The following is a 140,918-nucleotide window of genomic DNA, read 5'->3' as shown; positions in this document are numbered from 1 at the left end:
CTTACATCATGTCACCAAAGATGCTCTAGAAGGCAATAAAAAAAGGAAACTGTCGTGCGGTCTGCCCAGAGTGGACCCAAATCGGAGATCGTCACTACCCTTGAGATCTGTTCGCAACAGGGTTAGTGTTTTTATTCTAAGGAATGAATAATCCCTGGCTTTTATTTAGCAACAGACGGTCAACCCTCTTTATTTCCATGAAAGCTTGTGATGAGGCCGCGATGGGCAGGGCATGACCATTCCCATTGCAAAGGAGAGGAAACTGGGCTCAAACAAGTTCAAGGTCACTTTTAGCATGCGCACATACATGCTATTCCCAGATATTGGGCCAAATTAGTCCGGGACTAAGATGAATGGAACACGCTTCCCCATTCTGTTTCATCCATTTTGGGTTTTGTCATCTTGGGGAGGGGGCTGGGACCAGGCTGGGGGCTGTGTGTGTGCAGGCTGTGTCTGCCCCAGGTGTGTGAATGACCTGACAGGGGCGGTGATGAGCACCTTGCAGGTAGATGGGAAAGCCCACTGGTTGGAAAACTGCCAGGTCAGTGCAAAGTCATGCTTAGAATGCCTACAGAACCCTATGTGTGAGGCTGTCAAAAACCCCGGAAGTTTCTGCCTCCATCTTTAGGAATAGGTGGAGGAGAAGTTGGCCGGCCTTGGGCTTCTGTTGCCTGGGCCTCCCAAGAAGGATCGGGGCCTTTCCACGTGCCCGTGAATCAGGCCACCGTTTCCAATGAGAAAACGGAGTCTGGGGAGCTCAGGGTCACAGGGTGAGGGGAAGCCCAGGGTTTAGGTCAGAAAGCTCAGGGTTTGGCCAAAGAGCAGGGAGAACGCATCCAGCGTCTACCAGCTGTTCTCTGGCTGTGGGGTGTCTTAGCGGGAACAGCAGAACCGGGATTTGGAGTGTGGGCTTTGCGGTTGGGCAAATCTGGGTCAATTCTTGGCCCCGCCACCTCGTGCAGGTAATTTAACCTCTCTGAGCCTCGATTTGAATTGGACTAAAATGGACTCCACATTCCCAACTCGTAGGGTTGGGGTGAGGATTGAGAGGGTCCCTGTCAGGTGAAGGCTGCAACATGAGCTCTGGGGAGCATACAGGGGGCCCCCACTCACCCTGCTTCCTTCCTGGTTTCTCCCCACCCAGATGTGCACGCCGATGGGCAGAACTGGACCTTTGCTTTTGACTTCTCCTTCCTGAGCCAAGCGGAGGATCTGGTGTGGGCCGAGCTCCGGCTGCAGCTGGCCGGCCCTGTGGACCTTCCCCCTGGCGTGCTGCCCTCCATTGAGATTTTGCACCAGCTAAAGCCGGATGCGGAGCAGGACCCAGCCGACTGCCGGGAGCGTCTTCGGATGGACTCGTTCACTGTTCCTCTGTCCCAGATGACCTTTTCCTCAGGCAGCATGGTCCTGGAGGTGACCAGGCCTCTCTCCAAGTGGCTGAAGCACCCTGGGGAGCTGGCGGAGCAGGCGTCCAGTTTGGCCAGAGAGTGTCCGCAGCGGCCTCCCGTGCCGCCGGTCGCCAGTGCGCTCCTCGTGCTCTACTCCAACCTCTCCCCGGAGCAGAGGCGGCTGGGTGGCTCCACCTTGCTGTGGGAGGCGGAGAGCTCCTGGCGGGCCCGAGAGGGACAGCTCTCCCAGGAGAGGGGCCGGAGGCACCGCCGGCACCACTTGCCGGACAGAAGCCAGCTGTGTCGGAAGGTCAAGTTCCAGGTGGACTTCAACCTCATCGGATGGGGCTCCTGGATCATCTACCCCAAGCAGTACAACGCCTACCGTTGTGAGGGCGAGTGTCCTAACCCTGTGGGGGAGGAGTTCCATCCCACCAACCACGCATACATCCAGGTGCGGAGCCCTGCCAAGGGAGGGGAGGCAGCGGGCTCTGTGGGAGAAGTGGCCATACTGCCGGATCGGGGGACAGGACTCGAGCTCTGCTATCCCATTGCTGTCCATTCATTAACTTATCCAAGCACCAACAGTGTGCCAGCTGCTGTGCTGGGATATAGGGATGGCCTGTGGCACCAGCCTCAGAGGGGCCTACGAGGAGTCATGCCCCACCGGGTAACCTCGAACACCTCCCTCCCTTAGGACTTCTTCCTTGTCTTTTCATAAAATTAGGGGTGGCGGGGTATAGACTAGAAGGTCTCAGCTTCCCTTCGGCCCTGATTTCTAGGAAAGGGACTTCAGAATCTGGATTTTGGGAATAAACCTGGATTTGATTCCCACAGATTAGCTGTGTGATATTGACCAAATTGCTTGGTCTCTTTGAGCCTCAGTTTTACCACCTGTGAAATGGGGACGGCAATGCCGTGTTTCACAGGAATGTCATAGGGTTCAAGGAGACGATACTTATACCCATGTACATCTGTGGGCAGATAACCAGCATGTGTGATGTTGTATTATCATTACTAGAAGTCTGTGATTCGCTGATGAAACGGGGGCCACATTTATGGGGCCATGGTTGGCATAAAACTGTTTCCACCACTGTACTTTTGCTGCCTGAAAGAGGAGGGTTTTTTTGCAGTAGAGAAGGCCCGAGCTACCCCCAGGTGCCACACTCATCAGCCTAAGGTCTAGAAGGTGGTGGAGGAAAGCAAAGGGAGAATGAGAGGCAGAAAACAGAGAAGTGGGCCTAACATCGTGACCCTAATATTTGGATTCAGAGCCTCTGGGGAGTATGTGAGCTGAGCTCATGCAAGGGAAGCACCGGTGGGGCCAGAGCTCTGTGGGACCTTCCCTGGGCGGAGGCCTGAGCCTCTCCTGGGACTTCTCGCCACTAACCTACCTGCTGCATGATTAAGGGGGCCTGCAGAGACCCAGATAGTCCCAACTGGCAACTCGCGGGTAACACTCGGATCTGAAAAGACTTCGCTGGACCACAGGGACAGGGCCCAGTTCCAGAGTGCCAAGGGATTGTTACCTTTTCTCCTATTGACTCCATTCGCCCTTCTCTGGGCAACAAAACAAATCCCACAAGAATTTCCACATGACTCGCTTTTGCTTCATGTTTCTAGAACTAAGCCAGGAGTTTCTTGGAATTGGTATGCACGCTAGGCTAGAACAATAGAAGGACATGTAAGTTTGCTGCTGCTTTACCCAGAGACGGCTTTTAGGATCTTCTGTTTAGCTCCTTTTTTTTTTTTTTTTTAAACAGCCTGTAAAGTTAGACTTTGCATGTCAGACTTTATGATGTGTTAGCAGGCTGATTCCTTTATGAAAACCATTTTCTTCTGTTTTTGTACCCAGAAACTGACTTTAACTTATTTCCGCCCGCCAGAGCCTGCTGAAACGATACCAGCCCCACCGAGTCCCTTCTACGTGCTGTGCCCCAGTGAAGACCAAGCCATTGAGCATGCTGTACGTGGACAATGGCAGGGTCCTTCTAGACCATCACAAAGACATGATTGTGGAAGAATGTGGGTGCCTCTGAGGAGATCCTGGTGGGAGCTGGATTTGCCTGTACCCTGGGAAGGTTCTAGAAGGTTCGGGAAGGTCCTAGAAGACACGATAGCCGTCTAACCCAATGAGGAGAGTGGGGGGAAGTTTGCTCTGCCTGCCAGATGTGAGGAGGAAGGCGCCCACTCTGTAAAGGAAGGTTCCTGCCGTCAGGAGAGAGGGCAAGCCTGTGGAAGCAGCCTTGTTGGGTTTTCTCTTTACTGAAGAGACAGTGGTGAATAAAAGCACTAGCGAAAGGGTTCTTTGACTTTTTAACCTGTGAACCCCCAGAAATTATATGCAAACGTTGGGGCATACGTGCATTCATTTTTGAGGTGGGACAGATTATCTGTAACTTTGATGTATTCTCAAAAGTGGTCTTTGACCACCCCTGCCAAGATTGAGTTCACTGTGTTAAATTAAAAACAGTTGGCTCAAGGGGCGCCTGGGTGGCTCAAGTTGGTTTGGCTAAGCGCCCTACTCTTGATCTCAGCTCAGGTCTTAAATCTCAGGGTTGTGAGTTCAAGCCCGGCTTTGGGCTCCACGCCTACTTCAAAAATAAAAAAATAAATTAATTAAAAGACAATAATAAAGAGTTGGCGCTTATTGCCTCCGGCTGGTTGAGGGGAGCCCCCGCATCTTTCAGGCTGGCCAGTGGCAATCTGTCGGCCTTGTCCAGAGGCTCCCTGGAGTGGGTCTCTGCTAATGAGTTGCACAAACAATAAAGCCATTGTGAAATCCTCCTAGGCCAGCTGGTGCCTTTGAAGGGAGAGGCAGGAACTCTGAACCGGCCACACTGGACTATAGTGGCGGAGCCCTCAGTCATCCCCGTCAGCCTGCTCGGGCAGACACAATCGGAGTCTATTAAAGTTGGTGACAATTCACTTTGGTCTCTCATTGTGTGCTGTTAATGAGGCCCTGGAGCTTCCCATCCGGCAGGGGTGAAGTAGCCGAAGACTCGGGTGAACCTGGCTTATGGTCACACAGCTCAGCCACTGAGAAGCCGTGTGACCTCAGGCGAGTAATTCCTTGCCCAACCTCTTCCTGTGAAATCAAAGCGGATGGATCCTAATGCACTCCTGTAAAACGTCTGTTAGTGGGTACAGAAGCGCCACAGACCTGAGGTCCTGGACTGTCCTCTGGGCCTCATCCCCATCCCCCTCTACAACGTGTGAGGACTGCTCTACCCCCTTTACCCAACCTTTATCAGCCCAGGGTTCTAAGTCTGGCTTAATTTCAGGCTCCGCCTAGCAGCACAACAGAAAGAACCCAAGCTTTCTCATAGGAAGCTCTCCCACAAAAACAACAGAGCGTGTCTTTGCCTCTTGGATAAAAAGACCCCAAAGGCAGCGATTCTGTTTTTCTTTTAGTTGACTCATTAAGCATTGCCAAAACGGACTATTTTTGTTTGCTTGGCAGGGATGGGGGCGGGGGGCGTTTTACTGGGGATGGGAGTTTACAGTAGTTCTGCTGCTCTTTCCCAAGAAGCCCGTCCCCATGCTCCAGAATGATCCCCACCGCGTGGGAATCCCTCCTGACTTAAGACGTGACTCAGCCACAGCCTTGGAGTCAAGGTAGTAATCCTGGCCTAAGCATCGGCTGGCTAAGCTGAAGCCAGGCCTGGGCTTGAGAAACCTCGAAGCCCTGTTTCAGCAACAAAGCTGATTGAGCTGTGCATTCCTTGGAGTGGAAATAGACCAGCCCTCACCACAATTCCGAGTCACAGTAGGATTCCGCATTGGATTCTACTCGGAAAGCATTAGAGGTGGGGAGGCCTCGCGAGGCCAGCTTTCATCCCACTGCTTTCCTAAGCGAGAGACCGCGGCGGCCTAGAGGCCTGACCACAGCTAGGAGTGGCTGCGTCAAGAACTCAGCTCTGGTCTCCGGAGCCGCCCCAGGGACACTGTCCTGAATCACAAGGTTTTTGCTCCCCTACCTTTAGGTCAAGGCCTGGACTTTGGAACCAAATGTTTGGACCCAATTTCGCTACCAGACTGAAGTTCTTGGGAGGGAAAATCCCATCCTAAGGCTTTAGAGCATCTTCCTCACTAGATAGGTCCCCAACATTTCTTCTACGGCTAGGGCCCGGAGAGCAAAAGTTCAAGCTATTTGTGGCCACAGCTTGTGGGAGTGTTTAGTTAGCAGCTTTACGGACTCCGAACAAACCTCACGGACAAGGCGCGTAGATGGAGGCAGAGGAGTGGATTACGTTTTGCTGACCCCTGCTGGGAGCTCAGCACTGGGCCTGTCCGCAGTAGGTCACCCTGCTGCCTGGCCAGAGGCACTTGGAGTCAAGCCTAGAAACACTGCTTCATGCTCTGGGCCCTGCAGTAAGGCTTTGAGCCAGAGGAAATACCGTCTCTAAGAACGGAGCCCTAACCTGGGGGCCAGGAAGGGGCTTTACAGAACAGGGATTTGAACTTGCTCTCCAGCCAAAGGCCTACCGTACTTGGAGTAGTGCTAAGCCGGTAGCTGAGTGGGGAAAATGGGATGCCTGGCTCTCCTTGGCTGGGGAAGCGGGTGGACCCGGTGGCACGTGGGAGTGGAGAAAAGGAAGGACAACGAAAAGGGAGAGCAGCAGAAGCATGGGCTACACAGGATGTGGGAAGCGGTTGTGACTCCAGCAGCACCATTAGGGGTTTGCCTCCTTCTTCTCCAGTCTCCCATTCCTAACAAGTGCTCCTGGGGGCACAGGCAGCCCTCTTCAGAAAGAGGAAAAGCCCTTGTTTGGGCTTCTGCGAGGCTGGTTCCTGGACAGGGCCTTCCCTGGCGTGTCCACCTCCACAAGCACCTGTTCACCACCAAGCTGCTGAAGAAAGGGACACGTCACCTCGCTGTATATACAAGGCCAGATAGACAAAGAAAGTGCTCCACGAATGCTGAGAACGGACACGTGAAGTGACTGACCGTCTGGGTCCACAACCTCACCAGTCAAGGCCCTCCAAATGGGAGGTCACCTGAAATTTTACAAACTCAAATAAAACGCAAGGCGATACTCAAGATCTTTATTGATTTAACTGTAACAGCAACCATTGGTGAGAATTTAATTTTTTCCCTAATTTCCAAACACCTGCTGGTTTAGGACAGTTACCAAAAACAAAACAAAACAAAACAAAACAAAAAAAAACAACAAAAAACTGACCACGGATTCACACAGGGCTGCCTCCAGACTGCATGGTGCCCTCTGCTATCCATCCACAGCCGTGAAATGGATGGGAGGAGTGGAGGGACAATCACATCAAAGGAGACGAAGGGAAGACCGAGGAAAGTACTGGCACTCTCCACTTTTCCACTCAGAGCCCATGGAAATGGGCCACTGGTGGCACTAAGACGGGAAAGGGCATTTGTTTTATATATAAAATCTCTTAAAGATGCTTAAAATGGACACTTGGATACTGAGTGTCCTCTGGGCTCTCCAAGACACGTCCTTTGAGGTCTGTCCCCTGGGCACCCAGGCGGGAAGAGGTGGGCTCCGTCTCCAGGGGAAGGAAAGGCACTGGCTCACAGTACTCAGGGACTCGTACACAGCCACCAGGGGCAGGATGGCTAACAGGTACAATTCATCCTTACCTCGAGTGATCCTTCCCCACCCTCCTGGTTTCAAGTAAAAGTTACCCTCGGCTCGGGTTTGGGTTTTTCTCTTTTGCTTTTAAAGATTTAGATGGAGAGGAGGGGTGGGGTACCCTGGGTGCAAGAATGGGTATCCTGTGCTAGATTCACGGAATTGTCTCGGGAGTGTCCAGGAATTTGGGGTTTAAGCACCGGCAAGAGCTCCCTTTGGAAATTTCAGCGCGGCCACATGATTATCAAGCATTGCAGCAACTGTCAGCTTCCCGCTCTTAGAAAGGTAGCAGAGTTAAGAACTCAAAGCCCCCAGGAACTGTGTTTCATCTCGGCAATGCTTCGCCCTGGCCCTCCATTCAGTATGATGGTATGCCAGAGCTGCGGGCAGAGGGTAAGCAAAGAGAAACCAAAGACCATCTGAACAGGGACTTGAGACTTCCTAAATCTACCTTTGCCAAAAGGTATGAACTTCCAGGACCGGCCCAGAGACAGAAATTTAAATTCCAGAGGACGGGCAAGGTGACGTGAATGACTGTTTGAAAAAATACCTTTGTATCCATTTCCCTCCAAATTTCTCTGAGCTAGCCTCAAGGAAACTTCAGAGCTCAACCGGAAAATCCTTACTAGAACAGGAAACGCCCTTGGGGTATAAGCATTCAAAAGAATTCTGACCCAATTGCCTCAAGATCTGATTTTGTCCTTTATTAAAAGCCCAGAGCTAAAGGAACGGGGATGGGTGTGTGTGTGTGTGTGTGTGTGTGTGTGTGTGTGTGTGTGTGGTAACCACACCCCCTTCAAAGTCTAGACAGCAACTGCCCTTCCAAAGAAACAATGCTTTTTTAAAATGAGTATTACCCTGTCCCAGATGTCATGGGTGGGTAGGTGATTGGGTTTTCGCAGATTAGTCAACAGCTGTTGTGCCCGTAGTCCAGAAACCTGCCTAGAGGGGAAAGTTCTGACCCAGACGGAGACGCAGTGGACCTCCTCTCTCCAAGAGAATGCAAAGGGCCAAGGGTCCTGGCTTCAAGCAGCCGAGACGCCTGACACCCCATCAAATATCCAAGAAGGGGAGAATGGGTAGAGAGTCTGGTTCTGGGACATGACTGCCAACATGATGAGCCCCTCATACTAGCTGGCTTGACCCAACGGAGGCACTCAGCGTGTGCCGGCCGAACGATGGGACTCTGGGGGTGAATCCCACACATGCAGCAGGCTGTGGGCTAATAGGAACGTCTGACCTGAGGTCGGAGCGTCCCAAAGAGCTGGTAACCCGAACAACAAAGAATAAAAGACCATCTATTCTGAATCCACCTCAAAATCAGAAGGAAAAACACAACTCATCTGAAAGTGCTGTGAAGAGGAGTTCCTTACTTGGGGAGGAAGTACCCTTTTTCTGACAGCCGCCTCGGCAGCAGTGCCTCTGGTTCAAGTTCACGCTAAAACCAAGCAGGGCTAAAGAAAACGCCGGGGAAGAGGCGGGGCCTAAAGCCGGACAGGAACGTGCATCTCGAAGAGGTCTGAAATCTCTACAGCGTGGCTGGACGCGGGTGCCAGAAACACAGCAGACATTCACTAAGAATGTGTTCAACTGACTAGCCTCGTCTAAGCTTCTCTCACAGGTGAAGACAGGGTCAGTTCTCTTTAAGAACACATTCCCCTCAGGAAGCCCAGGACGAGGTGGGCGCACATGTCAGAGAAAACCGGATTTGAGAGGAGCAATCAAGCACCGCCAGACATCTCTAATTCCCAGATGTTCCGACTTCACTGGAGAAGTGGCTTCTTGGGTGAGAGAGCCAACCCCAACCTGTTCCAGCTGGTACGGCTGCAAAGACCGGGTGCCAGGCACAGACTCTCACAGGGACCTGGCTTCCAGATGCTATCATCTATTTCACCCTGAATCTGAACCGTTAAGCTTTTTACCCAGCCCGGTAACCCAACATCTGACTCCCATTTCCTCCTCTTGCTTACCAACCCTGACTCCAATGAAGTCAGCTTTAGGGGCTCCGCTAGGAGGATCCAATTCCCTTTGGCAGTTCCTGGCTACGGGAGATACCAGGAAGTGGTATGGAGTCTCAGAGTCACCGAGCCTGGGACTCGTCATGATGCATTGTCACGCTGCTGGTCATTAGGCAAATGTATGGCTCTTTATTCTCCCGGGAGATGTCATTTCTTGTCACTCTTAAAGCCAGCAGATGGCTTTGGGGAAAGAGAGAGTGTCCACCTTCTAGCCAGGAGACATAGTAGCAGCATCGCTCTTGGTGTGTTACCTAGTTTAACCAACACCCCCCGTCGGACTGATTTTATCCTCTGTCGGGGGTAAGGTGGTTTTAAGGTACATCCTCAAATTCTTCGCTACTGCCCCATTCCTAGGTGGGGTGTAATTCCCGGCCCCTTGAATGCAGGCTGGACTTCGGAGCCTGCTTCGAAGGAACAGAATCAGGAAGAGGTGCTGGTGTGTGCTTTCAGAGACGTCACGAAAGGCACTGCAGACTCCCTCCCTGGGAGACTCACCCTCTCCCTGGGACGCCCTGATCAGGGGAAGCCAGCCCCTGTGGTGCGAGGACACGCACGCTGCCCTACTGAGACACCCCTGTGGAGGGAACCCAGGCTTCCTACCAACAGCCACAAAGACAGCGGAGCAGTGGCCTCTCCGGCCCCAGATGACTGCAGACCCTACCAACATCTTGCCTGCAACTTCCTGAGACCCTGTGCCGGAACCGTCCCGCTCAGCCGCTTCCCAAGTCCTAACTCCAGAAGCTGACAGGTAATGTTTGCTCTCTTAAGACTCACAGTTTGGGAATAATCTGTTATACGGCAACAGAGAATGAAGACAGGTGGAAGGACAAACACGAAGGCCGCTGCTCTACAATGTGCTCTTGAGAATGTGAGCGAGTGGGGATCTCGGCAAACCGTACCAGAAGGAAGCCAGACCAAGACAATGGGCGTCTCCTGCTGGAATCTGGAGGAACAAGGTCATTTCTCATTAAGATGGACTGTCCCCAAAGCACAGAAACACGGTTTCCTCATAAGGGCAACAAATGATCACCAAGATTTTAAGAACCATCTCATTCAAATGGTACCCTCAGGGGACTCCCTCCCCGAGGGACAGATTATTCATTCTTCTGGATCTGGCTTGCCCTGAAAATCATTCTATGAGGCACGGCACAAAGGCGCCATCTGTTACAAGTTACTCTGTTGCCTAGTGAAATTATCTTTAAAATGCAGACTCACGGAGGTTAAGGTATCTCTCCTAGTAGTGGCCTCCAGGAGAGAATTGCACCAAGCAGTAAGGAACTCCTTGCAGAGAGGGACTAAAGGACTGGGCCGCTGCTCTATTATACAGCTGCTAGAAAAATGGCCTTCGATTAGGGAGCTATGCGCAGAGATTCCCCAGAATGGCCAAAAAGGGGAAAATGGCACCTTGATATTACCCAAGCTGGCATGTTTTCAAGGGACTCCCCGCTGCTTAGCAAGGAGGCCAGGTTTTTATGTGCAGCAATAAAGATCAAGAAGGGGGCGCTCTTCTGCTCATGGTCCAACCAGCCTAGCGGGAGCTGGAGCCAGGTTCCACGGATGCCAAAGTCAGCTATGAAGAATGAGAAGCCTCATTCCCAAGGAATCATGCTCCTAGGGGACAAAGGGGTCCTGAGCAAACTTCCCATGCAAACTGCAGTGCAACTGAAGTTTTTCCAAGAGTAGGTAAAGTGAAATTTGGAGTTTAATTAAAATCAGAACAGGGATACATTAAACAAACAAACAAACAAACAAAAAATACTTTTCTGATCATCAATTTTTGAGACTGAGAAGCATCCCCCCCAATTTTGGAGATCCAGCTTATTCCTGAGAGACATCAACCATCGCAAAAGGTTCACTCTTTGAACTATTCACATTTTGTAGTAAAAAACCAGAACAAAGTTCCTCAGACATCCTTCCTCTCTTCTGTCTAAAATGTGTTTGTTAACAGGGTCTTTTCATAGTTCGAAAGGAAAACAAACAGCTTTCTTTCATAGGCAATTGGCCTGTTATTCTCACTCTGGGATGTGATCTCTTCAGAGGGCTCAGGATACCACACGTAACCAGAAGTTCCCAGGACACCAGTGGCTACTTTCCTGGTGGTTCTTTGAGGGGACGGAGGCATTAGTCTTTCTACGAGGGGGTCACTCTCCCGGGATCACCATGCCAGTCAATAGTGAGGAGAGCGGGACAGGGAGGACCGGGAATGAAAAAGCAAAGAGTGAGGGAAAAGAATGAGGCTTTCATTAACAACCCACGGCAAGGAGAATGGTCCAGTTTTACAAACCACCCACTACAAACTGCAAACATGCACACCCAAAACTAGAGGGAGAAGCAAAGAGCTCGTCAGGAACTGGGGTAGACAGAGGAGGGTGACACGGAACAGCAGACTCGCCTGTGGACATCTCTCACCTTCCTAACACTGGAAGATGTGTAATTAAAAAGTTGCTGTTCAAAACTGTATTGAAAACATATCTAAAAATAGGTCTGTAGTCATCTTAAAAATAAAAGACCCCTCCTCAGATAAGAGGAGTGAGATCTTATCAGATACCAACACTTGAGGTATCTTTGATGTATATCTGAAAAATGGCCTGGCAGAGAACAAGGTGGGAGGGAGGGCAGGAAGCGGGGAAAGAGAGGGACGGTTCCGAGTACGATGGGGAAGGCAAGAGAACCGGGGAGGGGGTGGGGGTGGGGACACACTTTTAAGCCCATGCTCATCTATCCCAGCAGCCTAAGCAGGTCCACAGAGAAAAACAGTTTCGTTCTTTTCTAAGAGCATTCTGAAAGTCACCTTTTAAACTCAAAACATAAGAAACTGCAATCAGAGACAGCAAACATCACAACGCTCAGTGGACTGAAAAGCAAGGACAACTGAGACCAAGCACCCCCGGGGTTCTCCACGCTCCCAAGGTCATTCTTCGGTGTCACCCAGTGGAACACCATGACCAGGCCTTCCCCAGAGCGCCTGTGTCACTTGGACAGGCCTGTTCCAGGAGCAACAGAACCACTCGGGCGGCTCAGAGACAAGAGGACCGTGGGCAAGGGGAATGCCAGCAGGGAGGCAGGACAGGAGGAGAGCCCCGCTGCTCACCGAGGACGCCCTTCTCAGGTAGAGCTCAAACCTTTCTGCACCAATGTGCTAAGCGAAGGCCTGGGAAGCTGAACTCGACTCTCAAAGACACAAGACACTCCTGCCAGAGGAAGGTGGGGAAGCGGGCCTCCAAACGGCACCACACAGGGATGCTACCAGAACGCACAGGCTGTGCTCTGCCCCTAAGGACGAACACCTCAAGGTAAAAGGGAGAGCGCGCCCTTCTCGTTTATCATTTCCCTCTGGTGGCTGTGAAGACCAAAAACCCAGATTGTTGCAGCTCTGAACCACAGATGGGAGACACGGAGGGCAGATAGAGGGTTAGAACATGCATAATGCTGAGCCCAGCAAACTATCACTTCCCCAGTCTTCCCAGGCAGGCAATTGTTGGTAGGCTGATACTTGATTTGGGATTAAAAGAAGAAAGAGGGGGCTGGGGGAGGGAGGAGAGGTTTTCTCAACAGTAAAATGACCACGGAAGCCAGAGTTGAACTGCTTTCCTCTGTGGGCTGCTTAGGTCTAGGGAAATATGCCAAGGACCTTGGAGCAAACTTGACTACCTGGGAAGGGGGATGGGAAACGGAGAGGAAATAGTCAGATGAAGCTCATCTTTGCATCATTTGGCACCCAGAGGAAGGAAGAGGGGGACGCGGGGGCTGTGACGCTTGCCGACACTGCCCCTCCTGTCTGCTGGTTGTTGGTCCTCTGGGCCCCATCCGGTGACACAGCCTCGGTGCTGCCGCTTTTCTTCCGATCCTGCAGGGCACTCAGATGTCCATCTCAAACTGAGCGTCATCCCCTAGTTAGAATCAAGACAAAGTTTAGCACAAAAAGGAAAAGCCAGGCAGCTCTGTCTTTTCTCTGCACGTGGGTCAAAAAATAATCCAAACGCTCCCATTCTCTGCTGCCTTAAAACAATTATTTGTTTGCTTTGGCTGGGCATTTTAATCTGGGAGGGGGAAAAGTGGCAGTCGGGGCCCCTGGGTAGCGGTTAAGCATCCGACTCCTGGTTTCCCCTTAGGTCATGATCTCACGGTTCGTGGGATCGAGCCCTGAGTCAGGCTGATCGCTGACAGCATGGAGCCCGCTTGGATTCTCTCTCTCCCTCTTTCTCTGCCCCTCCACCACGCGCCTGCTCTCTTTCGTGGTCTCTCTCAAAATACTTAAAACTGAAAAAACAACAAAAAAAGACTGGCAGTCGAACCACCCACAAGGAGGAGCATCTGGGGAAAAAAAATGCAAGTGAAAATCTGCCTCCGTCTGCAGGTGGCAGTCCTAGAAAATGGGGGAAACAAACCATATTGTTTCCCCTGGCACCACAAAAAGGACATTCTTCTTGTAAGCAACGGGTCTATTTCTGGGAGGCAATAGAAAAGGAACCTATTCGATTCTGTTTTCTGTGTGTTACTCCCAGTCCAATACAGCCCAGGCTAGGAAGTACTTGAGACCTGGTTTCATGACTCATCTTAAGGATTTACTATTCTCTGGTTTTGGATTTCCCGCCACCCTTGGGTTAGATTTGCTTATGATTTAGAACACAGGATTTCCAGAACATTTCAATGAGCCTTGCTGATGGGAGCGGAGAACCTGAGAGACACATGAATGAATGTCAATTGTAACTGAGGCCTCGACAACTGTTCAACCCACAGCCGAATGACATTTGAGTTCCCAAGCATACCCTCTTGGTCCCCCAAAACCAGCACTCTCTTACCAACTGCCTGCTTCCTGTCATGATTGTTCAAGTTGTTCAAATTGTTTACTTCTACTTTGGAGTCTTCGATTAAGGTGCCAGGGCTGGTGACCCCTGGGATATTGGGCAGATGGCAGGGCGGGGTCTGAGCCATGGGAGAATTGCGACGATCCAACAGAAACTTTCGATCATAAATGATTCGCGTTCCTGGAAAACAAGGTTGAAGAGTCTGAAACGAATTAAGGGGTTCTCAACAGATAATATTCCCCAGGAATTTATTTTAAATTCCATCCAAACCTAGGCCTTGAGGGTTCACAGTTCAAGCAAACAGGCTAAGTTCTCCCCTCCCTGCCTGGGTCCAGGCTCCTTTGCCACTCATCTTTTAAGGCTCAGCCCCAACATCGCTATCTTTACAAAAAAAAAAAAACCTTGAAAAAAAACATTCTGCCCCCAACCTTACTCAATACATATCACCTATCATAAATGTCCAGTTTATCGATTTGCCTCTGTAAAGACTGGGACTTCCTTATGCCAGGGCTAGGTCTTATTTCTATCTGACCTAGGTCCTGCCACGAAGAGGTTTTTTTTAGCTTACTTTTATTTATTTTGAGAAAGATACAGAGAGACAGCTGGGGAGGGGCAGAGCGAGAAGGAGACAGAATCCCAAGCAGGCTCCCTGCTGTCAGCGCAGAGCCCGACGCAGGGCTCGAACACACGAACTGTGAGATCGTGACCTGAGCCGAAATCAAGAGTCAGACACTTAACCAACTGAGCCACACAGGCGCCCCCTAGAAAGTTTCAAATGAAGTAATAAATAAGTATGTGAAAAAAAAAAATCACCAACAGATAGATAGCTGCCTGTAAGTTAAAGGCTTTCTAAAGGCACTGAGGCCAACATTCTTCCCAGACTGAGCTATGGTAGAAGCTAGAAGGGGCAGCCCGTCTCTACTTTACAAAACAATCTGCATACCAAGTGCCACCAGAGTGTTTCACAACAGTTCCGAGGAGTGCATTTGACCTGACGAACAGTTAAGAAAACCTGCTGCTGCTGTTTCTTCTGTCATGGTCTTCCCAAGGTACTAATGGCCAGAAATAAGATCTAAAGCTAAGCAACAGGAGCACCTGGGTGGCTCAGCTGGTTGAGCGTCCGACTTCAGTTCAGGTCATGATCTTACGGTTCGTGAGTCGGAGCCCCACGTCAGGCTCTGTGCTGACAGCTCAGAGCCTGGAGCCTGCTGCCGATTCTATGTCTCCCTCTCTCTGCCCCTTCCCCACTGGTGGCCTCTCTCACTCTCTCTCTCAAAAACAAATAAACATTAAGAAATAATAATAAAATAAAATAAAATAAAAGTAAACAACAACTTAGAGGAGCCTGATGTTGGCTTAAGGTAGTGGATGCCTGGGGCTCTGCTGCTGACTCTGAGTACAGCTGGCTCAGTGATAAAGAACTTGGCCACCATTTAGCGATGTCTGCTGAAGGCGGGAGGGGAGAAGGGGGGGATGGCAGCCACGTGCACCCGCCACCCCTGCCTACGGAACAAAGGGAAGTGAAGGCATCTTGCTCACACCAGGCTTAAATCCAGAGAAGAAAACGGTTCGGGCATCTGCATTAAAAGCAATATTATATGAAAATGAGATTGTGTACCAAGTCATCCATTTAAAGAGGTAGAATGTAAACACTACCTGCTGCTCAATGCTTTTAAATTCTCAAGTGAAAATACTCCCGTCATAATAATGAGAGTCTGATTCAGGCAGATTTCCTCAAACAACACGTGACAGCTACGTCCCAGGAAACAGAAGAACAAATAAAACAGCTAACACATCTACCTGAAATGTGAGGAAGCAGGTAGGAAAAAGCAAGGCATTTATTGCAAGAGGAACGGAAACTCTGGACAGTGTTTCCAAAGAAGGAAGGAGACGAACATTTAATCTAAAGAAATGATACCAACATTACACTAAAGGGCTGGAAAAGGAATTGCAAACTCAGTGGTTTTCCTGGGATTCAAATCTGTGGTAGTGCCACGACAACACTTTCATGCAAATGCCAGGAAGTCATTTCTTTTCAACTGGATGGAAAATAAGAATCACACTAAATGGCTTCGAGGTGAGAAAGTGGCCAGGAGAGACTCTACCTGCAATTTGCCCCCCTATCCTTCCTTTTACAACCAGAATCAAGTGCTAATAAACATATTCTCCTCTCCATAATACTACAACACCTGTCACAGGAAAGAATGACTAGGTGTCTCAGGATGGAAATGTTCTCTGATGGGCACCCATCAGCACATGTAGGCATCTTAAAACAAAACCTTTAAGGCTTTCAAACCAACTCCAAAGGGTATCAATTTTGTTTTTACTACCTAGTTCCGTTAAAACTACACTGCACAAATAATCATATCTACAGCTTATAAGAGGCGAAAATAAAGTATCTAGCTCCCAGCCTCTACCTGATAAAGTACTCAGAAAAATGCCGTGCCGTATTTGGAACCTATTAGGACAGTCTTTTTTGCAAGTAACTGCATCGGAATCTTCTGGCAAGCTTGTTAAAAAAGATTCTATCTGAATCGGAATTCTTAGGGATTAGAATCTGGAAATCTGTATTTTTAAAAATTTTTTAAATGTTTATTTATTTTTGAGAGAGAGACAGCGTGAGCGGGAGAGGGGCAGAGAGAGAAGGAGACCCAGAATTCCAAGCAGGCTCCTGGCTCTGAGCTGTCAGCACAGAGTCTGATGCCGGGCTCAAACTCACAAATTGCCGGATCATGACCAGAGCCAAAGTCGGACGCTTAACCGACTGAGCCACCCAGGTGTCCCTGGAAATCTGTATTTTTAAGTTCCCCAGGCCATTCTTCTGTTCACTAAAGTGAAGAACATGGCTTCAGGGGCACCTGGCTGGCTCAGTCAGTGGAGGATGAAACTCTTGGTCTTGGGGTTGTGAGTTCAAGCCCTATATTAGGTGTAGAGATTACTTTAAAATAAAATCCTAGGGACACCTGGGTGGCTCAGTCGGTTAGCATCTGACTTCAGTTCAGGTCAAGATCTCACAGTTTGTGGGTTCGAGCCCCCACGTTGGGCTCTGTGCTGCCAGCTCAGAGCCTGGAGCCTGCTTTGGATTCCATGTCTCCCTCTCTCTCTGCTCTGCCCTCACTGGTGCTCTCACTCTCTCTCAAAAATAAAAATAAATAAATAATCCTTAAAAAAAAAAAAAAAACCCATCTTCAAACTTCTACCAAGAGCCTAGTAACAGTGATCCGAGAATAGATGAAATACTAAAGAAGTACGAGGAATTAGGAGGAGAATGATGAAAGGGCCTATCGAGGTCACCCCGACAGGTGAAGCCGAGACCCAGAGAGTGACTTAATGGAGTTCACAGCAAACCAGAGGCAAAATTGGAACTGAGCCCATGGTCTCCAGACTCCCAGGGCAGCCCTCTTGCCGCTTGGCCCCAGTCTCTGGGCCGCCCAAAGTGGGGGCCACAACGTCCGAAGCGAAAGCAGTGGGAAGGTAACTGCCGCTTCCCTATAGACAACAGGGCGACAGTAGATGGTGCAAGTTTACACAGCAGACCCCACCCCGCCTGCCCTAAGCATGGCTTTTCCAGAGGGAAGAGTGGGATGCCGGGGGGGGGGGGGGGGGGGGGGTTACTGCCCCCTCAGGAGTGTGACAGAGATGGGCAGAGGTGGCTTCTGGGTTTTCTTTTTGGTCTTCTAGTTTGCCAAGGCCTGAGTACTTACGTTATTTGATAAATTAGTTAATCCGGTTTTGTGTGCATAACAGAAATAAACAGTTTTGAAGGTCCCATAGTCTAAGAAGTCTATTTCAGAATAGTAAACAGGGACTTGCAGACTACTGTAATAAAGGAGGTGCTGGAGAGGATAACCTCTGAAGGACGGCAAGGCACAACCCAGGTCAACAGCTCTAATTACCCTAAGTGCTTTTTGTGTTTTGTTTTTTTGTTTTTAGTTTACTCACTTATCTTTGACAGCGAGCGAGCAGTGGAGAGGCAGAGACAGAGGGAAAGAGAGAATCCCAAGCAGGCTCCACACTGTCCGTGCAGAGCCTGACTCGGGGGCTCAAACTTACAAACCATGAGATCATGACCTGAGCCAAAAATCAAGACTCAAGAGGCTTAACTGACCAGGCCACCCAGGCGCCCCTGGTTCTTTCATTTTTTTTTTTTTTTAATTTTTTTTTTTTCACGTTTATTTATTTTTGGGACAGAGAGAGACAGAGCATGAACGGGGGAGGGGCAGAGAGAGAGGGAGAGACAGAATCGGAAACAGGCTCCAGGCTCTGAGCCATCAGCCCAGAGCCCGACGCGGGGCTCGAACTCACGGATCGCGAGATCGTGACCTGAGCTGAAGTCGGACGCTCAACCGACTGAGCCACCTAGGCGCCCCGGTTCTTTCATTTTTAAGGCTCCACAAGATCAGCAAAGGCTGCAAACTTCAAAAAGGAAGTCTCCGAGTCCTAGAGGGGGCTAGAATCAACCTCCTATTTTTACTCACAGGATGACTGAGACACAAAGGCCCGCAGCCCAAGTGCGGCAGGACTCCCACCACAAACCCAAACCCAGCAGAGCAGCTTTGCATACGCCTCGCTCCAACCTTGGAAGAATACCCGGAAAAGTTGGAAATCCCTGGTTCCTGGTTTAACGAAGACACATGTCTTACGTCCCATCTCAAATATAAATTCAGGACAAGGACAGCAAAAATTTACCTTCAACCCTCTTTGCTTTGAAAAAAATAAGAACTATAGTAACACCTTAAAAAGGCATCTGGAAATGATGAGGAGTCATTCTGGATGGCAGAACACTTGGCTCAACTTTCAACAAGTGAATAATGTGAATTATTTTAGATGGCAATTTTCTGTGTACAGATTTAAAACTTTTTACCACCTTAAACAGAAATCAATCCAAGCCTTTCTTGGTGAAGTGGGGTCGCGGGCGTGAAGATCACTTCATAAACTGAGCTGTGGCCCACGAAGTCTCTGGGCTCATGCGCCTTATCTGCCTTCCACTGCACAGCCACACCAGCGCCCCTTCCCTCATCTGTAGTCCCTCCCTCACTGTTAGGCCTCTGAACTGCCTTTTTCCCTCCAAATCTCAGTCAGCTCAGGCTGCACAACAAAATACCACAGACTGGGCGGCTTAAACAGAGTCATTTTCGCACTTCTTGAGAAGTCCAAGATCAACATGCCAGCCAAGGTCTGTTTCTGCTGAGAGCTCTCCCCTGGGTGTGTGGACAACCACATTTTCATTGTGCCCTCAGATGGGGCAGGGTGGGGGAGCAAGCTCCCTGGGGCCTCTTCTTACATGGGCACTGATCCCATCACGAGGGCCTCGCGACCTTATCTAAACCTAATTACTTCCCTTGGCCCCATCTGCAAATATCATCACCTGGAGGTTAGGACGTCAACATATGAACTTGGAAAAGGGGGCACGCCCTCTATACCCATCCTAACTCGATGCTTCTAACCTTGTAGGGCCTTTGAAATCAGCGATATGCTTACTAGAAGGCTATGTAAAATAAAAGCAAACAGGCTGAGGGGGGCCCGATGGCTTTCCAATGAAAGGGACGGAGCTTTAGTGGATGGACTTTACACATTTGCCGTGTCACCTCCACTTTTGTTCATAGCTAGGTTTCCAAAGAGTGAGGTTTCACTGTGAGATGTTCTTCGACTAACAGTCAACTTGCAAGTTGGAACAAGATTATTCTTATTTCTGTAGTACGCCAAGCTTGGAAACTCTGGGGAGGAGATGGTAAAAAAAAAAAAAGCACAGGATAAAAGCAAGCTTTATATTTCTAAATTATATACTGGCAATAACCCATGCTTTAAAGAACTGTAATTGGACCAACGAGGAAATAAGTAGTAGAGATTCTAAGATAAACTTTGAAGAACTTCTAAGACCTTGCAGAGATGAGAAAATACATTTTTTTGCAGCTTTACTGAGCTATAATTCACATACAATGCATTTCAGGTATATAAGTTTTTAGTGTATTCACAGAATTGTGCAACCATCACAATTTTAGAAGACTGCAATCATCCCAGCAAGATAACCCGTAGACACATGTAGTAATCCTTCCCCATTGTCCTCTGACCTCTACAGCCCTAGGCAACCGCTGTTTTCTGTCTCTCCAGATTTGCCCATTCCGGACTTTTCGTATAAATGGAATTAGACAGTGTGTGATCTTCTGTGACTGCTTCTTTTAGTTGCGTATGTTTTCAAGGTCCGTCCTTGTTTAGCATTTATCAACACTTCACTTCTTTCTATTGCCGAACAATACTCCTTTACATGTATATATCACATTTTGTCCAGGAATCAGTTGCTGGGCAACTGGGTTGCTTCGACTTTGAATAATGCTGCCATAAGCATACACTTACATGTCTTCGTGTGGACGTGTTTTAATTTGTCTCGGGTATATACCTAAGAGTAGAATTGCTGGATCATGTGGTTAACTGTTTAATCTTTTAGGAACCATCAGACTGTTCCAAAGTGGCTCTACCATTTTTACATTCCCACCAGCAGTGAGCGAGGGTTCCAATGTGTACACACTGCAGGCAACGCTTGCTATCTTTTTTATTATAGCTATCTTTTGGGTATGAAGTGGTATCTCATTGTGGTTTTTTTTTAAGTTTTTATTTAAATTCCAATTAAGATGCAGTGTAAAATTAGCTTCAGGCGTACAATGCAGTGAGCCAATACTTCCATACATCATCCTGTGCTCATCCCAAGTGTCCTCGATCTCCATCACCTATTTCACCCATCCCCCCACCAACCTTCTCTGCGGCAGCCATCAGTTCTCCATAGTTAAGAGTCTGTTTCTTGATTTGCCTCCCCACCCCGGCCCCATCCCCGCCTTTGCTCATTTGTTTTCTTTCTTAAATTTCACTGTGGTTTGATTTTATTTACATTTCCCTGATGGATAATGGTGTTGAGCACCTTTTCATATGCCTCTGGGCCATTCTGATGTACAATGTCTACTCAGATCCTCTGCCCATTTTTTAGTGGGTTGTCTGTTTACTATTAAGAGTTTTTTATATCCATGAATACAAGTCCCATATTGATCTATGATTTGCAAATATTTTCTCCTATTCCGTGCATTGCCTTTTCACTTCCTTGATATTCTTTGAAGCACAAAAGTTTTTAACTTTGATGCAAGTCTGATTTATACCCTTTTCTTCTGTTGTGTTTTTGGTGCCACACCGAAGAAACTATATGCTAATCAAGGTCATGATGATTTGTGCCTATGTTTTTTTCTAAACGTTTTATAGTTTTAGCTCTTAATACATTTAGGTCTTTCAGCTGTGGGATCAAGTTTTTGTGTGTGGCTATCCAGTTGTACCCAGTAACATTTGTTGAAAAGACGATTTTTCCCCCGTTTAATTGTTTTGGCATCCTTGTCAAAGACCAACTGGTCATTAATTGTGACAGTTCATTTCTGGACTCCCAATTCTATTCCACTGATCTATGTTTATCCCTATGGCAGTGTCACACTGTCTTGATCTGTAGTAATTTCAAAATGTGAGTCTTCCAACTTTTTCTTTTTTTGAAATTGGGCTATTTTAGGTCTCTTAAATATTAACTTTTGGGTCAGCTTGTCAACTTATGCGAAGAAGCCAGCTGGGATTGTGATGGGATTGTGCTGAACGTGTAAATCAATTTGGGAAGCACAGTCATCTTAACAATGTTGTCTTCTGATCCATGAAGGTAAAACGGCCTTCCATCTATTTAGGGCTTCTTTAATTTCTTTCAAGAATGTTTTGTAGTTTCCACAGTGTCAGTGTTGTGGTCTTTTCATTAAATTAAAATCCTATACATTTTATTTTTATGTTGTTAGAAACGGAATGGTTTTCATTTTTGTATTGTCCATCAAAAGGGTACGGAAATACACTGGTTTCTGTATACCAATCTTATACCCTGTAACCTTGTTAAACTCGATGAGTTCTAAGTGGATCTAGTTGTTTAGTGGATTCCTAAAATGCATTTGATTTTGAATGCAAACAAAGCGAATTAATTCAGAAGAGACGACACCCTGAAGAACAGGAGTCTTAAGTGATGCCATTAATATTCTCAAATATGGCCAGGGAAAATAGAAGTACAGAAGCATAGCATTTTAAGTGCTTGAATTTTAGATCGCTGCTAGTTTAATTGTAGCAGATATAGAGCAAAAATGAGGAATCAGGCTGTCAGTGGGTAGCTAAGGATCTATGGTGTGATTTAAAAGCACCTGATCATTCAAAAAACCAAAACTATTCAAAGAAAAACATTAAGACTCAATTATGAATAAAATGGCAAGGAAAAAAAACCCCTTTGTTTCCTTTCTCACATATTGTGTTTACCAAGAGATTGTATTTTTTCCAAGAAACAAACTAAAAAACCTAAAATATTCAAGGTCTCTCATATGTGTCCCATGCAGAGGCATACAGTTTTCTGAAGCAAGAAATTCCTGGTAATTCACATTTCACCCAAACTACCTGCCACATTTATGTCAGGCCAATTTAATGTCAACCACTCGGGCCACAAGTGACTAGAAATGAGTTAATCCTGAATTCCTGAAGAAGGAAAACGAAAGACCACACAAGAAATTCAGACCTTGAATATAACATTTTTTTAATGTTTATTTTTAAAAGAGAGAAAGACAGGGAGCACGAGCAAGGAGGAGCAGAGAGAGAATTCCAAGCAGGCTCCACACTGTAACACAGAGCCTGATGCAGGGCTCAAACTCATAACTGCAAGATCACGACCCGAGCCAAAATCCAGTTAGATGCCTAACCGATGGAGCCACCCAGATGCCCCTTGAATATACCGTTTTAAAACGGGGCATGGGGGCGCCTGGGTGGCGCAGTCGGTTAAGCGTCCGACTTCAGCCAGGTCACGATCTCGCGGTCCGTGAGTTCGAGCCCCGCGTCAGGCTCTGGGCTGATGGCTCGGAGCCTGGAGCCTGTTTCCGATTCTGTGTCTCCCTCTCTCTCTGCCCCTCCCCCGTTCATGCTCTGTCTCTCTCTGTCCCAAAAATAAATTAAAAAAAAAAAAAAAAAAACGTTGGAGAAAAAAAAAAAAAAAATTAAAAAAAAAATAAAACGGGGCATGATTCTGATCAACTGATGGGAGTGTTAAAAAAAAAAAAAAAAGTATCTATTTCACCTTGACCATGGACGTTTTTCCTTCTGGTGAGTTTTCTCCGTTTCCTTTTCTATGAAAATAATCACACCCCTCGGTTTTATATGGAAAACTTAAGAACCAAAATATCATATATGGTATACACAGCTTTTAATGATTATAATCAAACTATAATAAAAGCGAAGCAAAATAAACACAGGAGAGTATATAAATATTACAGGCCCTGATATTGCAAAAATTATGGAAAAGTTGACCTATCAGGGGAAGGAGAGGCAGGACGGATGGCATAATTTCATATAGTGGAGAGCTAAATTGACAGATCGAGACACGGAGGTTTGGACTCCATTGTTTTGCACTTTAAATAAAGGCAGCTACCAGAGGAACCAGAACCAATAATACAATTTACAAAAGTTGGTAGATGGAGAGGAGGGGAAATGAGAGGTAGAAAGTAATGAAAATGTTCGTCTTTCGTAACAGGGAGTCAGAGGTATTATCGAAGGTTAACCAAGAAACTGGCACACATATGTATGGCAACAGTGATAACCAACAGAAGCACTATACACAGAAACCGCTGAAAGTAGTTGTCTACTGGCATTTTACTTTGGATTTTAGGTGCTTCTGTTTTAATTTTTATTTTTCTGTTTTATTTTTTAACTATGCATATAATACTTCTTTCTTCATGTTTGTACTTCAGAACAAACAGGAACTTCTCGATCTAGGTTAACATTAGATATTTATAAATTTTCTTCATCCCTTGATGACCAGTTACTAGGATAAATCTGATACCTTACCCATTACTTTCTAGATGCTGACGTTACTAGGAAAACATGAGAGTAAAACGGCAGAGTTCCTTTGGCGGAGAACAGAAAGGTGGGGGGGGGGGGGGGGCACTTCTACCCTTTGATCTAAAAACTAGTGATTTTCAAGGGGCAAGAAACAAGAAAGCCAAAGAAAGAGACCCAAAATTACACTTGCCAAGATGGTTAGGTACATAAACAAGGTCATTCAAGCCTAAGGGTCTCTTTCAAGAACGAGTAACTTAGTTTAAGTAATTAATCCAGGCATTATGCTATAAACATCCAAGAAATTGTATTAACTTCAAATTAAACCACCTAGAGAAGGCCCATTGTAATGCGGTTAACTGACAGAGTAGTAGTCACTGTACTTTCACAGAGTCCCCATCATAAAATTCTGTTCAACTAAGGCTGCTTGCTGTATTAGAATTAAGCATCCACTCATGCAAAATGACAACTCAGAACAAGAAACATCAAGTAACTTGCCCAAATCGCATAGCTTGAATAAGCTGGTGACAAAATCTTCCAAAGGCTGAGATGGACCTACACCTCCATACAACAGTGTCTCAAGGAGGAAGGGACAAGGACTCAAACAGGGTGTCCCTCGGGGGATTTTTTTCTACATCCAAGAGAAAATCTTTCTCAGCAAACCCTTAGCAGATTTGCCCCTACATCTCATTTGGCCAGAACTGGGTCAGATGCATACCAGACGAGACACTGGGGGAAGCCATGACTGGTAGCCATGGTGCATGTCCTGGGGCTTGGCACACTGCCACTCTATAAAAAAAAATGTCTGTTTAAACCTCTGTTCTTCAGGGAGGTTCTGGATGAAAAGACAGACTCCTAAAACGCTCTATGCCAGATAACCCGGAGGAAACTAAAAGCTGCTCAAGCCAGCATCCTCCAGGTATGCTGATGATGGTCAAACCACATTCAGTGTGTGCAAACAAGTCCCTAAAGGGATAATAAAATCAAGAGAGGGACAATTTTTTACATCAACAGAAGGCACAACTGGAGCCTCAGGATCTTGTAACTTAGTATGACCAAAGTATTATGGCTAATGGGACACATCGAAGATGTGTGAAAAGCCAATCCTACTATCCTTTAACTCCAAGTCTCAATAAGTGGGAGCAAAGATTTTCAAGATATTGTCAAAGGATGGCTCCCGGCCCAATCACTTAGGACATGGTCATCACAGAACACACGCCCAAGGCTGAAAGTTGATAATGACTATGCTCCTATCCTGAAGGCCTCGTGTTAGAAGAGGCCTTAGAGATCATCTGGCAAAAGCCTATCATTTTCGACATGAAGCAACTAATATCCAGAGAAGTTAAAAGTATTTGTGAAAGGACACACAGTGACACAGGGCTCAGGAGACCAACACAAATAAGCTAGCGTGCTAAGCAACTCTGGTGTTCTTGAGTCTCAGCTGCAACATGAGTTGGAAAGATGATCTTTTTAGCTAGTTAACAGGTCCAAAACGGTATACGAACCACAAGCTAATCTTAAATAAGTGCCAAATGATTTTAAGTTTGTCTAGCCTTGACCATCAGAAAATCCGGGTCAAAATAAAGTACATCAAATATGCAAAAATCCTCAATCACATATTAGCACAACAAATTTAGCTACATACAGAAAGGGCTATATACCATGACCAAGTGGGATTTATCCCAGGAATACGAGGCTGGTTTAACATCCAAAAATTGACATAATACATCATGTCAACAGAATAAAAAACAAAATCACACAATCAACTCAAAAGGTGAAAAAAAATATGCATTTGACAAAATTCAACCCCCTTTCATGACAGGAATAGTCAACAGACTAGGCATAAAAGGGAACTTCCTCAATCTGATGAAGGGTATCTACGAAACTCCCCAGCTAACCTCTTATCTAATGGTGAAAGACTAGATGTTTTCTCTCTAACACTGAGAACAAGTCAAGGGTGTCCGCACTATCTTGCCACTTCTGTTCAACATTGTACTGAAAGTTCTAGCCAGAGCAATTAGGCAAGAAAAAAATAAAAGGCATCCAGATAGACAAGGAATCAGTATTTACAGATGACATGAGCTTGTCTATAGAGAATCCCATGTAATCTACAAGAACTGAATTGTATTTTCCAGTCAATCTGTCCTTGCTCGCTAAGGTTTTTACTTTCTTAAAGTACTCGATGAAATGAAGAGCTTCTGTTTGTCGGGGCATTCATCCTAAAGATACGAAAGATTATTTACTTAGATGTAAACACTCAGATATCTGAGCTTTTGGCTTCAAGCTACAGCCTGAGAACAGGTGAAGGGGCCCTTCAAATACTAGTCACCCTTGGGATGGACAGCTGTCGGGTGTTAAAACTCAGGTTCTAAGGGACCTTCACAAAACAAAGTTCCATGATGAACAAATCTGAAAATGGAAGTCTAGGCCTTACCTATTCAGTAAGCTGAATGGCCGCAATTCTCAACTGCCTTTTATTATAAATTACCGAAGTAGCGAAAATCTTTTAAACGTTAGTGTTTTCATCCAAATACTTGGAAGCCAAGAAAAACGTCTGCCACTCACCAACAAACTATTCTCCTGCTCAGGCTGTCTTCCTCTCCAACCAGATGGGCTAGCCTACTGCACGTTAACTGTACCACGTCTGACCCGCAAATCTACACACACACACAGACACGTGATCAAGCCGACGCTGTGGCCAAACCATGCAAGACCCTCTTATAAAATTGTCTTTAGGACTCCAGTCCTACAAGTCTTTTGTAGTAACCCCGCTAGTGCCGGTTTACAGATTCGTCACTTGGCCCTCTTCCTACTGCCCACAACAGGCCTCAGCGGAACTGAAGGAGCTGTGCACAGCGCCTTCGTGCATGCTACCCTATTAACTTGTTAAGAGCTGTGCTCCCTGGTCAGACTGCTTCTGGCTTAGGACAGACATTGCTATAGGCCTTCAGGATGCAGACTGCTGCCTCCCCCACAGGCTCAGAATTCAGTCCTGCGGGAGCCGAAATGCACAACGTAAAAACTGAAGTACATCTTCCTTAGTATATGGTTTGGCAGCTGATGAATACGAGACTATAGCTGAATCGCCCACAGAATGACAAATATGTTAATAATTAGCATTATTCTGAGATGAGTAAATGCCATCTTCCTCAAACACAAGGCAGAGAGACTGAACGCCTTTCATTATGTTTTTCATGTACTTCTCACGTGTAAGAATGAAGTTCTTTGGTTAATAATGAAGCTAGAGAGCCAAGTAAGTACAGTTGTTGGTTTAGAAGTTTTTGGCCTAGAATAAACCCAAGCCAAGGTCACAGACAGTCAGATACTGGCCTTCCTTCCCCAAATCTACACACAACTCCATTCGTCTCCCAAGAAACAAACCAGATGAAAACTTAGGACTCCCACCCAATACTCTTATTTTATTATAGCTCACTCCAAGTGGATTATTTTCCCTTCTTCCTACCTTCTCCTGTATTTCCAGACCTTCCAATGGCCTTCAGGTAATTCTGCCTCAATGAACCAATCACAGCAACTCTCCAGCTGGCAGAGAGGAAGCCCAGCAGCTCGAACAAGATTTTAGACCATCAGTTAGTTCCCCTCTGGTGCTCTTGTTATGGCAACAGCACTTTTCCACAGCTGATGAGGATGTTATGCAGGAAAAGAAAGGCAGAAAGAAAGGCTAAAAAGAGTTCTCTATGTTTCTGCTCATTTCCCAGAGCACAACACTCCCAGAGGGAGAAATTTCAGAACTTACGAAAGCATTAGCTCCCTTCCAGCTAACCAAAGTGTTATAAAAGTGAAGACAACTACGGTAACTTTCCCTTCCATTGGGGCTAGATGTAGTGTCTCAAAGGAAGAACCAAATATCATTCTCACTCCTCCACAGGCAGATAAAACAAAATAAAATCCAAGGGCATTTTTTTTTTGGCCTTGAACTTACTTAAAAATTGTCCTCCTTAACAATGAGAAAAGGATGGGGCGCCTGGGTGGCGCAGTCGGTTAAGCGTCCGACTTCAGCCAGGTCACGATCTCACGGTCCGTGAGTTCGAGCCCCGCGTCAGGCTCTGGGCTGATGGCTCGGAGCCTGGAGCCTGTTTCCAATTCTGTGTCTCCCTCTCTCTCTGCCCCTGCCCTGTTCATGCTCTGTCTCTCTCTGTCCCAAAAATAAATAAAAAACGTTGAAAAAAAAAATTAAAAAAAAAAAAAAACAATGAGAAAAGGTACTCTTCCAGCAATTTGAGAAACCCAAAGGTCACAGAGCAAGTTGTGTTTCCACCCACCTCTCATTTCCCAAACCACAGGAAGGCAATTGTGAGAAACCTTTTCAAGGATAAGCTGTATCCTCTGATTCCCAATGAATAAAGGACTCTCAAAGAAGGAGAAATTGTAAGTTCACCGTGTTGTGAATGTCCCTGCCCAGTCTGATCTTTGAGGGCATTCAGCACATCAACTGTTATCCTGGAATGCTCCAACATGTGTATGACACTCCAGAAGGTCTCCAGAAGTTTGAGACAGGACATGCTAATCCCCTTCCTTCCCACTAAATAGAGATCGCCAATACAAACCTACTATCATTTTTCTCAATGTTTTCACATGTTAGCACTTGATTCTATACATCTTTTGTTCTAGAACGAAAAATCTTATCACTCCCCAACCCCCTTCAAGATTTTATGATCATTCAGAGCAAGGACTGCATTTCCTACTTTTGTCTGTGGTCCTCTTTTGTGCAAAGCACTGCACTAAGCCCACAAAACTCATTTAAGATACCTAACCACATTAATTCAGGTGCCTGGAAGAGACCAAATAACCAACTATCTTACCCTGGTTCAATTACATGGTGGGAGAGAGAGGAATGTAACAAGAGAGATGAACAAACCTTCAGAGGATGGGAAAATTTCCAAAGGGGGGAAATTTAATTAGTAAGTACTGTACATCTAAACAGCACTGAGTTAATAGGTGATTAAATCCAATCCCAACAGTGCTATATCCTATAAACACATTATGTAAGTCTTTGTGTTAAAAATGCAAAGAAGGGGCGCCTGGATGGCTGAGTCAGTTAAGTGTCCGACTCTTGATTTCGTCTCAGGTCATGATCTCACGGCATCAGATTGAGCCCCCGAGTCAGGCTCCTCGCTGGGCAAGAAGCCTGCTTACGATTCTCTCTCTCTCCCTCTGCCCCTATAGACGCGTTCTCTTCAAAAAACAAACAAACATCCAAAGATTACAACCTGCTCTACCAACGAATACAAGTTCAATATGATAAATAAGCCAAGATGACAAGTATTTAAATGAGACAAAAAAAAAAACTGTGGGTATCGAAACTATCTGGAGACAGGCTAAGCAATATTCGAGAAAACAGTAGTGGCTGTGTAAGTTGGGAGGAAGGGTAAATGAATCAGTATTTCTGGCGGACTCTTTCCAAGCATTTTAGGAACTAATCCAGACTATGGGACAGGCTTCTATCTTTAAAGCAATTCTTAAGGACTATGCCCTTATTTTTAAAAACATGGTAGCTTGGTTGGTTGAAATACGCCCAAAAGGCGCCCCCTCTGTAAGTCTTCCTTCAGGGGAAAAATGATTAATATATAGCTAAAAGTTTAGTTCCTCTCCCACATAACTAATAGCTGAGTGCAGTTGTTACCATGACATATGTTCTCAACTGCTGAAGGCACAGGCATTTACTGACAAATAGCACAAAGAATTCTGCAAGAAGCCATATATCTCTATCACCTTGGAAAACAATACCCATTTCTTAAAAGCTGTCAGTTCAAGTTCAGGACAACTCTATCTGGAGCAGAAACTGGTCTGCAAAAATCTTTCAGGATCAAAAAAGCAAGACCTCAGCACGCCCAGGGGCTGGCCTTGAACACATCGGGTCAGGAGAGAGGGTTCTCCAGTGAGGCAAGTGGCCTCGCCAAGTCAGCTGACTGGCCTGCAAAGTTAAGACTTTACTCCACACATATTGAGGAACTCCTCCTGTTTGGGTCATTTTAAAGTCTTCCATGCCCCCCTCTCCCCCCACAGTGGCCTGGATGGATTCCTCAGTAGAGCGCTCTTCCTAGATTTTTATCCCTTGTTGTTGGCAAGAAGGTCTTCCTACTCTATGGGCCTTGCTATTGTGCAACCAATCCAAGGATCGCCCAGGCCTAACTGCACCGGGTTGGTTGTAGTACAGCTGGTGAGCCGGCCCACGGGAACGAAGCTAGCAATCTCCTAGGGCAGGGGCTGCAGCAAAGTTCAACCCTCTCGAGAGGTCACGCCATCACCAAAAGAAGGCAAAGTTCCGAAGTTAAACTGAAGCGCCATTCCCTTCAATAAGGTCCCACGAGATCGCTCTCTAGTCTCCTCCTCCCTCTGGAGAACAGCCCAGTCAGGGTACAGACAACCTTTGAGCTCCCTTTTCCCGTGACCAATTCAACATGCTTCACCTCTACCCCAGTGTTCTTCCTTGTAAACAGTTCCTGGCCATACTTCGAAAAGCAATGCTCAGGAAACTCTACCTGCACTGCCCTTGCCCAGGGTCAAGCAATCCCATCGATCCGAATGCCCTTCCTGACAATGCCCTCTTCGTCTACCCCCAAAAGCGTCACCGCCAAAACCCTACCGTTAGGGCTGCCAGTGCTCCACTACCCCCTTGGCTATTACTTGAGTTATTCTTTAGCATTCTCTCATTCTCCCCCCCTAGCCTGGGGACTCCCCTCCCACCCCCCTCCGTGGGGCCTCGTCCAGCAAGTAAACAATGCTGTCAAAGCAGGATAACGCTGGGCGAGGCGTCCAAACACTGCATTCCAGCCTCCTCCCGCTGTTCTAAAAGCAGCAAAACAAGTCATCTCAGGGTCCCAGGAGCGAATTACTCTGCCCAACTTCCTTTCTAAAAAAGCCCGGGAGAGAGCTCCAAAACCAAGCCCTGGTGTGCACAAATGCACAATATGCAAGAAGCAGAGGCAATGCAGGGTGAGAGCAAGGCCAACTATACACGAGTTTGCCCAGGAGGAGGCAGAGAGGGGGGAGAAAACTGGGTCGAGCGCGTAAAGCTGCCACGAAGCGGGAACAAGGGCTTTTTTCACCGCCCCCCCCCCGCCCCCAGCGACGGGAGAGCCACGTTCTCAGAGTCGGCGGCGCTGAATCGAGTTGCAGCCAAGAGATAATGCGAAGTTAAGGTTCCCGAAAGCAGTCTCCCGGGGGCTTCCGCGGAGCTGGGGCGGGGGGAGGGGGGGTTGGGGGACTCCGGTAGAGCTGCGGTGGCCGAGGTGGCCCAGCGTGGACACGCCCTGAGTTAAAGGCCCGCGGCGGGAGAGCGGCGGAAGAAACCGGCTGCAGGCTCGGGGCCGCGGCTGGGCGGCCGGCGCTCACCTCCCGGCGTGGTGGAGAAGAGCGTCCCCCCGGGCGTGGTGCAATAGTCATGAGGTAGCTGCGCGGCGTCGCTGATGGGCACGGTGCGGGTGGGGATGGCGCGGCTCTGGCTGGGCTGGTGGCCGCTGCCGGAGGACGAGGACATGGCTCTGGGCGCGGGCTCTCAGGCTTTGTCCGGCGGGCGGGCAGGCAGGCGGCTGCGGCGGCGGCGGCGGCTGGGGGCCGGGGCTGCTCGGGCTGCTCCGGCGAGCGGAAGGGCGGGCGGGGCTGGGCGCGCTCCGCTAGCTCCTCGCTCGCTTCCTCTCGCTCCCTCGTCCCGCTCCGCTCCCGCCGCCGCCCTCTCAGCCGCCGCCGCCGCCGCCGCCCGATCCTCCGGCCTCCGCCAGCAGCCTCAGCAGCAGCAGCAGCGGCAGCAGCGGCGACGACGACGACCGGAAGCGGGCGAAGGCGGGAGCCAGAGGGAGTTCGGGGAAGCGGATCGGCGGAGGTGACGTCGCGGGGGGCGGGGCGAGGCGGCGAGGGGCGGGGCGAGGGCGAGGAGGGACCGAAGACAGGCGAGCCGGACGCAAGTGGGTGGGAGTCTGCGCGAAGTGTTTGGCAGCAGCTCGAAGGTCGGCCCGGAAAACTTAGGTGTTGTTTGTTGTTGTTGTTGTTTTGTTTTGTTTTGTTTTGTTTCAAATTGCCAGTCAACACTACTTTACTTGAGCCAACTTCTGTTTTCTAGCCACGTAAACAAAAGTGTAAGTTTACTTTTAATTGCTTCATATTAAATATAGGCTATGCCCGCACTATGTATTAGGAAAAAATCAGAGCTGAAAGGTTAAGTACTGTCTCCCAGTTTCCCAATTTCCCTTTCCCGGGTAAACCATTGGTACCAGCTGTGTACTTGTGAATCCTTCCAGAGACAGTCCTTACACACACACATAATGCAACATATAAACATTAACAAAAGAAAAATTAATAATTCTCCGTGTCACAAGGATTATTATTATGTTAGAGAGAAAGGAATCGAAGCACAGAGAAGGGTTGAGAACACGAGGTACCTGAAAAATCTAGATTTGGGATGCCATTCTTTCCTCTAGGGGTTCTCAAACTTTTCAGTCTCAAAGTTTACATTCCTAAGAATTATTGAGGATCCTGAAGAGCTTTTGTGTGTGTGGATTATATCTGTTTATAATTGCTATATTAGAAACTAAAACTGAGAATTTTTAAATGTTCATTAGTTTATAAAATAATGTCATTACATGTTAACATGACATGTTTATTTAAAAAATTCTATTTTCCGAAACAAAAAGACATCACTGAGAAGCGTGGCATTGTTTTACTTTTTGGCAAACATTTTAATGTGTGTTCCATAGAAGTCAGCTGGAGCCTCACATCTGTTTCTGTACTCAAACTGTTGTGATGTATTATTTTGATTCAAGTCTGTGAAGGAAACCCAGACTCCTACAAGTATGTACTTAAAAAGAGGAAACTTCACAGAACCTTGGAAGGGGTCTCAGGGACCCCCGAAATTCCAGACCACTCTTTGAGGACTGTTGCTCTGGGCAGCATTGTCTCTACCCGCAACATATCCAAGATGGAATTGAAAAGAGAATCATGACTACCACCAAATATCTACCATCATTCCCATTTTGCCAATAAGGAAATTGAAGCTACAAGATATTAAGTGTTTAGCCAGAGGAAAACAGCTACCACCTCACTACTGAGAGAGCCAAACGGTTGCTTAGTAAAGATGGAAACAAACAAACTTACATAGTGGAGCAAATACTGTGATTGGTGGTCAGGTTGGGCCAGAGCATGACATGGAACCAATTTTGTGGTGAGTGTCCAAGAATTCAGGAAGAAGAACCTTTGACGGTCCCCAGGGTTGGAGGGGACTGAGCTCAACCTTGGAAGTTCTATGGCTTTGCCTATGTCAAGAAAGGAGGCACTTTCCAGGGGAAAGAAAAGGTGGGATACTCGTTTACATCTGTATAAAACAAAGTGTGTGATTACAGCATGCATCCCAACTTGATCTCACTTTTGATGATAGATATTGGGATGTTCTGAGATGAACAGGGAGATCTTTCTGGCCAAAGGTTGGGTTGGAATATGGAATGAAATGAAGTAAATAAGGTTGACACCAGGGTTCAATTTTGAAATTGCAGAGACAGGGAAGTATCATCTGTTTTTTAATTCATCTTGACAGGCAGCCTGGAGTGCAGGAAGGAGCTCTTCCATTAACAACTGTGTGACCCCAGTCAAGGTACTCACACTCTCTGGGCCTCATTCATATTAACACCTTTACCTCACTGAGTAGTCCTGTGAGCGAAGCATATAAGGTGTTTAACAAATAATTGTCTCCTAGGAAGGTCGTTTTGAAATTAATGGAGGTTTATTATTTTCCTCTTGGGAGCTCCCGTGTCTTCGTTCCCCACATGGAAGGTATCATAGCCACCTGTCCTGATTTCAAAAACCCCACAAAACTGCTTTCGTGGGGCTTTTGAAATGAAACGTGTGTGTGTGTGCACGTGGTTGTGTGTGCGCATGAATGGCTAGATATTATCACCTCTAGAATACCCTAAAAAAAACACACACACACAAACCCTCAACTAACTTTTTCACACCCTTTCGAAAAACTTGCTCTTTTTTGTGTGTAACAGCTTTATTGAGATATAATAGTTTACCATAAAATTCAGCCCTTTAAAGCTGATTCAGTGGTTTTTAGTATAGTCACAAAATCATTCACCTATCATCACCACTGTCTAACGTCGGAACATTTTTTCACCCCAAAAAGATATCCAGGATGCATTAGCGGTGGCTCATATTTACCTCCAACCTCCTCAGCCCTAGGCAATCACTACGGTATCACTACTAGGTTTCCCTATTGGGACATTTCATATAAATGAAATCAGAGATCATGTAGCCTTTTGCAACTGGTTTCTTCCATTTAGCGTGTTTGAAAAAAAATTTGTTGTCAATGTTTATTTGTTTTTGACAGAGAGAGAAAGAGAAGGAGCATGAGCGGGGGAGGGGCAGAGAGCGAGGGAGACACGGAATCCGAAGCAGGCTCCAGGCTCGGAGCCCTCAGCACAGAGCCCGACGTGGGGCTTGAACTCACAGACCGCGAGATGGTGACCTGAGCCGAAGTCGGACGCTCAACCGACTGAGCCACCCAGGTGCCCCTTTAGCATGTTTTTAAAGTTCAACTTTGGGTAGCATATATCAGTACTTTGTTCCTTCTTTTTTTTTAGACTCTTTTTTTTTAAATGTTTATTTATTTTTGAGAGAGTGGCAAGAAGGGGAGAGGCAGAGAGAGGGGAACAGAGGATTTAAAGTGGGCTCTGCACTAACAGCAATGAGCCTGATGCGGGGATTGAACTCATGAACCCTGAGATCATGACCTGAGCCGAAGCTGGATGCTCAACCGACTGAGCCTTCCAGGTGCCCCAGTACTTTGTTCTTTTTAATGACTGATACTGTTCCGTTGCATGGATGTACCTACCACATTTTGTTTATCCATTCATGAGTTGATGGAAATTTAGTTTGTTTCGATTTGGGGGCTGTTAGGATCACACTGCTATGAACATTTGTGTGCAAGTTTCGTGTGAGTATATGTTTTCAATTCTCTTGGGTGTACACCCAGGAATGGAATTGTAGGCTCATATTGTAACTCTAGACGTAACCATCTGGGGAACTGCCAGGCTGTTTTCCAGAGTGGCTGTACCATTTCACATTCCCACCAACGATGTATAAAGGTTCCAATTTCTCCACATCTTTGCCAATACTTGTTATTATCTGTCTTCTTGATTATAGCCATCCCAGTGGGTGTGAAGAGGTATCTTATTATGGTTTTGATTTGCATTTCCCTGGTGACTAATGACGTTGAGCATCTTTTCATGTTCCTATTGATGCTCCAAAGTATATCTTCTTTGGGGAAATATCTCTTCGTATAATTTGGCCATTTTAAAATTGGGTCGTCTTTTTATTGAATTTTACATGTTCTTTATAAACATTCCCAAAACTGCAACCTTATCAGACAGATGATTTGCAAATAATTTCTCTCATTCTGTGGGTTCTTTTCACTTTTTTTGATGGTTTCCTTAGAAACATAAAAGTTGTTAATTTCAGTAAAGTCCTATTTATTGATTTTTTCCCCCTTTAGTTGCTTGTGCATTTGGTTTCCTAAGAAACCATTGCTTAATCCAAGACCACAAAAATTCATGCTTGTATTTCTTTCTAAGAGTTTTATACTTTTAGCTCTTACTTCTGGGTCTTTGCTCCATTATAAGTTAATTTTTATATATGGAGTGAGGTAGGGGTTCGACTGGCACCGTTTGTTGAAAAGGTTATTCTTTCCCTGTTGAATTGTCTTGACAAAAACCTGCTTCTTAAACTAGCATTCTGTGGGGAAACGTACTTCCGAATGAGGAACTCGAGGAAGTGGGACCATTGTAGGTTGGCAGAGTACTTTTAGAATCAACAGAGCAATGACTGTCACCACAACTCACGTCCAGTGTCTCACTCTTTCAAGTAATTTATGTATACCACTGCTTCGTGTATTCCTGACAACAACCCTATACAGTAGCCTCCATTATTATATCCGTTTTACAGATGGGGAACTGAGGCTCAAAGAAGTGGAATAACTTGCTGTATTAGTTATATATTGCTGCGTCACAAATTACTCCAAAACTTGTGCTTAAAATTATGCATATTTATTTTTTTAATGTTTATTTTTGAGAGAGAGAGAGAGAGAGAGACCGAGCAGGGGAGGGGCAGAGAGAGAGGGAGATGCACAATCCGAAGCAGGCTCCAGGCTCCCAGCTGTCAGCATAGAGTCCGACACGGGGCTCGAACCCACGAACTGCGAGATCATGACCTGAGCCAACGTTGGACGCTCAACTGACTAAGCCACCCAGGCACCCCAACAATGCATATTTATTATCTGTCAGTCTTTGAGGGTCAGGAACGTGAAAGCCACTCTCTCATGAGGTTGCAAATGAGGATGCTTGCCAGGTCTGTAAGTATCTGAAGGCTTGACCGGGGTCAGAGGATTTACTTCCAAGCTCATTCACATGGCTAGAGGCAAGAGGCCTCAGTTCCTCACCATGTGGACCTCTCCAGTGTTGCTTGTGTGTCCTCATGACATAGCAGTTGGCTTCTCCCTGAGTGACTGAACTGAGAGGGAATAGGGAATGAGTTACAGTGAATCTCATGACCTGACCTTGGAAATCACGTATCATACCTTTACGTCTGCCACATTCTGTTCATTAGAATCAAGTCACTCAGTAAGGCCAGCATTCTCTGGGGAGGGAATTAGGCTCTACCTTTTGAAGGGTGACATATCCAAGGATTTGTAGACATATTTTAAAACCGTGACACTTGCCCAAGCTCACAAAGATTATAAGTGCTTTAACAAGAGAAACCCACTGTGCAAGCACTGCTAAATCCCTGCTTGCACCACACTTGTTCATGTCCCCTTGGCCAAAGCAAGTCACGTGCCCAAGCCCACAAGCAATGGGGAAGAGGACAAGAGCCTCTCAACTAGGAGTTAGAGTTCACTGGGGGCCAGCAATATAATAGTCTAGATAATGCACTGTCTTTTATCTCCCTGAAATATTGGAGTCTTCTGGAATTGTCTTTTCCAACTTGCATTGTCTCTATTTCCTTGGGTTTACTTTCTCTGCCTGTTTTTAAGCCCCCCTTTTTCAGGTTAGAAACATTCCTCACATGCCTGATGATCTTTGGCTCTCCATTCATGAGGGACTAAAATACTTAAGGAAGCTCTGGGGTGGAGAGTGGAGCTTGTCTCAGAAGGAGATTCTCTGTATGGTAATCAGACCCAGACCTGCTGTCTCATAGGATGGGGGGGGGGGGGGTGGATCCCCAAACGTCAGTATCTATAGATGTTTTCTCTTCTGCTGGTCAGTGTTCCCCAAAAAAGCAGCCTCCATATTCCTGCCAGGGGAATGGAAGTCCGGGCCTGGGTTCTGAAAACCAAGCTGGGGCCAGGCAGGGAGTAGGGACTCTCTCAATTCAGAATGCAGACTTTCACTTGCTTTCAGTACAGCGCCTTCCCCAGGCCACAAGGCCACGCCTGGAGTACGTCTCTGAAGACCCAGGTGTCCCCCAGACCTCCTGTATCTATTGTTCAACCTCTCTCAGAGGTAAACCTCCCATCATCTGTGGGTGTCACGGAGGGAAAGGTGCTTGGCTGGGCAGGATAGTGAAAGAGATTTGGGGGTCCCAGCTGTTCCTTTTAAAGACTTTAAGCCAGTCCTTCTCTCTCCAACACCACCTTGCTCTCCAACTTCCAGAATGTTGTAACTATCATGGGTCCTCTGCCGTATCCTTTCCTGACTTCTTACTCCTTATGGATTTATGCTTTAAAAAAAAAATTCCTCTGCTCTCATTTAAGGGGGGAATCTAATGGGAAAACATGTAAATAGCTAAACACATATGTTTACATGGTTTCATTTAAAGAACACAACATGTTTTTATCTTTTTAAATGTTCATTTGTGAGAGAGAGAGCAAGCAGGGGAGGGGCTGAGAGAGAGAGCGAGAGAGAGAGCAAGGGGGTGGGGGGGGGTAGCCGAGGATAACATATGTTTTTAAACAGCCTATCAGTTAAGAGTCAGTTGTAATAACAAAAGAAGTTTATTCAGAATAGTAAGTGCTTAAAACAAACTTCATGCACTAGAAGAATGGTTTCCAGGCTAGGCCTCCAGGGATGACCCTCAGAACCCTGCAGAACTGACCCTCCAGGAGAGCTGCTACCCGGACCAGAGTCAGGAAACTGGGGAGTAAGCAGCTGCTGTCCCAGCTGCCAGCCCCACCTTAGCCACGATGAGGGATCCGAGAGCTGCCATCAGACCGTTGGCCTCAAAGCCACACAGAGCTCACTAGATCCATCCAGAAAATGGATGCCTGGAGCAACAAAGCTGCTCCCCCCTCTACTTAACTCCGTTCTGAATTCAAGTCTTGTGTGAAGGCGTCTGACTGGTGGAACCCCAACCCCTGACACGCATCTGGGGGGGCTTGCCATCTTTTAGCTTTCCAGCCCCTGCAGTGCAAGAAGGCACAGCGGAAAGAAGTTAGAACAGGTGTTGAGTGTACCAATCTACCTATCCACCACAAAGGGTAAGAAAATGTGGATATCTGTTTTGTAACTGGACACTAGAATTCATTCCCTTGTTCTTCTCACCTTACCTAGCTTCCTTCCTCCTAGCCTTGATTTAAGGATTAAACTCCAGGGGCGCCTGGGTGGCCCAGTCAGCTAAACAGTAGACTCTTGATTTCAGCTCAGGTCATGATTTGATGGTTCGTGGGATCAGGCTCCGCTTTGGACTCTGCTTTGATAGCACAGAGCCTGCTTGGGATTCTCTCTCTCCCTGTCTCTGCCCTTCCCTCACTCGTGTACATGCTTGCACACACACACTCTCTCTCTCAAAATAAATAAACTTAAAAAAGGGGGGGGGGATTAAACTCCAGAAGCGTCCCCTCTTGCCTTTGGTCGGGGGTTAGCAAACTTGGAGAGTAAATACTTTAGGATTTGCAGGCTAGATGGGCTCTGTCACAAGTATTTGACTTTATTGCTATGGTGAGAGGGAAGCCCTAGAAAACATGTGCACAAATGAGTGTAGATCCAGTAAGACTTTCTTCACAGAAGCAGGCAGCCAGCCGGATTTGGCCTGCGGGCCATAGTTTGCAGACCCCCGTGTTTGCTGTTACTGTCTGTTGACTCAACAAATCCTTACTGAGCATCTACTATGTGTCAGGTGCTTTCTGGAGGAGGGGATATAGCAGTAAACAAGGCAGAGACGCCCCATGTCCCATAGAGTGAACATCCTACCTGGAGTGATGGTCTCCTCCCCAACCCCTTCCCTGCCTAACACATACTCTTATTTAACACTCCATTTAAATGTTTTTTTTTTTTCACTGTTTATTTGTTTTTGACGGGAGGGCAGGGAGGGGCAGAGAGAGAGGGAGGCACAGAATCCAAAGCAGGCTCCAGGCTCTGAGCTGTCAGCACAGAGCCCAACACAGGGCTCAAACTCACGAACCCTGAGATCAAGACCTGAGCCGAAGTCGGATGCTCAACTGCCCGAGCCCCTTTAATACTCCATTTAGGCTGACCTTCCTGGACTTTCCTCTCCCCAGCCAGGGTTGGCACCCTGCCTCTGAGCTCTGGCAGGTCCCTGTGCACACTGAGGTCACTTGTACCGACCTTGTGCAGGAGCATTGTCTGCTTCTGTATCTGGTCCCCTGCAGAACTGCTAACTCTACAAGGATGAGAACGTCCTTGCCTCAAATCCCACGGGGCCTGGCTCAGAAGCAGCCTGTGGTCCGTATGTGCTGAACTGACTTGAAAAACCTTTTGTGGAAGCTGAGAGATAAAACAACAGACATAGTTGTGGGCACATTGGTCTGGCGTGGCCCTATTCAGATGAGAACTTTTGTTTCTCAGCTGAGCGATGGTGTAATTGACATGCTCCCTTCTCAAGTATGCTTGCTTATGAGTTTGGTCAAATGTTTCCATTCTTGTGAACACCACCACAATCAAATGTAGAATATTTCTTCATACCCAGAAGTACCCCTGAACCTTTTTGCAATCAACCATGCCCCTGTCAAAGCCCAAACCCCAGGCAATCACTGATCTGCTTCCTATGGCCGCTGATTAACTGTGTTCTAAAACTTTATATACGTGGAATCATACCGTATGTATTATTTAATGTCTCGCTTCTTCATGCATCACAGTGTTTTGCTTGTATGAGTAGTCCGTTCCTTTTTATGGCAGAGTAATAGTCCACTTATGGACATACCACAGTCTGTTTGTCATATGAGAATTTAAAGGTATCTCTGCCTCTTCCCCCAGAGCCTACCATGGGGGACTAGGAGAGTCTCATGTGGCCTCAAATGTACTAGTTGGGTATTATCTCTGAATGAGGTTATCTAGATAGTTGGGATTGGAAAGTTGCAGTGCAATTGTAGCCCCCCCCCCCCCCCCCGCCCCGGCCAGACACAGGACCCCTAGGTCCATACCTGAGTTACTGCCATTGAGCATGCAAATTATTGATGAAACATGCAAAATATACCACATTTCGGCAGCTCTTTCTTGGAATGTTTAACATTTGATAATATAATTGAAGTTGCCAAAAAAAAAAAAAAAATGGAAATGGCCTGGGTGTCTCTGACCCAGGGATACCCTCCCTGTAGTCTATTATTGTGGTTAGCCACCGTGGCTTTCCAAAACTCATTCCTTCTCCCTACATTTATCTGGTGCCTCTGTTCCCTCTAGTTCTGTCTTTCCCAAGGGTGGAGGGAGGCTGGCCCCACCTCCTGTAATGAGGCCATCCACACAAGATCTGTATCACCATAAGGATAATCACCCCTTATCTTTGGATAACACTTTTCCGCTTTACAAAGCACTTCTGGGCCATTATTTCACTTAAGCTGAGCCACAGCCCTGCGATGGAGGCAAGCTGCTTATTATTCTCACCTACGTTTTACAGATAAAGAAACTGAGGCTCAAAGAGGTTATGACTTCTCTGAGAGGCCAGGGAGCTGGGACTAGCGTTCCCGCTTCTGGCTGGCCATCATGTGCATTTTCTCCTGCCCCTGTGGCTTCCTGCATTGTAAAGAGGGCAAGATGTCCCTTGGGTTCCCATTCTTTATCGTCACATTTCTGAATTCACTGGGCAATGAACAGCATCCATTTCCCGAGCTCCTGCAACATAAGAGACAGAATGTGTTCAGAAGGTGATAACGATCATAGATAATTTTGTAGGCATGCAGGCTGAGTCAGGTGCTGTACTAGGCCTTCTAGGGATCTTATCTCTGTATTCCCAACTGCCATACAAGGCAGATATTATTATGCATGTTTTCCAGATGAGGGAGCAGCCTTAGAGAAGCTAACTTGCCCAAGGTCACCTGCTATATTTCTAGAAATTCTCTAGCCCCTTGCCGCGGTTGGGAATAATCTACTGTGCCTAGGCTTTGACATGCCTTGATTCAAATGCTGGCTTCCCCCCCTGCTTCTTATATGATCATGAACTTTGAAGCTATTCTTTCATCTGAAAGATGGGAGGACGAACCCCTCATTCACGGAGTGCCAAGGGCCAGTCTCCCGTTAGAGGCTCTCAGGTCACTGTATGCCTCGCCTGTACATGACCTGTCCAGGTGTAGTTGTGTGATCAATTACTATGTGCCCCTCCGCTAGACTGTAAGATCCATGAAAGCAGTCTATCATGGTCTCGGCTTCTCCCCACAGACTAGCATGGTGCCTGGCACATGAGTGTGCTCAGTAACCGTCTGGTGAATAAATAAAAATTTATCGGGAGGAGTCAGGATGAGTGCAGTGAGAGACGGGGACTCTGCGGTGGTTAAACTCGGGGGAAAGCGGATAATGGCATCCTAAAAACTCACTTTTGTCATGACTTATCTGGACAACGGAAGCTAACATTGTATGTCGGGGCATCCTTGGTGGGAATAATGTGTCCGTACAGCAGTCACACTGAGCCACCCCCAGGGCTTGGCATGAGTGTGTTTCTCTTGGAAGTTTCAGACTCCTTCCTTCTTTCAGAAGAACATTTTGTATTTTGATCACCAGGCAACTCTCTTAACAATGTCCTCCCTTTGAGTTTCTGCTTTGAGGATGGAAAACACAGGGGGAGAAAAGAGGGACAGGTCAAGTGAAGGGAGCTTCAGTTTGGCAGTTCGGGAAGGCCCACGCAATGCCAAATAGCCTGCTCCCATAATAGATAAATGGGCGAGTATGTGGCGCGAGGTGCTGGATGTGTCCCCTCTGCCCCCAATCCATATGTGGAAGTTCTAACCTCAGGCACATGTTGTATTTGGAGATGGGGTGACTATACTTGGAGATGAGACCTAGAAGGAGGTAACCAAGGTTAAAAGAGGTCATAAGGGTAAGGCTTTGATCCATAGGGCTGGTGCCTTTATAAGAGGAGGAAGAGATACCAGAACTTTCTCTCTGCTATGTGAAGATAGAGTGAGAAGGTGTCCCATCTACTGTCAGGAAGAGAGACCTCACCAGAAACCAAATCAACTGGCACCTTCCTCTTGAACTTCCCAGCTTCCAGGACTATAAAACAACAGATTTCTGTTGTTTCAGCCCGCCAATCTATGATATTTTTGTTATGGAAAGCTGAGAAGATTAAGACATGGAGTTATCCAGAAGGCTCTATTCTATGTTGTATAAATAAGGTTGAGGAGCCTCAGAATTTAGTCTTGTGTTCTCCTGTATCTTCGACGGGATTTTTCTTGTCTCCTCTGGTTTTTCTGGCATCGAAGTTTAAACATGCCCAAGTCTCTACAGCTTTAAACACCCCTCTCTGGGGCCCAAGGCCCTTCCTCGCTACGGCCTTGTTTTCCTCCCTACCTACCAGCCAAGCTTCTGGATTGTCTACACTTGCTGGCTTATCATGCTGTCATTTCCGTTTATTCACTCTTCAGTCGCCTCAGTGAGGCCTCCACCCTGCAGTAGCTCAGAAGCTGCTTTGATGTCCCATCCAGCAGACACGTTTTGGTCCCCGTCTGACTGTTCTCTTTTTCTCCGCCCTTTCTCCTCCTTTGAGTTTCTGGACACTGGTCCCTTCTGCTTCCTTCTGTCCCTTCCTGGAGTCTCCTTTGCGGTCTTTATCTGCCATCTGTTACTCTTCTGCCCTCATGGAAATGTTGATGTTCTCCAGGTTTTGTCCTTGGTCCCCTTCCCTTCTCACCCCACACCTCTGTCCATTAAGCTCCCCCAACTCCTTTATGCTCCGAGCATCCACCGCGGGCTGCCAAACCTATGGCTTCAGTCCAGATTCCTCACTGAACTCCCGGCCCAGATATCTAACTGCTGCCTCGGTGTCCCTCAGGCACCTCTATCTGTACATCTTGTAAGTCGAGCCTGCCGTCTGCCCCCTCCTCCCTCTCCACATCCTCCCCGCTCCTGCCTGCCCTTTCCCGGAACATGAGACCATCATCTTCTGCTCACTCCGGCCAGAGACTAAAGGTCAGACTCCAATTCCTCTTTTCCTCACTCAGCTCTAGTCAGTCCCATGACCTACCTTTTCTGCCTCCTGAATGTTCAGGTTCATCCACGCATTTCTATCTCCTCTGCCTCTTAATCCAATATGGAGAGCCTGAAAGACTCTGACATGCCTGTTGCCTCCGTATGGCATTATTTTAACAGCCAAAGGGAAAGGTGCAATAGAGGTACCGAGGAAGAGGTCTTTACTCCTTCTAAAGCTGCAGGAGAGAAGTGGATTGTAGGGTTTAGTGGATTTTTAATGAACTCTGCGTCATTGGAGGCACTCAGGGCAAGGATACTGTAGTGTGGTCTACTGCTTTGCGTGTGACATGGGGCTGGACCAGAGGTGGCACTCTGGTGACCACGTCTAGCTCACAGATGCATTCCGTTTGGCTCATATACGGTTCAAAGTTGTTAATGAGTTTCCAATATTAAAAAGCTGGAGAGTTCAACATAAGAAAATGGATGTCTAGCTTTTCTGGAAAAATCAGGTTTAGCAATTCTGGGCCCAGAGCGCAGGATCCAGACGGGTTGCTGACTGAGAGCTGCTGCATCCAGTGGCCTGTTCTCCACGGTCTTCACCTGCGACTTTGCCTACTCATGCTACTGCCTGGACTCTAGAAGCATCCGAGTTTATTAAACCTGAGCTAGGTGTTCTCCAGTGTCCATCCAGCCTCTGCTTTTACACTATCATATGTCAGCAACGGAGGAAGTTCCCTTGGGATTTTCTCTAGGCTCCGCTATGTCACTAATCCCGGATAAGCCCCTTCCCTACTCACCGCAGTAAGAAGCGTTGCTGGACCTGTCTGCTTTTTCCTCTGCCTCCACTTCCCTTTCCTGTCCACCCCGCTGGTCTTACTGCTTCGGATACGCTTGTGGTTCAGCTCTTCGGTTCTCTGCGGCCCATTCGGTTCCAATATTGCATCTCTTCAAAGCCCAGCCTCTTCAGGCATTTCGGTAGAGGATGTGTGCCCGTGTCCCGCCATTGCTCTGGAAGTTACATGACTTGTGGAATAAGACATGGGAAGATAGGTGAATGGGAAGTTCTCATATAAAGGTTCTGAATGTCCCCTAACAGATGTAGAGGAACTAACAGCTGTCCAGGGAGATGCTGGGCTGGTTAGAAATGCTTTCAGCTGCAGATAAGAGGAAAATGTCCTCAAAATCCTGAATAAAAGACATGTAAGCAGGTGTCCAGAGCCTTGTGGTTGCTGGAGTTGGTTCAGGGCCCCTGTCACAGTCAGAGAACTATCGTAGTCACATTCAAGGCAGGAAGAAAGTTGTCTAATCAGGAAAGTAAATACTTTCCCGAATACCCCCAGTTGATTTCTGTTTTTATTCCACTGCTGTCACGGGTGTCCTTCCAAAAAGGATACGTTGGTGTTCTAAGCATCAGTACTTCCGAAAGTGACCTTATTTGGGGATTGCATCTTTAAAGAATCAGCCAAGGTAAAAAGACGTTGTTAGAGTTGGTTCTAATCCAGTAAGACCGGTGTCTGTGTAAACACCAGGGAAATTTGGACAGAGACAGGCACGCACAGAAGGCAGGCCACGTAAAGAAACAATGGAAGAAGGTGGCCATCTACAGGCCGAGGAGAGAGGCCTGGAGCAGAGCCTCCCCTCAACCCTCGAAAGGAACCCGTCCTACCAACACTCTGCAGGTCTGTGAGACAAGAAATGTCCACTGGTTAAGCTACCCAGTCTGTGGTACCATGTTATGGCGGCTCTAAGACAGTAGGGTCAGGCAGACCATGACACATGGCTTCCTCTGGTTTCAAGAGAGACAGAGAAAGCAAGTATTTCATTGACATAGTGCTGCCCCAGACAAAATGGGATTCAATTGACTGAGAAGAAAGAAGGCAGCAGAATTTGGAATGGCCACCAATTGCATCAGCCAATATCCCGGGGAGTCAGAGACAAGAAAAGCTGATCCATAAGAAAGAGTGCAGAGAAAGGATGCATTTCCTGGTCTGTTGAGAAACAAACAGTTGGTTAATAAACACTCCCTAAGCACGTAGGGTCTCCAGCCCTGTGCCATTTAGAGGCTACTTCCACAATCAGTCTCTGCCCTTCCCTCAAGTAGCTTGCAAGTAGACTATAAGTAGCTTGTAAGATAGACACAAAATCTGTATCTATGGATCATATTTTCTTGGGCCCCAGTAGTCTGAGCATGAGAAACAAGGCTTATTCCTTTTTTAAAGTTGATTTATTTATTTTGAGAGAGAGTGGGAGAGTGAGCACGAGCAGGGGGGTGCAGAGAGGGAGGGAGAAAAAGAATCCCAAGCAGGCTCCGCACTATCAGCATGGAGCCTGACATGGGCTTGAACCCAGGAACCGTGAGATCATGACCTGAGCTGAAATCAAGGGCCAGACACCCAACCAACTGAGCCCAGCACCCCAGCATTTATTTCTTTGGCTTAGTCCCCACCTACTGAATTGTAGGAACCCCTACCTCAAACCTCCCTCTGGGAGAGACACTGGTTGTTCCCCAGTATCCCTTTTCAGCTTCTTCTTTTTCATAATAAGATTCACAAGTTTTAGTTCAGCATACGACCCCTCAGCCATGGACTGTCTTTACCCCAGCCTCCCATGCAGTGAGGTGTGGTCACATGACCAAGCCAGGGCCATGGGATGCGAACAAAAGCGATGCATGAAACATTTGGGTCATCTCCTTAAAGGCAAAGTGGCTTGCTCCGGACATTTTCTTTTCTCATTCCTGCCAGCTCAGAAGTGTTCTAACTCCAGGAGCAGCCTGGGACCCAGAGGTGGAAGAAGCGTATTGAGGATGACACAGGAACCGGCCATCTGGTTTTTAGATGACCTTTGGAGCAGGCCTGTCAACCTTCCGTAGATCACCGGTTTCAGGAGAGAGAGAAACAAGTATTTTATTTCAGTGGAAGTATTTTTGGGTCTTTCTTAACAGCAGCCTAGCTGTACCCTACTTGATGTACCCCCTGAGAATAAAGTGGGGGCATCCCATGTGTACTTGCAGACATAGTACCTTTAATGCAGTGTGTGTGTATGTGTTGGGGGGGGGGTGTTGCTCTCACTGTGACATGTCTTACATGTGCTTTGTTCCCAAGTTACATTGCAGGCCTGTCTCTGGCTTTCGGTTTCTCACTAGGACCCAGGAGTTAGGGGCGGGGCTAGGGCAAGGCCGCACCTAAAGAGGCACTTTGAGGCTGTGCAAGTGTGGGATTGGCAGTGGAGAGTGAGTGGCTCCTTAAATTCTGTACCCTGGGGGCCTCTGGCACCACTCCCCAGTCTAGGACTGCCAGAAGCTATAGCTTCATTGGGGCCATCCTCTTTGTCTCTGAGGGTTCTTCTCTTGTCACATGCTTTCAACCAGGGCCTTGGACGGGTGAGACTGCCTCCTGAGCTCCAGCCCTGGCCTGTCTCTGAACCTCCTGACTCTATCTCCAAGACCTTGTTGGACAGCTCCCAATGGATGTCCTTCTCAATGTCCCCTGAATCTCCCTCATCTTTATTTACCCCTAGACCGCATGTCCTTTGTTCTGTACAGGGCATAGCCTGGTCCCCCACACCTCAGCCCTCGCCCACACATTTTTCTCCTTCATCTCCACATCCTTACCAAGTGTTGCCCAGTCTCTCTTGAAAGCATCTCCTGAATCTGTCCTTTTTCTGTTCTCTCGACAGCTACCTTACGTCAGGTCCTTGTCTTCCTCACGTGGACCACCATCTCACATGGGCCCTTCCAGAGTTTGGTCACTATACAAGCAGACTGTGGAGTTGGGCTACCAGAGGTTGAATTTGAATTCTACCACCCTGTGACCTCGGACAAGCTCTTTAACCGCTCTGTGCCTTAGTTTCCTCCTCTTTACTTATTTATTTCTTTTTGGTTTTGCTCAAGATGACTTAAAAATTTTTTTTTAAATTTTTATTATGATTATTTTTAAAAATTGAAGTCCAAGTTAGTTAACCTATAGTGTAATAATGATTTCAGGAAGAGAATTTAATGATTCATCACTTACATATACCCCCACCCAACAACCCGCCAGCAACCCTCAGTTTGTTCTCTGTATTGAGTCTCTTATGGTTTGTCTCCCTCTCTGTTTTTATCTTATCTTTGCTTCCTTTCCCCTTGTTCATCAGTTTTGTTTCTTACATTCCACATGTGAGTGAAATCATAGGATATTTGTCTTTCTCTGACTTATTTTGCTTAGCATAATACACTTTAGGTCCATCCATGTTGTTGCAAATGGTAAGATTTCATTATTTTTGATCGCTGAGTAATATTAAATTATATATATGTATATTTTATATATATATGGGTGTATATATATGTGTGTGTGTATATATATATATAACATTTAGATGTTATGTATCTATATATCTCTATCTATCTCTCTCTCTATATATATACCCAGCACATTTTCTTTATCCGTTCATCAGCCTGTGGACATTTGGGCTCTTTGCATAATTTGGCTATTGTTGATAGTGCTGCTGTAAACATTGGGATGCATATGCCCCTTCAAATCAGCATTTTTGTGTCCTTTGGATAAATACCTAGTAGTGCAATTGCTGGGTCATAGGGTAGTTCTATTTGTAACCTTTTGAGGAACCTCCATACTGTTTTCCAGAGTGGCTACACCAGTTTGCATTCCCACCAGCAGTGCAAAAGGGTTCCTCTTTCTCTGCATCCTTGCAAACATCTGTTGTGTCCTGAGTTGTGAATGTTAGCCATTCTGATTGGTATGAGGTGGTTATCTCATTGTGGTTTTGATTTATATTTCCATGATGATGAGTGATGTTGAGCATTTTTTCATGTGTCCGTTGGCCATCTGGATGTCTTGTTTGGAAAAGTGTCTATTCATGTCTTCTCATTTCTTCACTGGATTATTTGTTTTTTGGGTGTTGAGTTTGATAAGTTCTTTATAGATTTTGGATACTAACCCCTGATATGTCGTTTGCAAATATCTTCTCTCATTCCGTTGGTTGCCTTTTAGTTTTGTTGATTGTTTCCTTCGCTGTGCAGAAGGTTCTTATCTTGATGAGGTCCCAATAATTCATTTTTGCTTTTGTTAGTTACCCTTGGCTCTAGAGACACATCATGTAAGAAGGTGCTGCAGCCGAGGTCACAGAGGTTGTTGCCTGTTTTCTCCTCTAGGATTTTGATGGCTTCTGTCTTACATTTAGGTCTTTCATTCATTTTGAGTTTATTTTTTTGTATGGTGTAAGAAAGTGGTCCAGTGTCATTTTTCTGCATGTTACTGTCCAGTTTTCCCAACACCATTTGTGGAAGAAACTGTCTTTATTCCATTGGATATGCTTTCCTGCTTTGCGGAAGGTTAGTTGGCCATACATTTGTGGGTCCATTTCTGGGTCCTCTGATCTGTTCCGTTGATCTGAGTGTCTGTTCTTGTGCCAGTACCATACTGTCTTGATGATTACTGCTTTGTAATACAGCTTGAAGTCCAGGACTGTGATGCCTCCTGCTTTGGTTTTCTTTTTCAAGATTTCTTTGGCTGTTTGGGGTCTTTTCTGGTTCCGTACAAATTTTAGAATTATTTTTTCTAGCTCTGTGAAGAATGCTGGGGTTATTTTGATAGGGATTACAGTTTCCTCATCTTTAAAATGGGGCTGCTAACAGGTGTGTGTGTGTGTGTGTGTGTGTGTGTGTGTGTGTGTTTAAGACGGAATAGATAACACAAAGTCCCTGGTGGAAAAAGTGACATTTTAGGTATAAACTGTTTAGGTCTAAACTATATCCCATTTAGGTATAAGCTGTTGTTGTTGTTGTTGTTATTTCACATCATCCCACGCTCTGTTCCTTCCTCCCAGAGTGCCTCTCTAATCAGGTCACTACCTTGCTTGTAGGTTTTCAAAGCTTTCCGTTATGTGCTGTGGGGGGATGGTTGCAGTTACCGTTGCAATGTGTTTACTCCTCTCTGTATCTACTCCCTTAGTGGCCCTTCCATATTGTCTCTGTGCTTGGCCATGTTTTGGCTAATGAGGAAATGGAAAGTTTGTGCCACTAGGCAGAGGCTTGAAAGGTGCTTTCACCATAGGCTTGTCTTTTAGACTGAGCTGGTCCCCTGGGTCCTAAGAGACCACGTAGAGCAAAGGTCCCAGTCTGTCCTCACTGAGGGCCCTCCACCAACAGCCTACTGACTGCATGGATAACAGGAGTGAGGCTGTTCTAGACCATTGGCCCCAGCCAGGTGCCAGCTGACTGCAGAGATCAGCCCAGCCAGTTCAGACCAGAACTGTCCAGCTGACCTACAGAACTGTAAGGAATAATACATGTCTGTTGTTGTAAGCTGCTAAATTTCAGGGTGGTTTATTGCAAAGCAAAAGCTAACTGAAACACCCAGGAAATCAAGTATCACCTTGTCATCCCAAGAGCAAAGGTTCTCGTGATGACTCAACATACATTTGCATGCCATTCCCACGACCCCTTATCCTTGAGGCCTCAGTTGGAGGTGAGCACTTGGGTGTTCCCAGAATACTTTCTGCCTCCTGGCTTCTAAACCTGTGCTCAAGCTGAACCCCACTCCAGGAATGGTCTTCCCTTCCCTATTCCTTTCTCTCTCACATGCCCTTCTTGGCCTTCTGTGCCTACTGGAATTCAGCTCATCCTTTAAGACTTCTTCAAGGGGAATATTTTCCTGTGGTTGGTGGGCAAATTGGGAGCAGCCTTCCCCGGAAACACTTTACTTGATATCGCTGAACCCCCAGTTCTCCATTGTAATAGGACAGTCTTTCCCAAGGTGGGAGCTGTATTCTTGGAGGTCCAGGAGCACTGCTTTGAGAGAGGGATTGGATTCCCTTTTTAAATTTCGTCCAATCATTGTGAATTAACCAAGGCACTGCCGTGTCTTTACTCTCTCCCTAGCACTTGCTGGCCTCCTTTTATAACAAAGAGAACAGCCTCTGGAGCAGGCCGTCAGCAGGCAACAATAATGCTGTGTCATTTCATTCATTTCATTATATGTAACATGTTTTTCCAGTTTTATTGGGATATAACTGACTTAACCATATTTATTTTTCTGGTTACTTTCTATCTATGACAAATGATACTACTTTCCACGTGTAGTAAGGATACAAAGTTTTCTTTTAAAATAAACATTAAAACATGAGTCAATTTAAAAGGGAAAAAAGTAAATAGTAGTATCGTGTGCTGGTAAACCACCTCTCCAAGAAAAAAAGGCCCAATTTAGAGCGTGTGCTGATTCCCATGGTATAAACCCTCCCATCATACAATTTCCAATAACCAAGGTGGCACCACTGAGTGCAGAGCTGGAAAGGAATGTGCAGAATGAACTCTCTGAGTCTGTACAGCTGGCTCAAGTTCACTACCAGGTGGGTGGGTTCAGGTATAGCAAATATCAGCCACGGCTGAAGCTTGAGAAACACTTTATTAAAGTCACTTGTGGGGGGCACCTGAGTGGCTCAGTCAGTTAAGCATCTGACTTTGGCTCAGAGCATGATCTCACTGCTTGTGAATTCGTGCCCCCGTGTCAGGCTCTGTGCTCAGAGCCTGGAGCCTGCTTCGGATTCTGCATCTCCCTCTCTCTCTGCCCCTCCCCCCTCACACTCTGTCTCTCTCTCTCCTTCAAAAACAAAAAAATAAAAAATAAATAAACATCAAAAAAAAAATAAAGTCACATTTTGTACAAATCGTACTTGTCATGGCAGAGTGCTTGTGTCCTGAGGGAAGTGACTGCTTCCTGCTCCTCTTTGCAAACCTTGCAGTCCTGGAGGGGTCCCCACGGTGGGTACCTCTGACCAGGCTGAAACTTCTGGAAGAGGGTCGGGGTGAACTGCTCTTCCGCTTAGGATGATAGTGATGTGTTGGGACCTCGAGTTCCTGCCTGTTGCTAACTTAGCTCCAGGCAGGGGCGTGGCCCACCGTGGAGGACTCAGGAAGGCACAGGATGATACGCAGGCTCTGGCTCACACAGGTTAATGGGACTTCAGGTTTTGTTTCTACCTAAATGTACTTTTCCCTCAATAAGGACAAAGATGGGGAGAACCGGCTGGAGAAGGAGACATTAAAGGTCTTGTATTGGTTTTCTAGGGCTGCTGTAACAAAGTACCACAGTTGTCTCACAGCTCTGGAGGCCGGGAAGTGTGAAATCAACATGTTGGCGGGGCTGGTTCCTGCTGAGGGCTGAGAGGAGATCTGTTCCAGGCCTCAATCCTTGGCCTGTAGATGTCCCTCTTCTCCCTGTGTCTCTTCACATTGTCTTCCCTTTATGCATATTTGTTTGTGTCCAAATTTCCCCTTTTTATAAGGCCATTAGTCGTATTGGATTAGGATTCATCCTACTTGACATTGATTGTAGCAATTTCTTGATGGGAAGTGGTCCCCCATTAGGGCTCTTAGTCATTGGAGTTGAGCTGCTGGCTTTGGCCACAGGATAGTGTCCACAGGTACGCTGAGAATTTATCCTGCTGAGCAAGGGGCACACCCTCAGGAAATAGCCAGATAACGATTTGCCATTGCACAAGAGGTTTCCTATCTGGCAGGCAGCTGGGAGGCTTTCAGGAAAGCCACTGGGCCATTTTTGAGCTCTGGCAAATACCCAAGCCTCTCTCTGTTTACAGGTGAAGGTGTATGGCTTCCATCTGGGTGACCACACTTGGACCAGGTCTCTATGGGGCCCAGACCTCCAAAGATGCTCTGTTTGGGAGCAGGAGCCTGTTTGGGGCCAGCTGAACTTCTTAACTGAGAAGCTTCAGTGGGGCTTTCCCTTGCCCAGCCCTGACCCTCTCATTTGTTATGCTGAAACTGAAGGTGGCAATGGATATCTTGTGAGTGAGAGATAGCATTTTACCAATTCACTGTGTTGAATGAGATCAGTAAACATCACGATTGAAAATCTTAGCACTGCCGATCGATATTGACCGAGCACCCACTGTGTGCTGGGTATCATGGGAATATTTATTGAGCACTGCAGTAGAATGCAAAACTAGCCTTGATTCTCTACCTCCCCCTGTAACCATGTTCCTTACAATGTGACATTGCTGCTCCGGCCATCAGAAGATGGAGTCTATTTCCCTGCCCTTGAACCTGGGTTGGACTTGTGACTTGGTTTAGTCAATACGACTATGGAAGTGTTGTTTATGCCAGTTTTGAGCCTAGACCTCCAGAGACCTTCCTTGCATGATTCCACTCTTGCTCTGGGAACCACGTGGCTGTGTGTTAACCAGCCTGGGCTAGCCTGCTGGTGGATGAGAGACCTGTGGCCCAGTTACCTCAGTTGAGAGTGAACCATCTCCCCAGAAGCAGAGGCCTCTGGCTGCCTAGCTACTCTCCCCAGATGCATCAGGGAATCCAGCTGAGCCCAACCTAAAATGCTGACCCGTAAAATCACGAACTAAATAAATATTTATTGCTTTAAGACACTCCTGCCTTTTGCGGTGTTTTATTAGACAGGAAAACAAAGTGCTGACTGATATAAGCACTTACCGTGTGCCAAGCTCTGGTTGATTTGAAATCAGGCAGAGTCTTGGGAGAAAAGACTGGTGCAGAGATGGCAGAATAATGGGCATGGTGCCGTAAGTGCAGAAGATGTGGTGTCTGAGCTGGGCAGGAGTCTTGCCCATGTAGAGTTGGAGGGTCCAGGATGAAACTCCTGGGAAATAGGACTGAATATGATAAGGCACGAATATGGGATGCCTTAGGCTGGGACCATCAGTCAATGGCATTTACTGAGACCTTACTATGTGCACAGAAGCCCTGCACTGGCAATCTCAGATCTGTGTATGGCCTGGCAGGGAAGAGTAGACATCCACGTGTGGAAACTGGCCAGAGATGTAAGGCTGGTGGCTTTTTTTTTTTAAAGTAAGCTTTATGATGATACCCAACATAGGACTAGAATTCCTGACCCCAAGATTGAGAGATGCATAGTCTACCGACTGAGCCAGCCAGGTGCCCTGTAAGGGTGGTTTTAAGTGAAACAAGTGACAGGGTCTGCTTTGTCCAGAGTAGTAAGGATCTTGGCTTGAGCAGAACAGGACTTGATCCAATTATTATTTGTATCTTGTACCTGGTATGTATATGGCAGGGATAGAGTGATGACGAGTTTGGGGAAAGACTTCCATAGACAGTCTTCCTGAGAAGGAGTCAGAAAACATGGCCACTCAGGCATCCACCTGAGTGGTAACCCCTTGAAGGCGGGTCTGTGTCTGTTTGCTCTTGACATACCCTGAGACACAGGATCCTGCATACACAAGGCATTCAGGTTGAAAGACTTTCTTTGGAGGCATTTCTCCTCCCCTTCCCTTTATTCCTACTCATCCACTGTATTAGTTTCCAAATTGCCACAAACTGTGTGACTTAAAAGAAATATGTTTTCTCATAGTTCTGGAGGCTTGAAGTCCAAAATCAAGATGTCTGCAGAGTTACTTCCTTTCTTGCTTCTTCCTACCTTCGGGTCCTTGCCCACACAGTCCTTGGAGTTCCTTGGCTTGTAGGCACATCACTCCCATCTCTGCCTCTGCATTCACATGCCCTTCCCCCTGTGTGTGTCTGTCTTTTCTGATCAGAACACCACTCACACCCTACTCCAGTATGATTTTATCTTACCTAGTATCTGCAATGATCCAAATAAGGTCACTTTTTGAGGTACTGGGGGTTAAGACTTCAAGATACCTCTTTTTGGGAAGACAATTCAACCTGTAACATCCATCAAGACCCAGGGGAATGTGTGTTCCTTATCTGACTGCCCCAGTCCCCAGAGGCCGAGTTAAATGTTCTTTCTTCAGAACTCCTACATATTTAATACACGCTTTTAGAGCATTTGACATGTTGATCATTGCCATGTGTTGAGTCAGGAGCCTCGCTTCTTTGGTCGTCTCCATAGTGCCTTGTAAAGGGTATATGGTGAGTCCTCCATAAATAAAGACCTGTGAAGCAGCCACCTTTCCCTGAGCTGTCATGCTCAGCGCTGCCCGGAACATTTCATGTCTTAATCCTCACAGTGACCCCTGTAAAGTATTTATGTATTTTAATTCCTACTGTATAGAGGAGAATGCTGGAATTTAGAAAGGTGAGCTAACTTAGTGCAGCCACAATTGTCTGTAACAACCCGAATGGGCAGCTGAAGTCATCACATGAAAAGTTTTCTATCCCCCCATTTTCACGTTTCTCAAAGTGCCCCTGATCTGGCTAATTCAACTCTATTCTGTCGAGAAGAATCTGGAGTCCTATTTATTGATTTCGGGGTCTGTGCGACGCGTTCGAACCGTCTACACCCACGTTCGTTGTTTTCCCTCCAGAAGCCGCACACAAAGCGGATCCACCCTGCGGACGAGAGCGCGCGGGCCGCTTTTCCGCGCGCGCCGCTCCTGGGCGCAGCGTGAGGACCGGCTCACTGATTGGCTGCGCGCGGCCCGGGCCCGCGGCCTGCTCCCGCCCCGGCATCTATGCCCGCGCGGCGATTGGCCGAGCGGTCGTGCGCGCAGAGCCCGCGGTCCCGCGCTCCGCGCCCCGCCTGCTCCAGCGCGCCGCTGTTGCATGGGGCGCCGCCGGCGGCCGAGGGAGCGTGACTGCGCTGCGCAGGGCGCTAGGAGGCATTGTCGCTGTAAGTGGAGCAGAGAGCGGCCCAGAACGGGTCCCCACGCTTGGTGCCCCACAAAGTAAATGTAGTCTGAGGCTGAGCGCTGGAGGGCTGGGGGCGAGAGGGAGAGAAGTGCCCCCGTTTCTGCAGCGTCCTCACCCCTCCCCCAGGTCACCGGGTGGAAAGAGCAGCGGTGCATCAGCTGCGGCTTCTGCAGTGCCAAGGGGCCCGGCGACGTGCCGGCTCCTGTTTGCAAACTGCTGCTGGACCCCGGTTGGCTCGCGGGAGTGGGCGCAGCGGTGGCAGGGAATAGGGAGACCGGGGAAGCGGTGCCGGGCCTTGGTCCCCGCGGGAGGCGCCCTTGCCGGTAGAAGCTGTTGTGTATTTCGTTCCTGAAGCAGCGTTTTCTGGGCTTGCTTCCGTTCTGAGGGCCTGCAGACGCCTGCCTCGGAGCATGCCTCCTGGCCTCCGGGCAGCGCGGGAGTCCTCGGCCCTCGGCTAGCATCAGCGTTCCCCCACTGCCTGCTTTATTCTCCCAGTCCCCGCCTGCCGCGCGAGCCGGGGGCCGGCGACGAGGAGCCATTGGCTGCGGGCGCCGGGGGGTGGGGTAGACGAGTGAGGCGGGCCCCTTGTGCCAGGCGCGGGGACCCTGGCCTGGCCCCGGCGCACACTCCTTAGAGACGCCGTCCCAGGATGCCTAGGTGCCCGGAGCAGGGCGCGCACGGCGCTTCGAACCCCAAGGCTCAAAACCAGGCGCCGGCCCGTCCCGCTCATGCCCCAGCGGACTGCTTTCCCTTGGGTGGAAAAGTGGGTCAACCCTGTCCAGGTCTCGAGGGCTTTTGGGGCTATTTGGATACCATCCAGCCCTCAGCCTCTCACCTTCCCACCTGCTCCCCCGCTTGGCGTGGCCGGAAGGACCCGCAGGAGCCAGCGGTGGGGAAGCTTGCACACATGGCTCAAGAGGCTCGAGTTGCCCTTTGGAGCGGCTGCCAGGCTCTAAAGTTCCCAAGTGACCACACCAGTAACTAAATATAGGAGCAGCTGGTGCGGAAGGGGTGTCACAGCAGCTCCTTTGCAGGGATCTCGGGGCTCCAGATAAGGTAGTATTCTCACTGGTGATGACAGGAGCCCCAGCAGCGGGCTGCAGTCAGGGTTTAAGCAAAAATCCTCCCTCCTCCAGCCTTGTCTCCCGGTGAAGCTAGGTTATAGATCCAGGAGGGACTGTTGCCAGCTCCCACAAAGGAAGACAACTTTTCTGGCATTCAGTTTATTATATCCTAACTTACCGTCTGTACTTGTTCAATCACCGACTCGTCATGCATCAGTGTGAGAAGTGCTTAAGGTTTGCAAAGACCTTTCTAGAAAGTTATATCTCATTTACTTTTCAAAACCCAGCAAGGGAGGTGGAATTTCCGTTTTACAAATGCGGCTGCTCACAAACACTGATAACTTTCCAAACTCTGGTCTTAGGCTGTCCTCAAAAAACTTTCTCTAGCTCACTGCAGAAAAACAGAGGACAGAGTTCTAGGAGGTCCTACAGCTCCCTCCCCCAGCAGTCTGGGGACAGACAAATTGGCTACCTGTCTCCCTCTTTCTCTGATCTCTTTGGGTCCCTTTGCTCAGACCATGTCTCTCTCTCCTTCATGCAGAGGGCACACATGTTCCTTGGGCCTGGCATCATGGCCCTGCCGGCATCTGGCTCATTCTTCCTTTTGTCACTAAGTTTCTCCTAGTCAGGGGAGGCTCATTCTGGCCCATGCCCTGTGTCTGTAACTTGACTCCCCCTGTGTGGGCCTTTTAGGAGGTGCCCAGAAGATATTTGCTGGATTTAGACATTTCCTGAGACTATGATGCGCACTCTGAGGAAAGGGGAGCTGGGGGTGTATGGAGAGGAATGTGTTGCTGGGGTAGCAGCAGCGAGTATGGCTTTGGACCCTGTGCTCCAGGGTCTCCACGATTTGGAGCACTTGCCTTGAAATTAGCTAAGGCTTCCCTGCAGTCCCTTGGGGACACTCTGACTTCCTTCTACCATCACCTCTGCCTTTGGGGTTGGCCAGATGCCTCAAGGAGCCCAGACTGGACCCTGTGGGGTTATCCTGGGATCCTGTGGGTGGGTTCTGGTTCCAGGAGGGCTCCCTTGCATGCTGATTGCTTCCACTGGCCAGCATAACATTTCTTTTGTAGGATTGCAAGAGATTTGGTGGCCAGAATGGGGCTGACATGCAGATTTTGGCTGACTCATGTTGTTTATGTAGACAGGGGCCCTGATACCCTGGGGGCAGCCATGCCTAGGGGCCTTTGCATTCAGTTAGAAGTAGGTCCTTAGCTCTCTGTGCCACTTATGTGACCCAGAAAGTTTCCTATTTTTCTCGAAAACAGAAAACAGGAGCAACTTTATTTTTATCTCTACCTCCTTTTGGGGGTTGTTATATGCTAAATATATCTTCCTTTTTTTTTTTTTTTTTTTTTTCAAAGAGGACTAGTATTGGGTTGGATCTAAAGGGAGCAGTCAGTGAAGTTGGACAACCTTGCAGTGCCCTTTTAGGGACCCAGTACAGGCTCCCATCATCCCATCTGGTCTTCCCTCAGTCTGGGCCCGTTGCTCCCATCTTGGGCCTCATGCCATACCTGGCCCTGCCAGGCTCCTATTTCACAGTCCTTTCTGTGCCAGAGGGACAAGCCTTTGTCGTCTGACGTGGGAGAGGGACAATCAGCTGGACTTTATGAAGGAATTCTCCCTTGAGAGGGGAGGGGAGGGGAGGGGAAGGGGGTTTCCTGGCCAGTTAGTGAGGGTGGCGATTTTAGGCAGCAGGAACTTCTTGGAGGTCTAGGGTACATCTATGCTACCCAGAGCATCCTCTGGATTGTACGGGGCCCTTCCTCCTAGTTACCTGCTCTGCCTCCCAGACTTTGCAGGTCACTCCTGTTCCTGCTTTGATGCCCATTCTCCGACCCACACCATAGAGTGTCTTAGCTTGCCACCAGGGGTGAGGTTTTTAATTTGACTGGTTTTCATCAGTGGGCTCAATGGCCTATGGCACCCCCGCCCTGTCCCCACCTTACCTGGTGACAGCTAGTAGAATTGTAAGTATAGGGCCTGGTTGAAAGTAAATCAGCCTAGGGAATCCCACTCAGGGCTAGCACAGACCCTGGGCGGCTTAGAGATCTACCTTCTCTTGCCCTTGTGCTGTGTGGCCAGGATTGCCTCGGTATGTTTCCTAGAAAGCTCTCCATGAAAATCACAAGTCAGAGCTCTATCCTGTATTTCTGTCCTCTTCATTCTTATGCCCTATACCTTAGTGGATGTTCAATACATGTTTGTGATTATTGATGACAAATACTGGAGATAGGGCAAGGAAGGAACATGGGACAGTAGGAAGACTCCTAGGCTGGGATTAGGAGGCCTAGGTTTCTGTTTGCATTTAGCTCATTTACCTCCCTTCTGGGACCCTCAGTTTTCCCATTCATAGGGGTTAGAGTAAGTTGCCAAGACCCCGACGACATTGCTATGACTCAGGCTTAAGGGATGGTCCTAAGGGCAGCATGGTTGAGGTGTTGGGTTTAGTTTGCCATAGTCACCACTATTCCCCACTGTCCCACCCTGGCCCACCTTATGCAAGTTGCCTGCCTAGCACTTGTAGGCATTTGACTATAGGACCCTTCTCATTTAGACAGTGCCTTAGATTTATTATAAGAATCCACTGGCTTGTATATAGATCTGAAACCCAAATGGTGGCTGTTGATCATCATCATCACCGCCAAAGGATACTAACTAGGCATCTGTATTCAGCATGTGGTATAAAATGCAGGGGGAGAGCACAGTGTAGATCTGCTCCCTGCACACACACAGGCTGACTGGGGAGACAAATATGTATACTGTAAAATGCTCATAAACAACCCAAGTGGCTTGTGCTAAGACCTTAAGTGCTGCTGAAACTCAGAGGGAGGAGAAAGCACTGAGGGCCAAGGCAATCAGGGAGGACTTCCTGGAGGTGGAGAGGGAGATTCTAGTCATTCCTCAAAGATGAGTTCCACTGAGCTGTTTGTTCAAAGTCACATGGGTATGAGACTGGGATTAGAGGCCAGTGTCATGTCTGCATGTGTACTGTTTTATTCTCTTTATAAGTTGTTCAGACCTACATGTCCTGGGCCCTGGGCCCAGGAAAGATGTGTGTATTTCTGTTCAGTCCTCATATGAATCCAGTGAGGTGGGTGTTACTAAGATCTCCTTCTCAGATGAAGAAACTACAGCTGAGAGTAGTTAGGAATCTTTCCCAGGGCTTCTGAACTAATAAATGGCAGAGTTGGGCACTAGACCTGTCTTCAAAAAGCAGTCTTTTCCCACTGCACTGTGTGTCTCAAACCTTCATTGTCAGCCTCCTTGGTGAGATGCACCCGTACACGGAATTCACCCCTGTCACTCAGTGGAAGGGGGGCTTGGCCAGCCCCAGCTCAGTCTTGCCTGCCCCTCCTGTGTAACTGAGCACATAGGGCCTTTTTCGTGGTGTCTGTTAGCAACTCTGAGCACTACCCTCACCCCCTTCTCTCTGTCCTCACATGCTTCTGCCTCTGACCCTCAGGGCGAGTTCATTGAGCAACCTAGCTGTCTTTGAAGCTGGGAATGGGCACTGACCTTGGCCCCAAGTTCATTCTGTCCCTGGGGTGCTGCTGCCGGTGTTGGGGGCAACTTTTGTAAAGAGGTGAACACTGGATGTGGAGCTGGGCTGGCCAGATTGTTGCCATTTACTCTCTTTGACCTTGGCCAGGTCATCTGGTCCCTCTCTATGCCTCAGTTTCCTTCTCTGTAATAAACAGGGAGTTGGAGACCTGTCTAGTTTGCTCTTTCATGTCTTTGCCACCTAAGAATTTTGATTGTGTTCCACAAGCTTCTTTAAGCCTTTTCTCCCCCAGTGATCCAATTTCCCTTCTCTTGTTTCCTCACCCCACCCCCTCTTTTTCCTTTTGGCTCTGGCGGATAAACTCTGCACCAGGCTGATCATCAGGTCTGCTGGCTAAAGCCGTATAAAACTGTAGCCTTCCCTCCATGTTGACAGGTGGGAAGGGAATTCTTAGAGGCCACAGACCAACCAGACTGAGCTCTGACTGGTCAGACCGGCTGCATTTGCCTCTGTGTCCCCACTCCCCAGCAAGCAAGAGGGACCCCGCAGAGGTACCGGGTGAGGTGAACTGGGAGCTAGGGGACCTGTCCTGGTGGTTGTGGACTGGGCACCAGCCCAGAGCTGTGCTCCGCCTCCTCCCCTCTGCTCCGCCTGTTAAGTGAGTCACAGGCAGCACATACCTGCGCCCTCACACCTGTCTGGCCACTGTTTCAGGCGCTTGCCCTGTGTCCGGTGAGGTCACACGTGTGGATCCACCCTCTGATGGGCACATCGGCTGCTCCGAAGGCCGAGCTGCATGTGGCCTGGTCTCTGGGCCCCTCGGGAGGAAGTGAGTGGCCTGGGCCCTTTCCTGCAGGCTTCCTGCAGCCTGGGTCCCACAGGAGGGTGGATTCAGGGATGGGTCCCTGGAGGGGGGGGGGGCGGGCGCTTCATGGCCCTGTGTCTTCCCTAGGCACAGGCCCCCTTGTGAGCAGCAGACCGGCCTGGTGGCTGGCAGCAGGACCCCCTCGCCTGCATGCTGAAGAAGATGGGTGAGGCCGTGGCCAGAGTTGCAAGGAAGGTCAACGAGACCGTGGAGAGCGGCTCTGATACCCTGGGTGAGTGAGGGCACCCTGTAGGCGGTGTGCGAAATCAATTTAGATGTGAAATCGAAAGAGAAGAGCAAAGAGACCGTGTCCATGTGCGCCCTCGTCACGAGGAGAAGCGTGCCGGGGAATTTCATTGCGGTCATTGTTCAGTTTGTGTATACCAGGCCGCAGTGCGAGACTTATGGCCGCGGACAAAGAGGTTCGAAAAATACTACGTGAGGGCTCCCGCTTGCTGGGAGCCGATCTGCCTGCCCTTGCACTGCTGCTGACTCTGAGCGTGTTATGTGCCCTTGACCCAGGTGACCATAGCTGGCACTGCCGAGTAGCCCCGTGTACCAGGCCCTGTGCAGGTGCCTCATGAGTGGTGCCGTATTGACTCTGCACAGTGGCCTTGTGATAGAGCGGGCACTCGTCAAGCATGACCAGCCTTGGTCTTCAGATGAGGACGTGAGGGTCGAAGGCAAAGTGGGCTTTTCCCAGGTCCCTCAGCCTGCAGGCCCCTTTTCACGCCACCGTTTTACCTCAGTTGTGTCTTATGTATTTTTTGCTTTGACTTGGTCATGGCATTTTAGGCCAGACAGTTATGCCAAGACTTCAAGCATCTAAGCACACCATCCTATGTGATTGAATTCAGATATTTATTGCCTGTTCGCGTGTACAAGGATTGTGTGCATGTGCATGTGTGTGTATGTGTGTGTGTCTCCTGCTGGCATGTGTGTGCCCCCTTAGAGCCACTGACATGTTGTGAGAACCCAGAGGAGGGGAGCACACTCCTGCCTTGGGGATGACTGCATACACAGAGTGGGATTTGAGTTGGGTCTTTGGCACCCAGAGACGAATTCACAGGTAGGTCGGGATATCTGTGCCCATGCGTGTCTGTGTCTCTCCAAGGAGCATTTCCATGGAGGTTATTGGCCGACCAACAGCCCAGGGACTGGGAAGATAGAGTATTTCTGTGCGCAGCCTTTGGTCCGGCGTGTCTAAGGCTCCCGGACAGGGCGTGGTAGCCCGGAAAGTGGAGGGTCACTCGGCCTTCAAGGTGAGCTAGGTCACTGCCTCTTTCAGGAAGCCCTCAGCCCTATACCATCCACCCCTGGCTCCCTTCCTCCTCTGTAGCAGTCATGCAGTGTCCCTAGAGGGCAGGGACTTTTGCCCCTGTGCCCCAAGAGCCAGAGCCGTGCCAGACGCCTTGTGCGCACATAGCGTTTGCTAAACTGAGCTGAAGGGGGAGAGGCATCATCTGTGACAGACGGTCTTGTGAGTTGTCGGTTTTGGAGGCAAGGTTCTGGGGGAGGCTTCAGCTGGTGAGCTGACGGCCATAGGCCCTCAGGAATAGCAGTCTGGATTGCTGTGCTGGCCTCTAAGGCGGTTGTACTTAGCCTGGTGTTCAAGACTTGCCACCTGTCATATGGCGTGGATTGGAATCCCCACTCTGCCACCAAATAGCCCGATACCCCGGCAGGCTGCTTAACCTCTGATTTAAGCTGGTTTTCTTCATGGATGTAACGGGGGTGTTAACTGTGCCCACCTTGTCAAGGGAGTTCAGGGGAATGGGGGGTCTGTAAGGTGTTGCCTTCGGGTAGTTCAGCGAGTCTCTGAGGACTAGGGGCGGGGCCTAAGTCCCTCTCGGCCACAAACACACCTCCTGCAGCCGTCAGCCGGCCACCAAGCTGGGTATCTTCACGCTGTCTTCAGATGGGGAGTTCGGTGCAAATCAGCAAGTCTCTGCAGTGAATAACCTACCCCTGCCTTAAAATGCTGCCGGGGAGAGGGACACGCGTGCAGCTCAGCCTCTTCCAGATGCGTCATGGGAGCAAGGATGGAGGGGCGGCAGAGGCGGGAGGACAAAATTCTGACTTCCTGGAGTCGGTGTTGTTAGCGAAAGGACTTTGGGAGGCTGATGTCCCAGGCAGCGCTGGGATCTCATGCATGGCAGCACCACAGAGTTGCTCCCGTGGCATGGAGGAGCCGGGGGGACGGTGCCCTGCAGCTGGGGAGCCTGGAAGGCCACATGGAGTCTCTACTTAAATGTCTGTGGACCAGAGACTGCAAATGCAGTTCTCTGTGCAGGCCAGGTGCGGATTTCTGTGAAGAGTGGCCGCCCTGCAGGGGTGCGGTGCACAGGGCGTCTAGAGTGGGGTGTGCTGTGACCAGCCCCTTTGCACTGCCCGGCGCCGTGTCCGTTGAAAACCCCGAGGCAGGCGTCTGCTGCCCTGCCTGGCTGCTATGGTACTGGGATTGAAACCCTGAGTGTCCAGCCCCAGAGGCTGGGAACTTTCCCTGCCATGCTGTGTTGGGGTGGGGACCTGGGCAGTTGCTGGTCCCCGGCGCTGTGCACGCTGCAAAGCTTTAGTCATCTTGGGAGGGGAATCGAACCTTTCAGCCTTGGCTGTCTTGACTGGAGCTCCAGACTTTCACGGGGAGATGACTGTGTCTTTAAAGTTAGGGCAGACTGAGGGAGGCTGGTTTATTACCTTTTTGGTGCCCAGTGAAGAAGCAAAATGTCAGACCAGGCCACTGTGGGCACCTGCAACCCGGGCCCTTCGGCAAGTGGAGCTCATTGGGCTCCTGCGGTCTGAGGGGTCTGGGGTCTAAGCTGTCCGTATGTACTGATCATCCGCTGTGTGCAGGGGGGCTCCCTAGGGTTCTGTGCAGTAGAGTCGCGGAGTCCCAGCCCACCACTGTGGGACAGAGAGCAGCGAGTGACACAAGGGCTCCGTGCTGGCCCTGGTCAGACGCACACCGCAGGTGGTTGGAGTTCACAGGTGGGAGATGTTGCCAGGTGTTGAAGGCATGCAGGAAGGCTTTCTGGAAGAGGTGGGAATGGAAGTGGGTCTTGAAAGATGCGTGAAGGAACCCAGTGTCGTTCTCATGTAAAACAGCAAACAACCTGAAACAGCCTAAAAAAGCAGCAGTGGGTAATCACTTTAATAAATTTTGTTACAGCTGTACAATGCAATTTATGTAGCTGTTAAAAGTGGTACATGAAATTTCATTACATGCTTGAATGAAGACTGGCAAATTTTTCCATATAAGATGACTTGGAAAAAAGCAAGGATCCCATGGGGCGCCTGGGTGGCGCAGTCGGTTAGGCGTCCGACTTCAGCCAGGTCATGATCTCATGGTCCGTGAGTTCGAGCCCCGCGTCAGGCTCTGGGCTGATGGCTCAGAGCCTGGAGCCTGTTTCCGATTCTGTGTCTCCCTCTCTCTCTGTCCCTCCCCCGTTCATGCTCTGTCTCTCTCTGTCCCAAAAATAAATAAACGTTGAAAAAAAAAAAAATTAAAAAAAAAAAAAGCAAGGATCCCAGACGGTACAGACAGATACCAGTTATGTTAAATGTGTGTATACTGGAAAAAATTGAAAGGAAATAAAACGAGACACAAAATGGACGTTAGAAAATACTATTGTGCATTTTCAGAACATTCTGTGATACACATATTACTCTTTTAAGTAGCGAAGATAGATTTTAGGGAGAGGACGACCCCCTTCCCAAAAACAGATGAGAGTTATGGAGGTAGCTCCTTGTGTAAGCCCTTGGGTGTGGAATGGGCTTCTCTGGCTTCTTCCTTCTGCTGGGTTCTGCTCCCTACCTCCCCATGCGCAGGTCCGGGATGCAGCCCTAGGATGGCTGCTCAGAAGCCGCAGGTGTCTCTCTGAAGAGTGGAAGGTCCCAGTAGAGACCCGGCTGGGAGAGCTCAGTTACAGGTTCTCACCTTACTCGGGTAGGTCACCCTGGAAAGCTCCACACACGCTCGGCCAGGCGCCTGTGGCTGCCCTCCGGAGCCAGGCTCGCTCCTCCTGCAACCTGAGCTGGGGTTCCCAGCCCTTGTCTCCCCACTGCAGGCCTCTTCATCCTCCGAGAAGTGGGTTCCTTTCCCTCTGGCCCCTGGTCTGCCCCTCAGCTAGAGTTGAAGCCACTTTTCTCCAGCCCCTCACCTCTCCTCAGCATTTTCGATTGAGCTTGTGCAGAGTCAGGAACTCAGGCTTTCCTCTCCATCCACTCCTTGTGTCCTCAGGTTAGTTCTTTCTCTTGGTAAAGGCCTCATGCACATCTGGGCTTCCTGGGTCCTTGAACCCCTGGGGGCCTCTGTCTGACCTCACTGTTCCCTCTGGCCAGTAGACTGGCGGGCCTCGATGCCCTGCACCCCACTTCTCTCCAGGGGAGAGAACCCCAGGCCTTTGGGGATGACTTTTAAAAACTGATCCTCATTGCCAAGGAACGGGGCTTGGAAAGGCCCGGCAGAGTGTGGGAAGGGAGGGCATGGCCGGCTGGGACAGAGGCCTGACAGAGCTGGCGGGAAGGAGTGCCCAGCACGAGCTGCAGAGGAAGGAGCCAGCGTTGCCCGGGGCCCGCTGTGTGCCGGGCACAGGTGTCTGAGACCACCTTTCTGTGGTCTTTGGTACTTTCTGCCTGCGGATTCCCATCTGTGTTCATTTCACAAAAGTTCCAAGTCATTAGCTCGGGGTGTGTGTCTGCCCCCTATCCCTCGGGGTCTCTTCGCCTGCACTTCCTTTTGGGGCTTCCATTCTGTGCGTCCCACCGTTGCACTAGTATATTTCCTGTCTCTTCCTCTCTGCTACATTTTGAGATCTGTCTGCTGGTTCACTATTTGCTTGTCCATCTGTGTTTAGTCTGCTCTCGAACCCCTCACTGAGTTTTAATTTTTAAGGCTACCTACTTTATTTTCAAAAGTTCTGTGTGGTTCTTTAAAAAACCTGATTTCATATACTCTGGTTTCTCTTCAGATCTGATAAATCTTTTACCTTTTCTTTTAAAAACACCTGACATAAGGGAATAATATCTTATTTCTGTTTTATGTGTTTAATCTCTTTTTTTATTTCTTTAATCATTTGACTATACTTGTCTTGACCTTTATCACAGGGAGTTCTCAGCGGCCCACATCTCCTGTTCCTGTTGACTCTAGCTCACAGTGGGTTGTTCTGGGTGGATCTGATATAATTTGGGACCCTATACTCCTGGCTGATGGAGCCTGGCCTGCATGACCCTGGACTGAGGGCGTGTGCTCCAGAAGGGTTGTGTTTGCTTGCAGCAGATGCCTGCCTGCCGCTGGGTTAGAAACACATCTTTCTCAGCCCAAGGGGTGTCGGGGCCTCTAGGGAATTGAATATTCAAACCCTACACCCACCTGTGGTTTCCAAATCTCAGGGGGGTGATTTGTTTGTTGTTGTTTTTGGTTTTTTTAAAGTAGGCTCCGCGCCCAGCTCAGAGCCCAACGTGGGGCCTGAACTCACTACCCTGAGATCAAGACCTGAGGCGAGACCACGAGTTGGTGCTTAACCGACTGAGCCACCCAGGTGCCCCTGTTTTCTTTTTTAATTCAGTGCCCAGGCAAAGACAAAGCAGCGTTCTAATTATGAAAAAGTGGGTCTTATCCCTGGTCCAGTCTTTCTCTGAAGGTAGTCCTTCAAAACCTCCGCTTTCCGCGGGGCTCTCGGCTTCAGCTTCCCTCAGGCAGGCCAAGCGCTGCATTCCTGACCTCTTCTAGGCCTTTCAGCCTCTTTCTAGGCATTCCCTTGGGAATGCCAGCCCCAGCCAGCAGAGCATCGGTAGCCTCCTGCCCCTGTATCTTTGACATTCCTCTCTGACTCATACAGCTTGCTCTTGTCACACACCAGGCCGGGTTGCCGGCCCGTCGTTGCAGGCGTTGCGCCATTTAATCCTCACGCTGACTTTGTGAGAGGGGTGATGTTAATATCCCCACGTTACAGATGCAGAAACCAAGCCACAGACCTTTCTAAGTCCAGGGTTTCTAAGTGTTTAGTAGCACGGAGGCATTCAGCTTGCCCCTCCGCCGTGCTGCTTTTGAATTAGGAGTTCCCTTGTTTTCGAGAAGCTGGAGCTAAGGCTGAGGGCGTGACACAGGTGTTGGGAGGTGGGGCCGGTTTCATCACAGCTCTAGGTGACCCTTCCCACTGAGGACTTGGGGAAGGAGATGGGGAGAACGTGGAGCCCCTGCTCCCCCTCATGCTGGCCTCTGGCTCACACCAGTTGGAACCACAGTGGGGCCTGCCCTGTTCCTTGAAAAGGAGGAAAATTATCAGAGGCTAATATCTGCCTGGTCATTTAAGGTGTCTCCGGTGGTGATGGGGACAGCCGCCATGGGCTGCTTCTGTTTACATACAGATTCATGGAGCCCACTCTAGAGCTTTAAAGGTGACATCCCAGGGTGGGCTTGGTGACCTGCATTTTAACACGAATCCTGTATGATTCTCCCCTGCCTTGAATTTTGAGAACCAGTGGTTTATGAATTATATTCTAGAACTTCCTTCTCCTGGTAGGTTCTGGGTGGCTGGGCAGGGAAGGGCATTGTCTGGACTGGCCTGGGTGTGTGTGTGTGTGTGTGTGTGTGTGTGTGTGTGTGTGTGAGGGGGAGAGAGAGAGAGAGAGAGAGAGAAAGGGAGAGAGAGAAAGAATGAATATGAGTGTGGTGTGACCCATCCTCAGGGAACTGAGCAGCTGGGCCACGAGCTGTGAGATGGTCAGGTGGGCAGACCAAAGCTAGTGACAGAAGGGACACATCCCCCCTCTCCTACTTCCCCTGTCTCCTAGGCTCACCCCTACTTTGCTGGGGTGAGTGCTTGTCTCCTCCTGCTCCCACCAGCAGGTGGCGCCCTGTCACCAGCCGACCGTTGAGCGTCAACTGAGACCCAGGCTTGACCAGAGTGTTGGCTGGGCATGAGTGCCTATGTCCTGGCGTCCTGACGGGGCTTCCACTCAGCCCAGCTCACGTCCTGTATTTACATTCCTAGCTGACTCCCACAGGATCTGAGTTTGCAGCTCCTTTCTTGAGCAGGGGTATTTAGGAAGCACTTAAATATACTCACTAAATCTGAAGAACGCCTTCTCTCAGGTCAGATACTGCCCCTTTTTAAGAAACACCACATTGAGCACCTACTGTGTGTACCTCACTTGGAGGAACCAAGTGGCCCAGGAGTGGCCAGTGCGGAGGGGGAGGAAGATAGACACACGTATTCTCCCAGGCACACTGTCAGGGAGGGGAGTTCACGGCCCCGAGCCCAGGAGGCCGATGCTGGTGGGGATGACGGATGTGTGTGTTGCTCACCCGTCTCCTGGCCTGAGGGTCAGCCAGGCACAGGTCAGATGTGTGGAAGAGGGAGTGGGCCCTCACAGGGGAGCCCTCAGCCTGGCTGGGGCCACCTGTCCGTTCGCTACGAGGGCTGGAAGCCCCTGATCTGCTGTCCTCAGCTTCCTGCCTGTCAGTTGGGAAGGCAGGGTGCTGTAGCTATATACATTTGATTAAAACACACAAACAAGAAACGACAGGTATTACATGTGCCCAGTGTGTAACACATGAGACCCAACAGGTAAACAGTGGGAAGCCAGGCTTCCTCCGGCCCTGTCCTCTGTACCCTGACCCCTTCCTCCCTGGCATAGTGTCTTGTGGGAGCAGAGGGGGAGTTGTAAGGCCCTGCTGGGGTTACGTTGGCAAGTTCTGGAATTGCTAGGGGTGAGGATGGTTAGCTGGTATCCCGAGGCTTTTTCAGGACTGTTTCTAGCCCTGGTGGGAGAGGACCCCAAAGCCCAAACAGATGTGGCCCAGGTCTCTCTATTGGGGTTCCCCAAATCCCCTTCTAGAACTTTGGGAGCTCCAATGACCAGAAGTCCCACCTGCCCCCACTCTAGCCCCACGGGGGACGGATGCCAAGAGTGGGGTTCACTGGTGGGCAACCTCCAGCACAGCCAACCCGTGTCTTGGGTCCCCAGTCACTGTGGTGCTGACACCGCGGCATCCAGAATGCATCTGAGGGGTGGATGGGCAGATGCCCTCAGCCTCTCAGGTGTGGGTGCAGAACACTCAGTGCTCCCCACTTAGTCCTCCCCCCTCATTCTTCTGTCTGCAGAAAGGAGATTGCCCAGCTGTGAGAGCTGGTCCAGCCCTGAGCGGCCTCCAGGGAGCCCCTATGGGAGGTGGAGTGCCCTGTACAGGAAGGAGGCCATGAACATATGAAATACTTGCAGAACGAAAAATGAATCAAGCGAGGAGGACTTCTGCCTCTCCTGTCTTCGGGTGTTTATGCCCTGGGCGTTGCTTAGCGCCCGTGCTAAGGGGATTGCACGGAAGATGTGGCATTGTGGCTGAACCGTAAAGGATGGAGCAGGTTTAGGGGAGTGGGTGTGGGTCACGCATCAGGGGAAGGCCATCCTAGGTGAGGTGTCTGTGTGAGCAAAGACATAGCAGCATGCAAGCGGGCACTTGTGACGGGGACAGCCAGGCTGTGACACGGGAGGGTAAAGGGAGCCGAGGGTGGCTTCAGATCTGAGGGCCTCGAGTGTCACCTAAAGTAGTTTCTACAGTGGAGTCCTGTTGAGGCAAAATGAACAAACCTTTAGAAACTCTAAAAGTAAGAGAGAGGGGGCACCTGGGTGGCTCAGTCGGTTGAGCGTCCGACTTCGGCTCAGGTCATGATCTCGTGGCTCGTGGGTTTGAGCCCCACGTCGGGCTCTGTGCTGACAGCTCAGAGCCTGGAGCCTGCTTCGGATTCTGTCTCCCTCTCTCTCTGCCCCTCCCCTGCTCGTGCTCTGTCTCTGTCTCTCTCTCTCTCTCTCAAAAATAAGTAAACATTCAAAAAAAATTGATGCGGGGCTCGAACTTACAAACCATGAGATCATGACTTGAGCCAAAGTCGGATGCTTAACACCCAGGCACTCCATTAGGAATGTCACTCTTGATCTCGGGCTTATGAGTTCAAGCTCCATATTGGGCATAGCGATTACTTAAAAATAAAATCTGAAAAGAAAACTGTCTTAAGCCTAGTTGTCCGTAAGTTTGGGCACTGAGACAGTAGTTGAACGTTTATATAAGTTACAGGAATCTTTGGCAATTTTCTACAGATTGGGAGAGCTGTACATTCTGGGTTTCTGCAGTTAGTAAAGAAGACCATTGATTCATAGTTACCTCAGAATCTTCTGGATCATATGGCAAAGTTAGATTTGGGAGGTGGCTAAATCCACCAAGTCACTCCTAAATTAGAGTCACTGGTCGATAACCCTTTTTTGTTTTATTTTGTCTTGAGCCATTCCATCCACTAAAATACGGTTTGTGAGCACGTTGGATGTTTTGGCATGTTGGACAAGCTACCACTAAGTTCCTCCTGTTGTATGTAGCCGGGAGCTTTCATTGGCAATTGATAAATTGCCACCTAAGTTTATAGAAATGCAAGGGTCTATCCATTGAGTGTTATATATAATGCAGGTTACATTTGAGTCAGATGGTACTTCTGGAGAGGTTTTTCCTAATGGAGGTCCCTCATAATGTATAAACACCAGAAAGAAAAAGAATGTTAGAACCTGTCCAAGAGGTCATGAACATTCTAGCCAAGTTCCCGTCGGAATGAGGTACCAGGGACGTATTTGACATTATGTTAGTTACATTAGCGAGTAACCAGGATGTAATAAAGGCAGAAATGAAAGCAAACAAGTGGGTTGACTGTCTTCTAATACTACAGTTTAAAAGGAAAGAAGCATAGAAACACAGGCCTGGTCCTGAATCTTGGGAGAGCAGTCTGCCCTGATGCCATCTACTTCTGATCCCGGCTTGTGGTTCGGACGGCTCTGATGATCTTTGCGTGGCCCACTGGGCAAGGGGCACAATGATTGCCTACGCGTGAGCTACTGTAGCGATCTTTACATCCGGTTCGGTTTGCAGGGCTTCAGGAAAAGAGGGCAGTTTTAGTTCTCAAATGATTCCGGGTCAGAAAGGTGGGAGAAAAATCAAAATGTTAGCTCGGAGAGGAGGACGTTAGCCAGGCATTGGAGGGCACTAGAAGAAATCAGGACCTAGTCTCGTTTATAACGAGTAGTATTGAAATCTAATATCTAACACAAAGGTGTGTTACTGAAACGTCTTTTTTCTACAGTCACCCTGATTTTTACCAAAAATAGCCTTAAGACGAATTTGTTTGTAAAGCAAGTCTAGTTTTAACACATTTGGCCTCATTATGTTCATAAGCACTATTGATTAGTCATATAAGTTTTTTTAAAGTTTGTTTAGCGAGAGAGAGTGTGTGCACGAGGGAGGGGCAGAGAGAGAGGAAGAGTAAAAGAATCCCAAGCGCTGATAGCGCCCGATCCGTGAACCGTAAGGTCATGACCTGGGCCGAAATCAAGAGTCAGACACTTAACCTACTGAGCCACCCACGCGCCTCGGTCATATAAGTTCACTGTAATCTGCTTTGTGCAACTTTTTCTAAGGAATTTTAGATTGAACTTTTAATGGCATCTCAAGGCCAGAAGCCAAATCAAATACTTGCTGTCAGATTTTCCTGCAATACCTATAGATTTGAGTATATTCCTCTTCTCAAGGTCCCCCAAATCTTCTGAGGTTCCTGCACCTGCCAGGAAGTGACATTCTTTACTTACCTGATAAGGCTGCTGGGAACACTGTAAGCAAGTATCAGGCCAACATTTCCAAGGGGCTCCATTGGCTTCATAAAGTCCACCTTAGTTCCTTCAAGCTGTCCTTTTTATTCATATTTTGTTCTAAGCCTTCTCTGTAAATAACCAGTCTCATTTTAGGACAGATTTTTTTTTTTCCTTCATGAAAATGTATTCCCATTCCTCACACCTTTCGTATCAACAACACATCTTACATTCCTTGCATTCCGAGTTGCTTTCCTTATCATTTCCCAGCAGTCCTAATTGCATTTATCAGAACTTTCACCTTTAGAAACCTCAGACTCCAGTGAAAGCTAAGTGGTGACTGATGCGAACTATCTGTTCCACCAGAAGTCTTCAGATTGGAAATCTGTGGACACATTTCATAATTTCTAGAAATGTGTATTGTTTTTCTCAGAGGACAACTTTCAGTAAAGCACAGAGCACATTTACCAACAGATCCAAGTATCTTGAGTTTTTCTGCAGTCAGAAGCCCAAAGCAGGCAAACCTACATTCAGGAATCAGTGCTTTAGTGTTCTCTCTTATTTGGAAAAGACTTAGATATCCAGTGAATTCAACCCAGCTTATCACTTAACTTAGCAACACTTCGAAGTTTCAGGTTACCAAAAATTTTGAAAGCTATAAACCTTTTTATTTATGCAACTTATTTTTAAAATTAATTAATTTATTTGTAAGTGCTCTCTATACCCAACGCGTGGCTCAAACTCATGACCCCGAGCTCAAGAGCTCAAGAGTCATGCGCTCTTCCAACTGAGCCAGCCAGGCACCCCTCAGCCTATTTGTTTTTAACAGTTACCCATGAAAACTTCATGAGACAGACGAAATTAACCATCATTTTAAGTCATTTTCTGCTGACCAATTGCAACAGATAAAACGTGAAGGTAACCAGTAAACTCAGCTGGAATAGGAGTTGATTATCTGTATTGTATTCGATGTTGGTGACTCCAAAAGACATATGTTGAACCTAACTCAAAAGACATTTTAGTTGAACCTACAAACTGAAGCTAGTTTTAATACTGAATCTTTTCCCGGATCCGATGAATTTGAAAAACATTTGCATCAGCCTCCATCTTTCTGAGTTTTAGAATGCCCGGTTCTTATAAGCGCTTGCCCTTTAACCAATTAGATAGAGCCCTTTTACCAATTAATTTTAGCAATGCCGTCTGAAGGTAGAAAAAAATCTCTCACATTTATAACACACACGCACAAACAAGATGCGAACAAAATGTAGCCTTTGTTTCATTAATATTTGTGGAGAGGACATCAAAGGCCCGATTTCCAGATACCTCCCTTTTATGAAAACAAATCTCATTGCAAGATAGCATTATCATTTATAGATCCGTTCGTTAGTTATTTCTCTTTTTTCAGTGAGAACACGACCAGTTCTGTCCAAAGATGCCAAGAGCTGCACCAACAAACAGCCAGATGAAGCCCAGAGGGCCTCAATGGGCATTGGTCCCCCCCCAAAAGCCAGGAGCTTCACCGAGTGACCTGAACGCCTTTCGTTTTTGGTTGCTTAGTCTTAACAGCCGGCTCTCTCTAATTGTGCTTGCTAGAAAACTAGTTTAGACATGTCAGAAGAAGCTTGTTTGGACCATCTGAACCTCAGGTTATCCAAAGTTACATTTTCCCATTTAAGTAAGCACTTGCATGTGGAGGCTCCGTAAGTGTTGTACCTACAGCCTGCTGGGGTTCCTGTGAGTGGTGCTTGGTTTTCCGGGAGCTGTTCCGCTTTTGAAGCGTGACTCCCCCATTCACTTTAGTTTCAGTTTGGGAATAAGGCTTGAGAAGAATCTAAGGATATTAATTAAGTGTGGTGGATCGAGAGGGTGGTGCTTGTGAATGTCACTTTCAAAGGGGCATGATACTCTCTATTATGTGTCTCAGTCTCTCCCAGCAAGGTCTAAGACCACCGAGGGGGCTCAAAGCGTTGGATGATCAATCCTTATGTGTGTGTCCCCGGACAAGCCAATTGTTAATTACTTTATGCGATGGGGAATTCCTAGAGAACTGTTACACATCTCAAAGAATATCCTCAGACACTTTCCCCTAGGCTTTCAGTATCTGGAAAGCAGCATTTGGCCAGAAGGAGCAAGGGTCCCGTCTCTTCAGGGCTGAGTGGTTCAGTCTCTCTTATTTCTAGCCAGAAAATTGACTCAAGCCTTACATTAATAACATCAATTAGAACAATGGCAATTTAAAACAACCACCCCATCCACTCCAGCCACTCTAGGTTATTCCCACCTAAAGAACATTACCAGTAACCCTCAACAGCTCAAATGAAAGTCAGGACCATTAACTTGAGGAGGTCTGGATACCAGGAGAACTCACAGATACTCCTGTGAGGTGCCCTGAAGTCAGAGGGGTGCAAGGGGCCCTTGCTGGCGCTGAGCGCACGATTCCACGGCACCCCCAGGTGACCTTGGGCACCTTGCTCTGCTATCCCACCGTCTACGCCAGGAAATGTGGACACAAAATGAACAAGCCTTTAGAATCTCTAAAAGTAAGAGAGAGGGTTTTATTCCAGCCAAGTTAGGACAGCTGCCCGGGAAACATGCTCTTTACAGGGAAGAAAGTGCTCTGGAGAATGAACAGTTTCTACAGGGTCATGTAGTTTTTACATCTTGGAAAAACTCCAAAGATTACAGATTAGCATATAGGCAGGGATTATGAGTTTTAAAGGAATGCAGGGAGTAGAGGCACTGATCACTATCTCAAGGTCAGGGTGGTTTTTCTTTTTAGGCTACTCATTTACAAAGCAGATGTACAGTGCACACGTGGTGGGCAATGAATCAAGCTTTTCAACAAAGTTTATATACAGTCGTGTTGACTGAGAAAGAAAGCTAAAGTGGCTTCCCTTGTACATCAGACCTTTAGACAGTTTTTCCCTCATCACTAGCTATGCAGGGGTTAGGTTCTCAAGACAGCCTAAGAATGAAAATCACCTAGAGTCAAAATGATCCACGAATAACAATGAGCCCACACTTACTTAATGCCCACGGTGTGCTAGACTGTCTCTGATAATATGTCTTGTCCAGTCCTCCCTGTGAGCCTGTGATCTGTTCACCACTCAGCCTTGTGAGGTGGCTGCTGTTATCCCTGATATTCAGAGAGAGAAACTGGCACAGAAGGGCTAAGCAGCACTCCACGGGAGGGGATTTGAACCCAAGCTCTCCAACTGCCGAGTTCACGTTCTTACCCCTGTGTTAACCAATAGCATGGGATATACTGTTTTGACGGCTGGGAATCCGGGGAAGTCACCGGCTGTGGACAGCAGACCCATGTTGTACGGAGACACGTGCCTTCAGATGCGAGAGTCACACTCGGCATCTGCGGTCAGTACGTTAAATGGGACCTGAGTGCCTCTGCTGTACTTGATCTGGTAGTTTCTGAGCAGGGAGTCACACGGTCCAGGTAAGGTTCGGGAGGGTCACCACTGGGTCCAAGACAGATGTGTGAGCAGCAGGAGGGAAACCAGGGAACGGCACCTTCCATGTGCCGGGCCTGTGCTGGTGTGGCTTTGTCCTGAGTGGGACCGGGGGGCAGGAGACCTGCACGGAAGGCTGTGGAAGGGGGTGCACAGCTGATTGGTTGTGGGAGCGTGCAGTTTGAAGCCTGGTCATGCCTTAACAGAAATAGGGAGGTCTAGGCTGTTTGGAGGTGGATAAAGGGTTTCTGATGAGTTTGGGGGTCCCCCACCCCTGAAGAGGTGCACAGCAAGGGGACTGGAAATATTAGCACGGCCATCTAGAAATGGAGATTTCTGTGGAGCCTGGGAGCAACCCTGTCTGTCTCAGCCCCCACTGTAATTCTGGGGTCCCTCGCGGCCCTCAGAGCATCCTTCACCTCTCCCTCCAGTGTAGAGCCACCGACACCTGACTGCCCTAGTGTCACTGGCGCTTGAAGTAGGCTTTTTTTTGAAGGCGAAGAGAAATATCAAAATCACTTGGATAATGTGCGACTTCAAAAAATACCTGTTGGCAGAAGACTTAAAAAGTTCTGCCTCGGGGCGCCTGGGTGGCTCAGTCGGTTGAGCATCCCGACTTCGGCTCAGGTCACGATCTCGCGGTCCGTGAGTTCGAGCCCCGCGTTGGGCTCTGGGCTGATGGCTCGGAGCCTGGAGCCTGCTTCCGATTCTGTGTCTCCCTGTCTCTCTGCCCCTCCCCCGTTCATGCTCTGTCTCTCTCTGTCTCAAAAATAAATAAACGTTAAAAAAAAAAAAGTTCTGCCTCAGAGAGATAACCAAATAGAACCTTCTGTGGCACCTTGGTAGTTCAGCGAGACTGAGGAGTTTATGGAAATCAAATGTTTCCAGAAACACGGCCGTGGCTCTGGCTGATGAGGCAGCCAGGGACACAGCATACCCTGGAGGGGCCTGGCCCTGGAGCTCCGACAAACCCCGGGCTGCAAATGTGGTGACTGGCTGAAACAAGCAATCTCTGCCTTCATTAACAGGTTAGGAAATTGTGGTTTATTCCGAGAGACCACTGTGGCTGAAGGTCATTATCTTTGGAGGTGAGGTTGAATTCAGTAGCCTTTTCACCGGCATCCGCCTCATTCTGGTTGAATGTGTTTTGCTAAGACACACGTTTTTGTCGTGCGCCAATTTATCCCCAGGATTCCTTATTCTGTCAGGTCGGTTTCGGCACACCTTTACTCGCTGTGTGCTGTGCCTGTCTATGTAACGCGCTGCAGAGGAGGGAAGGTGAGGGAGGAGGGAGCTAACGACTGAGCTCTGGCAGGTGTCCCATCAGACCGTGCCCTTGCCTGTGTTTCTGCCAGGCTGTCCTTTGCCCAGATCTTTGCATCATGCCCTGCTCCTTCTTATTCTCGTCTCCGCTGAGCGTCGCCTCCTCTGAGAAGCCCTCCCTGACCACCCTAGGAAGTGGTCTTTGTCTCCATTACCTGGTCTGCCATTACACCATTTTCTTTTCCTGAGAGCAGTATTCCTGCTTGACATGGTCGCAGGTATCTGTCTGTATTTACTGCTCCTCTCCCCACACGAGAGTATAAGCTCGGGGCAGTCAGGGACTCCATCTTGCTCACCACCATATCCTCAGACAGTGTGAGCGTGTACCAGATACTGAGGAGGTATTTGTCAAATGAATGACTGCATCTGATATCCTCAATGGCTCTGGCCAGGCGGTGTTTTCACGTCACTCATAGAAGGGGAAAGTGAGGCTCTGTGAGCAGCACTGGTTTGCCTGGAGTTTCACAGCCAGCAAGTCTTGTCCTGGAGTGTGCACTTGAGTCTGTTGGCCTCCAGGTCCCTCTGTAATATGCCACCCCGCTGTGGGACTCGATCTCTGCCCTCAGGGAGCTCTCCGCCTCGCAGAAAGGGTGAGACAAACGCGTTACTAACTCTCACATAAGACACACGGACATGCAGGGCAGGCATCTGGACAGAGGGGCAGACACGTGACGGACAGGGGCTGGGGTGGGCTCGAGGCCAGAAGCTGAAGCTCACTTGAAGACATGAGCAAAGGTTTCGTGGAAAGGCAGCCTGCAAACAAAGCCTTGTAATAGGGTATTAGTGAGAGAGGTTTTTGAGGCTAAGAGAATAGGGCCAGGAAAAACACAGAGGTGGGAAAGTAAAGAGAGTTTGTAGGGAACAGTGAGCAGTCTGGCTTGGCTAGAGGGTGGGAACTTCGAGGAGTTGTATGAGGAGCTTCTGGAAAGGGAGGTCGGACCCAGATCCTTCGGTGGGAACGCCAGCTGGCAGAGGGCGGGTTCCACTTGTGGGGCATGGGGGTCCTGAAGGTTCTTGACTGGGAAGAGGTATTTGGGTGATGGGGATGGAAGCCTGGGGCAGGGCGCAGAGCCAGGGAAAGGGGCTCCTTAGCAAAGGAACAGCCGTGGTCATCGTCAAGGTGGATTCCAGGGTTCAAGGCTGATTTCAGGTAACAGTAAGACCTTATTAGTTGGACTCATTACATATTGGCCGCAGAGGGCATGGTTCTTGCTGTGAACTCAAATATTAGGACAGATACTAGCTCACCGTTTACTGCATTCCCCAAAAGGGCCTCGGACCCCCATTTTGCAAAGGGAGAATCCCAAGGCAAAGCTTTCTCGGTGGTGAAGGTATAGTTAAGTTCAGAAGTGTTTGCCCAGCTCAGTGCCAGGCCCGAGGGGTTGTCAACATACCTCTCCTGTCAAGTTCACTTCACATGGGTCCCAGATGCAAGTCTGCAGATGTTTACCAGTTGGGAGAGGATGATCCAGGACAAGCACTAAGGCAGGTGTCCTGAAGTTAGAGGTGAGGCATCCTTCCTGGGGGAGGTAGGGCTGGCCAACCCAAGGATTTGTGGGGGCAGAGGAGAGAGGGAAGGGTGTTCCGGACTGTGGGAATGGCACGAATGAAGCCCAGGTAGTGAGCGAGCTCCACGACTGGCAGGTGGGTGAGGCAGGGTGTGCAGGCTGGAGGACAGGCAATGGTGTTTGACGGAGTCAGATGCTGAGCACAGATGCTGTTTCGAGGTGTTTGCTGCCCTTCCCTGAGTCCATTCATCCAGCCTGTGACTTCCAGAAGCCCAGTTACCGCTCAGAGAACTCATTCCTTACAGGGTGGATTCCTCATCGTCTCAAACCCTGAGTGATTGTTTGGGGAGGAAAGGTGAAAACTCAAGTTAGTCAGTAACCATGCAGCTCTATTGTCGTGCAGTCCTGTTGTGCCCTGGGCCCTGCCTTTGTGGGTAAGCGCAGTCTCCCCACTGTCCACCGCAGCCCCCTCACCATCTGCCCTGCTCAGAAGTGGGCTCCGGGCGAGCCGAGTTGTCTGGAGTCTCCCCACCCCCAGAGATGTCCACCTGTACGTGTGTGCTCCTGCCCCGTGGCCAGCGCCTCAGCCGTGGCAGGGGTACCACTATGTCGGATCCAAGGCTTCTGTGCCCGGCAAGTCAGACCAGGGAAATGTCTTCTGGGACGTGCACTGGCCCCTACTGTGGATGAGGCAATGGGCTGGGCGCTGCGGGTGTTGGGGATGATGGGAGGGCGCTAAGGACACTATTTTTGCCAGCAAGAAATAAGCGCGCACCTCCCTTCGACCATGTTGCAGGTGACCTTCACAGTTCTTGCCATGTCGGAGGGCCAGCTGTCCTCTTCCGTAGGTGGAATAACGTGGTCGACTCTGAAGTCGGGCTGCCCTGATTGGAAACCTCGCTGTGCTACTTGTTAGTTGTGTGACCTTGGGCAAGTTACTTGATCTCTGTGATCAAGTTAAGTCTGATCTCAGTTAAGTTTCAGTGTTCTCGTCTCTAAAAGGTCCTCACTTTGTAGAGTTGTAAGGATGAAAATGATGTTATCCCGGTACACGTTGGAATGGAGGCCAGCATATACTCAGTGCTATAAAAGTATTAGTCGTGATTATGTTACTTAACGTTTTTCTTGAAAGGAAATTAGCTCAATACAATTTAAAAAGGCCTTTATATCATTACTACAAATGGAAAATCAATATAATTTTTCATAAATAGTTGATAACCATAAAAATAAATATGAAAACAAAACGCCATTACGAAATCTTAGGTATATGTGTTGGCTCAAATCTGCTCCTTCGTTGAAAAGGGGGTAAAGCAGGGGTGCCTGGGTGGCTCAGTCGGTTGGATCCGCGTCTGACTCGATTTCGGCTCAGGTCGTGATCTCACAGTTCATGAGATCAAGCCCCACTTCGGGGTCTACGCTGACACTGCGGAGCCTGCTTGGGATTCTCTCCCTCTCTCTCTGCCCCTCCCCCCCCCATAAAATTTTAAATAAGTTTCAAATAAAGTTAAAAAATAAATAAATAAAAACAAATAAAATGAAAAAGGGGGAAAGCAAAGATGAAAGGGGTGATGACCAGCTCTGGACTGAGAGTTTGAAATAGGAATTTTCACCACCTGGCTCATTGTCATTTGTATTGTGATTACCATCCAAATACTGGTTCTCAAAGAAACAATATCAGCATCGCCAAGAAGTTCATTAGAAATGCAGATTCCTAAAAAAAAAAAAAAGGGGCGCCTGGGTGGCTCAGTCGGTTAAGCATCCGACTTCGGCTCAGGTCATGATCTCATGGTCCGTGAGTTCGAGCCCCGCGTCGGGCTCTGTGCTGACAGCTCGGAGCCTGGAGCCTGTTTCAGATTCTGTGTCTCCCTCTTTCTCTGACCCTCCCCTGTTCATGCTCTCTCTCTGTCTCAAAAATAAATGTTAAAAAAAAAAAAAGAAAGAAAGAAATGCAGATTCCTAGGGCCCACCCCAGACCCGCAGATTCAGGACAAGACCTCCAGGCGATTCATGGGTACACTGTTTTCAGAAGTCTGGTCGGTAGTCACCAATTTTGTGTGTTCCACACATGGAGAGAAATGAGCCAAGTTCATTCTTTGTATTTTACACATGAGGAGCTTAAGGTTCGAGTGACCTGCCCGAGGTGACTTGATAAGTTAAGGGCAGCGGCATATCAGAATCCAGGTCTCCAGACTCACTCTGCAGGGCAACATCCTCAGAAGAAGTCAAGCTCCACCCCATCTTTACTTACTGTGTGACCTTGAACAAATTCTTAACCTCTCTGAGCCTTAGTTTCCTTATCTGCAAAAGGAAACTGATAACAGCGCCCTCCCTCAGAGGTGGTTCTCGGGATTGTCCAGAGAGGGTGCTCAGTCGGTGTTGGCCGCTGCTATCTTTGCAGAAGACTTCAGGGCCTGTCCAGCCTTCTCCAGGGCCTGGCTCAGCGTGTGGCCTCTGCTTGGGCCAGGTATGGTTGCTTCAGAGGTGTTGGTGACCACACCGTAGGCATCATTGTGACTGCTGTTTCTATTCCCTTTTGTCTCAACATGTTGGCAGTGAGTTATCTATTAAATTAAAATAATTTAATATCTCAGACGGTTACTGTGTGTCATTTGGTTGTATTCTGCGTGGGATTTATTTGCTTCTGATTTTAATTAAATATAGGTCTTTGTTGATTGGCTCGCTTGCCAGGAAGACGAGGGGTTGTTTTGGCAAGTCCCAGGCTCTGCAGCACCATGCACGGTTGTCTCCTTGTTGTGAGGCTGTTCCAGCAGGGGACGGCCAGGCCTCCCTCCTGCGGCCAGGCACGGGGCTGAAGCCCATGCCTGTAACGGATTCCCACATAGAAGCGGTGTCTACATGCCCGCGGCAGCACCTCCTGTCCCTTGAGCGAGGCCACCTGCCGCCCTCCACGCTAAGCCCCTCGAGGACATTTTATTTCCTGCTCAGAACAACCCTATTAGTTAGTTGGGTTGTTTTGTTCTCATTTTTTCTTAACTGAGGAATAATTCGTATTTGTCAAACCCTCCATTTTAAAGTGCAACATTCTGTGGTTTTGATCAGATTCACCATCACCACCGTCAATTTCAGAACGTTGTCATCACTCCCGAAAGAAACCCTGTACTCGTTAAGCGGTCATTCCCTGTTTTTCCCCTCTCCCCGCCAGCCCCTGACGGTCTACTTCCTGTCTCGATGGATTCACATATTCTCGACATTTTACAGCAATGGAATGATACAGTACGTGGCCTTTTGTGACTGGTTTCTTTTACGCAGCCTGCTGTTTTCAAGGTTCATATGTGTCCTATCAGTACTTTGTGCCTTTTTAGGGCCAAGTGATGTTGTGTTATATGGAGATAGCACACCTTGTCCATCCTTTGCTCCATTGATAGACGTTTGAGCTATTTCTGCTTTCTGGCTACTGCGAATAATGCTGCTGTGAATGTGCACATACAGGTTTTTGCATGAATTCTTGTTCTCATTTTATTGAAGGGGAAACTGAGGCAGGGGTTAAGTAACTTGCCTGAGATCTCATGGCAGAAAAGACCCAGTAGAGGAAAGCCTCGTTTCGGATCCTGAGGAAGAGTGAGCTCTCAGGCCTCCCCTGTGGCCACCTCTTCCTTTTTAGGTCTCTGGCTCTCGTGGGGCTAGAGCGTGTTCTGATGGTAGGTGTGATGGCTTCCAGCGGGGCGGGGGGGGAGGGGGCGGGACCAGAGGTTCAGCCTAGTTCTCCGAGGCGGACACCCTGCGTTCGTGTTATTTCCCACTTGGGAAAGGCTGGAGCTTCTGCAGTCATCGGTGAGGAAGTACCTCTGAGATACGGGTTCCCGTGTGTGCAGCGTCTTGCAGCCCCCGTCCCCTGGTCCCCCTCAGGACCATCTCCACTGACCCAGCGTTCTTAGTACTTGAGGGAAGACGTTCCCATGGGTAGCTGGATGCTAAGGATGTCACTGTCTTTAAATTGAGGATATTAGTAAGAAGTAATGAGTGCTTGTTATAAAAATATCACACAACGCAGAGATCTATAAAGTAGGAAATAAAAGAAACAACTCTCCCAAACCCATAGCCACGTTCAAATTAAATGGTTTGCCCACGTCCCAGAAGATGCCATGCCCGCTTCCCCCTTATCCTGAAGTGCCTTTCTGCTCTTCTCTGGCTACCGGCCAGGGCCCAGCATAAATGCTGTTGTGCTGGAACTTTCTGGACTTCTGCGGTCCTCTGTGATCTCCTCCTCCTGTGACCTTTTCTCTCCAGGGGGCATGACACAGGGAAAGACTAGAGATCAGGAGTTGAACAGCAGCAGAATCCCTGCACCTGAGAGTAGTCTGTGGAGAAGGGGGTTTGTGAAGAGAGAGTAGTGCCAGGCCTCCTTTCTCAAACCTTCCAGAGCTCGTTAGCTCGGTAAACACCGTGCACAGGTAACTGTTAAAATCCCAGCAGATTGTGTGCAGTGGGGCGCCGGTGCCTGTCCTTGATGACTGGTGTGTTTTGCTGGCCCTTGTTGTCCCGCATCCCCCAGCTCTGGAGACCAAGTGGCATTTCAGGGACCGGCAGCCGAGTCACAGAGGCCTGGCCGTCTGTGGTTTTGCTTCTTGTTCCAGTATGCCGGCCCCCACCCCTGGCTCCTGAGCATACCTGGAGGTGCTGAGAGTTTGGTCTTCTGGAAGGGGTGCAGGCACCGGTCTACTTTTTCATTTTCGTGTTCCAGAAAAATCTTTTTTTCTCCATCAGCCTCTTGGACGAGAGCCCCATGCCACACCGGGCCTCTGTTCTGATGCCCTCACACGATCCCACGTCTTGTGCTGTTAAACTGAACTCTCTCAGGGCAGGGGAGCTGGACAGCCTGGCTTTGAGCTGTGGTTCTTCTCTTTATGCATTGTGCGTCAGTTTCCATGATGATAAAATGGGGATGAGCATAAGAATACCTATCTCGCGGGTTTTTAAATTAGAGTATGTCAGGTGCTTAGAAAAGTCTCAGGCTTAGGTGCACGGGTACATATGGTACATGGGAAGTACCATATAAGACAAGCTGTGATTAATAGGGCTTTTTGTTTCCAGGACTGTCTTCTGACCATGGTAGGGAGAGTAAGCATAGTATCGTAGTATCGTGTATAGTAATGTGTCGTGGAAAGACCATGAGCTTTGGGGTTGGGTTACTCTGGATTCTAATTCCGGCTCTGTAGTCGTGGGCATGGGTAACCAACTTCAGCAAGCCTTAGTTCTCCCCATTGCAGTGCACATTCTAGCATGTTCTAAGGCAGACAGTTCAGAAACATTTGATTGCAGCTTGCAGCCTGTCCTTTTTGATAGGAGCATTGGCCCAAGAGCCACTGTTTAGTAAAATCTTGGAGCGACAGAATGTCCAGCCCGGCTGAAATGCCCCAAATCTCATAGTTCCAACTCTCCTTTTACAGAGAGGAGACAGGGCCCTTGGAGAAGCTGTTTCTCTCAGACTCCGTGGCTGAAAGCAGAGGGGCTGGGGCAAGAACGGGGGCCTCCTGAGTCTAGCCCGTGGCTTCTTCCTCACCAAGGGTTGCCTGTGCCTCTTTCAGAGCTGGAAATATGAACAAGGCCAGAGAGAAGAATGAAGACAGTGGCTGTGTTTTGAAATAGCCTGGTCTAGGGGAAGCAGGAGGCACACAGGGCAAACCTCAGCTCCCTACACAAGCCCTGGACCGGCCAGTTCTCACTAACCGTGAGTCACTGTCACTATTGCTACCACATTGTCCTTAGTCAGGGCCAGTAACCGCTGCTGGTGGGAGGCCTAGGCCCTCTGTGCCAGCAATTCTCGGACAGGAGCGGGCATCGGAGTTGGAGGGCTTGTTCAACCACAGGTGGCTGGGACCTGCTCCTGGAGCTTCTGATTCTATAGGTCTGGGCTGGGATCTGAGAATGTGCCTTTCTAACAAGTTCTGGGGTGATGCTGTTTCCATAGGTCCAGGGATCCCACTCTGAGAACCACTGTGTTGACCTGGCCCTTGCTACTGAGAGTGGTCCTTGGACATGCCTGGTAGAAATGCAGAATCCCAGGCCCCATCCCAGACCTGCAGCAACAGCAGCCTTGCCTTAGCAGGTGCCCAGTAGTCTGTGTGCACATCGTGGTTTGAGACGCAGTGGTATAGTGTGGAGTTCCCTACTGTGGCTGCAGAGTGGAATCACCAGGAGAGCTTTGGAACCCGCGGATTCCCAAGTCCCAGCTCATACGAATTAGGTCAGAGTCTCTGGGAGTGAGACTCACACATCAAGAGTCTATAAAGCTCCCCAGGTGACTCCTGTATCGCCACGTCTGAAAACCACCAGCTAGAATCCACAGTGGCAGCCACGAGGGGTCTCAGGGATGATGGGTTCCAAAGGTGGCATTGGATGCAAACCAAAGGCATGAGAGCGAGCCAAAGCAGCCTGCCTGCGGTCCCACGGCCGATAGTGACACATCCAGGCTCTGGATGTCAGATAATTCTTCTACTAGCTCTTTCAATTCTAAGTCCCCTTAGCACAGTTCGTGTAGCTGCAGTGTACCAGTGTCCACAGGAATCCACCAGACCTTGGAAGATCGGTCTGCTCATTGGAAATACAGCCTCCGGTTGTATTTCAGAGCAGCCTTCTGTACTGAGAGTTCTCTGTTCTAGGCAGGCAGTGTGCGAGGTGGTCAGGGTCACGCACTGAAAGCTGGCCCTGCCACTTACTAGCCAAGACCTGTGGCTCTGCGCCCCAGGCTCTTACCCTAAAAACAGGGATGGTAATGATAGTGGCCACCGTGGAGCTGATTTGGAGATGAAGGGTTAATGTGACAATGCTGAGGTCAATGATTTGCACACAGGAAGCGCTTTATAAATGTTAATTATTATCTCAGTAGCTGGGTGACCTTGGGTAAATCACATGACCTTGACCAATCCAGGCTTTTAACTTCTCTGTGACTCGGTTTCCTCCTCTGTTAAATAGAGGTAAGCAGAGAACCGACCTTACAGGGTGATTATGAGGAGTAGATGAAGTTGCGAATCTAAAGCCATAAGCACAGTTTCCTGCACACGGTTGGCATCAATGAATAGTGGTTCCGGTCGTGTGTTACAGACTAAAACGCTGCGCAGGAGTAAGTAAGTTCTGGTTGGGGCAGGCTCTGAGTTGGGCCAGTCCTGACTCTCTAGAGGGAGCATCTAAGGCCATAGGGATTGAAGGCTTCTGGGATATTTTTGCCTGGAGAAAAGCTTATAATGCCCTTTATCCTCCTTGACGTAAAGGATTGTCATGCCAAGGCAGATCGACTATGTGCGATCCAAGAGGACAGAGTAGCAGTTATCATGTAGTTCATGAGAGAACTTTCTGATAGTTAAAACTATTCTGTAGAAGTGAGAGTGAGCTCTCCATCACCAGAGGTATTCAAGGAGAACTTTAAGTCCTCTGGTGGAAACATTAAGAGAATTTCAAGTCTGAGATTAGAAGCTACATTACTGTTTCCCAGGTTTGCTTATTGGTAAGAATCATCTGGGAGCATTTATTAAAAACGCAGATTCCCTGGGGCACCTGGGTGGTTCAGTCGGTTGAGTGTCCAACTTTGGCTCAGGTCATGAACTTGCAGTTCGTGAGTTTAAGCCCCACATCAGGCTCTGTGCTGATAGCTCAGAGCCTGGAGCCTGGTTCAGATTCTGTGTCTCCCTCTGTTCCTCCCCGGCTTGCACTCTGTCTCTCTATCTCTCAAAAATAAATAAAGATTTAAAAATACACACACACACACACACACACACACACACACACACACACACACACAGATTCCCTGCTGGTCATCCCAGACGAATTAAGCAGGCTAGTCCAGGACTAGCCCCTCCACATGATTCCTACTGGGAAGTTTGGAAAACATGGGCTAAATGACCTCCAGTCTCCTTCCAACTCTGAGATTCTTTGCAAAAGATTATGGGGAAACACATTCTGGGCGGGAATAGGTCACACTGACCCCAGGTCTCCTCCTGTAGCTTTGGGAGTCCTGCTTCTTGGCCAGGCCACGGAGCCCATGGGCACACCAGCTTGAGTCCCTGACACTTGTTCCTTTGGGCCTGTACCTGGGTTGGCAGGGAGCGCCACCACCCTCTCCCCCCCGCCCCCCAGGGACCTGTCACCAGGCCCTGCTCTCAGCCCAGACTGAGCAGGGGTCAGAATCCTGTGTTTCTGAGAAACAACACGAATTTGTCCCAGCCCTCCTGGCTTCCTGCAGTAGGTTTTGTTTACTTGGATTTTGCTTCTTTTGCCCTGCTTCTGCCTACAGTTACTTTTCCTCGGCATTCATTAGAATTAACAAGATAACCATTAAAGGTTAAACCACAGAAAGACCTGTGCCTTGTGACTAAAAGTTGCTTTATTAATACAAAGCACTGTCCTAATTAGAAGTTTAGGGAGATGCAGTTTGGCCTCCTTGCAATAATAATTATAATTATGAAGATAATTTTGTCCTGTGTTTATTACAGTGCCTTTCTGCAAACTTCCCTAGTCTCTGCTGCAGCTCAGGTGTCAGCACTGGGGGAGGGCACCGGGGAAAGGCATGCTTGAACCCGGCTGCTGTCCAGATGCTGGTGTTGTCTCCTGTTGTTAGTCCCCCTGAGCTCCCGGTTGAGGTCTGTGGGCATACACTCACCGCCAAGTAGCATGAAGTGCTCCTATGCCAGAGCCTTCCCCTCTGAGGACTCGCTGAGCAAGAGTGAGGCTCCAGGAAGGTATAGAACAAGGCAGGGCTCAAAGATGGAGTTCCAGAGAATAAAAGGCCTCTGGGCCTTTGCTCATGCCTTGGCCCACACCTGGGTTGCCTTCCCTCTTTCCTCTCTGGCTCTCATAATCTCTCATCCATTAGCATCCAGCCTGAATCAAGGGTGACCAACTCTCCTGAATGGCCCGGACTGCAGAACCATCCCCCAGGATGCAGGGCTTTCAGTGCCAACATTGGGAATGTTCTGGGCAAACCAGGACAAGTTGGTCACCCTGCTGGAATCTTTGCATTCACATTCTTTGTCCTTCAGTACCTTGCCAAAATGACCTTGGGCAATTTACTGTCAACACGGGCCTCACTTTCCATCTGTGAGGATAGCTCATGGTTGTTATGAGAATTTAATGAGTTCATATATGAAAAGTGCCTATTACGTTTCTGGCACATACTAAACACTCAGTGATGTTAGCTATGTTTGTTCGGTTGAGTTGAGTGAAAATGAGATCTTTGAGATCCCCTGGCCTCCATGTGGTTCACGAATCCTCTGTGCGGTGAGTGCTTGATCATACCCCAGCATGTGGCACTCACCTCCTCACGTGGGAGCCTTTTCTTTACCACTGGGGCACTATTCCTGTACTGTCAGCTCTGAGGATTCATAGAGAATGGGACCACCTTCTTGAAGACATCCCATGGCTTCCTGAGGATTACTCACCTGTCTCCAGTCTGGGTCTTCTCTTTCCTGGGTGGGGTACCCCCTCCCTTAGGTGAGACCTGACTCCTAGCCATATGCTTGCTGTGTCCTCTGGGCCAGCTAAGGACGCTTTTCTCTACTGCAGACATGTGTAGCGGGGATAGATGGTGCCCATCCTCTGAATTAGACCTGAGATGAATTTCCTGAGAACAAAAGATGACTGGCCTCTGTCCCCAGAATCACAGGCTCTGAACTACAAAGATCTGTAGGATTTCTTTTAGGGAAGGCCCCGGTTTCCCTTTGAGATGCTCTGCATAGACTCCCCTTTCTTTGGCTCAGCCTACAGGCAGGTACCTAGGTACTTCTTAACTCAAGGGGGTAGGATAGTAGATTGGTTAGGACCCAGGGCTTCTGGAGCAGCCTAACCATCCAAATCTTACTCCCCTGGGGTACCTGGGTGGCTCAGTAGGTTGAACATCCAAGTCTTGATTTAGGCTCAGGTCATGATCTCACGGTTCATGAGATCGAGCCCCGTATCGGGCCCTGCACTGACAGCATGGAGTCTGCTTGGGATTCTCTCTCTCCTCTCCCTCTGCCCCTCCCCACTCGCTCTCTCTGTCTCTCTCAAAATAAATAAATAAACTTAAATCTTACTTCCCTTTTAGCTGTATGACCTTGGCCAAGTCACTTAATTGCAGTTTCCTCATGTGTATAGAGAGGAGATAGTTCTTAGAGCCTAGCATGTGTGAAATAGTAAGCGGTACTATCTATGGTTATTGTTAGCCCCACCCCCAAGGAACGAACATGAAGTATATCGCTCCTTGTGCACAGATAGGAAGATGACTGGGCAAGGCTGAGATCTGCTTCAGCACGTCTGGGACCTGGATCTCCGTGTGTTTGTCCCAGGGACCGCAGAGAACTGTTCCCAAGATTGTGGGCCTGTCCTCTCAGCAGGGATTAGAGTCCCCATGCAGTGTTAGTGGCTGGTGATGTGGCCTGGATGGGGCGGGCATGTTTGCACCAGCCACTGGTGGGCAGTTCTGCGGTCAGAGGATGGATGGAACATCCCTGAGAACGAAAAAGATCCTAGGGAAGTCACTAGGTACAGCGCAGAACACTACCTGGCACACAGTAGGGCTATTTGGGAGAGTAAATGAAAGCAGCAGGTGTGGATATATTCCAGGCCCTTGGCACCCTTCAGATGTGGTGGCCATATGCTTCTGTGACTTTGGCTGGTTGTCCAGAGGAGGCTGCACAGGCCCATGTTACTTGAATTGGAGACTGGAAAGGGGGCGTGAGGTTGGAATGGTGTGTGGGTAGCCCAGATGGGAGGAAGGAGGTTGTGGGACTGGATATTTCTGGGCTGATGTACTTGGGGAAGACAGCTGCCATGAGGACCCTTGGAAGTAACTTGAATGACCTTGTGGCTTTATGTTTCTTCCGCATGCATCGTGAACACTCTCACCACTTTGGGGAGCGGGGGTGCATTGCACAATTGATTCTCGGTGCCTGAGCCCCGAAAGTTCCATCTCATATCGAGTACAGTTCCATCTCCAATCCAGTAAAATCCAGTACAGAATTTCTTTCTTTTATGGAGCTTTCTTGTTTCTCTTACTGATGAGGAGCTGGCTGCCCTCAGTTTATACTTGAATTTGCCAAGTTTTTTTTTTCTAATAAAAGGTATTTTTATAATAAATATTCTGTTTTAAAAGTAAATTATCACTATATATACTTGAAAAATATTTTTATTTAAATATATAGTGGTACTTTGCTTATTTTAGGTAAAATAAGCAGCAGGACTATAAGTAGTAATAAATTGCTCAAATCCTTTGTCATTGCTGTTGAACATTCTGGTTATTTTCCTTTTGATCTTATTTCCCAGGCATACGTACCTTTTTTTTTTTTTTTTTTACCTACTTTTACACATATTACAGTGCACATATAATTTTTTTTATTCTGCTTTTTAAAATGGTATAACTTGAGGGGCACCTAGGTGGCTCAGTTGGTTAAGTGTCTGACTTCGGCTCAGGTCATGATCTCATGATTTGTGAGATCAAGCCCACATCTGGCTCTGTGCTGACAGTGCAGAGCCTTTTTGGGATTCTCTCTCTCTCTCCACCCCTCCCCCACTCATGCTCTAAATAAATAAATAAATAAATAAATAGCTGTTTTTTTATATGACATAACTTGAACCATTAAACAAGAAAAACCATGAATGAACATAGGTTGATAATACTATTTAAGAAGCTTGGGCGCCTGGGTGGCTCAGTCGGTTAGGCGTCTGACTTCGGCTCAGCTTATGATCTCGCGGTGTGTGAGTTTGAGCCCTGCGTCAGGCTCTGTGCTGACAGCTCAGAGCCTGGAATCTGCTTCCGATTCTGTGCCTCCTTCTCTCTGCCCCTCCCCCACTTGTGCTCTGTCTCTATCAAAAATAAATAAATGTAAAAAAAAAAAATTTCTTTTTAAAAAAAGAAGCTCTAGCAACATTTGGGAGGTAGGGGTTGGAATGCAAGAACTCCAAATAGAAAAATAGCAAGAGACGTGAGCAAGCCTTGCCACAAGGGAAATAGAAATGGTTAATTAACCATGAATGATAATCAGTCTCATTATTGAAAGAGTTGATTAAAGCAAGGGATGTCATGTCCCCTGTTCATATTAGCAAAGATTTTTTTTTTTAATGATCCATTTACTTATTGGGCAGAATGTGTATTAATTGGCATAAATACTCTGGAAAGCAGTTTGGCAATACATTTCAAAAGCCATAGGTTTATCTGTTTACTAATTATATTCCCCTCGCCCCCCTCACCCCTTGTTAACATCTTATATTCTTTTCTCAGCTCTCTCTCTGGTGGTCTTAATTTTTTAAATTGAATTACATTGAGAATTTTACATAATATAACTTTTTTTTAAAAGATAAATAATTTATAGATAGATCATTATCTTTTTAATAAAGACAAATTTATTTAAATAAAGATAAATTTTTTTGAGAGAGAGAAAGAGCGTGAGCGGGGAAGGACAGAGACAGAGAGAGACACACAGAATCCAAAGCAGGCTCCAGGCTCTGAGCTGTCAGCACAAAGCCCGATGAGGGGCTCGAACCCAGGAACCGTGAGATTATGCATGGTTGAAGTCAGATGCTTAACCACTCAACCGGCTGAGCCGGCTGAGCCACCCAGGCGCCTCTAAAGTTTTTTTTATTTATTTACATAATCTCTACACCCAGCGTGGTGGGGCTTGAACTCATGACCTTAAGATCAAGAGTCATGTTCTCTTTCGACTGAGCCACCCAGGCGCCCCTAAAGATAAATCTTTATTCTACTTATAGATCCTTTTCACAGTCTGTCTTATTTTTTTAAGTATCCGGGTGTTCTGTATGTTTTATACAGTTAGATTTGTTGATCTTTGTGACTCTTTTATGGCTCCTAGGTTTAGAAAATCATCTCCACTTCAGAGGTTGTATAAATATTAAGTTCTGTTTACTTCTGATTTTTTTGTTGTTTGATTTCAAAAAATATTTCAAGTGTAATTCTCTGTAGAGTTTACTTTGATTCTTAGGTTAATCGAGAGTCTCTATTTTGTTTTCCCAGAACTATTTTTTTTGTAAGTTTTTTTTTTTTTTTACTTTTTAAATTTTTAAATAAATTATTTTTGAGAGAGAGACAGAGTCTGAGTGGGGGAGGAGGCAGAGCGAGAGAGGGAGACACAGAATCCGAAGCAGGCTCCAAGCTCTGAGCTGTCAGCACAGAGCTGGACGCAGGGCTCGAACTCATGAACCGTGAGATCATGACCTGAACTGAAGCCGGACGCTTAACCGACTGAGCCACCCAGGTGCCCCTTCCCAGAACTATTAATTGGTTATTCTGATATGTTATTAATCCTCCCATTCCCCAATTTATTTGTGAGGCCTTCTTTAGCACTTATTAAATCATGACATATTATTTATGGACTACATTTTCTGGACTATTTTCTTTCTATAATCTATTTTTCTTTGTGCTTTATAATTTTATCTAAATTCAAGTTAGTTAACATATAGTGTAATAGTGGTTTCAGGGGTAGAATTTAGTGATTCATCACTTACATAGAACACCCAGTGCTCATCCCAACAAGTGTCCTCATCAGTGCCCATCACCCTAAATTTAGCCCATGCCCCCGGCTACCTCCCCTCCAGCAACCCTCAGTTTGTCCTCTGTATTTAAGAGTCTCTTATGGTTTGCCTCCCTCTCTGTTTTTATCTTATTTTTCCTTCCTTTCCCCTCTGTTCATCTATTGTGTTTCTTAAATTCCACATATGAGTGAAATCATATGGTATTTTGTCTTTCTCTGACTAACTTATTTCACTTAGAATAATACATTCTAGTTCCATCCACATTGTTGCAAATGGCAAGATTTCATTTAAAAAAATTTTTTTAATGTTTATTTATTTTTGAGAGAAAGAGAGCACAATCTGGGGAGGGACAGAGAGAGAGGGAGACACAGAATCCGAAACAGGCTTCAGGCTCTGAGCTGTCAACACAGAGCCTGATGTAGGGTCCAAACCCACGAACCACAAGGTCATGACCTGAGCTGAAGTTGAATGCTTAACTGACTGAGCCACCCAGGCACCCCTCATTCTTTTTCTTTTTTAATGTTTATTTTTTGAGAGAGAGAGAGAGAGAGAGAGAGAGAGAAAAGCAGAGGGAGAGGGGGACAGAGGATCCAAAACCGGCTCTGTGCTGACAGCACTGGGCCCGTTGTGGGACTCAAACTCATGAACTGTGAGATCATGACCTGAGCCGAAGTTGGACTCTCAACAAACTGAGCCACCCAGATACCCCAAGATTTCATTCTTTTTCATCAAATATTCCATTGTGTGTGTGTGTGTATACACACAAATATATATGTATACACATGTATATATGTATATGTATATGTGTATATACACACACACATACATACATACATACCACCTTTATTCATCATTCGATGGATATTTGGGCTCTTTTCATATTTGGCTATTGTCGATAGCACTCCTATAAACATCGGGGTATATGCGTCTCTTCGAATCAGCATTTTTGTATCCTTTGGTTAAATACCTAGCAGTGCGATTGCTGGGTCATAGGGTAGTCTACTTTTAACCTTTTGAGGAACCTCCATACGGTTTCCCAGAGTGGCTGCACCAGTTTGCATTCCCACCAGCAGTGCAAAAGAGATCCTCTTTCTCCGCATCCTCGCCAACATCTGTTGTCGCCTGAGTTGTTCATGTTAGCCATTCTGACAGGTGTGAGGTGGTATCTCATTGTGGTTTTGGTTTGTGTTTCCCTGATGAGGAGTGATGTTGAGCATCTTTTCATGCGTCTGCTAGCCATCTGGATATCTTCTTTGGAAAAGTGTCTATTCGTGTCTTCTGCCCATTTCTTCACTGAGTTGTTTGTTTTTTGGGTATTGAGTTTGAGAAGTTCTTTATAGATTTTGGATATTAACCCTTTATCTGATATGTTATTTGCAAGTATCATCTCCCATTTTGGTTGCCTTTTAGTTTTGTTGATTGTTTCCTTTGCTTTTTATCTTGATGAGGTCCCAATCGTTAATTTTTGCTTTTGTTTCCCTTGCCTCTGGAGACAAGCGTGAGAAGTTTCTGCAGTCGAGGTCACAGAAGTTGTTGCCTGTTTTCTCCTCTAGGATTTTGATGGCTTCCTGTCTTATGTTTAGGTCTTTTGTCCATTTTGAGTTTATTTTTGTGTATGGTGTAGGGAGGTTGTTGTCCCCTGTTTAATTCTTGTAGCCTTATAATACTGGTTACGCTCTATCTTCTTCTTTTTTAGGGAGAACTTGCTTGCTTATTCCCCTAGATGAAATTTAAACCATTTCAAAAAATGGTTTTGGATTAAAAAAAATTTTTTTTGATGTTTATTTATTCTTGAGAGAGAGAGAGAAAGAACATGAGTGAGGGAGGGGCAGAGAGAGAGGGAGACACAGAATCCGAAGCAGGCTCTAGGCTCCGAGCTGTCAACACAGAGCCCAATGCGGGTCTCGAACTCACAAGCCATGAGATCATGACCTGAGCTGATGTCAGATGCTTAACCAACTGAGCCACCCAGGCACCCCAAAAAGTGGTTTTGGATTTTAAAGTTAAAAAAACTTTATGACTTTTGAGCAGGAATTACATGAAACAATCTATAACCTGATTTCTGGAGAAAAAAAAATCTCATTTCAGTTGTTGGTCGTTAACGAGCATGTTCTGTATCTTCACATACAAATCTATTTTTAAAGATACCTTTGTGAACTTTTCTACTTTTATTAATATTGGTCAGATACATTTTCCATTCTGATTATCTCTATATATTCTATATTATTATTGCTATTTGAAATAGGATCCTTAAAAATTATATTTTATTGCTGGCATATGGGAATATTACTGAATCTTGTGCTTTTATTTTGATGAGCCATTTCGCTGAGACTTTTTTTCATTTGCATAGTTTGTCAGATGCCTACTTTGGTTTTTGGAGGTTATGCGGCCATTTCATGTGCACAGGATAATCGTTCTGTTTCCCGTGTTTATGTTTTCTGTTTCTTTGGCCAGAACTTCCAAGACCATATTCAGGGATACTGGTGTGGGAAGGCGTCCTTACTTTGCTTTTCGTTTTAAAGGGAAAGCCTCTGACGTTTTCCTTGATGTTGCCTCTAGCTTGAATGAGATCTGTCGCTTTTACCCAAAGGGGCTGTTGGATTTACAGGCACAACAAAGACTCCTTTCTAGCCCTTTGCGCATCTGGCACGAAGCACTAGGGTACTCATTGTTTGGAGGTGTTTGCCCTTTCTGGAATCCCCAGCTTGCCCTAAACTTTGAGCCTACAGAGCCAGTCCATTTCCAGACCTTGGTCTCCCTGGACGGAAAGCCTGACTTGTGGGGATTCATTCCTCCCTGCCAGGACCTCTCACTCTCTTCTGCCAGCCCTACCAGCTGACGTAAGGGCCAGCACCTGACACTGGATGGCGGCAGGGCTACAGGCACCTGGCACAGCCCTGGACCAGGGGAAGCAGTAAAGGCACTTCTTACCAGGATGCCCTGCAGAGGACTCCTGCAGATCCTCAGCCATCTGGACTTCTGCCCTTACCCCACCTGTCCCCTTTCTTTTCTCAGACCAGCTCAGTGAGGTCACCAGTACCCCTGCCTTGCCCTCCGAGCCTGCTGGGCACTGCTGGCCCTGTGCTCTGGAGGCCTTCCTGGTCCAGTGGGAAAGCAGACACAAAGAGAGGTTAACACAGTCAGGATGAAGAGGTCCCATTCGTGCTCTGTGAGACTCAGAGGCTGGAGCAACTAACTGCTTAGAGCAGTCAGAGAAGGCTTCTTAGAGGAGGTGACATTTGAGCTGCTCTTAGAGCGAGAGTAGAGAGACTGTGAGGCAGATGAGGGAGAAGGGCTTCAATTATGATTATTTTGGTAGACTTTGCATTATTGTTGCTGTTCAGAATGGGCTCTTTAAAAACTATATTTTATTGCCGGCATGTAAGAATATTAATTGAATTTTGCATATTTATTTTGGAGCAATCTTTAGAGCCTCAGGGCCCTGGGGGTGTCTGGCCTCTTTGGGGACAAGACAAGAGTTTGCAGAGACATGGGACAGTGCTGTCTGAGTTGGGTGGTGCTCCTGGGGTTCAGAGGTGGGAGGGTGATCCCCAGTCACGGGGGTGATCCGGGCAGATTTCCAAAGAGGTGGGATGGGGGCTGGCCTTGAAGCCTAGAGAGGATTTGGCTAGAGGAAGGGGAGGGTAGACTGGAGGAGGTGCAGAGAAGCAGCATCCTCACTGTGCACCTGCCTGCTACTATGTCACCACACTTAGTACTTTTTATACTTAATTTTCCTGACAGCTCTGCCAGGTAGATGACAAGACCCCTGTTCCACAGATGAGGAAACGGGGGCTCAGGGAATTTAAGTGACTTAGGTGAGCTGGAGAGCCTAATTTCTGAGCTTCCATGCTTTCAGTGCGTCCCTTTTTAAAATGTAGGTACCTAAAAAATTGCTTTATTGGGAAAGAACTCACACACCATACAATTCACCCATTTAAAGGGTACAATTCAGCGGCTTTTGTATATCCACAGAGTTGTGCAGCTGTCATTACAGTCCAGTTTTAGAACCCCCAGCCCTAGGTTGCCCCCCCCGCCAGGACCCCCAGCCCTGGGCAACCACTGCCCTCCTTTCCGTGTCTATACACTAGCCTGTTCCAGATCGTTCATGTAAATGGCCTCATCAAGTGTGTGATCGTTTGTGACTGCTTCTTTCACTTAGAGTAACGTTTTCAAGGTTTACCCACGCCGTAGCATATATTGGTACTTCGCGACTTTTTATTGTGAAACAATATTCTTGTTTCTGGATAATGCCACATTTTGCTTATCCATTCATCTGTTGATGGACATTTGGGTTGTGTGCACTCTGGGTGCACTTTGTGAATAATGCTGCCGCGAGTGTTCCCGTGCGACGTGTTTTGTGTGGACATATGTTTTCATTTCTCTCCGGTGTAGACCTAGGAGCGGAATGGCTGGCTGGGCCGTGTGGTGACTACAGGTTTTACCATTTGGGAAACTGCCAGACTGTTCTCCACAGCGACTTCCCGGCTGCCTCTTGTGCATGCTTGCCTTCAGAGTGACAGGGCTGGGGAGAAGGTCAGACCACAAAGTCTGTGTGAGTCGCCTGTTTTCAAAGAAGATTGTCGGAAAGTAGTGTGAAGACGGCAGCTTCACTGTGGAGTCTTTGGTGATTCCAGAAGGAGGATTCTGCAGGAGCTCAAGGACGCTGCCACAAGTGCTGGTCGTGAGCTGCTCCTTCTGCTCATAGGCCATGCCACTAGACAAGGTGTTGAATAGACCCAAAGGTTCGGGGTGCCGGAGAGGGACAAGTGCGACCCGTGGTGATGAAGGCTCTCGGAAGAGGGAGGGCAAGGTTTCGAGGCTGGCACAGGGGAGACGAGTGAGAGGAAAGGAGTTGGGGAGGAGAGGCAGGGTTGGGGCCTTGTGGTTCAGGGCAAGTCCCTGAGCAGCTGTGGCCAACTGTCCTCTGTCTTTGTTCTTTGGCTGCAGATCTGGCCGAGTGCAAGCTGGTTGCTTTCCCCATTGGCATCTACAAGGTCCTGCGGAATGTCACCGACCAGATCCAGCTCATCACGCTGGCCAACAACGAGCTCAAGTCCCTCACCAGCAAGTTTATGACCACGTTCTGTCAGCTCCGAGGTAGGCCCCGGTCCGCCAGACAGGAAATCATTCCCCAGGGGAGGCTTCGAGGATGGACCTGTGTCCTGCCTGCAGCCTGGAAGTCTCTAAGTGTCACTCCTCCCTCTCGCTGGCTGTGAATCAGACTGACCGATGGTCAAGGGTGTGGGCCCAGCGGGGTGTTTGGGGTCCTGAGACCCACAAGTAGTTATTTCTTAGTAGACCTGAACGAGCCCCCATCCTCCTCCCCAGCCTAGCACTGCTTTCCCGGTTCAGGAGTGACAGATGCCGGGGATGTTGGTGTTTCCTCTGCTGGGCCCACACAGGGCCGTGGACAAGGGTGCCTGGCAGGATGACGGGCCGGGGGCCAGCAGGTGGGCATAGTAGAGTCTCTTGAAACGGCTCCTCCGGGTGGGCCCGCAGGATGCAGTGGCCACTGCAGTGCCGCACCCCCCCTCCCCCATCCTTCTGTGAGAGTCCGCTGCTGCTCGGTGAGCCGTGGGGTGGGAGAACCCGGGAGGGCACAGGAGGCATAGGAGAGGTGATTCCCACCTTCTGGAATTCTATCTGACAGGGGCATGAAAAAGGTCCAAGGGCCCGGTTAGAGAAATCCATATGTCAGATGCTGGTGGAGCGGGAGAGACATGAGCAAAAGCGTACCTCCCACGGCTGATTTCAGGCCTCCTGGAAGAGGTGGGGGCATCGGGCAGAGGCAAGAGGGAGGCGTGAACTGGCAAACAGGTCCCAGGGACAGAAGGCAGCTTGTAGAATGCTCAGCAGCCAGCTATAGGCAGGACATGGATAGGCCACCGGCTGGGTGGGAGGGGGGCGTCCTGGGGCAGGACTCGCTTCCCCGGAGGCACTGTGGGTGCTTTTCACCAGGCTGTCCCGTCCTTCATTTTCTGGGGGCCACTTCTCTGCGCAGGCCCCATCGGCCGCAGTGGTCAGCCCTGGCAGAAATTAGACTCATCTGAGGAACTTTTCTACAAACACAGTTGCCTTGGCTCTACCCCCAGCCCAGTTGAATCAGAATGTCTGAGTATGGGCCTGGGCCTTGTATGCATCTTTTAAAACCTACAGCAGTCATTCTGAAGTGGCAGCAGCCAAGGTTGAGGCCATGGGTCAGGGGTTATACATGCCAATGCCTGAGAGACTAGCGTGCGAGTACTAAATGTCGCGGTTTGAGAGTGGTGGGGACCGTGGGAGACGTACCCCTCTCCGCTCTGCCAGGTATGCCATGAGGCTGTTGGGGTTTTGTCAGTAGAAGCTAGAAATACGGGTTTTGTGTGAATTTTTACCAGGTGTTCTATAACACGGAAGCCAATAAAACACCCTTGCACAGTAGATTTAGCCCATGGGCCATCAGTTGGAAGAATCTCCCATAATATATGAGATCTGTCTCTGCCATCTCATGTCATGGATGGAAAAGGAAGGCCAGGGAGACTGAGGCTTATCGGGGATCTCGGAGCAGCACCCCCACGTCGTCCACCTTGCAGGCCAGGGCTGCCTCTCCAGGCCTCCCGCATTAGCCCAAGGGTCCCCTGGAGATGTTTGCTTTGCGGAGGAGGGTGGAAAGATCGAAAATGGGTGGTGGGGGTTGGCTGGGACCTCCAGGAAGGGCAATCAGGAAGGGTGCTTCCTTTGGGTAAGAGGAGAGTTCGTTTGTGCTTTCCTTCCTTGAACCTTCCCCGGAGCACCTGCCATATTCCAGACCTGTGTCTGGAGGCTGGGAGACAAAGACTGGCAGACCAGCTCCCTCCCGGAAGGAGCCCAGGGTCACAGAACAGACTTGTCAACCACACCAAGTCCTATGATGCCAGCGTGGACAACATGCTGGGAACAATGGGAAGAAAACTTAATTCTTCCAGAGAGTGGTATGGGCAGTGGGTGGGCCGGGAAGCAAGGGCTTTCAAAGGACTTGACACTGGGCATTGCCTTGTGAGATGAATAAATAAGCCCTGTCCAGGGGGCACAGTGACACATGCCAGAGAAATGCGCTAGAACCCATTGTGTTTGTGGCTTAGTTGCGGAAATATATTTATCATAAAATACCCTTCTGGTCAGAAGTCTATGGAAGGATGCAGTTTGAACCCCCTCTGTGCGGCTGGCAGCTGCTGACTCCCCCACACCACCCTGGATTACAAAGGAAAAGCTGCGATGTGCCCAGTAATTGGGTTTCACAAAGGCGGCGGCGCTGGTGACCAGGGGCAGGGAGGGGCTGGAGCCGAGAGTGGCACCTGGCTGCTGGCTCCTGGCTCCTGAAGAGATGCTCCCAGCCCCAGCCTCTATTATAGTTTCTCTTTTAAATAGAAAAGCCCCCTCCTTTTATGTGTGAAGAGGAAACTTGAATAGGCTCTGCTGAACTTCTCCCAGGCCTGCCGGCTTCCCCTTCCCTGTTTGTGGCTCTTGACAGAAAAGGCGGGCTGCCTTGGTGCCAGGGAGAAAGGCATCCGCTTCCTCCCTCCCTGCCACACTGTCTCCTGTGGGAGCCCCGGCGAGTGTCTTCTGCTGGGCTCGTGGCCTCCTCGGGTTTGCGTCCCCTTGACACCCTTCACCCATTTTATAGAAGGAAAAAGCCAGTGGCACAGATGGAATCTATGCAAAGGGCAGGTGCGCCCTGTGGAGTGGCGGGTTTCATTGTTGGACTCTGGCTCTTCTGTCCCCTCTTCTCCTGCGTGCCTGTCTCCCCACTTCCTCCTCTCATTCAAGTCATTCTGCTCCCGGACTGTGCCCGGGGTCTTCCAGGCCCCGGGTGTGCGAGAGACACCTGTGGAAATCCACAAAGAGCCCCCGGATGAGAAGCACAGGCTGTTTACTCCAAGCTGGCTCCCGCAGGGGAGTGAGCAGCTGGCGGGCGGCATCGAGGAGAGACTCAAAGGCAGCGGAGGGGCAGGAAAGCTTTGTAGAGGATAAAAGGCGAAGCTGGAGGCAGGCCAGCTTGCAGGGGGCATCCTACGTGACTGGTTAGGGTGCATTTTGGCTTTCCGGAGTTAGCCCTAAGTTGGAAATTGGAATAAAAATCAGAGACATTGTCAGTAGTCAAGTCCCGGCTGTTTGGGGCCAGTTGTTACGGGAGTGTTACAGGGCTTCCTGGACCGTCAGAAGAGATGGCAGTCTGACTCCCTGCAAGTCGGACCTGGAGCAGACTGGCCGCCTCGGCTGGTTACCGTGGCTAGTGGGTTGGCTCTCTGGGCAGGGTGCTGCAGGCTGTGGGCCACAGTTCTGTTTTTATGTTCGGTTTGGCCGTTGTCTGCATGTATATTCAGTTGCTCACAGCCCGTCTTTCAACTCAGCTCAGCAGTTCCTCAAGAGCACCTGTCGTGGCCCAGCTGGGGGCATGAGCAGGTGAGCGGTGGCCCGGGGGTCCAGACGCACTGGGCGCTGAGCCCTCGCGGCTCCACGCGGAGGGCTTTACACGTGTCATCTCAGTTACCCCCTCCTGACACCCGCCATTTAGGATGGGGTGAGACAACAGAGACCTAGACGTGGTTCTTGGGGAGCTCCCAGGCTCTCGGGGCAGGTGGGCGTGTGAGTGGACAGCCACCTCAACGTGTGGGGGGTGACACAGCAGACATTTCCTTGAAGCCTGGCGTGCCAGGGGGCACAAGTCTATTCTGCTTTGGGGGGGTGGGTGGGTGGGTGTGTCGGTCTGCTAGGGTCGCCACAACAGAGCACTGTGGCATGGGTTGGCGGGGGGGCTTACATTTACTTCTCACAGTTCTGGGAGCTGCATGTCAGACACCAAGGTGTTGGAAGATTTGGCTTCTTCTGAGGCCTGTCTCCTCAGCTTGCCAGTGGCTGATTTCTCACTGTGTCCCCACGTGGCCTGCCTGTGGACACGTATTCCTGGGGTCTCTCTGTGTATCCTGACTTCCTCTTGTAAGGACACCAAGCAGATTGGATTAGGGGCACCCTAACGGCCTCATTTGAACTTGGGCACCTCTTAAAAGTCCTCACCTGCAAACACAGCCACACTGGGAGGTACCGGGAACTGGGACTTCCGCATAGGAATTTGGGAGGCAGGGGGAGACATCACTCAGCCCAAAATACTGGGGAGTCGGAAGCCTCCAGAGGAAACGGCTTGGAGGGGCCATTGGACAGAAGGAAAAGGGGGAGTTCCCAAGGCCTCCTTTAGGAAGATGGGAGGTATGTTTGGGAAATGGACTAAAATAAAAACAGTACCACATGGGACATTACAGAGCAGAGGATATGGCATGTCATCGGCAACTGGTCTGAGCAAGTGAGTGGTCCTCAGAGAGTCCGTCAAGGAGGAGCCGGGGCAAGTGACCCCAAAGCAGGGGGAGATGGGGGTTGGGGGGGGTGTCTCCCTCTGTTTCCCGCTTTGCCTTGGCCCACTGGCTTACTTTTCTTTTTGCTAATGGCACTGAGTGGATGAAGGACGAGAGAAGAAGGCATCCAGAACTATTTGGGGAGAGCAGGGCAGACACTGAAGCCTTGCAGTGGTCAGTTAGGCGCTTTGGTTTTAGTCTGGGATCAGGCAGATCTCCTCTGTTGGGCACACATCTGGTTCCCCCTGCATAGCCCACCACTGGGATAGCGGGGCCTGGGAGGGTCCTTCTCACCTGAGTCATTCACAGGGGGCAGCTCCCTGTTGCTGACGATCAAGAGTTCCTACGTGATACCAAGGCGGTGATCAGTTTGTGGCCTTTTACATCAGTTTTCGCCATCAGTCTTCAAGGATGTCTGTCCCCTGGGGTTTCCTGGCCGAGCTCCGTGGGGCCAAGGCCAAGACTGTGTGCACGCTGTGGGCAGTGGGTCAGCCCTCCCTAGCAGAGAATTAAAAGAATCCCAAGTATTATGGGCTTTAGCATTCCTTAGGCTAGAATCCCAGAGATAGGATTACCAAGGCCAGTGTTTCCAGGCTGTTGGTCTATACTATGAGGTCATCAAGCCCTGATGTCACCCTGAGCCTGGGGCCCACCAGGTGAGGAGCCTTGTGGTCAGGCTGAACCAGGACCCACAAGATGAGAGGCTGGGCTGTTGGATGTTCAAAGCCTAGACGCCCAGTTCTGGGGCGTGATGTTTTCTGTTTCCCTCTGGGTCCACTCTCCATGCTGATCCTACCCTCTCTCACCCTCTGGCTGTGGTCAGGTGGGGCCAGTGGGGAGCCCCCCAGGAGGTCAGGGGAAGAGAGAGAAGAAGCTCAGTGAATTTATTCCCCTGGCACCGTGAGGTCCATCTCGGGCTGGCTGTGCCCCTCGTCCCAAGGTCACTTCTCTTGAGCCAGTGTTTACGTGACTGTCCTCCCAGGTTTCCTCTGGCTGGTGACAGCTCCCTGCTTCTAACCCGGGGTTCCTGCACAACCCCTCGAGGTTTCCCTACCGCTTCCTATACCTTTGTAAACAGTTCATTGCAAATAAAGCCTCCTTGATTATCCTGAGTTGAGTGTTTCATCTGTTTCTGGTTGGGGCCCTGATGGATGCTCTTTGCCACTTATTAGCTCTGTCACCACAGGCAGGTTGTCTAACTATTCTTTGCCTCAGTTTCCCCCGTGGTATTGTAGACTCATACTGGTAAAGCCTTCACCTCGTAGGGATCCCGTGAAGATTGAATGAGTTAGTGCATGCACAGCCCTGGGAGCCGCTGCATCCCCAGCATTATCCAACACAGTCTTTGTACACGGCCGTAGGTGTTCAAAACTACACACGGAATGGGTGAACGAATGACTTCTCACCGCACGGTCGGTCGGCAGAAGAGTGACCCCCCCACAGATGTCCACGTCCTAGTTCTTGCCACCTGTGATTATATTACCTCACACGGACGGCAAAAGAGGCTTTGCAGATGTGAATAAGTTGAGATCCTTGACATGGATTAAGTGGGAGGTGGGTGGATGTCCTCATAGGGTCTTCATGAGAAGGCAGGAGGGCTAGAGAAGATGTGATGGTAGACACGGCCACTGGAGTGATGTGGCCACAAGCTTCTAGAAGCCGTTTCCGGCTTCGGTCAAGGCACGGACTCTCCCCCTAGAGCCTGCAGACGGTACATACCTCCCCGGCTTGGTTTTAGTCCTCTGAGACCATCTTGGCCTTCTGACCTCCAGCGCCGTAAGATGATACACTCGTGTTGTTTAAAGCCACCAAGTTGGGGGCAATTTGTTACAGCAGCAGTAGGAAACTGATACACAGCCGGAAGAGTTGGGAGGGGGGCTTCTGCCTCAGTGTCCCCACTTTGCTTGCTTACTCTGCCCTCCCACTTGACCTCACTGTGGAGCCAGGGCTGGTGCCCCAAAGGGGAAACCTTCTCCAAAGAGCCACCATGCCCGCCTTCCTCGGCTGCCCTGTTTCCCTCGGCGCCTCCAGCTTTTGGTCCCTCCTGTGGCACGCAGGCTAAAGGCGGGCGGGGCTCAAAACGACGCTCTGTGGGTCTTGTTCAGACCCCGAGCGGGAGCCACTACCCCCACCGCTGTGAAAGAGGAGGCTGAACGGTCCCGGTGGGGTGGAACCTGAGGCCTGCTTCCCTGTCCAGCACAGCCCGGGCCTGGGACACTGGTGAGACGTGGCTGGCTCTCCTTGGAACATCCAGGCAAGCGTGTGCTGCTCCAAGGGTATTGCTGGTGGCAGAAGAGCTGTTTCTTGGCTCTATTAACTGCACGTCAAACCACCCTACCATCTATTGGTTTAAAACAACAGTGTGCTATTTCCTCCAGCTCTGTGGGTCGGCTGGTCTCTGCTGGCGGTTCTGCTGGGGTCCCTCATCCTCCAGGGCCTCGCTCCCCGGGGCCTCTAACCTGCTTGGACTTCTTCACAGTGGCTGGGCTCCCAAGAGGAAGTGGCTGGTGCCGAGCTTGATGCCTGAACTGGGACGTCTCCTGAACGTCATTTCTGCTGTATTCTATTCATCAGAGCGCTCGCAGGGCCAGCCCAGAATCCAGAGGTGGGAACGAGTCTCTGCCTTGTGACGGGAGTTGCCCCAAAGTCTCAGCCCAAAAGGCCTACGGCCCTCTGTGGATGGCTTTTGTGGTTTGTTAGCCAGACCTCTGATGGATGGCACTTCTGTCATTCTTTATGCGCTCAGCTATTTGTGGCCGCTCTTTGGCAGCCACTTTGCTAAGAGCTGTGAGGAACTACCAGACCCTGGCATTTCCAAGCTGTGTGACCTTAGGCAAATTATCGAACCACTTTGAGCTTTCATTTTCTCATCCTAAAAGGGACATAATAGTAATACATCGTGGAAAGTGTGTAAATCTCATAGGCTGTTAATTTGTTCACTTCATTTATAAATCCTTATAAACCAAACTGTGTCCTTTTTCCTGGAAGGTGACAATAAATAAATAAATAAAATAAGTTCCCTTTGGAGGGGTCTTAGAGGCACCCTGGAGAGCTATTCCTGCCACACAAGCAGGAGAACGTCTCTATCCTGCACCTCGCCAACCCCCGGAAGCCAGCAGACCCAGGACTCGTGTACGTACCTGGGGCCCTGGGACATCTGCAGCTCAGCATAGGCTCTGATGCCTCAGTCCCGCAGGGCCCCAGCAAACATGTCCCGCTCCCCGTGTGACAGGGGGCTTTGTCATTCCCCTTCATTTCCCTGTTCCGAGCCCTCCTTCGCTCCTGGCTCTGAGATTTAAGAGTTTCCATCCCTCCTCTGCCCTTCTTACCCACTTCTCGTACGTTTCTCTAGTTGGTATAAAACTCCAAAACTCCAAGAAGCAGGAACTCCTTCATTTGAGGTTCCTGCTATTTGTTTTGAACGGGCAACGGATGCACACAGTATGGTATTCCAAGGCTCAGAGAGGGAAATAGCGAAACAGAAGTCTGCCTGTTCCTCCCATCCCCAGATATCCATTTCCTGTACCCAGAGGCACCTGCTCTTACCAGTTCTAGAGAGGCTCCGTGCCAGTGTGAACACACATGTATTTAATGTCGGTAGCACTTACAGGATGAGGTCAGTAGTGTTATCAGCTCTTTGTTTCAGATGAGGAACCCTGAGGCAAGAAAGGGTTTAATTAAATAACTTGCCCGAGGCCATGCCACGAGGACAAAGGGTCAGATCTGCAGGTCCACATCCAGAGCTCCTCTGTGAAGCTCCTTTGTAGGGTGTGTGAACTGTTTTGCGATTTGTGTTTATCTCCTAGCAACGTATGTTCGAAAGTGGTCCATGTCAGTACAATGAGAGTCCCCTTATTCTTTGCACGAGGCAAATGGTTAGCACTTCGTTTTAGTTATTTCCAGACCTGGTTAGATGAGTTTTCTCATCCCTTCCTTCCTTCCATCCACGTAGATGTGGCTTTTGGAAACTTGACTCTTGTCTCTTCGCCCCTCTGCCCACTGTGGACAGCAGCTGTCTGTGCTGAGCATGGACCAATTGAAGGTCACCTACTGCCTCACTCCAGGAGCTGACTGCCCTACAGGGGGGCCCTCATAGGCAGCAAGCTACATGATTGCTCACTGACGCAGGGTCACAGCCACGGTGCTGGCTGATCCTCAGTGGGCAGGTATTTTTGGAGCTGGCACCTTCCCTCCCTGCCCGGCTGCGTAATTACTACAGGCCAGCCTCATCTGTCCTTTAACGGAACCAGCAGGCTTCCTCTGTCTGCTGGGGTCAGTCCTAGGCCTCTGAGTCACACTTGGCAACTGTCCAAGATACGGATGATACGGAAGTAATAAGAAAAACTTGGGGAAGGAGAGGTCCATTAAACAGACACCGGAAACCACAATTTACTAAGGATAACAAATAAGGGAATGTCACGATGGGCTGTTCTCAGGCTGTGGACAGTCTTGGGAGCCGGATGGAATAAGGTCTTCTCCCAGGGCCCCTGTCCATTCTGGGAGCCCAGGTTGTTTGGCTCTGAACCCTGATGTAAGAGAGCAGAAAGAAGCATGTGGAGTCCCATTAACGCAGCCCCCTGGGACCAGAGGACCTCCGCCCTCTCTGTCCAAGAGAGAGGCTGGCGGGGCCTGGGCATTGTTGTGACACCGCCACGAAAAAGAGTATATCGTGGCCCCAGGGCTGAGAAGCAAAGCCAGCTTGGCTGCAGGTACGATTTCTTTTTGAAGCTTAGCCTACCAGCCAATCAGGTGGCTGGGGCTCTCATCCACACTTCTGTTCTCCCTTTGAAGTGGAGATGGCAGAGAAAACCTCAAGTGCCAAGGGTAGGGTGACATAAAGTCCCGGGAGTTCAACAGGGCTAGGACTTTAGGTGTGGTGGATTCGATCCCAAGAAACCTGTCTTCTTAGTCCTCCCATGGTGACGGGGGCCTGGAAGCTGTTCCACGGTTTGGTCTCCACTCAAAAGCTACCGAGTCTATTATGAACAGCATTGCACTCATAAATTTGACATAAATTCTCTAGGCCCAGGTGATTGCACTGGAGAATTCTAACAAACTTTTAAACAAGAATTAACATCAGTTTTACATAGTCTCTGCCAGAAAATAGAAGAGAGGGGCATGCTCTCCAACCCATGCTATGAAGCCAGCAGTGCCTTGATGCCAAATTTAGATAAAGACGGTACGAAAAGAAAACTATAGGCCAACGTCTCTCATGAGCTAAGACACAAAAATTTTTAGCAAACAATTAGTGATCAAATACAGCAGCATACAAAAGAATTGTATGCCGTGACCAAGTGGGGTTTACTCATTTTTCCAGAGGTACAAGTTTGGCTCAACATTTGAAAACCCAGTCAGTGTTCCCCATCCTATCAAAAGCTAACAAAGAAGAATCCTGTGATTCTCTCTGTTGACAAAAAGGAAGCACTTGACCAACTAGGCAAACGAGAAGTATCTCAAGGTGGTAAAGAACATCTGTAAACATCCTATAGCTGACATCAGACTTACCAATGAAGCATTTGTTTTCCCTGTAAATTTGAGAACAAGGCAAGGATGTCTGCCCTCATCCTGAAAGTTTCAACTACTGCAGCAAGACGGGAAAAAGAAATAAAAGTATAGATTGGAAGTGAAGAAATAAAACCGCCCCTGTTTGCAGACGGCATGATTGCCGCATAGAAAACTCCGAGAAATCTACAAAAACGAAACCCTCCTAGGACTCGTAAACGCGTTCGGCAAGTTCCCAGGGATACAAAGTCCACACAAAACGCGCACACGTTTTCCCAAAATGCTTTCCGTGGCTTCCTGTCTCACGAAGAGTCAACCCACTATCTTCCCGGGGTCTCAGACCCTGCCTAACCTGGTTCCAGCCTCATGTCTACCACTTTTCTCCTTGCAGTCCGCACTCTGGGCACACTGACCCCTTTTCTGTTCCTCAGATGTGTCAAGTTCTTTCCTACCTCGGGGCCTTTGTACTTGTTATTCCTGATAGCTTTCCCCTGGACTCTTCACACACTAGTTCCTTCTCATTCTTCATTCTGGTCACAAATGCCTTCCTAGCAATCTGAAATAATCTTCTTTCCTTATTTGTCTTTGTTCCTTACCCACCGCACCCCCCCCCCCCCCCGGCCCCACCGTTGGTGTGTAAATCGTTAAGGGAAGGAACTGGTGTTCGCCATGACTTCCCCCACAATCACGCAGGAGCTGCCATATGGGAGGTGCTGAGTGAGAGAGTGAAGGCTGTTTTGGTATCACTGTGTCTCAGTGACTTTCCCGTAAGTCATGTGTCCCAGCTGCATCCACCTTCTTCGTGATTTTCCCTTTCTGTTTCTGCTTTACAGTTCGCTTTCAATTTTGGTTCCCATAAAGGCTCCAGAATCCAAGAACTAAGCCCCATGGGTATTGTACCTCCCTCACAGAAATTCCATTTATTGCATGCTTTTGCTTGCCAAAGATTATCCTTTTTTCATGTTCAAGTGCTGGGCTGAGCGCCTAGGGGGTGCTTAATGACTCACACATCACACAGCACCTCTGCCATTCACAGCCCCCTCAGGGCATCCTCTCAGCCCTGCTGTAAATGGGCAGGGAAGACCTCCTCATAGGGCTGTCCGGGGAGAGGGAGGGCCCACGGACACAGGAGGAGGTAGACTAGAACCAGCCCCTCCGGCTTCTGCGCCCTTCCCTCATTCAGCACGACATAAACAGGTTTGCTGAGTACCCTGAGAACAGATGTCGCAGAGATTCAGGATGCCACTGTGGAAAAAGCTGGGTACGCGAATGGCCCACTTCCTTTGGGGGGTGTGGCTGGGGTTCAAACCCTGGTATTGGGAGTTGGGAGAGGAAAGTCAAATATCTGGGGGGAGAGGTTGGGGTTCGACCTTGGACAAGTCATTTCCTCTCTCTGTAAACTGGGGGTAATAGGTTATGATAAAATGAAAATGCTGCTTGGCTGTAAACCCTTAGAACAAGTACCCGGAACATACTAGCGTCCATAGGCATTAACTACCATTATTCATTTTTGTTAGAAGCCCCATACCCAGGGAGCTACACTTCTGGCGTCCAGCAGAAGAGCTCTTCCCTAGAATCCCTCCCCCACGAGCCGAGCGCTTTAGCACGTGCCGAATGCAGCAGGTTCCCGGGAGTGGGCCGACACTGCCACACCAGAGCACCTCTGGGTCCCCTTTGAAGCTCCGTAATGGAGAGTCTCCCCTTCCCTGCCAAGGTTCAGTCCAGCCTCGTTGATGACCTTGCTGCAGTTAAGGACCTGAACGCCAAGGGCATGAGCCCTGCCCACCCAGCTGCTACTCCCTCTACAACTTTTGCTCTTCAGAAAAGTTTCTGAACTGTGAGAGAGGCCGCCTTTCAGACAGATCCAGCCCCTCCTCCTCGCAGCTGAGTCTTTTCTGGGAGCCTGTTGCTGAAGAGACAGACTTCAGAGAGCAGCCTTCCCTGGGGAACATGAAGCCGGGACTAGGGGGTGATTTTGTATCCACAAGTCTGAATCTTTAGAGCAGCGATCTCCAGAGGATGCACCAAGCAATGACTTGGAAAGCTGCCTAAGTTCTCTTGAAGGAAAAAGGCAGGTCTCAAAAGAGTACATAGTCTATGATTGCATTTGTGTTTTTTAATGTTTTATTTATTTTTGAGAGAGCATGAGCAGGGGAGGGGCAGAGAGAGAGGGAGACAGAATCCGAAGCAGGCTCCAGGCTCTGAGCTTGTCAGCACAGAGCCTGATGCAGGGATTGAACTTGTGAAATGATGACCTGAGCTATAGACAGACGCTTAACCGACTGAGCCACCCAGGCGCCCCTGCCTTTTTGTTTTTTTTAAACAGTGCTGGTCCATCCGTTAGTCTACCCATCTGTCCATCCATCTGTTAGTACGTACACAGAAAAATATGGAAGATTGAATTCCAAACGACTGGTACTCCCTAGGGGTGGAAACACGTACAATTTTCATTTTTCTGTGTTCCATATTTTTGTGATGTCTGTATTTCTACGGTGAGCATGCACTGCCTTTGTAAGCAGAAAATACATTTAAAGCTAAACCAGTCGTACCGGTCAGGGTAGGCCAGTCTCGCATGAGGAACAAATAATCCCAAATCTCAGTGGCTAGAACAAGGATTGGAGTTACAGTTGGCACAGCGTCTGGTTTCTGTGATAGCTATCACCACCGCCCAGGGCTAGGCTCCCTGCCACCTTCAGTAGCGATTGAGGACTGGGCCGTGACTTTCCTCCAGCGTGTAGCTCCACAGTAGCACATGCAGGGTCTGTGCACAGATGCCCCCTGTGTTCCGGGAGATTCGCAGATAAGGGAACGGGGAGATCCGATGACTGTCCCCTTTCCTCAGGGAATGGCAGGGTGGGGGGCATCCAGACACCAAGGTTGGGGCAAGGCTAGGTGGGGCCGCGGGGGAGCGGAATCTGAGGAAGATCAGCCCAGGGCTTCTCCACCACCAGGTGGGGGAAGCTTTTCATCGGACTGATGTCCTTTTCACCACTGCTCAGTGCGTCCCGCCGGGTCTCTTTCTTGCTATTCAGTAGCTTTTCTCTGCATCTCTTTATCTTGCTCCAGCTGTGAGTCAAGAGCTCTGCCTACCCCCTTCCCTTGCGTGCTGTTAGTGTGAACTTCACCCAGAGGCTTTTGTGCGATCACAGCCACTCCTCTTAGGGCTGGGGGAGGAGCAGGACAGGAACCCCCTCTGCCCGAGGTGGAGCCCAGAACTGCTGAACAGAACTTCCAGGTCCAGTAGATGCAAAGACCTGCCCCTAATCAAACCTCTGCTCGCTCCAGTTCCCAGGCACCCTGGGCAGGCCGCCACGCTTGTGTAACATGATTTGTGTCCTTTCTCTTTCCTTCACCTTAGGAAAGGACAGAGTTAGTGTTTATTGAACACCCACCACATGCCAAGTGCTATACACATATCCCCTCCTTCAGTGTTCCTGGCAACACAGAGGTTAAGTTTTATCATCTCATTTTTTTCGAGATGAAGCGACTCAGAGAGGTTTGGTGATAGGCCCACCGTCACACAGCTAGTAAGTGGGGCAGCTAAAATCTGATACTGGATCTAGCTCCAAAAACATCATGGGCTGCCTCCAAAAGGGTAGGCAAAAGACTTTATAAGCAGTGTTGAATGGAGAGAATGATGGCTGAGATTGGAGAGGCTCAGACCGTGACAGATCCATGAAAGGCTCATTCATCCAAGCTTTACAAAATGTCAAGTCCCTACATTTTGATGCCCCAGGTATCAGAAGGCCAAGACTGCTCCATCACCCAGCATGGTTAATTAAAAAGTACAAGCCCAACAAGGCATTCCTGCCTCCAGAAAGGTTTGCTCAAGAATCGCTCTGAACGGAGGGCTCTTCTTCCTAAGCTCTCTGACCCTCGTAACTTTCCATTTTGCCTCCATTTGGTTGTTCTGGAAAAGGGCAATAACTCACGTCTGTCAGATTACACCTGACTGCTCACATTCATGCACACCGTGCTGTGGGGTTAGCCCTGTGCTAGGCTGGGAGCAGCGGGAAGCATTTGAGGAGTTTCTGGCCTAATCAGCCTACAGCAGTTCCTTTGTTTCTTGTCAAGTCTTTCCCGAGTGCCCTCTCTGTGTCAGGCCTTGTGCTGGGCACACAGGATACGAGGATGCACCTCACGGGTCCTGGCCCTCGAGGGGCCTCTGGCCCGGCCTTGGGTCCTGGTTTGGTAACTCACTTGTCTTTTTCCTTGGAGTTCAACTTTAACGCTTCCGTGTCCTCTTTGGTGGACCATGCCGACACCGCCCGCCTGCCTGCCTGGGGTTCTTGCACCTCATCCGGCTCTGCCTGCTTCCCCGTTTGCTGGGTTCCTCTGGCCCCTTCCTTCTCTCCCTGGCCCAGCAGTACCTAGTTACCCACCGCAGAGGAGCATTGCCTCTTTGGCCTGGGCTGTATCGATGAGACACTGGAGCCGGGCCACACACCTACCTACTTGCCATCCTCAGCATGATCTCCTCAAACCTGGACGTGAGCAGCAGGTACCCACCAGCCTACGAAGCAAACCTGTCTGAGGTGCAGGAAAGAAAGCCCCTCTGGTCATTCTGGATACCTCCGTTCAAGGATGTCGTGGCCCCTAAACTAGCCTCAGTAATGATGTCTACGTTGCTACCTTGAAAAGGGGTGAATGACGGCTGAGGGCTTCCTAGACTGGCCGTACCCCTCAGTTTTTGTGTTCGGGGCACTGGGCGGAGCCTTCCTGCAGCTCACCTTCCCAGACTAGATGGCCTGTCTCTACCGTCCCCGACTGACTGATGGCAGCGTGTTCTCATGCTGAGCAGCAGAGACGGCCGGCAAGTGAGGCTTCTGCTAGTCAGGGATGCTCCCTCGGGGTCCCTGCAGTGGGAGCAGGCTGTGGGGGTGGGGTGCCAGGTGAGGCCGCTGAGACCCCCAGGGAGCACCCCACCCACGGGCCCTGACTGTGCAGGCTGCACAGGGAGGCAGGCTCCTGCAAGGCTCTCGGAAGCTGTCTGTAGCGGTGGATGCTTCGCACGGTACCCAGCCATCTTGGGGCTGTCGTTAGACCCACGCCCTGCAGGGTTTGATAAAAGGCTTTTTTTAAACAGCAGTCCTGAACATGTCAAAGACTCAGGATTACAAAGCCAAGAAAGGGAAGATTCTCTTTCCCACCCACCGCAGCAGTTGTCCCAGTTGCCCCCCCCCCCCCCCCCGCTGTGGGGTCTGGCCCTGGGGTATAAAGGGACAGGGCCAGCAGGTGGTGGGTCCCCTGAAAGCTCGTGTGCTGTGCGGCTGTGATGCTGGGACTGTACTTGTCAGCTCCCCACTGGTCGGTGCTCCAGACACCTGCTCCCCAGAGGCCTCGGGACCCTGAGAGGCTGTCTGAAGCAGGAGAGGATGGTCTTGTGTTCACTATAGCTTCAGGCAAAGAGCGTTCTCTTCTCTTCCAAGCCCACGTTTGGGCAGTTAGGAATACGAGCTTAGCAGGCAACTCATTACTAATTGGATTACTGCATTCACCAGGTACCTGGCATGGTTTGCCTAGCTGTCTGCCTACCCGTCTGTCTCACATACTTACATAGCACTTGCTGTGTGCCTAGCACTGTTCAAAGCCTTTTTCGTGCCTTAACTCACTAAATTCACAGCAGCCCTGTAGCAGAGTCCGGTACTGTCCTCATCCTACAGACGAAGAGACTGAGGCAGAGGTAGATAAACAATTTGCCCAAGGTCACATAGTCTGGAAGGGGCGGAGTCCAACTCCGAACCCACAAACACCAGGCCCCAGAGCCTGGCTTTGTCACACCCCCATGCCATATGGTCACTTAGCCACGGGAGGGGGCGGGGCTATACCCCGATCTCACCGGTGTGGCCCAGCCGGTGAGGTCTGCCGGAGGAATGCGGCGGTTCCAGCAAGGCAGTGTCCAGTGCCCAGGTGTGAGGAAGCTTTCCCAGAGTTGGCATTCCCTGCCGTGGCAATGAAACAAACCTGGGGACAGTTGAGAACGTTGGCCACCTCCCCGTGCATAACACCGACTGGCACCTGCCAGCGAGCTCGGCAAATGGAGCAGTGCCCTCAAAACTGCCCTCTTCGTCGCCAGCAGCGGCCCCTTGGAGGCCAGACCGGCTCCCTGAGTGGCCCACTGCAGGCCCCACCCGCACTTGGGACTGTGAGTGGGGGATATGGGGGTGCGCTGGCAGCCAGACTGCCCAGAGGGTAGCAGACACGTTCTTAGAAAAGGGGGGCTTAGGGAAACACACCCAACAGGAACTGAACAGCCGGGAAAACTGGGCCAGTTCTCGTCTGAGAACAAATGTCCGTTGCAGGCAGGTGGCTTCGGAGACACTTCATGAGGCAGCCACCCCCCTGCCTGGGATGCTCTGCCCACACACCCCTCCGCCGGTGTAAGTGCGCCTGGGGCCCAGATCCCTCATTTGGCAACAGCCTCCAGGGAGAAGTGAATAACACTGTTCTTCTGGAAAGTAATAAGTTTTTTTTCCCATTTTTCTGTAATAACAAAGAACAACTCAGTTTGAGAAAAAACAATGTATAAGTGGAACGGAAGTTTGGCAGAATCGGGAGGCTGATACTCAGAATCGTTTATTTATTCATTCGTGCACTGGTCAGATACTGAGTACTCAGCATGTACCGGGTGCCGTGCTGTGGACACTTCTCTACGGCAGAGCAAAGCCCCGCTGTCGTGCGGCTCCCATTCTTGTGGACAGGTGGCCAGTGTACAAATAGGTCAGCAGAGTTAGGTGATGATGGTTGCTGTGGAGGTAAACACTGCAGGGGAGAGCACCCTGCTTTAGACAGGGTGACATTTGAGCAAGGACACACATGAAATGGTGCACAAGCACTGCGAATATACTGGTCAAGAACATTCTGGAAAGAGAAGACTACAAGTACAAAGCAGCATGCTCTACGTGGCCGTCAGAGGCAAGCCCGGGAAGCACTGGACTGGACGCTTTCCTGCCTCTCTTCCAACACAGCGGCCTTATAACTGTGATCTGAATAGGGACATTTTCTGGTTTAAGGTGTGGCTATCTAACAGCCTGGCCGCTAGGGGTGTGCTGAGTTTGTGGGGGGCAAGCAGTGGTTCTCTGGAGGTGGGAAAATGAGAGGCAGGCCAGCCAGACCCCCTGCATTATCTGTTTGCTCCCTGGGTGAGGGGTGGGAAGAGTCATTGTGCATCAAGTATTTTCTGAGCGACCACAGGGTGCCCCTCAGAGGGCTGGACGTAGGGAACAAGATGAACCAGATACAGTTCTTGCCGGCCTGAGGCCCAGTGTGGCAGAGCAGGGGCCTGCGGGTGGCGTGGGTGCAGAGAGCCCATGGGCCGGGGCTCTGCTCTCACTGCCAAACCTTGGGAGGAGGCGTTGGCACCTGAGGGCAGCTCATCCCCCACAGCTCAGGGCTCTATCCTGGAGGGTCAGAAGGAGGAACATGGAGCACGGAGGGAGGAGCAGGGCCAGCCTGGTGGGGCCCAGTGCAAAATGAAAACGCAGGATCCTCTTTCAGAAAGCAGTGCCATTAAAGGAACCATTAAAGGAACATAAGCTTTTTCTTTTTTCCGAGGTCTCTCTCAGGGTGTCGTGGTACTTCTTATTTGCTATTTAATGTCCTTCTAATTAAAGACCAATCAAAACTTTAAATTATTAGCGTGGATTTTAACCATCTTTTTATTTATGTTCATTTATTTTTGAGAGAGAGAGAGACAGAGCACGAGCTGGGCAGGGGAGAGAGAGACGGAGGCACAGAATCCGAAGCAGGCTACAGGCTCTGAGCTGTCAGCGCAGAGCCCGACGCAGGGCTTGAACTCCCCAGCCGTGAGATCATGACCTGAGCCAAAGTCGGTCGCTTAACCAACTGAGCCACGCAGGCGCCCCTTATCATCCATCTTTATGCAGTACAAGGCCACTTTTAGATGTGCGTATCAGAGCATTTAACTTGTGTGTAGTAAGATTACACAATTCATATTTTGTGACTCGTTTCTAGAGGGGGCCTTTTGTGGGCCAGGAGGACGAATTCAAGCCAGACTCAGGAAGGTTGTCAGGAGGAAGGCAGGAAGTGCAGCCTCTCGTCAGCGTCTAGGGTGTCCCTGCCCCCATGATGCAGGGCACGTGCACATGAACCTTCAGGCCTGACAGCCCCCACAGCATGCTGGACCTCCACGCTTTGTCCTGGACAGGGACAGGATGTGGGGAGCTGCAGCCAGGCAGCTGAAGGATCTTTAAACCTCAGCCTCGGGATGTGTTCGAACCTGGGTCGGGGTGGGTGAGAGGCTCCCTCCTGCCTAGACTCATCCTCCAGCTGCCACCCACTGGACATACTTTGGTGATGCCAGCCAGGGGGCAGGGAGTGTGGGGGACAGCTGGCACCGTGCTCCAGCCGAGATGCCGTGGGCACACGTGCCCGGCTGATGTTCCTTGTGCCCAGGCCCCTGCCGGGGACAGGGAGCTCACACAGTTGCAGAGCAGGGGTGAAGAGGGGAAGACCAGCCTGCCTTGGGGCACCGGAGGCAGAAGAGCAGGCTGCTGAGAGGACCAGGCATGACCTGACACCCCATGACTCGCTCTTTGTAAGACACAGATTCCAGGATAAATTTATTAGGACTTTGAAGGTAGTTCGATCTCCGGTGTGGGACCCTCCTGAACCTAGGACCCCATGTGATTGCACTGGTCACAGACCCACAAAGCTGGCCCTGGGAAGAAGAGCTGAGGTCATTCCTCAGGTCACTTGGCATTTCTGGGCATCGGTTTCCTCTAGGTGAGACAAGATGACAGGGTTCACCTGAGTCATGTAGCAAAGGAGGGGCTCACTCAAGGTCACGTGTGGACAGGGGCTGGGAAAGCCCCGGAAACCAAGGCCTCCACTGGCCCAGCCTCTTTATCTTGGGCTCACGGCAGTTCTGCCTCTCGGTCTCCCCCACACTCCAGCCGCCAGCCGGCTTCCGCTGCTCCCTTAGGTCCTTCCCTAATGTTAATTGAGCACCTACATGTGCCAGCCATGTGCTGGCGTATGCCTGGTCTTCACACAGCCCTGTGCTGTGATGGTAATAGCAGGGCATGTGAATGCGAACTTTGTGCCGGCCACCATGCCAGGTGCTTTACCCATGCTCCCGGATTCAAGCCTCCAACAACCCTGTGAGGCGCTTACTATTATTAGTCCCTTCCTGCAGATGAACAAACTGAGACCTAATGTGGTTAGATAACTGAGTGAACAACTCTCAGGCAAGGTTTGAACCAGGCCGTGGGGACCCCCAATCCCCCCCACTCTTAAGCCCTGCGTTATGCTACCTCCCCGTTGACGCTTGGTTTCTGCCCCTCATGCCTGTCCTTGCCCAGGGCCCCCCAGGACCTCCCAAGGCTTCTCTCTGTAGAACACATTTCAGCGTCGGCTTCTACCATGGCCAGCCCTGCCTTAAACAGATCCCCAAGGGAGGGATTCCCATAGGCCCAGCTCACCTTCTTCCCGGGTTCCTGCATGGGTCACTGGCTGGTTCTCGGAGCAGCCGCTGTCGGGTGGGAACCCACGCTCATCTGGCCAGTCGGGGCTGAATAGGGGAGTGGGGTCACGTGACATAGAAAGACCTTGGCTGCCCCTGGCTGCTCCTTGAGCAGGGAGGGTGGTAGAAAGTGGTGTCCCTCAGCTGGGCTGTGGGTGTGGGTGTGTCCAGGGACCTGTCCTCTCGACGCCCAGAGTTGAGGCCTTGTCTGAGGAAGCGAGGAGCCAGCCCGCCCTGACCCTTTGTCTAAGCCACGCTTTGGTTGGGAGAGCCTTCCATTCTGGATCCCAAAGCAGGGAGCCCAGCTGGCATGGTGGGGCGGGCCCTCCTCCTGTGCACACATGCGGCAAGCCCCTTGAGGGGTCTGCCTCCATGGCTGGGGTTGCCTCTCTGCCTTCCTGGCCCAGGTGCCGCTGTCCCTGTCATCTGCCCCCATTCACCCGTCCTTCTCTTCCTTCCTCACATGGCAGAGCTCCGCCTGGAAGGGAACTTCCTGCACCGGCTCCCCAACGAGGTCAGTACCCTACAGCACCTCAAGGCCATCGACCTCTCCCGGAACCAGTTCCGTGACTTCCCCGAGCAGCTCACTACCCTGCCAGCTCTAGAGACCATCAACCTGGAGGAGAACGACATCGTGGGTGAGCGGCCCCGGCCGTGTGGGCCCCGCGCCTCCCACTGTCTGCAGTTCCTCCCTCTGCCCTCCCTTTCCGCAGGGGCTCACGGGGTCACAGGGCACAGACATGGGGCTCCGGGGTCAGACTTGCACAGACATAAAGGCCAGGGTGAGCCTTCTAGTCTAAGACACCTGAGCACGGGGCACTGAGCCCGGGAAGGGAACCATTTTGAGGCCCTGCCACCTGCTGGGGCTGGGTTGCACACCTGGCAGGTAGAAGGCCTGGGCTTCCTCACAGCCTTCCCTGAACCAGCGGGCCACCCCGGTCTACGAGCTCTCTCTTGCATCTCCGTCTGCTGGTCTGGGCTGCCTCCCAGGCCCTCCAGCTTGAACCTTATATACATCTCCTTCCACCTAAGTTCCCCATCTCCCTCCCTGGACTCCACAGTGAGCTCTTCACTGGTAGTGAGCAGGGGCCGCCAGGCAAATGTGTTCAGAGCAGGGCCTCTGTGCCTAACGTTGCACGCCTACACTCCCCCCAGGGAACCCAAGGGTCTCCGCCCTGGGTTCAGAGTGCCTTCTGCACACGGCAGGCCCAGCGGGTGGTCCTTTCCTCCTTGTGGGCAGTTCCCCCGGGCATCCTCTCCAGCTGCTCACCAGGGCCCCTCTGCCCTCCTCCTCGGCTCCCTCGTCTGGCTGCCTTGGCTCCCTCAGAAGCCCCTCTTCAGCCCTGTTTCTCGGGCCCTCTCACGTCACATCTGATGTTGGCAGTGTCAGTAATAACCCCCTCTGGTTCTGCTTTTACTTCTGTAATTGCTTTCACAGCCATTATGCCATTTGACTAAAAGCAAGAGCTTTCTAGTGGTTTGGAGCTGGATGGAGAGCGCCTGCCTCCCGCACGTGCTGAGCATCCCCTCTGTCGGGGATGCTGCCTGCAGGACCCTGGCCGGGGCGGGGGGTCAGGACCAGGTAACCTCTGAGGTTTGGAATCCGTTCTTTTACAGATGAGTAAACTGAGGCTCAGAGAAGTCATGAGAGCCCATCAGGTTGCACAGTGAGACTCCAGAAGTGCCAGGTCGAGTATACAAGACTTGGCTCCGTGTCTAGGATGGGGTTCCTTGTCTGCTCCCTGGGAAGGCCCTGGGGATGCGCTCTGGTTTGGACTTTTCCCTCCCAAGACCAGGATCCCTGAGTGCCTTTGGCCCCGAGGTGGCTCTCCAGTCCCTTAAGCCCTTGTGCTGTCTTTAGGTGGAAGGAACGTGCCCAGAGGTGCTCTCCCTCCTGCGCTGGTGTGACTGACTGTGGTCTCACCCTAAGCCCTTCCTTCTCAGCAGGCTCTCCTCACTGGGCCTTTCCTCCCCTGCCTCCTGTTCTTCAAGGCCATTCCTAATGCCTCTGTTTCCTTCTGCTACTTACTGAACGGAGCGGTTACCAAAGAGGGGCTCCTACGAGCTGATGCGGAGACCAGAACTGGGTTCATAGCTGCAGGCAGGCCAGGACAGGCCCTGGCCATTGGCTTCCCCCCTTCCTGACCGCAGCCTTGGAAGACTCCCATCACCTCTCTGTGCCTCAGCTTCTTCCCAGCTTTTAAACGGAGGTTCTCCCTCCACCCCCACTCCAGAAGGTAGCTTTGCCCTCAGCAGGGGAGCAGGGTGTGGGGGCCTCTGTCTGGCTGTAGTACGAAGTGAGCAGTCCAGGGTGGTACAGATCTCCCACTCCTTCCCCTCCCACCAGGCCACCCAGATCCCTCAGCAGCGACCGTTCCCGAAACAAAGATCGGCTGTTTTGACTCATTCTCCTGTATAGATATCTCTTCCTGTTTGTAAAGTGACAGTAATAACTACATATGGGAGCTCCTTACAGTTTTCCAAGAATGCTCATGCACAGGCTCAAGGCCTATTTGATAGATGTAGAAACGCAGGTCTAAGAGATTTCCCCTAGCCTTCATGGCCAGGGGTATGTGGTATATCTGGCCAAGGGAAAGAGACATCAACCCCCGGGCTGTTTCCCAGCCAGTTCCACCTGTACAGAACATCCTGCTGCCCAGCCTGGGTCCAGGCCCAGGGAATATGGACATGCTGGGGACTGCCCCTGTTCGGCAGAGGCCCCTGCTTTCCCCCAAGTGCGCAACAGCTCCCAGGGGTGCTCGACTGGGCCACGGCCTGCTCCACTGCGGGAGGCCTCGGGGGTTCTCCCACATGCCCCCCAGATGGAGAGAAGGGACACATGGAGGCAACTGCTGTTCCCTTGCTGGAGTCTCCTCGCTTCCTTTTTCTCTCTCTGATCTATCCTAGTTACTTAGATTGCTTCTAACTCCCCAAAACAGCGGGAGGGCCAGGCCACAGTCTTCAGAGCCCGGCGGGATGGAGGAGGGCTTTAATCAGTGAGGAAGGTGAGGGCTACACAGTCCTTCATTACGGAAATACCTTTGCACTTTTTGCCAGCTGTAGCTCGTCTGCAGGATCTCATTGGGATAATTGTAGTAGGAGCTTAGGATGCCTTAAGAGTGACATATTTTTCCCCTCCAGGGCCCACAGAGGGTGTTAGAAACTGTTTTTCCCTGAGAAATAGATTTGAGATGCGTGAGTTGCCTTTAGGTTTTAGTTCAGCAAGCAGAGAGCAGGCAGCTCTGAAGCAAGCCCCCAGTGCAGCACAAGGAGACTCGGTGTGAAGGGGCTGCCCCTGAGGATACCTCCAGCCTGGCCCTTGGAAGCCCTGGAGGCTTGCGGCACCCTGGGAGGGGTCGAGGTCGACTCCTTTCATCTCCTGCTTTCTGGATAACACCGCTGCCCGATATTCCTCCACTCTGGGCCAGAACCTGGGGGAGAGGAGAGAGGGTTGCAGTTCGCAGAGGGGGAAGGGATGGGCTAGGAAGGACAGGGACACTCGTGTCTGCTTTCTGATACCAGCTGCCAGCAGGTCACGGTGCTGCTCCTTGGTGCCCAGCCGGAGCTGAGTGCGCTCAGGTCGTGTATCTGGTAGCATTGGTGGCCCCGTTGCCGCCCCCTGTACTGAGAGTCGTCTGGTCTGTGTGTATGATGTCTCCATACCCTCCTCTCGGAGCTGCTCTGCTCCCCATCCCCACCCAGCATCGAGCAACGTGTCTGCCATTCAGCAGGTGCTCGGGTGGTTGAGAGCACTGAACTAGGCAGGAATTCCTAAGCCCCAAAGGCCCTCTGGAATTCCCGAGGCACGGCAGGGCAGATTGTTTCGAGTTGCCGGCTGTGACCCACTAACGAGCCCCGAAGCCAGATCAGATCCGAAGGTTGAGGCCAGAGCGTGATGGGCTGCGTCCCCTGTAGCATGGTAATGCTGCTTTGTGACTTCTGTTTCAGTTTCACGTACACACACAGACACGTGTACTGGGTTGTGATGTAAAAATGTATTTCTCACCGTGGGTCGTGATGAGGAAATGCCGGAAGCCACTCCCTTGAGTTGTCCTGCAGAGATCTGGGCTCTGTCCTCAGCCAGCCTAGCTACTTGTCCCCCGCAGCTCACACCGCCAGCCACACAATACAGCCCTCCCTTCGCTCTTCTCCACCCATGTCTCTGTCCATCACGGTCACCACCGTCTGTATCCTCCTGCTCACTAGTGGGGCTGGAGTGAGGACAGGCAGGGAGGCTTGGCTGAGGAGGCGAGCTCACCACCCAAGTACGGAGTCAGGTAGATGATGGGTTCAGGGCCACCTGTTTATCCCCACCCATCCCCCCTCACCACCCTACTGGCCTGCACTCTCAGTCTGAAAGTCCCTCCTCATGTCTTATCATTTTCTCTGCCTGCCCACCCCCCCCCCCCACCCCGGGGCTGCAGGTCTGGGCCAGGTTCAGGTGAACGTGAGGTCATGCAGATCAAGGGGCCTCGACCCTCCCCGCTGGCCGCCAGGCACACACACAGCAGCAGATGCCCCCGTCCAATGGGTGGCTGCCTGGGTCCTGGAGACAAGCCTACCAGGACATAGTTGTTTTCTCTAGGTGCTCCCGAGAGGAAGAAGAGGATTTGTAGCTCAGAGTATTTATTCAGACAGCAGCGAGTTAACAGGTTTCTGGGATACGGGACGGCCCCTCTATTTTCCAAACCAGAAAGTGGCGGATGGGCGCTTCTAAGTTTTTATAGACGAGACTCCCTGGGGCAAAGTGGTCTCTGGAGAAGAAATAAGAGCTGCCACGATGAATGAGGTGCAGGCCTTGACCTCAGGCCGCTTACAGGCCGTGAGGGAGGTGTGAGTGCAGGCAGGTGGTAAACCACCACATCAGAGAGAAGTCATGGTCAGGATGCCGAGTGTGCCAGGGGGAGGATCCGGGCAGAGGGTGGCCGGCCACGTGTCCTTGGAAGGTGGGGCTCCCAGGAGAGGCCGGGGAGGGTTTCAGAGGAGGTGGAGACGCTTAGTCACCGTGGGCGGTGACATGAGGATGGGACGGATCACTCCTCCTGTGAAAACCCGGGAACCAGCTCCCTCACCCTGGCAGCTGCCACCCGTGACTCGAAGGTGGAGACAGGAACCACATAAAGGCCACAGGAGAACCTGCTCCCGCACGGCAGTTGGTCGTACTCCTGGAACACGTGGGGGTGCGGACAAAATCAAGTAGTTAGGAGACTTCAATTTGCTAAGCAGGGGGCTTTTTCAGTTAAGCTGGAATCAATTTTCCATAACCCTCAGTTCACTGGGGTTTTTCCCAGCGTTCCAGAGAGAGCTGGAGATCAGAGGAAGACAAGCTCCTGCTAAGAATTTAACAGGGCAGTAGCACTATGGAGGCAAAAGCCAAGTGTCTGTATCACGCAGAGCAGCTTTGGGCCTCCTCTGCTTCATCCTCCCCTCGGGCCGTTTCACTTCTTACCATCGAAGCCAGTAGTTCTCAGAGTGGGGTCTCTGGGCAGCACCCGAGAACCTGTTAGAAATGCACAGCCTCCAGCCCCAGACCTCCTCAATCAGAAATGGGGAGGGGAGGGGGCGATTTGTGTTCACCGGCCCCCACCCACAGGCGATAGGGATGTGTGCTGAAGTTCGAGAACCCCTGCTCAAGGCTCCGGCTTCGCAAAGTGTCGTCTACTGACCCGCAGCGGGGGCATCACCTGGGAGCTCGTTAGAAGCGCAGACCCTCGGGCTCCACCTCGCTCCTCCGGGGTCAGAATCTGCACCTGAGCAAGGTCCGCAAGTGGTTTCTGTGCACAACACAGGCTGGTCCAGGGCTGTTCCCTAAAGCCCCAGGTGCCATCTCAGGGCCTCTGTCTGTGCTGTTGGGCCCCCCGGTCCCCCCAAGCACTCCAAGGCTTGGCTGTCCAAGCCTCACAGAATCCCACAGGGCACACGCCACAGACCCCACATCCAAACCCCCCTGGAGTGTTGGCGAAAGAGGAAGGCTCCCAGGTCTGCTGTCAGACCTACTGAATCACAGTTTCTGTGGACAGGCCCGGGGTCTCCATTTCTAACAAGTGACCTAGGCCGGGGCAGCAGCGTGTTCATTGAGAATCTGTGCCCCTGCCCCCCACCTCTGGACTTCAGTCTCTTGTTGTAGTTTATCCGGGCCATGCGCCAGCCCTCAGACGTAAGGTTTCCACAAGTACAGGACGCTCGTCCTGCAGTACAAGGATGGGAGTGGGGGCGCCGTGGGGATTTGGAGGGAGCACGCCTGGCCTAAGGGGTCACCAGCACCCCTGCTGTGGCCCGGTGTGTCACAGGGGGCCTGGGCCCTGTATCCTAGCATCCTCCCCCTTCTCTGACAGGCAGGGGCAGACAGATCCTTCCAGAGAGCCACAGCTGCACTCTGGCCTTCATCAAGAGAAGTCCTCCAGAACGCAGCCTCTGCTGTCCTCCTAGGCTGGGGGCACAGATGCCCACCAAGACCTCAGGATCGCCCTCCCTTGATGTTCACACAGCTGTTCCAGCCTCACCCTGTTGCACAGAATAAACTGGTCAATGTCACAGGGGCAGAGGGAACACAACTTGTTTCACTTGGGGGGCTCTAGCAGGCTGCCCAGCTGTGAGAGGTTCTGCAGGCTCCGGTTGCTATGTGGGGGTGGGTTGGAAGCGCTGAGGGAGTGGTGGGCATGGAGGTGGGCAGAGGAGGACTTCCTGGAGGAGGGGACCCAGTGGGACTGGTCCTTCTCTACCGCACAGCCCCCTGTCCCTCTAGTGGGAAGAGAGGGAAGTCTCACTAGTTCTTCCCCTAGAACCCAGAAAAAAAAAATTTTTTTTTTAAGTGTATTTATTTATTTTGGGAGAGAGAGAGTGAGCAGGGGAGGGACAGAGAGAGGGAGACAGAAAATCCCAAGCAGGCTCCGTGCTATCAGCACAGAGCCTGACACTTGACCTGAACTAAAACCAAGAGTCTGACACTCAACCGACTGAGCCACCCAGGCGCCCCCAGAAAATGTTTTTATTTTTTTTATTTTTTAACATTTATTTAGTTTTGAGAGAGACAAAGAGAGAGCACGAGCCGGGGAGGGTTAGAGAGAGGGGGAGACACAGAAACTGAAGCAGGCTCCAGGCTCTGAGCTGTCAACACAGAACCCAACGCAGGGCTTGAACCCACAAACCATGAGATCATGACCAGAGCCAAAGTCAGACACTTAACCAACTGAGCCACCCAGGCGCCCCTGCCCCGCACCCCCCGAAAATGTTCTTTAAGCAGAGAAAACCCTGGAAGAGCAGAAGTGGAAATAATACTCTATTTCATCTAAAGAGACAAAAGTAGACAAACTTCTCATAACCTCATAGCTAGCACGCCTAGCACAGCTCCTCTGTAATTTACCTCGTTTAATTTGCTCAAGCCTGTCTTCTGGAAAGGAGGTGTTATCACCACTTGACAGCTGAGAAGAGAGGCTCACAGAGGGGACGCAGCCTGCACAAGGACGTGGTGGAGGTGGGATTTTAAGCCAGGTGTTTGGTCATCCCCGCCCATGTGTCTTTGGTGTTCCAGAGCCTGTCCAGTCTTCATTTGATGGGAGAGGAGGGGGTGGGTCGCTGTGCAGAAACAGGTGCCGGGTGCCATGTGGCTGGTAGGCACCCGTAAACAAGTTGGCAGGTGGCAGAGGGATGGCTGTCCCCCACTGGCCTCACTCAGCCCTGGAAAGAGGGCCGGAGCTGTAGAGAAAGCTCGCCCTGGGAGAGGGCCCACCGCAAGGCCTCATTAGCTGGTGGTTTGCAAGAGGCTGCTTAGCAAACGTACTTCCTGTAGACGTGAAGGGCCTGTCAGCCGCTGAGACAGGTCAAAGCTGAGAAGTTGGCCTCCCGGCCTCCTCCTCCATGAAGCTGCCAGGCTCTGTTGGGGGTGGGGGCTGGTCTAATCTGAATAGGGATGAGTAACACGCTGCTCTGTCAGCGGGCTGTGCCCAGAGCTGCAAAAGTAACTCGTGAAATCAGCAGGTTGTATCTTGTGAGCGCCTCCATTTTCCACCTGGTACCACTTGGGGTTTAGCCAGGCCACGGTCCTGGTTGATCGGAACTGCCAGGCCAGGGAGAGACTGTGCCAAGGCCTCAAGGGCTTTGAGAGGTCAGGCGTGCCGCCCACCCTGCAGGCCCACCGGCGCTCAATACGATGAGGAGGCGGCAAGTGGGGAATCTCGGCCAAAGCAAATGCGGTCTGGACACCAGGCCCTGCCTGCCGGCAGACCGGGCAGTGGCATAAGTGGGGGGCTTGGCTCTTAGCTTTCCAGGGCAGGTGCTTGATCTGTCAGTGCCGGCTGCCCTCCGAACTTCCCCTGGGCCCAAGACGCAGCTTGAACCACAAGCAGGGAAGGCTTCTTAGAGTTTCCCCAGGCCTGCCTGCCTGTCTTCGCTCCAGAGAGAAGGGTGATATCACCCCATGGTGATAACAAAAGCAGAAGTCAGGGCAGACTCCTCTTCACCTCCTTCTGCCCCTCTCCTGGTGGGCTGGGGCCCCCTCCAAGGTAAAGAGCCTCTGAATTGGACTCCACTCAACCCTGACCGTGCTCCCGTCGTCCCTCCTCTCCTTTGGCCTCTCAGAGTTTCATAGCAGAAAAGGCACAGGTCCAAAGCCCCACTTACATCGTTGGCATGAACACGTCCCCTCCCCTCTGCACACCTCTGTTTCATCCCTGCTGCACAGTGGGGAGGATGGTTCCACCCTTTGGAGCTGGTGTCAGGGTCCACTGTGGTCACTTCCCACCAGCTGCTTGTCCTGCCATTCAGCCAGCCTGGAGTCCTGGCTGCGTGCTGCCTGCTCAGCCTCCTCCCCTACTCCTTGCCCTCCAGCCTGCTGGGCCTCCTGCACTTACCCAGGGACCAGGACAGAGGAGGCAGGGGACATTGCTAAAAGGTTGGTTAGAGGCTAATTAGTGGGCCACAGCATCCAAGGCAGGGCTCAGCTGGCCAAGAAAGGTTTGCCAAATTCTCAGAGGATTCTGAGAATTGCAGCACTTACCCAGGTCCCCAGGAACCCACCTCGCCTACCCTACCAGACACACACACACCCTGAAGCAGGCTGCTGTGCCATTTCTGGTCCCACTCTTGCTTCCGGGCAGGAAGGGATTTGAGACAGGCATGTAGTAGCTGAGAAGAGGGAATGACCGCTGTGTGCAGGCTTTAAGGCTGGCAGGCCTGGGAGGACCCTTTTCTCCTGAGCTTGGATCTAGGGCTCCAAACCTGTCTGGGGGAAAATGTAGCCAGTCCCCTCCCTGGGCACTGGGTTCGGACTTCTCTTGAGCACAGCTAGCTGAGAGCAGTCGGAGCCTTACCCTGTCCCCTCCCCTCCAAGCACTGTCAGGGGTCATGGAGGAGAATGACTTGCCCTCAAGGTGGCAGCTTGCCTGAGCGCCACCGCAGACTCATGCTGTCTCCCAGAATGCCCTTGTCCAGCGTGACAGTACCAGGCTGTGCCCATGGGCAGCGAGCGGTGGTGCAGGCATCCCTCGAGCTGGCGAACAGCTTGGGGAGGTAATTGTCACACAGTGCAGGGAGTGCTGGCCTCCCGTGGAGCCAGGAGGTGGGACAGGCTGGGAGTAAACAGGCTTTAGCAGCAATTAGTGCAAGTTAGACATGGCCCCCAGATGTGATGGGGGGGAGCTCCTGTTTGCAACCCCTGCTCACGTGTCTGCCCACAGGGAACCAGCAAGTGGAGCTCTGAGCAAAAGACCTCTCACACACTTGGTCTCTGCCCAAATGGAATAGGATTCTCTGTGCCAGACACGGTGGTAAAGCCTTGGTTACTTGAAACCTCCAATTACCCGAGATGCTCTTGGCATTCTGTTGGTGGCACACAGGCGAACAGCAAGAAAAGAGTCATTTGACGTTTGTTTAAAACAAAACACTTGCACGCTCCGCTAGGCAGCCAGCCAGTCTTGTGTCCCTGTCCAGAGTGCTGGAGAGTAGCTCCTGTGCTCCAAACCTCAGAGCTCAGGGAACGAGGCTTGCAGGAGCATAGGCATGAATTTAGGCAGTGGACCTGTTCATTCATTCACCAGTGGTCATTTTTTTGGTTGAACAGCTTGCTGTGTGGCAGGCACTATGCTAGAGACAGATGGGATGGACAAGCCATGTTCCCCGGTCTCCTGGGGCTTGTGGCACGGCCAGTTACACTAGCTGATAACTCACTGACCATTAACTTCACATCTGATCCTCTCTAACGACTTTTTGAGTATGCTCTTGGCTAATCCTCATGACAACCTTATAAGGCAGACAGTTATTCTTCCCAGGTGAGGAAACCAAGGCATAGGGAAGTTAAGTACCTTGGCCATGGTCATGCTGCCTAGGCAGAGAGCCAGGGTTCCAACCCAAGCAGTCTTGCTCCAGAACTTCAGCTGCTCAGGACAGTGCTCAGCATAGGGAGAGATTTTTGCTGCAGGGAGATAGGAAGCCACAACAGAGTTACAGCGGAAGCACGTAACTTTGGTTGGAAGGAAGCTCCCTTGGGGTGCATAGTAGGGTCTAAGATGATGAGGCAGGATTCCCCAGACCATGTAGGCTGTCAGCCCCGCTCCTGAAAGCTCTGCCTCACAGAGCAGAACAGCTGGCAGCATCCCAGGACGGAAGGGCTGTATGCATACTTTCACTGGATTCTCCCGTCAAGCCTCATTCGTAAGTCCAGCAGCACTCGAGCCAGCTGCCCATTCACACCATCTGGGGAGCTTTTAAAAACCCTCATGTCCAGACCACACTCCACGCCGGTTAAAACAGAATCTCTCACGGTGGGCTTGGGCCTTGACGATTTTCTCAAGCTCCCCAGATGGTTCCAGTGTGCAGGCGTGATAGAACCGCTGAGCCAGAACCTTCCATCAGTGCCCACATCCCGTCATGAGGAAGCCGCAACCTCCCTCCTCCTCCCGGTGTCTGTCTCTGTGTGTGTCTGTAGCTGCATCAGGATGAGAAAATCGACAGCCTGGCCCTGACCGCTGGGCTTAGCTGGGAGAGCGGCAGGGGTGAGCTCTGTGGACTTGCATCTTTCCCTTGGGGTTCTCCTTTCACACTGACCCTACTGTCCCCTGGACCCTGAGCATGGGGCCCCACTGCCCCAGTGCCCCTGAACCCTCTCTCCTCCCTGTAGCACAGCACGCATATCTAGCATTTTCGGGGGGAACTCTATCAATAAGCCAAAGGCAACTGAGGACGCACGGATAACAAAACAGTGGGCCCGTTCCCAAGGTACAAGTTTATGCCAGAGAATCCTAGTTGAAATGGGGACTTGGCCTGAGCTCCGGCACCTTTCACTCAGGGGCCTGCGGTCCTGCTGGGGTGGGCTGCTCAACACGGCTCTCCAGCAGGGTGCTGGCGGTGCACGGTCAGATTCAGTGGCCTCACCTTAGTAGCTTGGAATTGGCCACGGTGGGAGTATTTGCACCACAAAAAAAAAAAAAAAAAAAAAAAAAACCACAAAAAAAACAAAAAACAAAAAACAACAGTAAATGCTACAAATCGGATTTTTCCCACCTCAGGGAGTAGATTGTTAAGCATTAGCCAGCACACTGCCGCTGGCTCACATCTCCCGGCTTCCTTGCTATTGTTAGCGTCTTGACCACTCTCTCCCACTACCACCTTCAGCTTGTTTTGTTTTTCTAGAAGCTGGTTTGGTTTCCCTGGGGGTTGGGAGGTGGGGGCGGGGGCTACCTAGCTGCCTCTAACCTGGTGGTTATCTTAGGAGCTTTTCTTCTTTTTCCAATAGTAAGGGAGGTCTTAATTCTCTGACAGTGGTCCTAAATCTGAGCAGAAGGGTTTGTAAAGTTAGCATTAGCAACCTTCGTTTCCAAGCATGGAGGAGAATTTTCAAAGGAGCCATTTTCACATCTGCCCCCACCCCTGGGAGCAGAACCTTTAGGGGAGGTGATTATACTCCTATCTGCATATCCGGTCACCCCTGCCCTGCCTGACGCTTGCCATACACACAGCAGGTTGGACAGTTCTGGTCCCCCACGCCCGTGTTAGATACGGGCACACAGCCAGCTTGAGGGAGGGAGGGAGGGAGAGTCCACAACAGAATTGTCATTCTTTAGGCAGTTGGAAGAAAACTAAAAGAGACCAGCCTGGGGTTGTGGGTGCGGCGGGGGTCATGGCTCTGGAGGCGGGGGGCCTTCCAGTGGCCCACATGAGGGGGGTTGTGGGGGGAGAACAGAGACTTCGGCAGGGAGGAACAGTAGGCACAGTAGAGCAAAGACCGGAAGTCTGACCGGAAAGATAAATGCCAAGCAAGGGCCAGGCAATTTGATTTACTTTTAGCTGTCTCCAGAGCAGCCATTAAGACTGTGTTATTTATTTATGAGAATTGTTATGCTCCGTCTTTGATCGCCTATCAGAGCCGGGCCAAGGAGAGTGCGGGAGGAGAAGCTCGTCAGCCCTCCTTTGCTGGCCAACCTGGGGACGTGGAGGAGGGAATCACAGCAGGGACTTTTCTCCTCCTTTGTTTCTCTTTCTCTGAAGCTTGTTGTGAAGGAGAAAAAAGAGTGTCTAGGTTCATTAATGGATTCTTTCTTTCTTTCTTTCTTTCTTTCTTTCTTTCTTTCTTTCTTTCTTTCTTTCTTTCTTTCTTTCTTTCTCTCTCTCTCTCTCTCTCTCTTTCTTTCTTTCTTTCTTTTTTTTTTTTTTTTGAGTACAGAGGACCTCTCCGTTAGATCCGTTAGAGAGGATCAGATGTGAAGTTAATGGTCATTATTACGTTAGTTTTAGGTGTATGTTATTACAGTGATTAACAAGTCTACATGTTACCCTCTGCTCTGCTCACCACCAGAGAACCTACCGTCTGGCACCACAGTAGTGGATTCTTCTTTTTTTTTTAATGTTTATTTATTTTTGAGAAAGAGACAGCACAAGCAGGGGAGGGGCAGAGAGAGAGGGAGAGACAGAATCCGAAGCAGGCTCCAGGCTCTGATCTGTCAGCACAGAGCCTGATGTGGGGCTCGAGCTCATGAACCTTGAGATCATGACCTGAGGCCAAAGTCAGATGCTTAATCGACTGAGCCAACCTGGGCGCCCCACAGTAGTAGATTCTTAAAACACTCCGTGCTCCCCATCCTCTCCCTGAGGTGCCTACTACATTCTCCACAACTTGGTAACCTTATCCCTCTTGGGGAGTGGGGAGCGCATTATGGTCCCCTCCATAATGGCCCCTGTGAACCCGTGAGGCTGAGGACCATTTTATAGATGAGAGGTTGAGGTTCAGGGAGGTTAAGGGGCCTGCCTGAGGTTGCACAAATTTATTATTTTTTTTAAGTTTATTTATCCTGGGGGGATGCAGAGGGCAGAGAGGGAAAGAATCCCAAGGAAGCTGACAGCCCAGAGACTGACAAGGGGCCCGAACCCACAAACTATGAGATCATGACCTGAACCGAAATTGAGTTGGATGCTAAACCAACTGAGCCACCCAGGCACCCCGAGGTTGGAGCCACCCAGATGCCCCTGAGGTTGCACAATTTTAAATGGCAGGTCCGAGGTTAAGAACTGGGGGTCCCTGCCCTGTCCACTCCCCCAGATGGCCTGTCTTTCAGCAGGGGGCTCAGAACCCCGATCCACACAGTGTTCCCTGAGGGCTGTGGAGCTCAGCTTGCAGGATCACCAGGGGCCTGCACTGTCCTCTGTGCCTCCTGAGGACAGGGGCTGCTTCTGTGTTCTTCCTGTACCCCTCTCCCCGCCTCCCACCCCTGCTAGGATGCTCGGTCCAAGGTTCTGTGGGAAGGGATAGGCTCAGACACTGTCCCCGTCTGGCTCCTTCCAAGCCTTCCGGAGGGACAGACCCAGCCGTGAGTGAGGGATGCACATGTGAATGTGCTTTCTTGTTACGGACGTAATTCCCTGTCTTGCCAGGTTACCATAGTTTGCCTCCTTGTCTCTTGTGGCATTTTGAGTGGGGACTCGAAGCTCTGCCGAGCTTAGCACGACATCCTTGATCTTAGTCGATTAGGTTTCCAGGCACCAAGGGTTGCGTCAAGGCTGAGGAATGGGGACAGGCCCGGCTGCCAGGCGAGCCTGGATTCTCGAGCACGAATGTGGCCACAGTCACCTGGAGAGGCTAAGATGGCTTCCCGGTCGCTGCCGATAGGCCTAAGGTGCCTGGCCTGGGGTGCTGCCCCTGCATCTTGACCCAGCACCTCCGAGGCCATTGTGAGGAGGTGTCCCAAAGGTGCAGACTCCACACTCCTCAGGGTCTTGGAAAATCAGGAATTCTGGCCAGAAGGAGATCATCCAGGTCAGAGGTGGGACAGCCAGCCATGTATAAACTCTCCCGTGTTCTCCAGCCCGCAGCAGGCAACGGGCACCATGCTTAGTTTCTAAGCTGCCAGGGAAGCCAGAGAACTTGTACCCTGGGCCACCAGGATAGGGAGCCCCGGACCCTAATTCCAGAAGGGACCTTAGATGTCATGGGGCCCAGCCCCACCCAAAGCAAGAATCCGAGGCTGCTGGTCCCTGCTGGGTTCTCTCTGTGCTGGGCGGCTCCCTCAATACCTTTTGCCACTTCTCTGGGCCCAGACCCCTTCTCCTCTCAGGGTCCTTTTAGACCGTGGGTGCCACATGTATGAAGAAGACCCCTCCGGAGTGCTTGTGTTTATCATCCTGTCTCTAGCAGGTCCTTCTGGCACAGAACAAGTTTGCCAGTCGGTGGTGCTAATGATTAGCGAAGTAAGGTCAAGCCAACCTCAGGGAAGTAATTTCCTCTAAATACTGCCCACTCTGGGTCCGCTTTTATTGATTACTGCAAGCTGCCACAGACAGAGACAAGAGTCTGGGATGGCTGTCTGCAGCGGGAGGAGGAGGGTCAGACAGGGCCTGGAGGCACCACTGCAGCCCGGTGAGGTGACAGGAAGGTGCAGTGGACTGTGCCCCAGCCACGCTGCACTCCCGGTGTTGAGGCCAGGGTGGGGTCCTCCTTCTCTACCACGGGCCTCCGTGTGGCTTTAGGCCTCACCGTGGAAGCTCATCACCATCACAGCCATGCACCGGGGGCCCTGGGAGAGTCAGAGGAGCGTCGTTCTGGCTTCACAAAAGTACTCTAGGGGCCTCTGAGTGGCTGAGTCCGTTGGTTTCAGCTCAGGTCGTGATCTCGTGGCTCATGAGATCAAGCTCTCCATGGGGGCCCTGTGCTGACGGTGCAGTGCCTGCTTGGGATTCTCTTTCTCCCTCTCTCTCTGCCGCTCCCCTGCTTGCATGTTCTCTCTCTCTCTCTCAAAAGAAATAAATAAAACATTTTTTAAAAATAAGGATTCTGGAACTCCCATCCTACATTCTGCAGTCACAGGCTGAGAGGCGAGGTATCCCCAGAATGCCTTGCGGACTCTGCCTGTTCGTTATCTGTCATACTGCAGGTCGAAAACAACTTGAGTGTCCCTCTCCATACCACGGGCGGCCATGTAGTCATAAAAATGTCGCTGACTGGCAACCTGAAAAGCTGTTTACAATCCGTCATCGAGAAAAGCACGTTATGGCATAGCATCTAGGAGGCCATTTTTGAGCTCCTTACACGCACATGCAAAGCGAAGGTGCCGTAAGGCCACGTACTAACACGCTAAAGGTGATCGGCTCCAGATGGTGGGACGTGGGTGATTTTGGTTTTGCTCATCAGTGTTTTCTCATTTTCTAAATTGGATGGCTGGTGCTAAAGGGCCTGCGACCTGTAACAACCTTGGTCCACAGACGCCTGGTCCTGCCTGGAATATGTGCACAGAATGGGTCAGGCCAGGGGAAGGGCCCCAACGCTTGAATGTACTGCGGTCAGAGTTGCTTAAGCAAGTGGTGGTGACAGTGGAGCCCAGCGCGGTCCCAAGCCTGAAAGAACTTAGGAGCTAGTTTAGGAGGCAGAACATTCATTCATTCATTCATTCACCCAGCACATAGTTGTTGAGCACCCTGTGGGCACTGTGCTAGGTATCGCATTTGCAGGGTGAACAAACATATCCATCGGTCTCAGAACAGGATCCACAGTACGTGTCTGGTGTGAAGTGTTACGGGAGTTTGGTTGTACACCGTAGAGAATGACAGGAGGTAGCCTGAGCTGGAATATGAGGGCCAGCAGGACATCGCCAAATGGTAACGAGAGCATGGCCCACGGGAGAGGGGAGAGTCAAGGCCCTCTTCCTCTCCAGATACGCCGAAGTCCAGAGAATGGCTTCTGTTACCTCCGTGATGCCGATGTGCCTTGGTGGCCTCGGGAAGCGTACTTAACCTCTCCAGGTTTCTGTTTCCCCATCCACAAAATGCAGATCACTTCAGATCCTGCTCCACCCCGCAGCCGTCTCTGTCTCTCCTCAGGATGCTGTGAGCATACATTTTCCTCTTTAAGCCTTATCCGGAAACTTCTAGTTGGCCCCTTGGGCTTGCCGCTTCCTAGCTTGACTGCTCCGGTTCGTCGACTCTGCTGTTTTTGACACGGTCTGCTGGCCCCACTGCGCCTTCCTCCAAGCTGCTTATACGGCTTGAACAGTTGACTCAAGGCAAGGAGCCACGCCTAATCCCGGCTCTGCACCCGAGGGGGCATCACTGTCTGTCAGCAGAGTGGCTTGGAGAGCACCGTGGACTCTGGAGAGGCCGGCCCCGTGGTGGACTTGGAAATGACAGCTGGGAACTCAGGCAGCACTGCTGTCTCTAGGCCAGGAGTTGTGGGGATTTGCTCCAAGGCTGGGCCGCAACTGGTCTTCATGTCATGTCCAGCAGACCTGTGGCAGGGACGTCGTCGGAAGACACCCCCTCCTCTGTCCCGCTCTCATGAGCACCAGTCATTCTTCAGGCCCCTGGCCTCCCAGGCCCAGGGATGGAGTCAAGAGGCCAGAGAGAGAGAAATCCTAGTCCAACCCCCTCTGGAGAAAGTGAGGCAGGACCAGTGGTCCCCAGTGGCAGGTGGGGAGAAGGGGTGACTTAGCAGCTTGGAGCCTCAGTCCCCATCTCTGAAGTGAGGCTGTATTGACAGTCGAGGCTACGTTGCCCTCAGCTCGGGGCCCGGCCCTTAGCGAGTTGCTCAGTGACGCCTGCTTGTCATGATTCCCTTGCAGGGGCTGAAGGGCCGGTGGATGGAGACCAGCTCTGGCCTTGGCCTTACCCCTCAGCGTTGTGGGACGAAACACAGGGATCTGGGGATTTAGGAATTGTCCTGCCTTCACCACTTACTGGGCCCTGTCAAAGAAAAATCAGAGCCGGTCAGTGATGAAAGCAGTAAAAACAGATTTTATTCGGGACTGTTACTCTAGAGAAGAGACTGCAGTGCAGAACCGGCTTGATCCCAAGTGCAGCGTGGACACGTGGGAATTGATAGCCAAGGAGCAGAGGCGGGGCGGGGGGGGGGGGGCAGGATCAGTGGGCGGAAATTACAAAGAGGAGGTTATCAGGGGTGAGTGAGGCTGAACCGACCTCCCAGGATTCTTGCTGCAGTCAGGCCAGGGTGAGCAGACCCCACCTGGGGGGTGGTGGAGGATGACGAATCTGATCAGATACCAAGGCTGGAGGATCCTGGCTAACCCAGTTTATCAGGATTCTAAACTAGACAATGAGAGTCGAGCACAGCAGCACAAAAGTCAGGCTCTTAATTTTAATTGAAGCATTCGGGGAAGCCGAAGTAGAGTCAGAGAATCTGTGTCATCACCAGGAATCTGAGGCTCAGCTTCCTTATCTGCAAAATGGGTTATTGTGAGAAACCAGCCAGCACAGGGCCTCCAATATCAGTTGCCAGAAGCAGCCTCCTTTGCTGAGCCCACTTCCACAAGGTGCTCAGCCTCCCTGAGCCTTGATGTCCTGTGTCACGTGGGGGTTACAATACCCTGGGAAATGACTTTAGCTCTGAAAAGCCCAATGCAAAGGGGTTTTCCGATCTGGGTGAGCGGGGGGCAGAGAGCATGGTGTCCCATGCTGGCTTCTGGAAAAGCCTTGTCTTTGCTTCCTTCTCTACCTGAGGGGCTCTGGGTCCCTCCCACCACCTCCTTCATCGTCCGTGTCCTCTCTTCTATCACGTAGGCTCCTGCCTGTAAGACAGGTAATGACCAGCTCCACCTGCCACCCTGGCGATTCAAGGACAGAGAAAATCCTCTGCCTTCAGGAGTTCAAGGGTTTTCTGTGCTGCCGGGCCTGGCGCACAAGGCCATGGGCTAGGCCCTGTGCTAACAGAGCCGGGCCCTCAGGGCGCTCAGAGCTAGGTCCCTCAAGGTGCCAAGGGAGGGCGAGCTCCTGGGAGGGGATTTGGCTGCCTGTGCCAGCCCTGGGACTCCTGCACGTGCCTCCTCTGGGCTCTGAGCAGGTCTCCGTCTCCACCATCAGCCTGGCCACCCGGTGGCTCGTGACCTGGGTCAAAGTTGCTTCCTCCCACTGTGCCTCAGTTTCCAGCTTCCTCCCGGCTCTGATGGTCTCTCTGCCATCGTCTACAGCCTCTGGCCGGCAACCCATGAAAATGAGTACGGTGAGGGACTTTCAGGTTGGCGCTCTCAGCAGAGGCCACGTCTGGGGCTTCTGACCTTTTCTGAGTGGCAGTGAAGGGCTCGGGGAGCTGTGGCACTTCCGGGGAGGGGGGGACATGTGTGGCTCAGAGCCTCTGCCCTGCCCCTGCTCTTCCATCCAGGTCATCTCCTGGTGGACTCCAGCCCACGGCTGGCTGAGCTCTGGGGCTGGCGCCTTCCCGCTCCGAAGCTGTGGGGCTTGTCCTCAGGGATGGGGGTGTTGCTCGGCTGCTGTGCACAGTGCAGGTGCCAGACCCGTGAAAGGGAGCAAGGGGCCCTACACCAGCCGCTGGGTGGCCGGAGCACTGCGCGGGCGTACCGCATAGTCTCCCCCTTGGTTTCACCGTCTCCCTGCAGTTGACAGGCGAGAAAGCTCGGATTCCGAGATCCTCCCTGGGGCGATGGTCAGTCACTGGAACAGCTAGTCTTATCTTTCTTTCTTTCCTTTTTTTTTTTTTTTTTTAAGTTTATATATTTATTTTGAGAGAAAGAGAGTGCCAGCAGGGGAGGGGCAGAGAGAAGGAGAGACAGAATCCCAAGCAGGCTCCCGGTAATCAGCACAGAGCCCGATTTAGAGTTTGAACTCAAAAATTGTGAGATCATGACCTGAGCTGAAGTCAAGAGTGGGACGCTTAACCAACTGAGCCACCCAGGCGCCCCTAGTTCTCTGTTTCTGATTCCAAAGCTCTGTTTAGCATCTTAAACATCTCCCCCACCCTGCACTGTGACCCAGCACAGAACAAGGAGGCGTGGGAGATTCTGGAATGATTCCGAGAAATCTCCAGGAAACCTTTGCTCTCAGGGCAGGTTAGCAAAGATGCCGTGCCTGCCATGGCGGCCTTACAGGGCTCAGAGATTCTGTGTCCCTGGCTTCCCTCAGAGGGGGAGTCCCTGGGCTCTGGAAAGGAGCTATTCCCGGCTGGGTGTCCCAGAGAGCTCTGAGTGTCCTGGTCAGAAAGCCACACGCTCCTGCTGAGTCCCAGGAAGCCCCGTCGGAGGACTGTTCTCTGTCTCCTCAGGGCACCGTGGACGGTTCTCATGGCTGGTGGGGAGTTGGAGGAATGGATGCCAGGCTGGAGGGCCGGATAGGAGGTGGCCTGAAAAGCATGGACTCGGGCCAGCCAGCCTGGCTTCATATCCCAGCACTTTGCAGCTGCGTGACCATGGCCAGGTTACCTCTCCACGACTTTCCTCAACTATAAAGTGGAGGTAACAGTGGTACTCAGCCATGCGGCTGTTGTGGGGTTTGAGAAACTTAACATGAAGAGCCGAAATCACCAGCACTCAACACGGACGATCGTTAGTTAAGCAAAAAAACTGCTGGGAATACAGGAATCCATATCGATAATAAATAGATAAATGCGGGAGAGGGAAGGCTCTTGCCTCTGGTAAAATGCTGAGGGCCTGCTGGAGTTGGAAAGTCAATTTGCAACCATCATAAAGAACAGATGAGGCAAGAATCAGCAGGTGTTCAGTCTAGAGGCGATGGATTTTAATTTTCATGAGCAGGATATTTGCGTGCTCTTCAACTGTGTCCCCACAGACTTCTTCTACATTGCAAGGGAGGAAAGAAGACAAAACAGTAATTATACAGTGGGGAAATCAAGTAACACCTGGACTCAGTGATGACAGTTAACATCACTTATGAAGGACAGATGGGTGATACCCCAAGACCATGCCACCTCTGCAGTCTTTCAGCTGAGGACCCATAAAGCACCAGATAAACACAAACTGTGGGACTCTTTTTCTTTTTAACAGTTTTTTTTTTTTTTTTAAAAACAGGCTCCACACCCAACGTCAGGCTTGAACTCATGACCCTGAGATCAAGGGTCACATGCTCTACTGACTGAACCAGCCAGGTACCCCAAAATGTGGGACTCTTTATCAAAAAGACAGATGATGGCCGTGATATTCTTCCAAAATGGTGGTGTCATAAAAATGACAAATGAGCCCAAAGAGGACAACTAAATGCAATACCTGACCCTATACTGGACCCTGCACTGGAGGGAGGGAGGGACTGCTACAAAGGACATGGTTAGGTCACCTAAGAAAACTGAAATATGGGCCGTATGTTAGGTAAGTGTTCTCTCAGTAGAAACTCATGAAATTGACAGCTATGTTTGCAACAGAGAATGTCTATTCTTAGGAAATACACAATGAAGTAGGGATAAAGGGCCATGATAGATGTTACCCTCAAGTCAGAAAAAAGGTTGTGTGTGTGTGTGTGTGTGTGTGTGTGTGTGTGTGTGTGTGTGTGTGTAGAGAGAGAGAGAGACAGTGAGCGGGCATATGCACAAATGATAAAGCAAAGAGGGTAAAATGTTAATTGGTGAATCTTGGTGAAAGCTATGTGGTATTCTCCGTACTGTTTTTACCTTTACAACTTTTTATAAGTAAGAAATTATTTCCAGGTAAAAAGAGTAACCTGAGAAAATAATAATTTAAAATGTCCCCAAGTAAAAATATTCTTACACTGAAGGTCTAAAGCTGGACACACACTAGTAGGTTCCACTTGTCTTAAGCTTAGGGATAGGCAAATGAATCAATGGTGAAAAAAGTCAGGGTGGGTTGGGGTCCCTGGGTGGCTCAGTCGGTAGGCGTCTGACTTCGGCTCAGGTCATGATCTTGCGGTTTGTGAGTTCGAGCCCCGCGTCGGGCTCTGGGCTGACAGCTCAGAGTCTAGAGCCTGCTTCGGGTTCTGTGTCTCCCTCTCTCTCTGCTCCTCCCCTACTCACATTCTGTCTCACAAATAAATAAACATTAAAAAAATTTTTTTTAAAAAGTCAGGGTTGGGGGGGCACCTGGGTGGCTCAGTCAGTTAAGCGTCCGACTTCAGCTCAGGTCACGATCTTGCGGTCCATGAGTTCGAGCCCCGCGTCTGGCTCTGGGCTGATGGCTCAGAGCCTGGAGCCTGCTTCCGATTCTGTGTCTCCCTCTCTCTCTGCCCCTCCCCCGTTCATGCTCTGTCTCTGTCTCAAAAATAAATAAACGTTAAAAAAATTTTTTTTAAATAAATAAAAAGTCAGGGTGGGGATAAACTGGAAAGAAACACAAGAGAACCCTATGTGTTATAGCTCGATCTGGATGGAGGTCACAGGAGTGCATACCTGATTGTACGCCTTCCTGTAACTGAGGCGTTTGCTTACATGTATATCAAAAAAAAAAAAATAGTGGTGCTCTGGGGAAAAACATAAATAGACTGAGATCTATAATACAGTACCATTGACCTAAGTTAAAATTATGTGAGGGCTCCTGGGTGGCTCAGTTGATTAAGTGTCCGACTCTTAATCTCAGCTCAGGTCTGGATCTCAGGGTCGTGAATTCAAGCCCCACACTGGAGCCCACCTAAAAAATACCTATATTGCTATATTATAACATGTCAAAGTGGTCTAAAATTAAAACCGAAACAACCACAGGAGCAGAAAACCCTCAATCTGCCCAACGCAAGGCACGCAAAAGAGGTAGGAGTTGATTTTTGTCGTTACTAATGGCCTGGCCCCGTCCTGGCTGGAGTGGGAGGTCACACGGTGTGTGGGCTGCTTGCAGAGTTGGATCAGGGCGGAGGGAATGTTTGCCTCCAGGGCGTCTGGGCCTGCGTGTCATGGCATTGGCTCCTGGTTGGTGGCCGGCTGTGTGCAGCCACTGTTCTGAGTGCCTTGTATTGACTCCTCTGAGCCTTAGGACGACCTTATTGGATGGGTGGTATTATTCCCCCCATTTCACAGGTGAGGAAACTGAGTCACAGAAAGTTGGTTTAATTTGCCCAAGGATACACAGCTAGAAAAGGGCACAGCTGGGATTTGAACCCAGGTGGCTTGGAACATTCTCTAAACTACAACATGCCCTCTCCTAAGTAGACTGTCCCTTACAGTGCTCCAAAGTGGGGAACAGAAACACAGAGTGGTTGTCCCTCACGTCTCCCTGGGCCCCATGGGAGGGCCTGGCTCCCTGGGCTGAGAGGTCCTATAGGCCCTGGTGTTCCAAACTGCCTGCAGAGCTGTGCCCTCAGGATCTGGGCCTGAAAGATGCCATCTAGATGCCACTGACACAACCTCCCAGTCCCCTCACTGTGCCCAGCTCTCACTCTGGCATCCTGGCCCCATTCTTTCGCCCCTCCCTCCCTCCCGCCACAAATACTCCTTCTCCTCATTCAGATCCCACCTACCCTTCACGTCCTGGCTCGATTGCCATCTCTATGCCCAGCCTGGCCCCTTCCTCCCTGGACCCCTGCAGTCTTTTTGAGAACTCGGATTCCAACCTGGGCTCAGCTAGTTATGAGTTTGGGACCTTGGGTTGCCTTGAGCAACTTCCTGAATTTCTCTGGGCCTCAGTTCCTTTTCATAGTAGTATCTGATGTTCATCAAGTACTGGGCGGAGTACATCTACTCTCCCGTTTGTCCTCAAGCCACCCGGCAAGGTATATCCTATAATATTATTAGGATTAGTCATTTGCTCACAGCTGTTAACGTGGCCTGCGGGATGTTGACCTGAAGACTGAGTGATCCTAAAGGTTAGATATGAGACTCTACGGATAGCAAGAGCAAATATAGCTGCTGCCTTGTTCTTTCTTTTTTTTTAATTGAGGTAAATTTCATGTAACATAAAATTAACCATTTTATTTACTGATTTTTTAAAAAAAAATTTTAATGTTTATTTTTGAGAGACAGAGAAAGACCATGAATGGGGGAGGAGCAGAGAGAGAGGGAGACACAGAATCCCAAGCAGGCTCCAGGCTCTGAGCTGTTAGCACGGAGCCCGACGCGGGGCTCGAACCCACGAACCGTGAGGTCATGATCTGAGCCAAAGTCGGATGCTCAACCGACTGAGCCACCCGGGCGCCCCGTATTGATTTATTTTTAAGTAGGCTTCATACCCAGCACAGAGCCCAACGTGGGGCTTGAACTCACAACATGAGATCAAGACCTGAGCTGAGATCAAGAGTCAGACACCTAACCGATGGAGCCACCCAGGCTCCCCGTAAAATGAACCACTTTAAAGTGTCCAGTTCGGTGGTATTCGGTACACTCACGGTGTTCTGCAACCTTCACTTTACCTAGTTCCAAAGTACACTTTCCTCACCCCAAAGGAGGCCCTGCACCCATTCCCCCACTCCCCCGGCAACCATTAGTCTACTCTCCATGGAGTTGCCTGTTCTGGGCCTTTCCTATAAATGGAATCCTACGCTATGTGACCTTTTGTGTCTGGCTTCTTTCATGGAGCGTAATGTTTCTGGGGCTCATCCCAGTCATGGCGTCTGTCAATGCTTCCTTCCTTTTCATGGCTGAATGGTATTCGGCTGTTGGGATTTAACCACATTCAGTGTATCCTCCCTCCTGTCGGTGGGCACTGGCTGCTGTGACTAGTGTCGCCGTGGACATTCGTACACAAGTATTTGGTTGAGTTCCTGTTTTCAGTTCCAGTTCTACCCAGGAGTGGCTTTGCTGGGACACGTGACAATCCTAGCGCTGAACTAGGTTTGGGGGCATGTTTCCCGGAATGTGGTTGTAATGGGGTGATGGGCCCCGAGGGCCCCCCACCCGGGGCTGGGAGCCAGCAGCTAAGCCCAAGCGCGGGGGCTGATGGAGAGCTGGATCGGCGTCTTCCGGTCCCTACCTACCTGGGCCCCCCTGACCTGTCCTCTCTTCTCAACAGACGTACCCGTGGAGAAGCTGGCCGCCATGTCCGCCTTGCGCCGTGTCAATCTCCGCTTCAACCCGCTGAACGCTGAGGTGCGCGCCATCGCTCCGCCACTCATCAAGTTTGACATGCTCGTGTCTCCTGAGGGCGCACGGGCCCCTCCACCTTAGGCCTCCCTCCTCGTGCCCACCCAGCAAGGGACAGAGGCCACCTGGCCTGGCACCCTGAGGGGAGGGAGTCCCACAGACCCATGGGAGGCCGAGCCTGGGGGGCTGGGGGCGGGTGGGCCAAAGAGCACGTGGTGGGAGGGAGTGCAGCCGGCCCCGGATAGATAGCTTAGAGCAGTAGCGGGCCCTGGAATGCCCAGACGGAGGAGGTGAGGTGGGGCTGGAGCCTGGCCGCTCACAGCTTCTGTGCACACTTGGGCAGGACCCCCGCCCTCTCTGAGCCTTGTTACTTGGGGAAACGGGCAGTGGCGGAGAGGGCCTTTGCCTCCTCTGAGCTCCTTGGAGGCTTTTTGGGCAACAGATGCCTTCAAGTTACCTTCAAATCATCGGGCACCTTCTGAGCCCACAGATGGCCGTCGCCGAGCGCTTTCTGGGTCCCTGTGGGTTTGAGACCTTGTTTCTGGCGTTGAGAACCAGCCTCTGCCCTGAGAGGACTAGAAGACAACCTCCCATCCGTTTATCGTTTCCCGAGGACTGACCCACATGAGGCCCCCTCTGGGGCCCTATCCTCAGCCCTGTGGGTCTCTGGATTGGCGGGAGCCTGAACCGGGAGACACGGGAAAGCCGTGGCCAAAATGTGGTCGTGTGCTCTGGCCAGAGCTGAGAACGTGTATATAGGAGCCCAGCGGCCCATCGGGCCAGGAACCAGGAGGAGCAAATCAGGTCTGCTCTGTCCTTCCTCATGATTAAGAAATCAGTGGTGTAGGAAGTTCTGAGGACAGACCAGGTGAGCCTGGCATCACCCCTTGAGCCCCAGGAGAGGTGACTGGAGAGGAACAAAGCCAATTGTGCCTGTGGCTCTGGTACGAGGTAGTTGGCTCTGGCGTCTCACCATTGGTCCACCGGGGGGCAGAAGGCTCTGTGGACCATTGGATTTGTGGCTGGCCAGCTCCCAAGCTCCCACCCAAAGCCCGATGACCTAGTCATTCCTGGACCCTCCACCTGGAGTCCAGGATGTGGTCAGGCCACAGGGCTGTCTACCACCCCTGTCTGCCCAGGACTGAGGGGTTTCCTGGGACACGGGATGTCAGTGCTACCACGGGGACAGTACCTGGCAAACAGGGACAACTGGCTTCCTACCAGGAGAGGGCCTGGGGCTCTTGATTTCTGATAGCATCTGTGGTTTGGAGAATCCCTGATCTCTCAATCCCCCAGGTACCTAGCTCCCGTCTACTCATCCGTGGAGCAGGCAGACTCACAGTCCACAGCCCATCTGGCCCGGACCTTGGTCGGGAGACACCCAAGGCTGCAGGACTTGGGGCAGGCCAGGCCACCAAACCCTACATCCATGCACTGGTAGGCACTCTTCCACCCCCAGGGCTAAGCCACTCCCGGCCCAGACCTTCATTCTCAGACTGCTGTGTTCCTTCCCCCCTGCCCAGGGCCCCTGTCTCTTGGCAAGGACTGTTGACCACCACTGTTGGCCCATCACTGAGCACTCAGTGTCCCGGGAGATGCTCATCTCATAAGGCCTGGCTTTCCAAGCTCTGGGAAAGGGGTTTGCAGGGCAAGGAGGAGGCCAGGATGGGATTTTCGGGGCTGCAGGGTCTGCTGTGGATGAGTGAGAACTGCGGTCCAGGGCTTGCCTGCCCTGTGCCCTGGGGTGGGCTTACTCCTTGTCAAAGAGGAGGCGCACTTTTCTGATATGCACAAAGGCGCTGTATGGCCAGAGCCTTGCAACTCAAAGTGTGGTCTGTGGACCAGCAGCACTGACATCCATGGGAACTTGTTAGAAATGCAGAATCTCAGGCCCCACCC

The 140,918-nt window shown here is 50.1% G+C and overlaps 3 protein-coding genes and 1 long non-coding RNA gene across 7 annotated transcripts in view; 2 read left to right on the top strand and 2 right to left on the bottom strand.

The window, feature by feature from the left end:
• Window positions 1-3,866, top strand: part of NODAL (nodal growth differentiation factor) — a 7,096-nt gene extending 3,230 nt beyond the window's left edge. Inside the window, exons 2-3 of the mRNA XM_058696589.1 lie at window positions 1,145-1,842; window positions 3,275-3,866. Coding sequence (XP_058552572.1) covers window positions 1,145-1,842; window positions 3,275-3,427 — 851 coding nt within the window. The 3' untranslated portion in view covers window positions 3,428-3,866. The remainder of the gene's footprint in view (window positions 1-1,144; window positions 1,843-3,274) is intronic.
• A 6,830-nt stretch (window positions 3,867-10,696) lies between these two features.
• EIF4EBP2 (eukaryotic translation initiation factor 4E binding protein 2) lies at window positions 10,697-31,500 on the bottom strand. Its single transcript, XM_058696588.1, has 3 exons — window positions 31,050-31,500; window positions 13,815-14,000; window positions 10,697-12,902 (listed from the first exon to the last, which is right to left on the bottom strand). Exons 1-3 carry the CDS (start codon window positions 31,192-31,194, stop codon window positions 12,871-12,873), a joined length of 363 nt encoding a protein of 120 aa, XP_058552571.1. The 5' UTR covers window positions 31,195-31,500; the 3' UTR covers window positions 10,697-12,870.
• Window positions 31,501-54,518: 23,018 nt separating this feature from the next.
• Window positions 54,519-139,991, top strand: LRRC20 (leucine rich repeat containing 20). 4 transcript variants are annotated; one of them, XM_058696583.1, is made up of 5 exons: window positions 54,523-54,618; window positions 60,166-60,310; window positions 95,426-95,575; window positions 115,300-115,467; window positions 138,949-139,991. In XM_058696583.1, exons 2-5 carry the CDS (start codon window positions 60,229-60,231, stop codon window positions 139,101-139,103), a joined length of 555 nt encoding a protein of 184 aa, XP_058552566.1. In that variant the 5' UTR covers window positions 54,523-54,618; window positions 60,166-60,228; the 3' UTR covers window positions 139,104-139,991. The 4 variants fall into 4 exon arrangements, with proteins under 4 accessions (XP_058552567.1, XP_058552566.1, XP_058552568.1 ...); XM_058696584.1 differs by lacking the exon at window positions 60,166-60,310 and having other exon boundaries at window positions 54,519-54,618; XM_058696585.1 differs by lacking the exon at window positions 95,426-95,575.
• On the bottom strand, window positions 98,350-102,819 carry LOC131492792 (uncharacterized). Its single transcript, XR_009252294.1, has 2 exons — window positions 100,191-102,819; window positions 98,350-99,384 (listed from the first exon to the last, which is right to left on the bottom strand). It is a non-coding gene; the product is annotated as an uncharacterized LOC131492792 (long non-coding RNA).
• Window positions 139,992-140,918: the final 927 nt, after the last annotated feature.

This window comes from Neofelis nebulosa, chromosome 13 (assembly GCF_028018385.1).
Source record: "Neofelis nebulosa isolate mNeoNeb1 chromosome 13, mNeoNeb1.pri, whole genome shotgun sequence".
NCBI lineage: Eukaryota > Metazoa > Chordata > Mammalia > Carnivora > Felidae > Neofelis > Neofelis nebulosa.
This window is presented reverse-complemented; position numbering and strand designations above follow the sequence as displayed.

Bases quoted from the DNA above. Each gene is read 5' to 3' on its own strand.
- EIF4EBP2 (XM_058696588.1), bottom strand. From the start codon at position 31,194: ATGTCCTCGTCCTCCGGCAGCGGCCACCAGCCCAGCCAGAGCCGCGCC. The intron at 14,001-31,049 runs GTGAGCGCCGGC...CTTGTTTTCCAG, and splicing joins CTTCTCCACCACGCCGGGAG to GAACGCGAATCATTTATGAT. The intron at 12,903-13,814 runs GTAAGAGAGTGC...GATTCTAACTAG, and splicing joins TGACAGGAAGCAGGCAGTTG to GGGATGACGCTCAGTTTGAG.
- LRRC20 (XM_058696583.1), top strand. From the start codon at position 60,229: ATGCTGAAGAAGATGGGTGAGGCCGTGGCCAGAGTTGCAAGGAAGGTC. The intron at 60,311-95,425 runs GTGAGTGAGGGC...CTTTGGCTGCAG, and splicing joins GAGCGGCTCTGATACCCTGG to ATCTGGCCGAGTGCAAGCTG. The intron at 95,576-115,299 runs GTAGGCCCCGGT...CTCACATGGCAG, and splicing joins CACGTTCTGTCAGCTCCGAG to AGCTCCGCCTGGAAGGGAAC.